This window comes from Myotis yumanensis, unplaced genomic scaffold (genome assembly GCF_028538775.1).
Source record: "Myotis yumanensis isolate MYYU_CA2020_CCGP unplaced genomic scaffold, mMyoYum1.0.hap1 SCAF_14, whole genome shotgun sequence".
In the NCBI taxonomy this organism is placed as follows: Eukaryota; Metazoa; Chordata; class Mammalia; order Chiroptera; family Vespertilionidae; genus Myotis; species Myotis yumanensis.
In genome coordinates this window covers 31,815,419-31,937,314 of record NW_027223765.1, presented here as the reverse complement: position 1 = coordinate 31,937,314, position 121,896 = coordinate 31,815,419, and the positions used below count along the sequence as shown (strand labels likewise).

At 43.9% G+C, this 121,896-nt stretch overlaps 1 protein-coding gene and 1 long non-coding RNA gene across 14 annotated transcripts; one reads left to right on the top strand and one right to left on the bottom strand.

The window, feature by feature from the left end:
- Window positions 1-1,000: 1,000 nt before the first annotated feature.
- On the bottom strand, window positions 1,001-116,944 carry ZBTB38 (zinc finger and BTB domain containing 38). 13 transcript variants are annotated; one of them, XM_070433516.1, is made up of 7 exons: window positions 116,735-116,944; window positions 76,192-76,357; window positions 75,529-75,691; window positions 74,131-74,206; window positions 57,188-57,253; window positions 41,888-41,992; window positions 1,001-7,769 (listed from the first exon to the last, which is right to left on the bottom strand). In XM_070433516.1, exon 7 carries the CDS (start codon window positions 7,767-7,769, stop codon window positions 4,173-4,175), a length of 3,597 nt encoding a protein of 1,198 aa, XP_070289617.1. In that variant the 5' UTR covers window positions 41,888-41,992; window positions 57,188-57,253; window positions 74,131-74,206; window positions 75,529-75,691; window positions 76,192-76,357; window positions 116,735-116,944; the 3' UTR covers window positions 1,001-4,172. The 13 variants fall into 13 exon arrangements, 11 of the variants coding, with proteins under 11 accessions (XP_070289617.1, XP_070289618.1, XP_070289616.1 ...); XM_070433517.1 differs by lacking the exons at window positions 76,192-76,357; window positions 116,735-116,944 and adding an exon at window positions 56,252-56,608 and having other exon boundaries at window positions 75,529-75,821; XM_070433515.1 differs by lacking the exons at window positions 76,192-76,357; window positions 116,735-116,944 and having other exon boundaries at window positions 75,529-75,821.
- LOC139022400 (uncharacterized) lies at window positions 57,135-81,015 on the top strand. The gene is made up of 5 exons (XR_011473697.1): window positions 57,135-57,503; window positions 66,651-67,283; window positions 76,576-76,737; window positions 77,862-78,031; window positions 80,484-81,015. It is a non-coding gene; the product is annotated as an uncharacterized lncRNA (long non-coding RNA).
- Window positions 116,945-121,896: the final 4,952 nt, after the last annotated feature.

The window sequence follows — 121,896 nt, the reverse complement described above, 5'->3', positions numbered from 1 at the left end:
CAAAAGATCCAAAATAAGAACTAAAAAATATGTACAGACAGGATTGATTCGTACGAGTCACTGTTATCCTTTTAATCCAGGTACCTACACAACTGTTACAAATTCTTTTAATATTAAACCTGTTTTGCTAGATAGTGAAGTTAGTTTTAGCAGACAGCAATTATGAAATTTTGGGGGAATTAGTTTAGAATTGCCCTTCAAATACAAAATTGACGCTACCAGCCCGGACTGGAAATTTGCGTTATTTCCCACAGCTCATTTGGTGATGAACTGTGATGCCCAAGCCACCGACACTCCCTTTCACAGTGCCCACTGTGACTAACGGCAAGCTTCTGAAGATCATTAGCTAAAGTTCAGAGTAGGGGATGTGATGATGGAACAGCTTTTAATGTGAAAAATGTTAGCGTATAATAGCATTAAACTATAATGTCGGTCCATATTCTTTAAAAACGTGTACAAACTCTCAAAAACTGAATTCATTGGGGCAACATCCCAGGATATTAAAAAAAGCCAAATGCCCACAGTAGTGAGGCCTCAGGAAGTTGATTAGTGATGAGTCTGGGGAAGCTGAGCCAATGGCCTCTTCAAAGCTGTCATTGTAACAGCTACCCTCCTGAGGCTGAGTTACTTTGTCAGGTCTTCTCTCTTCACTCTGTTCAGTTTACATTAAGCATTTCTCTCTAAGGTGTTGAGAAGGGACAACACATGGGCTGTGGTGTTGGGCAGCCTGGTCTGGGATCCGGCTTTTGCCTCGCTCTGGGGTCTTCTCAAAGTCACTATGAAATGTGAATAATGACATCTACTTCCCAGGGCTGTTGGGGAAGGACTGGATGAAACAGCCCATGAAAAGACCATTGTCAAGTGCCTGGTACTCCACAGGTGTAATCTGTTTCCCGTGGGCGAGTACAGCAGAATACTTCCAATACTCTGTGATTTATCATGACACCATCAGGCCTATCCAAAGCACCAAGTTACCGGAAGACTTCCACTTCTCTTATGCTGGCTTAAAAAAAAGATTTTTATTGATTTTAGAGAGGGAGGGAGACAGAAACATCGACGAGAGAGAATCACTGATTGGCTGCCTCCTGCATGCCCCCTACTGGGGATCGAGCCTGCAATCTGGGCCTGTGGCCTCAACCGGAATGGAACCCAGGACCCTTTAGTCGCAGTCTGATGAGCTATCCGCTGAGCCAAACCAACGAGGGCTGCTTTTTAAAAAAATGTCATATTGCATTTGAGTAGTAAGCATGTAAGTGGGTACCACGGAATGTAGACATGTGAGGAGATAGCAATGTATCGATGAATACTACACAACATGACGCTGTGACGCACACCGATGAAACAGCTGCTTGGCTGCATAAAAGAAGTAACATTAAAACATTAAAAAGAGACTTAACATAGGAACAAGCTATTTTAATCAAGCAAAAACAAATTTATATTCATTATTTCTAAAAATAAAATTAGACTTTTTCCAACCCTTAACATCTGCATTTAATAATATCTTCTAAACAAAATACAGATGCTAAAACAGCAAATTACAATATATCTTGTACAGCATACAGTATGTTCACTGTTTACACTCACTTGAATTCTAGTTGGTCGTTATGTACTCAATGCATACTTAAACATCACTCAAAATAATGTTTTCACAATTAACAAAAAATGTGACAAGGCTGTCTTAAAACGGCTCTGCTATAAATTGTGTAGAATATACAGAATTACAAAGTCAAGTATTTTTTATCAAAATATACACCCCTCCCTGAAACTAACACAAGCGGTCAACGTTTTAAACGAATAATACAATTATAGAAAATATTTGTAAAATTATTTTTTTTCATGTATAAATATTCTGCCATATTTACTTTGGTCTAGAATTATCAGCATACAAGTCCACTTAAAAAATATCCACATGTAAGGGCTGGGAGACATCACTACATGGAATAACTTCTTATTTGGAGTTACCTCAAATCAAAATGACTAAAATACACAATTATTTTTCTTGATTCATAATCCTAATTGATAAAACAAATCAGTAGATCACAGGATTGCTTATTCAATATTCTAATTATTAATTCTTCAGCCCTTTGTGACTATCTTTTTAACAAAACCCAAATGAATAGTGCAGGTATACATATATACAATGTGTAAAATAAAGTTGAATTTGCTAGCATTTTTTCCATTTTCCTCTATTATATAATACTGTATGTAACTGAATGTGTTTGAACAAAAGATAAATGCAGATACAATATTGGGGTTACTTAGAAGCAGAGTACTACGGTATTACAAGGTCAGCGTTGATCATGTCCTTTTCCGGGTGTTTAAATGCTCTCTTGCCCACCCAAATCCATATTCATTCTTCTTCATGAAGACATCCCCTTTGGAGAGAGAAACTGGAGTCCTTTGAGCTACTTCTTCGTAATGGTAACTCTGCAACCTTGGGTAGCCTTGGGTTTCCATCTATCAAAACCCATGAACATGAATGGCTGCAGGTCACCCTTGAGCCGATTTCCAGATTCTGCTCATACTGGTGATCAAAGGATAGGAATGCTTTCTCTCTGCCTCCTATGATGGCAGTTTAAAAAGTAAGACTCATGAGTTCCAGCTTCCTGGGACCTAGTCCAGATGATGGACCACTTGTGGGGCAATTAGACTTTGAGGGCAATGTTGATGATGTGGGTCAACATAAAAGAACATTAAAAAAAACGTAAGTGGGCTTTTTTAGCAAGGGGGCTAGAGGTCTGTAAACATGAAGACAAGGCATCTGACTTTGTGGATATATTTCTGAGTCACTTAAGTGATCGAATCTTACCACCCCATATTCTACCTCCCTCGCCACCCCCAAACAAAGCTACTGTTTGAGGCAAGGACGTCCGCCCTTCCTGTGGCCCACTCAAGTCTGTAACGGGTGGGGCGGAGTGTGTGTTTCTGTTGTCCGTTTGTTTTATACTAGTATCTGCTTGTGGGCTGCATACTCTCCAAGAAAACTATCATTGTAGGGATTAGGCTTTCTGTCCCTTTCCAGCGCTGGGCCCGCACCACTGCATGCATGCTTTGCGTTAAATGTCCTAGACACTCCTTCAGTGGAACGGGAGGTGTCAGGTTTTGCTTGATCCCTTGAGCCGGGGGAAGTCTGTCTGGAACAGACCTCCACATGTATGGCCTTGTGATGGATGGGTGACTGCAGGGAGTTTCAGAAGAATGTGGCCCTTCTTCATTGTCTGAGGTGAGGCCATTGGAAAGTAATACGCAGCACAGGCAACCACAGATAAATTCTGGGAAGGCTTTCCCCATAGATAAGACAGGACCTATGTTTTCTCTGACTTGAATAGGCCAGTTCTAATGACAGCTCAGCCATAACCTCGAGAGAACAGCATTCCATCTAAAAGCATAGACATGCTCTTTTAAGTCATATTCAAAATGCTTTCTACTGGTTTTTACACCAGTCCTCATTCTTTGCAGATCTATTGCTCATCGTTATAACTCTCTACAGGGGACATGGACAGTTAAAAGTTAGGGTGATTTATATATGTATTTTACAAGGTTTGTGTTGCAGAAAAGTAGTTCTAATATATGCATGTCCTACTTAGGTTACTCATTTCACACATAGTTTTTAGCTACATTAAGTATTTAATAGGTATCCATTGAATTTAAACAATTTCCAATAGTGCAGAAGCTGAATGGGAATGACTGTCAGAGCCCATTGACCTTGGAACTTGCTTATGCAGTTGACATTTTCATGATGTCTGACCCTTTTCTCCAGTGACTAAAGACAGTGTAGCAGCCAGTTCCTAATAGCACTAACCAGAAAGTTTTAAATTAGGCTAAAGTTAAACTCTTTTCCCCCCACTGGCAGAAATACCACAGCTAAGAACTTCATAAACTTTCACACGATACTCGGGGTATTGGCGGAGTCAGCTATTTCATTTTTGCGCACTTTGTAAGACGTTAACGCTAAAACCCAAAGTAGATACTGGGATCCTTTTTTTCTGAAATTTTCACAAATGAGATTTTCTTTTTTACAATTCACTCCTTCATGACTGTTAGGTGAACAAAACAAAACTAAACTTAAAACACACACACATATACACACACACAACAGCTAACTAAAAAAACAAACAAAAAACCCCCCACCAATTTATATTTTTGAAGACTTTTTTTTTCTGTGTCATCACTCAAAGGACATTTCCAACAATGGTTTGTAGATGATCCTTTTGGTCATTGTCTTCTGAATCCATGAAATGTGGATTCTCCAGCGGATTCGAGTTTTCGTGGTACATATCACCTTCTATTTTCTCCTGCTGACTCGGGCTTCTGAACAAGTGTTTCTTCTGGTGCATTCCAAGGGCAGCCGCTGTTTTGCAAATTTTGGGGCACTGGAAGCAGGCAAAGCCCTTCCCGTTGTGCTCCCGAATGTGCCTCTGCTCATGATTCCGTTTCGTGGAGAGGTACAAAAAACTCTGGAAGCAGAACTGACAGTGGTAGCGCTTCTCGCCGGTGTGGATTCTCTCGTGGATTTTGAGGGTCTCATTCAGCGTGAACGCCTTGTTGCAATACTGGCAGATGAACTCCTTGACGCCCAGGTGGATGCGTTCGTGTTTCTGTAAGTTTCCTTGCACCGAAAAGCACCGTCCACAGGTCTTGCACGGGTACGGCTTCTCTCCGGTGTGACACCTCATGTGCATCTTGAGCGTGGAAGGGTTCTGGAACTGCTTGGCGCAGAACTCGCAGGCATACGGCCTGGCGGTGAGATGCCGGTGGGGCCTTCCCTGGTTCCCAGCCCCCAAGGCCTTGTCTCCGTCGCAGAGCTCACACTGCAACTTGGGCATCTCTTTGTTTTCTTCTTCCTCGAAGGCCTTCTCCGGAGGAGCCTTGCCCACGGCGCAGTCCAGTTCTGCCGGGTACTTATACTTGGTGCCTGGGCTCCTACTCCCGTGCTCTTTCCTCCAGTGGGCTTTCCTCATTTTCCTCAACTGTCTTGATTTCTTTTTGGGTTTGTAGTTGTAGTAAGGGCGCCACGGCTTGTCCGTGGAGTCCTGGTCACTTGCGTCATCGAACATCTCACTCATTTCCATGCACTCGGACTGGCAGAGCTCGAGCGGGCTGTCGCCCTTGGGGTCCAGGTCACTCTCTTGCGGCAAAGCCTCCTCCTGCGCTTCGTACTTGGGTCTTCTCCCTCGTTTGTAGAACAGCTTGGACCCTAGGATATGCCTTTTCACAATGGCTTCATTCCCGATTTTGACTGTTATTTGGCAAAGGGGCGCGACGTTGCTGTTTGTGGAGGTGCCAGGGAGAGCAGGCTTCGCGATGTAGGTTTCGATTTTACTGGTCTCTTTACTGGCATTCGTGGTTTTGCTCAGCGACCCTCCAGGATCAGCAGCGTATCTTGATTCCTCTGGTACGTCTCCCCTGTCACAGGGGATGGTTTTCTTTTTCTCCTTCATGCCTCTGTGTCTGCTGACCACTCGCCCCACTTTGTCCGGCTGGGGTTTGCTGTCCTCTTTCACGGTCTGACCGACAGCGGGGCCGGGAGGGGCTCTGTGGTTGTTGCTGGACAGGGCAGCCACCGTGCCGCTGTGCACGATCACCGACGAAAACTGGCTGCTGTGCACAATGACGGAGGGCGCTGAGCCGCCGTAGCTGATCACAGACGCCGAGTTCTCACTGCCGTGACTCAAAGACAAAGCAGGCACCCCCCCGGCCGGGAGGTCGGAGCTGACAGCATTTCCAGAGAAGGAAAGGGACATCTCCTTTGAATAAAAGTTATTGTCAAGGTCAACTTTCAACGACTCCTCTCCCCATTTGGACCCCTCTGCGTTTGGAACGTTGGCAGAAGTGGGTCTGTTCTGACCTGTGGCCGCTTCCAGTGGGACAGCTGGACTGTGGGTCACGGTGTGCACGCTCTCGGGGAAATTCAGAGCCGGTAACTCAGAGCCGCGTGGATTCTGAACAACATAGGGACCAGCTGCAGGCTCGTTCACCTGCCTGTTCTCTCGAGCATTTTCATAGGAAGCACTTCGGTAGCTCTTATAAGGGGCCCTCTTGCATTTCATGGGCAGCAGCCTGTACAGTTTATATGGATAGACACTAGGTTTCAAGCCTCCGTTTGCCGTTTTTTTACTGATGGAAAGTCTGTGGTCAATGGCATGGAAAGACTTCTGGTGGTTTTTGAGTATATAGTAGGTCATGAACGTTTCCAGGCAGAAAATGCACTGATACCGCCTCTCCCCCGTGTGCCAGATTTCGTGTCTGGTCCTGTACTCAGCCAGTGCGAACACTTTGTTGCAGTAATGGCAAGGGTATGTTCTTCTCCAGGAGTGGACGTTTGCATGTCGGCGGAGGCTGGATAGAGTCACATAACTGCGCTTACATACGGTACAGCTGTAGAGCATCTGCCCATTAACCAATTTAACCAGGTGGTCCATCTCTGGCAAGGTACTTCCGGGACTGGAAAATTCACCAATCCTGTTTCCAGATAATAAAGACTCTGGGCCTGGGAAGGAACCTCTGTTTTGTCCAATGGTAGGATAGTTTTCTAAAAAGCACTGATTTCCTCCTGGAACGGGTATGTGGCTGGACCGCATGCAGATCTGCTCGTGCCGGTCCAGCCTGTTCGGGGTGCTGAACTCTTTGTTGCAGTACTTGCACACCAGGGGCTGCTGGGTGGGCTTGTGCAGCTGCATGTGGGCACCGAGCAAAGTGCTGCTTTCAAAGGACTTGGAGCAGGAGCTGCAATTGTAAACGAGAGGCGGGACCTCCGCTGCTGGCGGCCCGGGGACCTCAGAGGATACGTTTTCATCTTCCCTGGGGAGACGGACATCTCCTTCAGAGTTGGGAGATTTTGAGCCAGAAAGAACTGCGGCTGGCTGTGGGCTCCTTTCTTGATTAGCCTCCACGGTGGTTGCTGGAGGGGGTGGTGTCTTTTCAGTGGCTGGTTCGGAATCCTGGGGTACGGCGAGTGCCTTCGGCTTCCGGCCTGCGGTCGGCTTTTCGGCCACAGCTTCCCCGTTTTCTTCACCTGTCTTACCGGGCGGGCTGCTGGCAGGTTCGCCTGCGGGCGGGGGCTGACTCCGGTAGGCCTCAGCCACGGAGGAGACGGCGTAGGAGTGCTCGGCCAGGGTCCGCACGGGCTCCGCCTCATGACAGACATCAGTCCTCTCTAGGCAGAGGCTGGCGGTTCTCATGGAGTCGGAGACCTTTTTGAAACTCGCCCTCAAGTCCAGTGGAGAAAACATGTTATTGCTATTTTCCGTCTCGATGATGGAAAACGCATTTGTGATCCTTGGCCCGTTGGTGATGGCTGGTTCTTCATGCTGTCTCTTTTCATTTTTTTCTTCTTTAACCACTCCCTTTTCAGTAATGCAGTACACATAGGGCCCGGGGGGACTGGAGAAGTTTCGATTGGTCAGATCTTCCAAGAAGGATATTCCCAGCTTTTTCCCTGCAGCTGCGAGATCGGTGACCGTTTCCTGCCTCTTGACGACGACCGTGGAGCTGTAGATGTAATTAAGGATTTCTGTAAACACTTCAGCTTTGAGATCATCCAGCTCCAGGACGTGGCTGGAAATGCAGATGGTATGGCTCCAGAAGATATTTTTGAAATAAAGGCTTGAGGCAGCCAGGACATTGCTGTGGGCTTTAAATTTGGTGTCTTCCACAATGATAGTGACATCACACAAAATGCCCCGGATGCGCTGCTCGTTTAAAATGGAGAGCACTGTGTCACTGTGAAAGTCGTCCTTGAAGTCCCTGGAAAGGGACATGACTGTCATCTGAAACAAGAGGAGAGAAATGGTCAGAGAGCCTTCCACAAGGACCTTCTTTGTGTCTAGATTATTTTCAACCTCTTTGAAAAAAAATTTTTTTGCATGAAAAGACAGGTTTTTATGTCATTCTGTTGTTCCTTCCAAGACTTGGAGTCAATATGAGAAGCTAAATCTTTATCTCGCCCCAGCCTGTTTCTCAGACCATTGCTAAGAGTTGCATAGTTGGAAATCCTCTCGGAACTCTTTCTCTGAAGTTGCAGCTACATATACATGTCCAAAGTGGGGGGAGCAGGGTTCCCCCCCAAAATGTTAAGGGTCTCATCATCACTCCAGCCTGCTGCGTGGAACTCCCAGAGCTGGGCAATGCCATGGTCCTGCCACAAGCCTCCTATCATTTTCAAAGATGGCCTGATGATCTGATCCAAACAGAGTTCATGAAGCAGGACAATGATTTTTCTTTAAGTTTCCCCTAAGTAATCAGTGCCTGTATGTAAAGGTATCATTACCTGCTCAGAGAAGCAGCAAGATCTGGGTTTCTCAGTGGAAAGTGACAGCATGCATGACCACATCTGACCACCAGGGGCGCCGTGCCCCTCTGTGGGACCCACCCGGTTCCTTCTCTGATTTCCCTTTCATTATAGCCAAAGGAGAGTAGGGTTTTCAAATAGAACTCTGTGAGGTACTGAAGACAAACAAAAAATATGAAACCAGGAAAGTATGTTTCTGAGCCCACAATACTGAGTCTATTCACAGGCTCCTAAATTAGCACAATTTAAAGGCACAGTGGCTCTGGCCTGAGGATCCCAGCTCTGTTTTTCCCAGAGACGAGGTCTTGTTATTCTCCACACATGTTCTCTAATCAGCCTGGAATGGCCAGGGCCTGCCAACTAGTACCCTCGTGAGGGGCAGTCAAAAGCAATGGCGTTCGTACTGACCTACAATAACTACATGACACACCAGTGACCCAAGACACAAATGAAATTAAAACGTGACCCTTACTGTGTGTGACGCAGTCTGTTCTGTCTATTATCTTTAATTATAAAATGCCAACAGCAACTCACTAAACTAACTGCACTGTACAATAAGATATCATCCCTGCAGTTAAAAAAAACTCCACAAAACCCCCCTCTGGTCCACAGGATACACCAACCAGCCATTCATTCAGTCTCTCTATCCCTTGTCAAGCGACATCCAGAAAGCCACGGAGTTTGATGCTATTTCTTTATCTCCCAGAGGCAATGGAGTCTTACAGTTGGCTCACGGCGCTGATTCAGTTGGAAAGGCCAGATGGCCACATAAACAATCTCTTTTTACCCTTTTGTAGAGCTGATACAAGCTGTGCCCATTATGTTACTCAACATCCTTTATGTAAGGGTCCATTTGATAATTTTTTAACCATTTGTACGCCATAAATGTACATTTAAATTCAAAATATCGTGGCGGTTAACTGGTTAAATTTCATTCAGCCAGAAGAAAAAGTACACTTCTACTAACAACTTCTTCAATTCAGATAATGAGAACAGTATATTCCCCGTGTTTCTCTTAATTCTTGAGACAAGTTAGAATTAACCTTTATCATCAGTTGTGGTAGCCACTGTGAGCCTGGGTTCCTGGTGTGACAACTGTCTGTCTCACTGTCTTCATTTAATGTTGGTTCTACTCTTGTTTACCCTGCCTTTACTTTTCGTCTCCCATGAATCTTTTCTAGAACTCTGGGGGGAGGAGGGGTGTTAAATCTATAAATAAAAATGAAATGAAATCTTTATGGCTTCCTCTGTGCCCCCGAACAGATCACAGGATTGTGTCCTTCACATTTATTAGGTTGTAAACCAATGACACACTCTGTCGATGTTTCTCTTTTGCCTTCCTTGGGGTCTCTCTGTTCTGGGCCCTGTAGGGTCTACTTTCTCTCCTGACTCATATGTTCTTATGCAGTTTGGTTTCTGTAAGGCCCGTACATTATTTCAATTCTTTTTATTTTTTTTATTTTTCTTTCTTTTATTATTTCAATTCTTTATCCAGCCTGACTGGATAGTCTCAGATCTGGTGAAACACCTGCTATGTGATTAAAAAAGCTGCCTTCCATCTTGGCTTAGTTCTATGCTGTGTCATCTATTTTGTCCTTTCACCTCAAAATTACTGCTTGTTCCAAAACACCCCACTTCACAGCACTCTGAAGCTCCCACAAGGCTCTGCCTTCATCTGGGGAATACGGTATTTCACATCGAGCTGCAGGGTGTCAGATTATAAGCCCCACTGACTTCTGTGGGATTGTCTGATCCTTCTCTTAGACCAGGGGTGGGCAAACTTTTTGACTCGAGGGCCACGATGGGTTCTTAAACTGGACCGGAGGGCCGGAACAAAAGCATGGATGGAGTGTTTGTGTGAACTAATATAAATTCAAAGTAAACATCATTACATAAAAGGGTACGGTCTTTTTTTTTAGTTTTATTCATTTCAAACGGGCCGGATCCTGCCCGCGGGCTGTAGTTTGCCCACGGCTGTCTTAGACTATTCAGTTAGAATGGTTAGCAAAAGGCCAACTGTTAACATTGCATTAGATCTTAGTCTCACTTATAGGTAGAATAACATATATAACTAGAGGTCCGGTGCATGGATTCGTGCACTGGTGGGGTCCCTCATGCTGGCCTGCACCCTCTCACAATCCAGGACCCCTCAGGGGATGTTGGATAGCCAGTTTCGGCCTGATCCCCACAGGCCCGATCCAGACAGGAGGGAGCCCGATCCTGTGCATTGAGTGTCTGTCCCCTGGTGGTCAGTGAGTGTCATAGCAACCGGTCGACTGGTTGTTTAGGCTTTTATATATATAGATAGAAAGCATCATTATGTTTGTCATTGAAACATCCTCATAACTTTGGAAAATCCAAGTATGACATCTTTCATGGGACTATCTACCATTGTGTGGCAGAACCCTTTAAGAAACTAGCACTTATAGAGTTTTAGTGTGGTATCAAAGAATGTCCACAAGTAACTGAAAAGATTATTAAAAAAACTCCTCCTTGTCCAATTATCTATTCCTGTATGGCTGGATTTTCTTTACATACTTCAACTAAAATAATATATTGCAACTGAATCCAGAAGCAGATATGAAAATCCAGCTGCAAAAAATGTAAAACAATACCACTTTTCCCACTATAAGTTTTTTGCTTTAGAAAGTAGTTATTTTTTTAAATAAAATGTTATTTTGTCAGACACCTGGTTTTATCATAGTATTTTTTCAGAAGTTAATTTTTTAACTCTCATTTTAAATTTTGAATATGGTAAATACTGATAGCTGTAACTCAGCTAAACAAAAGCTCTTTGGACCTCATGATTTATGAGAGTATAAGGGAGTTCTGGGACCAAAAAAAATTAAGAACTGCTGCTGTAGTCTATGAGAAAATGGTCAGAATAACTTTAAAAGAAATTATTTGAGAAGTATTTTACTCAATAAAATAAATCATATATACTAGTAAGACCAAAAGAATTGAAGACAAAGCGAATGCAAGTGTGGTAAAAAACAAGGCAGAAATCCTCAGGAGACAGGAGAGACCAAGGACAGAGAAACACAGATGGATACACCCAGTCACATAGATACACACGCTAATGTTCCAGGTCTGAAGTATCACAGTAAAGTCCTCACTAACTCTCCAGAGCTCTCGCCAGCAAACACTGGAGGCCTTTTCAGAATAGGAGGGAATACTAGGACCTTCAACCAAACTTGAGCTCCTGCCCCTTCATGCTGCTCTCCTGACTGCCACCACCTCACTCCCCATGAAAGCCTAAGTCTGTCCCGACCACTAAGACCTTCCCACCTGCTATTTCTCTGCCTCCCTCACTGGCCTCCTTGCTGTTTCTTGAAGAAGCTGGGCATGCCCCACCTCAGGACCTTTGCAGGTGCTATTCCTTCTCCTTGAATGCATGTTCTTACTAGATACCCACAGGGCTCCCTCAGCTGCCCTGCATCATCAAGCATCACCTCCATGGTGAGGCCCACCGTGCCCACCTTATTTTAAATTGCTCAGTGGATAGAGTGTTGGCCTGTGGATTGAAGGGTCCTGGGTTCGATTGTGGACAAGGGCACGTACCTTGGTTGCAGGCTCCATCCCCCACCCCGGCTGGGCATGTGCAGGAGGCAACCAACTGATGTGTCCCTCTCACATCGATGTTTTTCTCTCTCCCTCCACCTCCCTTCTAATCTCTCTAAAAAAATAAATGGAAAAATGTCCTCGGTAAGGATTAACAACAAAAAAATAATAAATAATAAGATAATAAAATTGCAACTCCTCAGCCCAGCACTTAATGTCATCGATAGGTTCTTGAAAACTGCAATTTTAAACAAGATGACATATAAGGAAAACAATTTTACCCTAGGCTAACTGATATAAACAAGAGTTAAGTTCCTCCAGCTTATTTCTGGTCACAAAAACATCACCAAGCTTCTAAATAGAGACCCAAAACACTTCTAATATTAATCATTGAAGTAAATGTGAGCTATACATACATTTTAAAGAGATTTATAAAAAATAGTAAGATTATTCTTTTCCAACCCACTTGCTTCAGTCCAGGGTGTCGGGTGACCAAGGCCTCTCCCGGCAGCTTAGGGCACAAGGCGGGACCCACACTGGACAGGATGTCCTTCCACAGCAGGGCGCTCCCACACCCACCCACGTTCAGACGGGGACAATGTGGACACTTCACGTCACGTGCACATCTTCAGGATGTGGGAGGAAACCGGATCCCCGGAGAAAACCCACACAGACATGGGAGAATGTGCAAGCTCCACACAGACAGTGGCCCCAGCCAGGAATCGGATTTTTTCCCCGTCAATGTTATAATGGAACCTTATTCGAGGACTTGCTGCACTTGAACTTGAGCATGGCTGAAAAGCCAGGTGGACAGACAGTCCTTTCCACACCGCACGCGGGTGCAAACTGTTCCTTGATTTGCAGGGCCGCTGCCCATATTCTGTTTGCGCCATCTATCACGGCTTGCACCCTTGCCTCCATCTCCAAGATTAGCTTGATCACAGCATTGTTTGCCTAAATGATTCTTTTTTTAAAAAAATCTTTATTGTTGCAAGCATTACATAAGTCATCCTTTTCCCCACATCAATCTCCCCCAGCCCACTCCTGTCCCTCCCACCCCAGGCTGCACTCATCTATTAAGTCAGCCTCCTCCCCAGTATATCCTAGACCAGGGGTGGGCAAACTTTTTGACTCGAGGGCCACAATGGGTTCTTAAACTGGACCGGAGGGCCGGAACAAAAGCATGGATGGAGTGTTTGTGTGAACTAATATAAATTCAAAGTAAACATCATTACATAAAAGGGTACGGTCCTTTTTTTTTTTTTAGTTTTATTCATTTCAAACGGGCCAGATCTGGCCTGCGGGCCGTAGTTTGCCCACGGCTGTCTTAGATACTGCTTTTAGTATTCTGGGACTGAACTTGAAAACAAAAGAAACAAAGGTTGCGGGTTCAATTCCCAGCCAGGGCACATACCTAGGTTGCGGGTTCGATCCCTGGTTGGGGCGCACATAGGAGGCAACTGTTCAATGTTTCTCTCTCACATCGATGCTTCGTGCTCTCTCTCTCTCCCTTCCTCTCTCTCTAAAGTAAATTAAAAAAATATCCTTGAGTGAGAATTAAAACAAACAAATTTTTGGCAATGATCTGACCAACTAAAGTCCAGTATTTCCAGCTTAATTAAATCTTCCTTCCCCCAATTACTCAAGGCAACTTTATTAAATACGCAGATGTCAAAAACCTTAAAATGATAGTTTCTATATAAATTCTAATTCTCACCATGCAAAAAACACACACACACACAAAAACCAATCTTGAAAAACCTCTTTAAGTTGTTAACCAACATATCTACGATGTAGAACTTCATAGGGCTTGTTAATAAAATTTGGTGTACTTTCATTAGTACATTTTTTAAGACATGGCAGACAGAGAGTGAAGTAACCCTCTCCCGTACGCATTCTTAGTCAGAACCAGAAGTCACTCATTCGAGGCCACGCTCCTGGGCCAGACTGAACCCCATTTTTCTGAAGCTTCTGATCAGAGGGAAAGGCCGGGAGTTCCGCAGCACCCGGGCCGCTCAGTCCCTCGTGCACGTACGTACGTACGTGGTAACAAAACTGCACAGACAGAGCAACTTTCTCCTCTCTCTCTCCGGCGAGTCCTTTTCTATAAAAAGAAACTTAGAAATAAAACCCAACTAAAAAAAGAACACGCTGCATTAGGATACTGACCTGGAGTCCTGCAAAAGTCAAACCCACAGTCCATTTCGGGCCCGTGCGAGGCCCATGTCGCAATGGAATCTACCGCCTGGGTCTGCCGTCCCCTGTGGAAAGTTCCTGACAACGGACACTGAGTGCTTCAGTGGCCCGGCTCCGCCTTCCCACACATCCTTGCAGGACATTTTCTCATAGTCATGTCGGGTGCCTGCGTCAGACCGCCCCACGTGACGGGGTGTTAGAAACACACGCATCAGATCTCGCAAACAGATTACAAAACAGAAGCCCTTTATAGAATTCAGCTGTGTCTAGGAAAAGGCAAATCCTCTCGGTTGGCCCTCTCCCGGCAGCCCACAAGGGGCCGAGAAGAGCTGCATTTATCAGCCCTCGATGCACTTAAGCTATCAGATTCAAGAAGGCGTAGTATGACAAGGGAATTTTGTTTTTCAACTGAAACCCGGGCCCTTCAAAAGGCTAAAACCAGGAAGCTGCTGGAGTGCATTCAACAGAGAGGGAAGCTGGCTCGAACGGCCTTACCTGAATATATTATTTTGAAAAGGTAAACATTCGCTCTCTGGACTTGTAGTTGTGTGCATATGGATTGTGAGAACGAGTATTTCCAGATTCATGAACGATGCAATGCGTCCAGCTAAATATTCAGGCTGCTTGCTGGAAAGAGGAAAAGGGGAGGGACTAGTCCTTGGTTTCCTTTTTCTTTTGGAAAACACGGCAGTATTTCGGGGCGGCCCGTGTACCTTGGGTTCACCTCAGGATCCAGCTTGCCCGGACTCCGCTTGCTTAAGAAACCTGGCAAACAGGCTTCGAGCTTTTCTCCGAAGCCCTGGAGAGATGTAACCGTTTCTTGTCTCAACCAAATTCCACTGGCACTCCAAGTCCCTGACGAAGGCATTTTCACTCTGAATGCGGGAGGGATGGCGTTACCAAAATGGCCAGGACAGGATTCCTGACCCTTGGGACTTTTTGTTTTAGGGGTGAGCCCTAAACCATCAAGAATTGGTTTCAAGAGCCAAACACCACTTTCTTGTGAACCGAAAGAGGCCTGTTCCCCTCAGTTGCCCGCTACCTTGCAGGGAGGTGGAGGGAAGAACTGCTGTACGTTTTGGCTTCTGCACAGGAATGAACCTCCAGCTAGTGGCAAGGACAGGCTATCCTAAAATGGACCAAGCACCAACTGCTTCGTTTGTGTCGAACTATCTACATCCACCTCCCACTGCACCTTCCTTCCCCACCCACAACTCGCTCTGCACCCCGGCTTTCTGGGGACTCCTGCAAGGCAACGAATCCACTTTAGCTGGGCTCTTTGTGATGTACCAGAAACTGGGCAGAGAGGAGTGACCGGGATAAAGGTCACTACAAGCACAAAGCGCAGTGCTGGACACATAGTAAGGGTTCAGTGAATGTCGGCTGGAATCAACTTGAGAACTGACTGTCCGGCTCAGCGGGTGGCCCTGGAGAGAACCCTATGCAGGGTGCTTTTCTAAAAACACAAAGGAGGTCAAATTCCCCTGATGTTAGGATAAAACCCAAACCCTTCACTGTGGACGGCAAGGCTTGCACTGTCCACGTGTCCTGTCCACTCTCTGTGCTCGCCACATAGGCCTCCCTGCACTTGCTCCACTTGTTCTACTTGCCAAGGCTCCAGCGGCCCTGGTCCTTCAAACACTGGTCCCAGCACCGCCCGTGGCGGCCTCACTCTCCTGCTTCAGGCCCAGCTCAAACGTCACCTGAGGGACCACCCCAACTCTGTTTGCTCCGGCCTGGCCTCTACTTGCCCTCACACTGTCTGACTTATTTCCTCTGTACTACTTAACCTCAACCTGCAATTATCACGTGGGTTTGTCTGCATGCTCACTGTCTACTCTGCCCACCAGAAAGGAAACTCCAGGAGGAAAAGGACCTTAGCCGCCCAGTTTACCGCTGCACCACCAGGCCGCGGCATGGGGCAGGCACTCAGGAAATAGTTGTTGAATGAACACATGGGGTGGCTATGCACATAAAACACAAAAGCAGCCTGCTCCCACCTTGCACTCCTGATCCCCTGACCCTGCTCTGCTCTTGCCTCTCCCACAGCACTCACAACGTTCCAGTAGATTATTTATTGTCCAGCTGCCTGCCAGAATGAAGCCCTACAGGGCAGTAACGTATCTGCCCTGATGTATCGGCATGCTCTAGAACAGGCCTGACACATAGTAGGCCCCCAATACATGTTCATTTCCTAAATGAACAATCTGTACTGCAAGTAGAGACGGTTTTGTCAATGAGCATTCTACATGGATAGGCACCATAAATATTGCCATTGCCATTTTCCTCTGCCAGAATTTCTCCACTCCCCATATTACTTCATTGAATCCCCTTCACAATCCTGCAGGCATATAATATGGAGAAACGACTGCGTATTCACAGGGTTAAATGAATTACCAGAGTCCGAGCCCCACGCACGCAAGCACAGAAGCTGACCTTATCCCACCCCCAGGGAAGTGCCTGGCTGGCGGCAGAGCCGTGCCTTCTGACGGCAGCGCCCTGCTCTGGGCCCTGCTCATCCCCCACCTCACGTGCACCTGCACATGCAGCAGCAGTGAAGCCAGAGCAGCTGACCTGCTCCATCCGGCACACAACGGCCTTGCGCGGAGGCCAGCTGCAGGCTCCCTGGGCAGGGTCAGGACTGCGGAAGCCCGCAGCAGGAATAGACCCAGGCTGAGTGAGATTTCCGAGCTAGCACTGCCGGGGCAGCCAGCCTGGGTCACATGCCAGGAAGCCACTGAGAAATGCTGCCTGTTGTGAGCAGAATGTGCCAGAGAGGCCCCCAAGAAGGGCAGCTGAGGGTCAGAGTTAAGTAAGGCAAGCAGACCCCTGACCAGGGGCAGCGGGTACCAGGGCCACCTGAGCGCTGCTGGATGTCGAGCCTTGGGCCTGGGACCCTTTGCGGCTGGTCGGCACAACCAGCATTTTCGAGGTGCCACCTGAACGTGCCGTCAATCATAGCATCATCCACAGCACAGATTTTTCCCAATGCCAAGGCCCTTACACTATACCCATGTGTTGCCAACGTAAAATTTTTAGTGTTAAAAAAGTTGATATTTAACAGTTTGCTGCCAATTCAGTTCGAGAATTCAGGAGACAGAGGATTAGGATTTGCTAATCAGAAGTGAATTCATGTGCCTCCCCTCCTCACTATGAGTGTTGAACTTCTTCTCTCATGAGAAGCCTGGAGATGATGCAGCCCGGACCAGGGGCTCTGCTGGGGACCTGTCAGTCAGGGCACAGAATGAGGTCCGTGGGCATGAGCTTTGGGTGTGAGCCTTCTCCAGGACAGAGGGAGGGTCTCCTTGCCAACATGAAGCTGAGATACAGTCTACGAGGCTTGTTAAAACCCCAAATGCAAATTCCAGTACCTTTACCAAGGCTTGTAAGATCCTCTGACAAATGTGTGCTTTTATCACAGGAGTACAGACTCTGCGAGGACGGAGGCTGTTTACCGCAGCCTCCCTAGCTCCCAGCACCGCACGTGGCACATGCCAGGTGTTAGTTAACAAGCCTTTATTAGATAAATGCAAAAAATAAAAGGCAGCCAAACACTAAGCTTGACCCGCCATCCTTGACACTGTTACCGAGCTTTGTGGATCCAGTGTTAGGTCAATGCTATTTGTCAACTATGCTAAAAGGGAGGATATACTCGATGGACATAAAAAAAGTCAAGAAGGCTATTCTGACCTAGTAAAAGTAAACACACACACACACACACACACACACCCCAAATCAACACTGCCTAAAGCGGAGCTTGACAAAGACAAGCCAGGGCCGTCCACTGCCCAAAAAGTCATTTCTCTTCAAACAAGTTAAAACATTGAAACACCACTTAGAAACACAGAAAATGTCTTATTCTCACTGCTTTGGCTCAAAGGAAGGCAGAGAGCAATCCTTCAAGCTTTACTGATATGCTTTGTTCCGTTAAAGACAAGACAACAGGCCCAAAATGGAGTTGCTCAGCCTCCCTCAGGTCATCAAAACGAAACGTAACTTAGCTCTGGCTCTCCCAGAAATGGAGCCTTAGACAAGTCCGTCAGAAACGGACTGACCAGCGTTAGTGAGGCCACCTTCCTGCCACACCCCTGCTGTCGCCTATGTGGACGTATCCCTGCAATAACCAGCCTGCGTTTCGGCTCAGTGTAATTTCCTTGACTTGCTCCCTTCTGCCTGTAACGTCTCTTGCCTTGTATCTTAGGAGCGCCTTTCAATTAGATTGGATGCTGCCCGATCCATGAGTCACTGAATAAACCCAATGAGACCTTTACATTTTACTCTGTTGAATTTTGTTCTTTACTCTTTAAACTCCAAGGATTTGGCCTTCGTCTCCTGACTGCTTGGAATGAATTGGCAATGGACTTTTTAAAAATCAACTTTTTTTTTAATACTAAGAATTCAAAGTTGGGAACACGTGGGTGTGAGGCCTCGGTGTGGGGTGTTTGTGAGGAACTTTGTTTCCACACGATGTTTTCCCTTCCAGCACCCCAGGGGTCTCCCTCTCTGTACCCGCTTTTCAGGTCCTTCCTACGTCCCCCTCACTCAGCCTCCTCTCACAAGCAGCGGATTGGAAGAAGGTGCTGGGCTGAGCGAAGCACCCTGGGCCTGGGCCTGCTTCTGGGTCCCTGACCTTGGGTGCCCGTGCTTCCAAGTGCACTGATATGTGACCCGCTCAACCCCCCACCCCCCCCATCAGGCAACCAACGGTCTGATGAAAAAGGCATTATGACGGGTGCCCGTCATGGCAGTTCTCAGCAGAGCTGCGTGTCAGGCTCACCTGTGGAACCACAGAAGGAATAGGAACGAGGGGGCCCCCCAACACTGAGTCGGAGTTTTGAGAGGTAGGGTCTGGGCAGGGGTGCTTTCTGCTGAAAAGGACCGAGTCATGCCGTGCAGAAGAGCCGGCCCCTGGCTCCTAACTACACTAGGAAGAAACAGGCCGTTAGTCCCTCGCTTGTGACGGAGCCCCTCTCGGCAGCTTGCCTGAGGGCTGCTGGAGAGTGACACTGACATCCCACCACGCTTGCGTCAATGTCCCCAGCGTGACTTACTCAGCTGGCAGGCGGAAGGTCACCTGAATGTGCCAGCCACGCGCTGTGCCTGATACCTAGCAGGCGCGTGCACGTGCCCTGTGCCATGTACACACTCCAGCCCGTTTAAGCCTCACAGCCACCTACTTTGCCAACGAGGACGCCGAGACCCAGAGAGGTTGTGCCCCTTGACCAAGGTCATGTAGTGACTGTGCGGCAGAGCTGGGGTCCACACCTGACGCTGATTCAGAACCACACTCTCCGTTTCAGGTCAGGGGCGCCAGGAAATAAACTTGGCTTTTTCCCACCTTCTTACTATCGAAGCCTCATCAGCTCATGACCCGGGCCTACTCGCCAGAGCGTGCACGTTTAGTAAACTTGCAGCCTGGCCCTGAGCAGGGCTGCCATGCACTGGTGGGCAGGTTATGCCTGTGGTATGCTGTGGGGTGAGGGGAGCGTGGCCAGGAAAGTGCCCTGGGGAGGGCTGCATCCCCTGCCAGAAGGGGGCCACTCCTTTAAGATGGACCACCGGTGGCCCTGGGGTGAACATTTAACGGGAAATTGAGACTTTTCTGTAACATTCTACTCCTATTTTCTTAAAAAATATAAACTTGCCCTAACCGGTTTGGTCAATGGATAGAGCGTTGGCCTGCGGATTGAAAGGTCCCAGGTTCGATTCCGGTCAAGGCATGTACCTGGGTTGCGGGCACATCCCTTGTAGGAGATGTGCAGGAGGCAGCTGATCGATGTTTCTCTCTCATCGATGTTTCTAACTCTCTATCTCTCTCCCTTCCTCTCTGTAAAAAATCAATAAAATATATTAAAAATATATATATATAAACTTTAAAGTAATGTATAACATTCAAAAATATTATTTTGATTTTGATCCACTTCCATCTCAAAATCATATTTATTGAATGCCTTCCATCCACCAGTCACTGAGTATAACACAGGGGCCTCGACCGGACGGAGGTGTAGAAGAGGTGTAATGGGAATACTAAAGCTACTGAACGAGGAGAACTGAGACCCCCAAGGCACTGAATTAGTCCATTCATGAAATAGGGCTCTCCCTAAGGGTAATTTAGGGTCAGACGGACCATGTCCAGGCCTGCACAGTGGCGAAGAGCCTGAACTGCGTTGTCAGGTGGACCTGGCTCTGCTCTGTCACCTCTGGCTGTGACCTTGGATACGGTTCTTTCTTAAAAAATGTTTTTGTTTGTTTGTTTTTACTGATCTCAGGGGAAGGGAGGGAGAGAAAGAGAAAGAGAGAGAGAGAGGAACTTGGAGGTGAAAAAGAAACACGCCTGACTGGGGATCGAACCTGCAATCTGAGTATGTGCCCGGGCTGGGAATCGAGCCACCACCTTCTGGTGCACTGGAACCAACTGAGCCACAAAGCTCGGGCTGGACAAGTTTCTTCATCTGCAAAATGGGGCTAATGAAAGAATCTACCAGGGTTAACGTGACGATTAAATGGTCATACTTATAAAGTGTTTGGCGTAGTGTCGTGCACACAATCAAGCTTTAATACATATCAGCTATTATGGGTATTACTGTTACTAATTAATTCTTCTTAGTCGCCTTATCCCAGGCCCCAAATCTAGGGAAAGTGAAGCTCCTCGATGGCAGGGAAAATGCTTTACTTGTGTGGGCCCGGGGCTCCCACTGCCCCACAGTGCTTCACACCCCGGAGGGGCTCACTGCGCTACTCCCTGATGAAGAGGATGGTTACATCTGAGACTCAACAATTATCATCAAACTCTGGGAAACAGGGCAAAAGATGCTCCGACCAACTGAGCCACCCTGCCAGAGCTATTTAAATTCTTAATGCCCTTTTCTGCATGCACTGTTTGTTAACATTTCTTCTTTGCATGCAGAAGGTTGCAGGTTCAATTCCTGGTCAAGGCACATACCTAGTTTTCGAATTCAATCCCCAGTTTGGACTCATATAGGAGGCAACTGATCTAATTTTCTCTCTCCCATCAATGTTTCTCTCTCTCTCTCTCTCTTTCTCTCTCTCTCTCTCTATATATATCCTATATAATAAAAGGGTAATATGCAAATCAACTGAATGGCAGAACGACTGGTCGCTATGGCTCACACTGACCACCGGGGGGCAGATGCTCAATGCAGGAGCTGTCCCCTGATGGTCAGTGCGCTCCTGGCAGGAGCAGGCCTAAGCCGCAGCCAGACATCCCCCAAGGGCTCCTGGACTGTGAAAGGGTGCAGGTCAGGCTGAGGGCTGAGGTGTGTGTCATTTTTCCCCCTCCCCCCTCCTCCCAATACATGAATGCTGTGCACTGGGCCTCTAGTATATATATATATATATATATATATATATATATATATATATATATATATATATATTCTCCTAGGGCAGTGATGGCGAACCTTTTGAGCTCGGCGTGTCAGCATTTTGAAAAACCCTAACTTAACTCTGGTGCCGAGTCACATACAGAAATTTTTTGATATTTGCAACCGAAGTAAAACAAAGACTTATATTTTTGATATTTATTTTATATATTTAAATGCCATTTAACAAAGAAAAATCAACCAAAAAAATGAGTTCGCGTGTCACCTCTGACACGTGTGTCATAGGTTCGCCTTCACTGTCCTAGGGTGAGGATTAAAAAAAGAATTTAAATAAAAATCATTCAAATTGGTTACTTATTAGTCATTCTGGTAAGAAGCTTGACAGGAAGGAGACCAACGTAATTTGTTGAAGACAAATACTTAAATCACTGATAAAGTTCCATCATGTGTAGTTACTTGTCCCCCTGAGCCAGAAGACCATTCCAATTTGGCCAGTTAAAACAAGGCTAGGTTACTGTTTATTGGATCATGTGCCTGTTGTACATAGCGTCATCTCCACCTTCATAAAAAAAAGGCTCCTTGGGCCCTGCTTCATCCCCTCTCCCATCTGTTTGCAGGTTCCTGGCCGACCACTTGCTCCCCTCCCCTCACACTAAGGGGTTTTTGGAGGGCAAAGTCTTGGGACCTCTTCTTTCTGACTTTAAACCAGGGCCTAATAAGATGTCAGTTTGGGTATGATTTCTTTAGTGAATACTTTGTTGTTTTGGTTGTTTATTAAGTCTCAGTTTAATGGATTCAATAGATTGTTGTTTGTTCAGGAAAAAATATGAAAAAAAATTTTGGTTCAGTTTGGGGCTTAGCACATGTATGTGCTTATTTTGGGTTTTGGTTCAGGTTCCCACTGAAGCCCTGGATTAAAATGTTTGACAACTTGCAGAATTGGTCAATAGTTGCAAGCTTTCCTTCTCCTGTTCCACTCCTAGGTGGTTATCTCTGGCCTCAGAGGATAGAGCAGGGCCTCTGCTCACACACTCCTGGGTTCAAATTCCAGTTCTGCCACGTAGTAGCTAATTACCATCTCAAGACCCATTGTTTTTGGTTTTTTTCTAATCTATTAAATGGGAGAAAAGTGCAATTTAGTCCTTAATAGGATTAGGTAAGACAATACTGACACAATGTAGCATCTCATTCTATTGCTCTTTTTCACCCTGATGATTTTCTATGAAAATTCCAGAAAACAAAACAATAGCTACAACTCTTTCCTCTAGCCCATCTCATTATGATAATAGCAACCAATTTAATGCTTGTTGGTTGAAAGGGTGTTGGAAGCAGGGGTATTGTGTAAGCGGGGATTTCCCTGCAGCTGAAGTGGAGAATGAGTGGCTTGGAGAGTCTCAAGCTTTGAGGTCTTCAGTGAGCCGGGGTGGATTAGCTCTGCAGGCTGGACCGTCAGGAGCCACTGGGCTCAGGCCAGGCTGACCCCAAAAGGAAGTCAGCTAAAACATGCTGGAGGAAAGTAAGTGCAAAAGCAAATATTTAGGCCCAGCCGGGCATGGCTCAGTGGTTGAGCATCGACCTATGAACCAGGAGGTCACGGTTCGATTACTGGTCAGGGCACATGCCTGGGTTACAGGCTTGATCCCCAGTGTGGGGCGTGCAGGAGGCAGCTGAACAACGATTCTCTCTCACCATTGATGTTTCTCTCTCTCTCCCCTTTCTAACATGAATAAAAAATGTTTTAAAAAGTAAATATTTAGCGAAATAAAAGAGTGTGGGTTAATTATAGATATGATAATGTAATTGAAAGAACATTTACTTTTAAAGAATAGGTACATGCATCACGATAATAATATTATGATAAATAAAGCCAATAATTGTGCATTAACAGATACAAAATCAGTAACATATTGTTCCCGGGAATCCTGCATGCCCATTAAAGATATTGCCTCCCCCGTCTACCTCCCTGAAGCCCTGCTGGGAAGAGTAAGGAGAGAGTAAGAACTCTGAACATCCAGAGAGCTCCTGTCCTTTTGGTGGTTTCCCTAGGTGCTCCTTCCTGTCTGGGTAGAGGCACTGAGACAGCCCTCACACCATCAGCTTAGCCCCAGACTGCATTATTACTAAGTTTCTTCACACAGAGAAACAACACAAACGTAGAGTTAGGAGACAAAGCTAGGGAAGGCAAAGCATGTTACAACCCCAGTGTTCTGTTCCCATCACACCTCATTCTGTTCCATCCTCAGCTGGCTGGGAAGGGGGCCTCTAAGCACGTAATTCAAGTTATGCTCTGAGTGGCAATCTATGCCAGCAGGGAGGAAAGAGAGGAGGCAGGGCAGAGGGGTGTCCTGGACCAGAAGAGGTGGGGCTGGAGGCAGGATACAGGGTGAGGGAGGCCACGGAAGAAAGGGTTTGGGACTCCCTCCCTCTGTATTAACGCCCTCCCTAATAAACAGAAATCCAATGAACAGAACCCCAGGTGCACGCAGCTCGTGGGAAGGTCTGGCTTACTGTGTCACCGAGCCTGCCCACTCTGCTCTTCCAGGTGTCATGGGTTAGTCACAAAAGGAAATTCCACAGGCAGTTCCTAGCTCCGAGAGTGAGCAGCCCCTCTTAAAAACACGACCTCAGAGACAGCCTTTCCCTGGCGGAGGCTTTTTCAGGGCTGTGTTTTCTGGTTCCTTTATGTTGGATGGCCACAGCCCATGCCAGTCCCCAGTGCGGTGCCCACAAGATGGTGCTGAGCCCACACAAAGAAACGCTCTTGTGTTCCAGGGAGCCGGGAATCCAGCCCCCGAAATCATTCTCCACATGGGCAGATGAGTAAGCGTCACTTCCAAATAAACAGACACCGGCTGTTTTCGATAACAAAGAGCAAAGTGCGTGCTTGTTGGTGGAGCGTGCACTCTAACTCGTCTTGATTTGCCATAAATGGATTCTAGAGATTCTTCAGACCAGGGGTGGGGGCCACTCCACCCAGTGCGGGAATTTCCTCCTGAGAGGAGCAGTATTCACTGGGAACAATCAAGGCGCCCTGAACAGTCACCTCTGCCACACAACACCGCTTTGAACGTTTACTCTGTGTATCGTACCCTGGGCTGCGCACCACACATTCCTTCAACTAGTCCCCGGTAAAAAGAATGTTACTGACAAAAGGAACTTCACAGGATTTTTATTCCAATCCTTTCATTTCCGAGATGAGAACATCAAAGCACAGAGAAGTTAAATGACTTGCCTAAGATTCCATGTGTGACCAAAACATGTGTCTCGATTTCTGGTTCCACACGCCTTCCTAGACCCTCCTCCTCCAATGGCTGGCTAACCCCCTTGTTTTCTTTTTCCTCTTTCACTTCCAATCTTCCAAGGCTGACATTTTTAACCGAAACTCAAAAACTCCCTTCTTTATTCTGGTTAAATTTTATCCTGTTCATTTAGTCCGTTATCTCCAGTCTGATGGAAGGTTTACAATGTCAATTCTACCTTAAAATATATCTACTGATTCCTTCGACAGGTTATGCTCATTTCTGCTCTAGAAACTTCCAGGTAAGATTAGGATGGTGATGTCTGAGACAAAAAGGCATGACTGTTCTCTATGCTCACCTCCCACTCAGATCATTATTTCAAGATCAAGGACTGTTATACTAATGACAACTTGGAAAATATTTTTAAACCGATTAGAATAAAAAAAAATAAAGCCTTGGTTTCATCTTTAAAGAGGAAGGGGGTTGAATCCACATTAGCAGGAAGTGACCCTGTGAGGAGCAGCTGGGGCCATGTCAATACATTCATATGTTTGGAATTGAGATGCTGAGACCACAGGGTGAGTGAGCGCTCGCACTGAAACATAGGAAACGTTAAGAGCTGCTGAAAACAAAATGACTGGGAATAACCTCAGAGTAAAAGAACAAGATGTCAAGTTCCCGGGAGCTGACCTGTGGTCCTTGGGCTGGTCCTTGAGCTGATTTGTGGTCCTTGGGCTGGTCCTTGGTCACAGGTGACCGGATCTAACCCCTGACGAGTCACATTCTCTCTTATTATTGCTTCAGGAAGCACAGCAAGCCTCTAATTTTCTGACCACTCTTCTCCATCCCTGCATCCTCCCTAAATAGCTCATGCCGTTTGTTTTTCTGGGGCTCTTATCCCAGCATCCTCGTACCCTACCTCAGCAGGGAGTTCAGACAGTCTGCAGTGGCCCAGTGCCCACAACCATGTCCCCAGCAGAACATGACCTTCCCCAGGGCCAATTTCCTGGACCCAAGCACCAAACAAAGGCGAGAGTAGCTGTCCGTATTCCTGTTTAACCTTTGCCATTTACAAATCCCTTTGATGCTCACCATTGCTTTTCTACCTCACGAACACCTGTCCTTATTCCTGTTTAACCCTCTACCATTCACAAATCATTTGCATGCACACCATCTCACTTTCTCACGACACCCCTATGAACTGTGAAATATTTCCATTTCAAAGATGAAGACACTGAGGCTCAAAGAAATGAAGCCAAATCCCAAACACCACATAGCTTGTCATTGGCAGGGTTGGGTTTTCACCCCCCTGGTCTTGTGACTTTGGGTCACAAACTTTTCCCAGCACACTTAAAGGAGACCACGTTTATGTGATTTCACATGTTAGTAGACATAAGTCACCAATCTCATCTTTTGATATGTTTTATGGTTGTGCTTGTTTTATACCAAATTTCATGCCAATAAGTGTATTTGTATTTGCCATTCAAAAAAAAACAACACACCAAAAACACCTATATATCATTATATATATATATATATATATATTTTTTTTTTACCAATAAAGCCGGTTTTTCCTGATCAGTCTATTCATCATTAACACACTGCTGGCTAGGTGATCATCTGCACATTCCACTTTGTGAACTCTGCCGTCCTGAGTTACCTGACTGCACAGCATTGTGCTGAATTCACGTTGTAAAATGGGAATGACTCCTAAGATGATTACTGTCGTACTTAGATGAAGCAATGACTATCGAGACTTTAGTTATCAGATGTTTAATTAATATTACTCACATACATACATATGACCAGTATATACTACTACTACCTCTTCATTACATTCATTACAACCAAATACTTTTGTTTCCTTAACAAGTGTCTGATGAGGTATAAGGTAGCAAGGTCCAGTAACTCAGAAAAGCAGAAAAACTATTTCATCCCCTTGGCCTGTTTAATTCTTTAGTTCTTCCCACGTTCAGCAATCTCTGGAGTCCACAGTCCAGGGGAGAAAACAGACAAGCAGCCTTAACGGCCCCTCCCTAATGACTGAACCGCTCTAGCGAGAGTGCCCACTGCTCTGGAGAAGGCAGCTTAAACTGAGTTTGGGGAAAGGGTCAGAAAAAAAAGAGGTGGAACTGAGTCTTGAAAGATAGGGAGCCTAAGAGAAATAAGTCACACAGAGAAAGACAAATACCGTGATTTCACTTATATGTGGAATCTAAAAACAAAATAAACGAACAAAACAAAAACAGACGACTCATAGAGACAGAGAACAGACTGATGGCTGCCAGATGGGAGAGGGATTGGGGGGTTGGGTGAAAAAGGTGAAGGGATTAAGAAGCGCAAATCGGTAGTTACAAAACAGTCAGGGGGTGTAAAGTATAGCATAGAGAATATGGTCAATAATATTGTAATAACTTGTATGGTGCCAGGTGCGTACTTGAAATATTTGGGGGATTACTTTGTAAAGTATACGATTGTCTACCCACTATGCTGTACACCTGAAACTAATACAAAATAATATTGACTGTAAACTGTAATTGAGAAAAAAATTTAGTTTCGTGGTGCCACCCCAGACTGGCTGCATCGGAATAGCCAGGAGTATGGCCCCAGAAAGCCACGTTTAGCAAGTTCCCAGGCGCTTCTGAATCAAGGGTAGGTTTGGACACCGTCTCAGTTTCCTGCGGCTGCCGTAACACATTGCCATAGACTTGGTGACTCAAAACAACACAAAGTTATTCTCTCACAGTTCTGGAGGCCACAAGTCCAAAGTCAAGGTGCCTGCAGGGCCGTGCTCTGCTGGAAGGTCTGGGGACAATCCTTCCTTGCCTCTTCCAGCTCCTGATGGATCCAGGAGTTCCTTGGCTCAAGGCTGCACAACGCCAATCTCTGCCTCCATCTCCACATGGCCTTCTCCTCGTTATGCATCTTTCCTCTGTGTGTTTCTCACAGGGCCCGCCCCATAATCCAGAATGGACTCATCTCAAGATCCTTAACTAACTTACCTCTGCAAAAGGCTTTTTTTCCAAATAAGGTCCATTCATAGCTTTGGGACCTATCTTTTGGGATGGCCACCATTCAACCACTGCCTACCAGCCGTGGGCAAACTACGGCCCGCGGGCCAGATCCGGCCCGTTTGAAATGAATAAAACTAAAAAAAAAAAAAGACCGTACCCTTTTATGTAATGATGTTTACTTTGAATTTATATTAGTTCACACAAACACTCCATCCATGCTTTTGTTCTGGCCCTCCGGTCTAGTTTAAGAACCCATTGTGGCCCTCGAGTCAAAAAGTTTGCCCACCCCTGGCCTATACCATGGCAGCAGTTCATCTGGATGAGTGTGAGAGGGGATGAGGATGCAGAGGTCCCAGCTAAGCTCCCTGACAGTGGCAGGGAGAGAGGAAGAAAGGGGGAGAGAGCCATTCAGGACTACTCAGACCCACAGCTACATGTCCAAGTCTCAGGGCACATAGAATTACTATATGCGGGATGCAAAAAATCACCACAACCATAAATTAACAAAATGCTAGACTATGTTACCCTCAAAATATAGGGGAGAGCTTTTTCTTTTTTAAATCCTCACCGGAGGATATTTTTCCCATTGCTTTTCAGAGTAGAAGAGAGGGAGGGAGGGAAAGAGAGAGAAACAGAGACTAGTTGCCTCCTGCACATGCCCCTACTAGGGACAGGGAGTGAACCTGTAACTCATGTACGCCCTTTACCTGGAATCGAACCCTCAACCCTTTGGTGAGAGGGGTGATGCTTCAATCCAACCACTGAGCCCCACTGGCCAGGGCTAGGTGAGAGCTTTGAAGGGCTGAAAAGGCTTTTAATTATTTCACTTTCTAAACTAAATTAATTTTATATGAAGTTAGGATTTCATCCTTATGGTGAGGACACTTTCTCCTCACCACCCCAGCAGCTTCCAGTCCAGACAAGTCATTGTGGTAGCACGCGATGGGCTATTTCTGCCTTTCAAATCGTTTCCTTAGGAGCAGGCAATATTTTTGGTCACCAATGTTAAAGAAGGTCCCCTTACACCTCCCTTCTCACCACCCACTAAGGGCCCCAAATCTTCACTGAGAGTGGATCGCCCCTCATTTTTACACTGATTCATGTACTACCATTAAAGTCCTACAGTATAGTTATTTGTGTCAGTTCCCAGACTTGCAAAGGTCTTCTGTCCTCTCACAAAGGAATTGCCCTGCTTGGCAACAAGGTTTGCAGGCCAGAAGGCCAGTGGGTGGGAAGGAATCAGGTTCTATGTTGAAGTTAAAGTCACAGGCAGGGAACAACAGCTTTCAGAATCAGATTCCTAGTGATTTCATCATACGTCCCTACAGTATAATGTAAAGGACACAACCCTAACCTCTACCCCATAAGACTGTCCCAGAGCACCCCTTAGCTAGCAATCTGCAGGGACCAGTCTCTAGGCCAGTCTGTCCCTGGTTTGACCACAGCATCCACAGCAGAGCTCCCTGAATATTAACATGCATGAGTCAGCTGGGGATTATAAGTGCATTTTCTGACACAGTGGGTCAGGTATGTGTGGCCCATCTTCACTCATGTCAGGGGGCAGGAAACCAAGGTTCCTTACCTGCTGCTGAAATGATAGCTATAATGGTGATGATGATGCCAATGACAACAAATGCTAATATTTACTGAACACTTTCCACATGCCACACCCTGGGTTAAGTGCTTTACAGACATTACGACTCCCTATAACACCAAGAGAGCAGAGGAAAATGAGAGTGGTTAAAAGATGTTTAGTAGAAAAAAAAGGAAACATATTATAAATTCCAGGATGTGTAGGACGTCAATCAAGTGTCACCAGAGAGAGAGGACGATTCTCACATTGTCCCAGTCCAGGACTAGTTAGGAAGTTCTAAGTGCTTGATATTCCAGAAAGCATCCTTGGGCCAAACAGGTCAATACCACAGACCAAGTATATTAAGATACAAGAGGCCCGGTGCACGAATTTGTGCACCTGTGGGGTCCCTTTGCCTGGCCTGTGGGGATTGGACCGAAACTGGCTCTCTGACATCCCCCAAGGGGTCCCAGGTTGCGAGAGGGTGGTTCTCGGGTGACGCACCATGGAATCGGGCTCCCTCCTCTCTGGTTCTGGGTGTGTCACCCGAGAACCGCAGCTGCCAAGGCACCGCAGCTCCGTAGCTCCTGCATTGTCTGCCCCTTGGTGGTCAGTGTGTGTCATAGCTACTGGTTAGCTGGTCGCTTAGGCTTTTATATATATAGATGCCTGCTGTCTTTTGGTGCCATCCAGGTTAACCTCTGTGGGCTTGGCTCCATTCAGCTACCTTGGGAGTGACATGCCCACATAGGGAGGGCTTCCTTTGATGGGCTCCTCTGTTCCATACTGGGATGGGCACACTCAGCCCTGTGCAGCTTAATCAAGGCTATGTCTGATTCTCTCCAGGTGTCCCCCAGATGTCCTTGGACATACATGCGGTGTTCTGCTGCTGACTCGACTGACAAACCATTTTGCCTGGAGGAGATGGACATGGTTTATATCCAAAGTGGCTTCTTTATTTGCTATGACTATTCCTTGGGCAGGGTCTTGGAGATCGTCAGACCCAACCCTCTGCAGGAAAAGACTGGGCAGGCTGCCACTGAGGAAATCCAGACTGGTGGAGTGAGTCAGATGGTGTAACTCTGTAACTGTCAACTGCTGACCTGTTTCACTCAGCCCCACATTATTTTTCTAAAATTTCATGCCCTCCAGTTTGCCACAATCTAATCACTCTTCTTATACCCAGCCCACAGTGAACATTCATGTCCCCTTCCTGTCCCTGTATGGATCTGAATTTCAGACCCTAATCTATAATAAAATAAGAATAAATCATTTATAACTTTTGTTCTGCTTGTAACATTTCAATATCTATACTATGATTCATTGTTCCCCTAAAATGTAAATGATGAGGTATAAGTATTCAAGCTTTCAAAACAACCATATAACAGTTCTTCAGGACCCCACCAACTGTTCATTCCCATGTCAAACATTTCTTAATACATGAATCCTAGGAGGCAGAGGGGCAAATACCAAACTCTTCACTTTGCTTCAAAAGTCACTTTAAGGACAGGGCCAACTCAAGCTTTGAGAAGGACATGATACTCAACTCCTAATCAGCCTCATCCTCTCAGAGGCACCCAGCTCTCATTTTTAAAGGAGGATTCCATCTTCACTAGCAGGTGATGCAACGAGAAAAGCAGTAATTGCTGAGAATGCGCAGACCTTTCTCAGAAGCTGCTTGCTCGGTCAGAGCATTCCGAGTTGACATCACGCTCCATCATTGCGACACGCAACAACAATGCCAGAAACTAGATCACAGAATTGGAGCATGGACTACCTGGTAGTTGGGACTTCAAACAATGGGGTCAACACAATAAAATGCATCCACCCGGATCACCAATGTCCTCGGGGAATCTTCGAGAAGGGGACAATGGTGACCAACCCGAGGAAGTAAATTCTGCTCTAGAGAGTGGGGGGGGGGGGGGGGGGCGGGGTAAGAGGGCACACAGCTTGGTCTGGAGAGCAGCCTAACATCTCGCGCTGGTGGGGACCCCTTGGAGAAAGGCTGCCTGTTCTGCCTTGTCTCCTCCCCCACTGTCAGCAAACAGCCCCACATTTGCAGCAGCTTCCCACCTGGTTCCAGGTGCAAAATATAAGAGATCATTTCTGTGAGCCTGGGCTCTCCTATATTCACCTGAGCCCTAGTACATACTTCCCTTGTACATTTCCTTCTCCTCTGTTTTCCGCCATCCCTCCTCCGTGTTTTCTATCTCTTCTCTTCCACCTCCCATTTTTCCAGTTTGAAGCCACTGCTGGCAACACTGCAATCTCTGGAGGGAGGCCAGGCGTGCTTGCGGCTGAGGCAGCCCAGGAATGCGAGACAGCCACCCTGCCTAGGGGTCAGGAGATGCAGGTGACTGGCAGAGCTGTCAGCAGTCCAGGTAGGTCTGACCGACAATGAGAAGCGCAACAGCTTTCCTACCGTGGAAATGCTGCAAAAGCTCCCGCTGGCCACACAAATGGATGCACACCAGTGGTTCTCAACCTTCCTAATGCTTCGACCCTTTAATACAGTTCCTCATGTTGTGGTGACCCCAACCATAAAATTATTTTCGTTGCTACTTCATAACTGTAATTTTGCTACTGTTGTGAATCGTTATGTAAATATCTGATATGCAGGATGTATTTTCATTGTTCGCAACCCACAGATTGAGAACCACTGCTTTAGACAAATGAAATCGACTGGGATAAGTTGTTGGGCGGGGAGAGGGAAGAATATTAACGTTCCAGTTAGCTTTTAATAACTTTACCCCAAAACAAATGTAATTAAAATGAAATGACGGTTTCTGGCCCTAATCAGGTGTCCAAACAGTTACCCTGTTCACCTGTTTTAGAGTGAAATTATCTGGGGGCAGGAGGACCAGGGAGCAATGACATAATAAGTTGTTTAGATTTTAAAAAGTTAAAAATTCCCCAAACAAACCCAAAACCATTCAAATAAAAAACACACACAACAGGCTGTTTAGAAAAATTAGGCTTTAAATACACTGACCTGAAAACAATCTAAAGAGCAGGCTGTTCTGTAGAGCAGCTCGAGTTTCTGCTTGTGCTTTCATTTTAGAAAACAAACACTCAGCCGCCACAGTGGGAGGAGCTCCACATGGGGATTCAAACTCACAGAAAATGGCCCCCGGGTCGGATACTGAACACAACCAACAGGGCACTGGACGGACTCTCTGGGAATACAGGCCCCTTACCTTTCACAAGAGTCATTATCTAGGGACAGAGATAACTCCCTCCCCCCACCAGTAACATAAATCATGGTCTCCAAAGTGTTTGCTGGACGCCACAGGGACTAATCACCCCACTTTTGTCCTCCCTGTTCAGGGAACCTCCTGGGGGGCAAACAGGTCATTTTAAAAGCAAGATAGCTGCTGGGTTTGGAGGTAAGACTCCCATTCAAACTAATAAGAGAGAGAGAAAAAAAGACCTCAAAAAGTATTTCCTAAAGTACAGAGAAGTGCAAATCATCTTATCAGAAACTCATATCGTTAAATAGAGAAGAAAGTATTAAAATAGATCAGTCAGATGTGGCAAAAAGCTCTTGGTTATTTTTAAATGTCAAAATCAAAAACAAATATTAGGTGTATTAAATACACAACAAACAGACCCTGGCCAGGTGACTCAGTTGGTTGAAGCGTCATCCCGTACACCAAAAGGTTGCAGGTTCAATTCCTGGTCAGGGTGCGTACAGGAGGCAATTGATCGATCTCTCTCTCAAATCAATAAAAAACAAAACAAAAATAAAAACATATCCATGGATGAGGATTAAAAATATATACACATGCAACAAACAGGATGAGTGTAATAGTAATAATTTTCTAGTTTATAAGTTCGTAATTTTAGGGTGAATTTTTAGAGTGACATATTCAGGGTCAGACTGGACCATTTAGGTAGCTACCACCCTGTGTGTGTGTGATATAGATAAAACTTACCCCATATTCCTTCTGTACTCCATCCATAGGAATGACGCATGTTACTGATAACCAGCTTGTACTTTGATTAGCACTTGTGATGACGTTATGTTACTGACAGCCACTTGGACTGTCGTGGGCCAGAACAGACTTAAAAATGGGTCCCCGAATCAGACATCAATCAACGTCCCATATACTCTTACTCGGACAATGAGAAACTCACTTTGTAGTCTATATTCATTTAGGGGGGAAAAAACGTTCTCTCGGGAAATTTACGGTGCTTCTGTGCAAAAAGTCAACCTACAGCGTGTAAGTGGCTCAAGAAACTCCAGAATTGCTCGACCTTGACTGGAAAAAAATGTTTAACCCAATTTATTAGCATAGCGCTCGGGGTAGGCCAGTTCTCTAACGTGTGAGTAAAACCCCATCCGGGGCTTCATTTCACTGCCACGTCATCGCTTTTTCCGTCTATCCTAGTGCCTTCTGCTTCCGCAAGATGGTCCTCCCTTCCTCTCCCTTTAAGGCAAAGGTGGAACTCATATAAGTCCAAGCAAAGGGCAGAACACACCACAGGCACCCAGGCTGCAGGGGTGACTGTGGCCACTGTGACACTGCTTCCACCGATGAGCTTCAGAGACGGCAGTGAGCCCTCGAGAAACTGCTCTTTGAGTTCATGGCAGGGACTACAGGACCAGATAAACCGGTATGAAGCAGGGACAGACCAGAATGCTGAGTAAGTTTGTAAAAAGGAAATCTCACTTTGGTCTAGGAGCGAATCAGCGTTCTGTTAGAGCTAATCAGAAACCTCCAAGCTTAAAATGAAGATGCACGTAAGCTGGGGGCGCCCGAGATTCGAACGCGAGCCTCTCATGCCTGGTAAGGTAATACATTCAGCTCTGTGCTTACTGAATTGCTGGCCTTCTGATCTAACTGTAATCAACGCTACAAATAACCAGAAGTTGTTCTGACGCGGGAACAGGAAGAAGAACACAAACAAAACGGGGCCTAGAAACGCTAGTCAACACACAAAGCAGGAAGTAACAGCTCATCTCCACCTGGCTAGCACACAGCGTGCCTTCACCGCTGCTGAAATAGCCCCAGGATGCCCCTCCAGGAGGTAAACCGTCACTGGATTTCTCTCGAAAAACGCACCCCGGGCTGAACATGGCTCAAGGCAGTAGCCAGCAAACTGGGTTGTGCAGGCTGGGTCTTCTTCCTCACTCTCCCTGAGAATGTGTTTAATTCCTTCCACAATTAAATTAGTGTATGGCTTAGTAATTTTCATTTAAATGAAAGGAAAAATGCTTTAACAAAATAGGAAAGAGCCTTCTGCTGCTCCCAGTTTAAAAAGACATTTTCTTTACCACCTTAAATGGCAGCCATCCGAGCTTCGGCGGTTCAGCAGGATGGAAGTCTGCATCGTGGTGTCCACTGTGGCTGCGAGAAGCCCTCTCCAGCGGACAGGCAGCCCCTCCAAGCTCTGTTGGCAGACGGCCACCTCCTGCTCTCCGATAACCTGCGTTAGGACGGGACCTGCCTGTTTCTGCACAGCGTACGGGACTGGGTACAGGACACTGGGTTCTGCTCCCAGTTGCCCACTAACTGTGTGACCTTGGGCAAGTCCTCTGACTTCCCGGGAATCCTGTTTCCCAATCTGGACTGTGAGGAGGTTGGGCTAGTTTATGTCTCAGGTTCTTTGTAGCCATAAAATGTGAAAACCGTGATTCCCCACCTCCCATTTTGCTACCTTTTGATTGACTCCCAGCTAAGTCTGGCTAGTACTAGGGTACCCACGAGGACAGTCAGAGGAAATCTTGAAATGGGGACCACAGAAGGCCTCAGATGTGGATTTTATCTGCTTTTTCTGCTGGAGAGGAAAGAAAGTACTGCTGGAAGGAACCTTAGCCATCATTGAGCCAAACCTCTGGTGACAGGTGAGGAAACCACGCCAGCAAAATTCCTCGACTTTCTTTCCCAAGGTTGCAGATTGGGCAAGGGAGCAAGTCCAGGCCTCCCGGCTGCTCTCTCACACAGAGGTCTTTTCACCTCCCTCCGCAGGGCCTCAGAGGGTAATCGACAAACACTTACCCAACGGCTCTGGGCAATACCCCAAGGAACTCTTTTAAACTTTCAACTGGCCTGGCCACTCTGGGAACACTTAGACAGGCATAGGGACAGCAACAGCTCTAGTGAGACACAAACTGGCTGATTTTATCAGTGCAGAAATCCGTTAGCCTTCTGACTGAAAGAAAAGCTTGCAGCAGCACCTAGCTGGTAGATAAGGGCCTGTGAGGGAGATAGGAGGCCTCACGAGGGTGGGGTCCTGCTCTGGTACCTGGCACAGAGTGTTGATATTTACTGGACAGATTCGAGTCTGCATGATACCTCCGCTCCACTTGCTTCTTGTAAAAAAATCTGAGCTTAGAATAACACCGGAGACGAGGGTCTCTAAGCCTGTAACCCAGCGGTTCTCAACCTGGGGGTCGAATGACCCTTTCACAGGGGTCACCTAAGACCATCGGAAAACACATATATAATTACATATTGTTTTTGTGATTAATCACTATGCTTTAATTATGTTCAATTTGTAACAATGAAAATACATCCTGCATATCAGATATTTACATGACGATTCATAACAGTAGCAAAATTACAGTTATGAAGTAGCAACAAAAATAATTTTATGGTTGGGGGTCACCACAACATGAGGAACTGTATTAAAGGGTCGCAGCATTAGGAAGGTTGAGAACCACTGCTCTAACCTAAAAGCAGAAACAATGACCTACTGCATACTCTCAGTACGTGGCTGGGAAACCACCCGGGGTTGGAAAGAAGAGGCAGGACTTTGGAGTCAGATAAAACCCAGGATGTGAAAATCTCACATTGGCCGCATCACGGAGCCTCTCCGCCTAGAGTCCACCACACCCGGTTACCCCGAGTTGCTAATAAGATGGCCGGGATAACGCACACAAGGTGCAGAGCCGACTCCAGGAAAGTCAGTCTGCCTTCTCCTCTCGAGAGCTATGGGTATAAACCCTGTTTCTAGGCCAGGCAAAACTCCAGGCCACTGGCATCCTCTTCCAAGAGAAGCGACCATCGACGGATGCCACCAATGTTACAAAATGACTCAGTATCATTTTAATAAATATATTCCCATTAAGTCATCCGATTTTTCAAACACGTACAAGAAGCATAAAACACAATTCAATATATACAAGTAAACAGGTTTTACATCCTCCATACATAGCTTAGACACCAAACATATATGTATGTCTCAACCTTTTCTTGTGAGTAAGCAGAGAGCTAGGACTAGGAGGGAAAAAATTATTTTCTCATCTCACAAAATGAGGTTGGGATAGATGAACAACGTGAACTACTAGCCTCAAAATTACATGATCCCAAGATGCAGAGAATGAGGGAACTACGATATAATGACAGATGTTTATTGACCAGAAGACACAGACTCAGAGAGATAAATGCACTGAAATGTTTTAATGGCATGACTGTACAATGTTGCTGCCATTAAATATATTACTGGTAACAACAGTTATTGTTAAGGGCCACAGGCAAAAACACTGGGTTTAAATGTGTCGGCTGAAACTCAGAGCGCAGGCAGAGCCACGCCCTGGGGGCGGACCTAATCAAGAGATTGAGACGCCACTCAGTTTGACCTTCCCGCCCAGTGTTAAGGGGGTGGATCTCATGATGTCGCCAGGAACTCAAGGCCCACCCAGATGTGATATAGCTTCCTGTTATTCGAGTATAAATAAATCTGCTTGCGGTGCTGATGCTCTCTGCGTCTGTCCCTCCATCAGAGGGCAGACGCCACACCCAGGCCCAGCTTTCGCTCTATTTCTGTCTCAGTCTTGTGTTTTTTTTCATTTTTCCTTAAACCTCATCGTGTTCTAATCAAGATTCATCAACCCCCGTGTTCTCTCTCCCTGCGCTGGTCACGGAAAGAGAGAACCCCCCATTCATAGTTATAGCTACATTGGTTTTGCAAACTCTGAGCATAGGGAGAGGGTCTCACCACTCACTCCATAGGAAAGCAAGCTGATCTTCGGGCTGTGCGTTGCCCAGTACTGCTTGCTATAGGTACACTGCAGACAGTGAAGGTGGGTATGATAATGCCGCCATTCCTTAATTATCTGGGGTCCGATCGTTTTTATCTTATTACGAATATAATCCATAAACATTATGATACAAATACAGAACTTTTGAGCACAGAAGGTCTCTAATAGAAATTGGAGTTGAAATCAGCATATCAAGTCTCAAGTTTATCCTTTCCTAGCATGTGCATTTGTTAATCTTCATCACAACAGTGATCCTTTAAAATGAAAATTCCCATGGGCCCCACCCTAAATCGACTGAATCAGAGTCTCTGGGCCAGGGGTCTGGAAACCTACATTTTAGCAAGTTCCTCAGGTTGATTCTTATCCATATTAAACTGTAAGCCACCTGAACTATCAAGGATAGATGAGCGATGGTGAGAGGTACGCTCTTTCTATGATAAAACTAACACATTAAAATGAGTCATAAAGATAAGGCTTTGTGTATAGATGTACATTATGCAGAAATTTGCATACACACAGGAGGTTGTCAAGGGAAGGGAATCAACATTTACTAATTGCCTGCGATAGTATAGCTCTTGACCAAATTTTAGTATATGATTCAATCTTCAAAATAACCCTATTTGGATGAAAAAAGTTAAGGCTTAGGCAGAGTAACTTTTCTGAAGTCACAAGCCTGGGACAGGGCCCAGCACAGTTGTGAAACTAGATTTATCTGGCCCAGTCTTCTCATTCTATTGTATTAAGCTCATATGCCTAAGAAAGCACACACACACACTCATGTCATAAGATAGCCATATGGTAAAAAGGCATAGGAATTAAATTATTTTTAGAACTTTTTTGTATTTTGAAATGTAGTTTTAAAGGTCTTACAATATCAACGAATATTCTTTGGTCTATCTGCTGACAACAGAATAAAGGGTATGACTACTACCAAAACCACATTTAGCAGCCTGAATGTTAGTAACCAGAAGTGTGTTTTGAGGCTTGCTGGGGTCAAACTTAATGGCGATTCTTGATTTGCTCAAGCTACAAATTTTTGCAAATGAAACACCTTCATATTCATTCTGTAAGTCGTATTACCTTACAAAGGAAAATGCCAACGAACATGGTTTAGCACATGTCAATCCAATGACCATTCCGGGTCTCCCCACCCCCTCCAGCATCTGACATTCCAGGTCCCCTCCACTGGGAAACCCCCTTCTGCTGGCTCTGGAGTCATGTTCTCCCGTCGTTCTTCCTTGCTCTTTTGCCAAAATTCTCTCTAGATCCTGCCTAGGTCCTTCCTTCTTTTCTCATAAGGCTCCATCCTCAACTTCTGCCTCAATCCAGTCTTTCTGAAAACAATCTCTTCTCCCACCTCTTGACTTATTTGTATTGCAAGGACTCCCAACCCAGCCCCGGCCTTCCTCTGGAGCACAAAGCCCCCATCTGTCCGGGGGATGCCATATTCCCAACACTTCAAACTCAGCACCTCTAAAACACAGCCTCTCACCTCCCTCTAAGCTTCTTCCGCAGGTATCACTGCTCTGGAAATCTGTTGGCGTTAGCTGTTCCTTCTCCACTGAGAGTGCAGATTGTGTCAATCCTTCCTTTTGCATCAGTTCCTTTCCCATTTCACTGCCATCACCCATTTCAGGCCTCCCCCCATCCTTTCTAACTGGTCTTCCTGTCTCTAGTCTCTGCCCTGCCTTTCCTCCCCATGTCCCCACAGCTACCAAAAGGACATACTCCTCATGTGCAGCCATGATACTCCACTGTCCAAATATCTTCAATGTCTTCTACTGGTTAATCCACTCATACTTCCTACCTTGGCATTCAAGACCAGTATCATTTGGTACCAAATGTTCTCCAGTTGTATTTCCCACCAGATGTCTCTATAGACCAGTTCTAACTCAACTGGGCTCACTACCTTTCCCTGAATATGCTCTGTGCTTTCCTATTCTGCTACTTCTCCTGTCTCAAATGCCTCCTCCTCATCTCTTTGATGGAAACCACATTCTTCCAGGACTTGCTCAAATGTTGTTGTTTTTTTCCCTCAAAAAAGAGTCCCCTGACTCCCAGAGGACCTCTTCCTCTTCAAATCACCAATATATATATATGTATTTTTTGGCATTTACCACCCGTCATTTTTGTGTATTTTATTTCCTCGCCTACAAAACTGTCTGACAGGCCAGGCCCCTGTGGCTCAGTGGTTGAGCGCTGACCCATGAACTAGGAGGTCGAGGTTCAATTCCCAGTCAGGATACAAGCCCTGGTTTTGGGTTTGATCCCCAGTAGGGGGCGTGCAGGAGGCAGCCAATCAAAGATTCTCTCTCATCATTGATGTTTCTATCTCTCTCCCTCTCCCTTTCTCTCTCTGAAATCAATAAAAACATATCAAACACACACACAAAAGGTCTGAGAGGGAAGGAACCAGATCTCTTTGATGCTGAATCCTCCGTTCTCTCTAGCACAGTGCCACACTCATGGCAGTTACTCAAGGGGGATTTGCTGTATTACATTTATAGGACTCCTAAAAGTTTGCAAAGCACATTTACATTCAACATCTCATTTGTTCTTTTTGGAGCTTAAGTTTATTACAGGTAGCATTCAAGACTTACAATCTGATTTCTGGTGCTTAATGCAATTATCGGCACTATCTCTAACTTTGTAACTTCATTATTTTTGTTGTTGTTAATCCTCACCCGAGGATATTTTTCCATTGATTTTTAGGGAGAGTGGAAGAGAGAGGGAAAGACAAAGAGAAACATCAATGTGAGAGAAACATTGACTGGTTGTCTCCGCACGAGCCCTGACCAGGGCCTGGGACGGGGAGGAGCCTGCAACCAAGGTACAGGCTATGGACCAGAATCAAAGCCGGAATCCTTTGGTCCACGGGCTGACGCTCTATCCACTGAGGCAAACCGGCTAGGGCTATAACTTTGTACCTTTAAATGAAAGTATCTCTTACATTGCTTTACTTTGAACACTCATAGTGCCATGTGGCCTCTAAAGCTAAAAAACAGCATTTTGAGTCAAAGAAAGCTTACTTGCCAAACTGGTTTTTCTCTCTGCCTACAGGCTAAGTGCACAAAAGGCCTCTATAAGCAGATGAGAGTAATGGCAAAATCAAAATTTTAAAGAGAAGTAAGAAATTCCTTTCTGAAGATGTTAACACTACCGTGTCGGGTGAATTTCCCGCCAAAATATAAGAAGGCGCGGGCAATTATTTAGGTTTCCCGCGCAAAATCAGGGATTTTTATGATACCTATTACCCCAATGGGTATGAAACGGTTCGCATACGCAGGTAGGTATCTTTGTGAACGGCAAACAAACAAATATTTGGTAATACGCAGTTACAATCGGCCCGAGTTTACACGTTTCCCGCACTCCAAGTGTTAAGATTAAAAAAAAAAAGATTTTCCTATCTATCCAGTTGGAATCCTATTTATGGGTCAGTCTCCAACATTCTTGGAGGTGCTATTCTAGCATATTAACAATAAAAAACCTCTAACTGTTGAACGATGATTCCTTGCTAAGAGGCTGAATGTGGCTAATAACAATGATGGTCTTGAACACCCAAGTGCCTGGAGGAGCTTGATTAACATTTGTTGAATGAACAAGTAAATGCATGAATTCAGAGAAGGCCTTCCTATTTATTGTTTGTAAATTGAAAGTGTAAGTTTTCAGAGATGAATGGAAGGATATGTTAAATCTGAAAAAGAGGGGGAAAGTGCATTGAGGGGCAAGAACTGTGATATGTCAACTCTTCTTGTGATGGATCCTACTCTGGCTGCTGGAGAAGCAGGTGAAGGAGGGGTGAGTGTCAGGCACTGCCCGTCTGACTAGGTCTCTTAGGAGTTTAGGTTGCAAGTTCCTCCAGGGCAAGCACTCTGTGGCCCTAGCACTGTGCTTTGCATATAAAATGTGCACCATAAACGTAGTAGGAGATGCAAAGACCTTCATGAGCTGCTTGTGCATGTTGACATTTCAGTCCTTCACATCTATTCTTCCTTACCTCATAGGAATAGTTAAAAATACAACACTTAATCCCGTAACACACTGCCTTGTACGCACGCGCGCGCGCGCACACACGTACTTGACAAATGGTAGTTGTTATCATGATCATCTTTGAGGCTTTGTATATGCCTCAAAGGTAGTATTTACTAGACTGTGTTGTCAGTACTTGTCTGCACAGGTTGCAAGTGTCCTGGGGTAGGGTTTTCATCCTTTTACTAGTATGCTCAGTGCCTAGCATGGTGCTCACTCCACAGCAGGCTCTGAGGCTGGTTGCATGACTAAGCAATCGAGGTCTAGGTCCAAGGCCTGCCTCTATCCCAGCCCACTGGGTCACCTTGAAGAGTCACTTAAACTATCTGGGCCTCAGTGATGTCTGTCGGTCCTTCCAGCCTAGAGAAGCTAGCAATCTATAAGGAGACTTACAGAAGCTCCCATGACAGTCACTGGCAGAGCTGAGAGGAGAAACCAGTTCCTGGAGTCTCATTCACTTAGTTCACCCTTCGTCACAGAGGCCTCACACACGTCTCCTTAATCACAATTCGCTTAAATGTCATTGTCACTTTGTGTAATCCCCAACCCTGGTGGATCACTGGCACAAATCACATGCCCCTTGGGAGTCCTTCAGTCCCTTAGAAAAACCATTCCCTCTTTCATGTAGACTTCGGAGACACACAAATTTAGTTACCTCAGGTAGAACGGATCAGCCTCTACAAACTTAGTTTCTCGTGCTTTGGATGAAATCACTTGGAAATCCTTGGTTCCGAGTCCTCCATCTCTTCCACATCAAGATCTAAAAAAAGAAAAGAAAAGCGCAGTGTCTCAAGATTAGCTGCCAGGATTTGATGTGTTGGCAACAATAGTAATTACAATTAGCATTCGCATTAAACACCTACTATAAGTCAAGCACTGAGCAAAGTGATTGACATATGTGACCTCATATAGTCTTTACAATACCCCTGAAGATGCTAGGCATTCCCCTCTTTACAGCCATACTAAAAGAGACTCTGAAAGGTCACAGAATATGCTCAAGGTCACACAACTAGGTTCTATTGATCTGGGACGTAAACCCAGGTTCAACTGATTCCAAAGCCTGGGTTATTAACCTGTAAGTCGGGGTTTTAAAAATTTTTTTGACAGTGACCCACCGTTTTTAAAAATTATATAAACAAACTCCAAAATGTCAAACATCAAAACAGTGCTAACTCTTACTGTGTGCCATGCATTAAGACTCGATTCTTCTCTATATCTTTTCAAAAATTCCAAGAGTAACTCATTCAACTGATTTCACAATCTTCTAATGGGTCCCTACTCTTTGGAAAAACACCACGCTTAGATACAGCACCTCACTAGAAGTTTCTCTCAAAGCACGCACTAAATCTTCCTATGCTTTTCAACCTTGAGAACCTGACCGAGTAGTTGAGCTTTCTAATTAGGAGAAACGTCTTTAACCGTTAAAATAGGTATAAGGCACCATAACGCATATCATCTATAACGAATCCTTAAAAGCTATATTCAATTAGGGCCAAAGTCCAGAATGGTATTAATCACTTACCTATAGCAGAGCGGAAGTTATAAAGCGGAATCGCAGATGGACAAAAATCTAAGGTGATTAGTATACACTCTGCAAAAAAGTGGCTAACAGCGGGCGGCTGGGTTGGACCAACTGAGCAGACCTAACTCTACTGCAGAAGTAGGAGGCTGGGATTGCACCCCCCCCCCCGGGTGGGGGGGCAGGGCCCTGCCTTTGCATTATCCATTCAATTAAAGGGTTTTGGTGTTGAACCAGGGAAATCATCAAGTCTCCGCAGGGTCAGGTCCGGGGTCCGAGTCGCAGTCTGGGGGTGGGGAGGTGCGACTGTCAGCGCAGCGCCCGAGCCTGTTGGACCCGCGCCCAGAACGTCCCTTGGGTGCGCATTTCTCCCCGGCCCCCCGCCCCCCGGCACAGCTGCGCAGTTGGGCCGCTAGTTGCAGCGCAACCTGACCGACTCCGCAGCGGAGCCCCCTCCCCGGCGGCGCAGGCCCGGAGCCCGGGCACCTGCGGGCGCGCGGTCCCTGCAGCGGCTCAGCTCTCGGCGCCAGCGGAGCCCATAGCCCGCGCCAGGCTCCCCAGCCAGGTCTCGATCTCCCCACCGGGGACGGGAGGGGCAGGCCGGCCGCGCTCGGAGCCCAGCGCCCACCGGCCGCGCACGCAGACCCAGCGACTGGCACTTACGGGGTTGGACTCCGCCGCCGCGCGCGCGTTTCCCGGGGGGTCCATGGCGCTTCCGGACCCGCCAGGCCGCCGCGCCGCGCAGCACCGCCCAGAAAATGGACGCCGGCTGGGCTCTGCCAGCCCGGCCCGCCCCCGGCGCTGGGCACTGGCCGCGGCCCGTCCGGGAGGAGGTCGGCCCGACCCTCTGCACCGCGGGCTGGTGCTGCAGGGGGCTCGCCGCGCCCTGCCTGGGGCCCCGGGAGGGGAGCAGCGGAACCCGGGGGCACCCACGGAGGCCCCGCGAAGCCCCAGACCTACCCAGCGGACAGCGGCCTCCGCCTCCACCTTCTCCGGGGAAAACACAAGCCAGAACCCGCGGAAGGACAACCCGCTTAGGGGTCTGCCGCCAAGGAGCCCAGTCGCCATTAGAACAAGGCCTGGGCCCGCAGAAGGGTCCCGGGGTCCCTGATCCGGACCCCACACAGCAGCCAAATCCTGCGCATTGGAGAGAGGCAGGAATCGGAGAAAGTCAAGTGCAGTTGCAATTTAGTTAAATTCTCAGGACGAGGGGTGTCACCTGCGCTTTCCCATGGCTGTCAGGGCCTAGATTGATTTTCCGCACGTGGCATAAAAGTTATTTCACGCAAAAGACCCAGCTCTCTTCCTTATATAAAGGCTCCTGACTGCTAGGCTCTTCCTTCTGAGACCCAGGGACTGCTCACTGAGAAAATACGTATTTACTGAGGGAGGCCTGCCACAAACTCACGTAGCTAACAGTCTAGTGCACTAACGGAAGGTTTTGTTTGCTTGTTTTTAAAAACCCATTCGTGTGTCCTGTGTCTTGGTAGTATGAGTCTTATTTTAAATTTTTCTTTAGAAAAGATTCACTCCCAGATGACAATTTAGGGTGGAAAGGCTGTTCTTTGCTTCGCTTATGTCCTGTTTTTAGCTTGGAGTGCCGTGTTCGAAATTCTGCATCCCAGGTCCTGACCATGTTTCTTTCCAGTACGTGACCATTTTGATGAATAAAGTAGATTCCAACAGTAAATACAAAACCAATAAAACTTATTGATTTTAAATAATCAGGGAAAATATATTGCCTTAAAATCAAATTAAAGGGTCATGAAATTAAAAAAAAATAAAGGCAGGATTTGGTGCCACAAATAAATCTTATCACCAGACCTCATAACTAAATAAATAAGTAGGCAGGGTTTTGAAGACTGGCAGGTTGGACAACATGCATACACATGTACACGAGCAGCTCCCACCCCCCCTCAAAGCCAAGCACCCTTTATTCTCTCTCCCTAGGCCACATGTTTAGAAAGATCTATTCCACCAAATTGCATGTATTACCTAATGATTCATCTTCCCACTTAGAAAAATGATCCTGCAGTGTTTTTGTTAATGTAACTGCCAATCAGAGCTTCTACAAAACTTGAGCTAACCTGTTGTTAATTGTGGATTCCAACCTAATGAAACCTGTGGTTTGATTGCAAGTTTATGTGTTTTCATTGAGGTTTTTGGAAACGGAAAATCACATGGGCCTCCAACAAAATGGAGGCACCTGAATTAGGAGCCACAGGCATTGCTCTCTGGGCTTCTCTGAGACTGGAAGGTGGGAGGTGGTAGAGCAAAGTAATTTGGCCTTTGGATTCTGTCTGCCTGGATTTAAAGCCCAGCTTTGTCACTTACACGGTCACTCACGATATAACTTTAGGCAAATTACTCACTTTCCCTGAGCCTTGGCTTCCTCATCTGTAAAGAGAGGCTACTTTTAATACAACACTTACCTCATCGGGCTTTTTGATAATAAAATGGGATAGCACACAAGAAGCATCTACAGTAGTGCCTGGCACATAGTAAGTGCTCTGTAAGTGTAAACAGTTGTGGCTCTTAGTGCTGGAAGTATGCAGAGCTCTAAGTCCAAGAGGTCAGAACCATAGCTTCAGTGTGTAAAGCAACCTTTATACCCTAGAAATTTTCCATGGGTAAGCTGCCAGGGTCACATGGTGACTGACATAAAGGGATTTAAACACAGGTCTGACTCCACAGTCCACTTTCTGTGCTGCTAACATGTTCCAAGGTGGTACCTTGATCAGAAGCTGTCAACAGCTTGTTAAGGGTGAAATCGGCCCTGGCTTTCCTAAGAGGCTTAGCAAATGAATGACTCCTTACATCCACTTGGGAATTCACATACAGTGGCATTTCTTTCTCGTTAGAGCTAAATGTTTCTCCAGAAGCGAATAGATTTCCCCAAATTGTTATTAATAACTAAAATATCATGGCAACAGTTTTAAACACCACAATCTGAACCTTACATAATCAGCCTGTCCTTCGAAATTTTCCACCCTTCCTCATAACCAGTCGCAGATTCTCTCTCTTAATCATTCTTCTGACTATGGGGAACTATCTGGAAATTTCCCGGAACGTCCCAACTTGTCACCATTTTGTTCTTTTCTGGAAAGGTTTATGCTTTTCAAAACAACTCAATGTGATTTCTTTTTCTATAGCTTTAGAGTACTTTTCATTGTAATAGATTTGCCAATCACCAAAAAATACCTAAGACTTTAAGATTTTCTCCTCTCTCCTTAAATTTCTATCCATTCTTCAACATCTCAACAGCATGGCTCCTGATCCTTTTCCAGTGGCCTTTTTAGGCGTTCCTTGTTTTCTACCTCGTTTCTTTTAATTCCCACTATTTCCGTTATGTTACAACTGTCTGCTTGCACTTTTTGATTTAGCAGTATTGGCCAATTTAACATTTATGCCCCTCCCTTCTCTTTATTTTTTAAGGTTTCAATATTATCATAATATATAAATAGATGTAAGTGGTGTGTCTATTAAATCCACTTGCTTCCTTTGACTCATTCTGCCTCCCATATTTGCAGCACTCTGTGAACTCAATTTATTGTTTTACTTTTCCTCTCTTTCCCTCATCCTGGGCACAGATTCTATCGCTTGGCCTCCCTTGATGTGGCTGCTTATCTCTTTTCTTCAAGCATTTTAAGAAAGTGCCTGTCTGAACCATTTTCTCTAATCTCCACCACGTTCCTGAAAGGCCTCTTGTGATACTGTGTTGAGAAGTCTACCAAAGCCCAGGAAGAGACAGTGTTTAGAAAAGGGGTGTCAACTTCCAATGCCCACGGGAGCCAGCAGGAAGTAATGTGAACCGGGCCAACAGGATAACCGGTGTCCCACCTAAATGGGGAGTGCGGGTGGTCACCACCCAGCCCCAGGCAACTGTTGCCAGGTGGGAATCCCAGGCCTGCACAATTTTCCAATGAAGCCCAAACCAGGAATTTTATATAAAATATATGAAATGTCGATTACTTAAAAAAAAAAAAAAAGGAATCTGAATCTGATCAAGTCTCTACTTGTAACTAGCCGTTTACAAGAAATTTCTGAGACAGAGGAACATGTAAAACAGCACCAAGAAACACAATCATCAAATTTCAGATTGTGGGAAACTATGGGACAAACGTTTTTTTCAACCAATTTTTTATAGCAATAGCAAGAATGAAAGAAAGGGCCCTAGCTGGTTCGGCTCAGTGGATAGAGCTTCAGCCTGTGGACTGAAGGGTCCCAGGTTTGATTCCGGTCAAGGGCATGTACCTTAGTTGCAGGCACATCCCCAGTAGGGGGTGTGCAGGAGGCAGCTAATCAATGTTTCTAACTCTCTCTATCCCTCTCCCTTCCTCTCTGTAAAAAAATCAATAAAATATATTTTAAAAAGAAGAATGAGGCAGGAAAATCTATAGATTAAATGAAATTTGAGGAAATATTAATTGCACTGTATGAACCTTAGAAGAAATTGTGTGTTGTTGTTTTCTTAAAATGACCAAACTGGACAAATATGAATGCTGACTATGATATCTGATGTTATTAAAGAGTTATTGTTTTTTGCCGAAACCGGTTTGGCTCAGTGGATGGAGCGTCGGCCTGTGGACTGAAGGGTCCTGGGTTCGGTTCCGGTCAGGGGCATGTGCCTGGGTTGCGGGCACATCCCTAGTGGGAGATGTGCAGGAGGCAGCTGATTGATGTTTCTCTCTCATCGATGTTTCTGATTCTGTCTCTCTCCCTTCCTCTCTGTAAAAAATCAATAAAAATATATTTTAAAAAAAAAGAATTATTGTTTTTTGTTGGTGTGGTAATGACACTGTGGTTATTTTTGTTTCTTAGTAACCCACATTTTAAAATGTATTTTTTAGTAATCCACATTTTTAAAACTTTTTTAGAAATATTTGTTATAGAAAAGTTGCAAAAATAGTACCAAAAATACCTATATATACTCTACCCATATCTATTTATCTATTTTTTTTCCTGCCATTTGTAAATTGCAGACATCATTCTCTTTTATACCTAAATACATCAGCATTTATTTCCACCACCCCCCCCAAAAGGGGCTTTCTCTTAGTATCTTTATCTTTTAGAGAATGATACAAAAATATTTCAAGAAAAACTTATATGATCTGGGATTTGCTTTAAAATACTACAAGAGAGGATTTACATGAAACAAGATTGGCCAGCAGTTGAGAATTGTTGAAGCTGTGTGATGGCTACACAAGGGTTCATTTAACTGGTTTGTCCATCTGTTTATAATGTTCATAATAAAATTTTGAAAGATTATGTTAATGAAAGACTTTAAAATGACATAAAATGCTTATGATATAAATGAATAAAAATATACAAAATTGTCCACAAAATATTATCTCAACTATTAAAAATATCACAAGGCATAGATAAAAGACTGAAAGGATACACGCCAAAATGTTAACATTCCAAATTATTGCATAGTAGTCATATTTTACTTTTATAATTAGGAGGAAAAGGTTAATACAATTACAATATTAGAGCCCCTAGCCTGTTTGCTCAGTGGATAGAGCGGCAGCCTGGAGATTGAAGGGTCCTGGGTCCCATTCTGGTCAAGGGCACATACCTGGGTTGCAATCTCAATCCTTGGTGCCGCGTGTAGGAGGCAACCAATCCATGTGTGTCTCTCTCATTGAAGTCTCTCTCTCTTATCTCTCCCTCTTCTTTCCACTCTCTTTAAAAATCAGTGGAAAAATATTTTCTGTTGAGGATTAACAACAACAACAAAAAATTAGAAACAAAAACAATGGTAACTGATTCAATTAAAACTATTGTTAAAAGTCAAACAAAATACATATGTGGACTAGAATGGCCAATGAGCCACCAATTTACAGGTTTTGACTTAGAAAATAAGTACACAAACTGTGGTCTCTGGACCAAATTTGCCTGCCACCTGTTTTTGTATAACCTACAAGCTGAGGATGGTTCTTAACATTTTTAAATGCTTGGGGGGGGGGGGGGGGGGACCAAAAGGAGAATAATATTTCATGACATGAAAATTACATGAAACTCAAATTTCAGTGTACATAGGTAAAGTCTTATTGGGACCCAGCCACAGTCATTTCTGTATCTATGGCAGTGCATAGATTATTATTGTTATACTTAATATTATATATTATTATATTTTTAATTTCACCATTAAAAAGTTTTGGGAAATTTTTCTCTGTTGTCATATAAATACATACTATCTTCAATTTTGCCTTAATCCACAAAGCCTAAAATATTTACCCTTGCACAGCCGGCATGGCTCAATGGTTGAGCGTCGAACTATGAACCAGGAGGTCATGGTTCGAGTCCGGGTTAGGGCACATGCCTGGGTTTCGGGCTCCCTCTCCAGCATGGGACCTGCAGGAAGCAGCCAATTGATGATTCTCTCTCATCATTGATGTTTCTATCTCTCTCTTCCTCTCTCTTCCTCACTGAAATCAATAAAAATATTTTTAAAAATATTTACCCTTTATAGAAAAAGCGTTCAAACCCCTAGCTTAGAACTGGACTTCCTCTGTGATCTAAAGGCATTAGTGGAAAGAGCACTGGACTAAGAGTCAAGCATGGCTACCTAACTATCCAATGATAGAACAAGTGGGCCTGAGGTCCACACTGCAACTGGAGTCTGTGGTTCACATTCCTGCAAGAGCTAAGCAAGAAGTACAGGGATGATGACAACATTCAGTGCTAGTGTGTCAGCCAGGTATGGTCTCCGGGAGACCAAAAAAAGACATTCGAAATATCCCCTGCAGATGGCTTGCTAGGCACTCAGACCAGGGACTGGAAAAGGCTGATGAAGAGCAAGGAAGGACCGGCTTTGGGCGCTGCAAAAGCAGAGCAACATGCCTGCTGTGAGCAACATGACTTTGGGGAAAAGAGTTTCTAAACTCTGCACCTTAACTCTGCAGGTATTTTGGGTCTGTCTCCAGCCTGAGCTTCGTAGAAGACCAAAAGCACTAGGTCACAGCCCATGTGAAAACTCGGCTCATTTAATTTAAAGGTTAAACCAGATTTAGTCAAGCGATATGGGGTGCGGCTCTCTGGTATCCTTAGCATGTGGAATGGGGGCCTTGGGATGGAGACTTCATAAGACTCGGATACATCACCTCCAAGACTGCAGGATCTTCATAATAGCTCACGTGAGACAATTAAGCACCAAGGCCAACATTATGACCAAAGCCAGAGAGAACAACAGAACACCCAGTCCCTATGCAGCAGGCCGGCAGCCTGCCTTTCAGGGGCTCTCCCAAGCCTTCGTTTTCTAGTTGAAACTCCTCCCCATTCTTTCTCCCTGGGAGGGGGGGCACCCCCCAGCTTCTGGTGCAGCACAGCAGCATCTCCTTTTGTTCGCCCACTGCCTGCCTGCCTCCTGACCGCTCCCTTTGTTCCTTCTTTCTTAGTTGCTGCACCCCCTTGCTGTCCTCTCAGCCTGCGGTCATCTCCATCTCCCCACTTTGCCTCTCAGATGACCGCCCTGTTCTGTTCTACATTGTTTCCTGATATCCTGCAATTTCTAGAGAATCTTTCAATGGTGTGACCCTTTTCTTTCCCTACTAAAGGTTCCCCTCTTCTCTTCCACAGCTCAAGAAACATGAGGGGGGGGGGGGGGGGGGGGGAATTACAAGGGCACTGCCCTTCTGGGATTTAACCACATTCTCAGCTGGTGGCTTTTGTTTTCTCATCTCACTGGCTTGTAAGGCCCTCAGGGCAGGGACTCCATGTCGCGCTCAGCGCTGGGGAAGAGGGGCAGGACTGCGAGGCCTTAATTAGAGCAAGGCCTCAGCCAGGGTAGAAGAGCAGGCAAAAGGAAAATAAATTTCAAAATATCCATTTGGCAGCAATGACCACGGGGCAAGGAAGAGAGAGGTTTATTTTATTACGTAAAGAAAATCATGGAAGGTCTCACTCTTTTCATGAACACAGAAAGAATATTTACACTTTACATTTTTAAAACAAAACAGAGCCAGAAACAAACCCCCTCTGCAGGCCAGAGACAGTGAGGGTGGACGCAAGTGCTAGTCTTGAACCCTGAGCAGGAATAGCCGCAGAAGCAAGGAAGCCATTAAGGGAAAAGGTGTAGAATGAGTTACAAGATCAAAAGAGCAATTTTCTGGTCATTGAGACATTTAGGCCACGGAGAGCCATGCTGGGATCATCACCTCACAAAGACAAGTGCTTTGGTGACTGGTCTTTGATTTACCTGCTGCCCACAAAGCCTGCAGCAGAACAGTCAGCAGCGAGACCCCTCACTGTCAGCCAGGGAAGGTGAAAAAACAGAAGCATCTTGCCTGCATCACAAATTCAAATTTTTGCATTCAAGGGCTTCTCAACTTAACATCTGCTCATGAATGCGAAAGAGTGGCAGCCGTTATCCAGGTCACCTGGCAATGCAGGCAGGCCAGCCTGCAGCAGGGCAGCCAGGCATACGGTGGCTTATTAGGAGCCAAGACATCTTGGGGAGGTGATGAGGACGAGACACTGTGTCCCAGGGAAGAACCATCCTTGCTATTAGCTGAGATGCCCACACGGAAGGCTGGCTTTCAGGGAACAGTATAAAAGGCCACTAATAGAACAGCACACTATTCATTCTCTCTGGAACAGAGAGGACACACAATTGTGCCTGTCCGTACGATGTTCCGGCCTTGCATAGGAACCTAGACTAGAGTTCCATAGGGAGTTTCATGTCAGATACCACTCTGCCTGAGTCATAGCAGTGTCTGTCACACAGCAGAAGCTCAACAAATGCTTGAAGAAGGGAACTGAATTGTTGGAGCTCCTTCTCCCACTAATGGGTGATACTCTACCACGAAGGACTGACCAATCGTTTCGTGGCTAGTCAAAACCGAAGTATAAAGAGTCAGCTAGGCCTCCTCTCACGTGTGATTAGCAAAGTCCACTAAATTATGAATCCACTTTAGAAGACGCTTCTGAAACATATATATATAGCAAATCTATCCTTTTCTTCTTGGGCCTTCATCAGGCAATAGACCAGCCTTGGGCAAACTACGGCCCATTTGAAATGAATAAAACTAAAAAAAAAAAAAAAAAAAAAAAAAAGACCATACCCTTTTATGTAATGATGTTTACTTTGAATTTATATTAGTTCACACAAACAGTCCATCCATGCTTTTGTTCCGGCCCTCCGGTCCAGATTAAGAACCCATTGTGGCCCTCGAGTCAAAAAGTTTGCCCACCCCTGACATAGACTAACCTATAAGGCATGAAAGAGTTCTGGTTCTTAGGAAGAATTTTCTTAGTGTTATTTGCTGAAGTCGAGAAATATCACTCCAAGTAGTAAGGTCTTTAGAAAGCCACCAGCTGTCACAGAGGTCTGCAGAACTGAGGAGTTTTAGGCAACGGGAGACAAAGACGATTTTTTGGAAGATGGGATAGCCTTTCCACCTTTGAAAAAAATGAAAGGTAATGGCTAGCTCAATGTTTGGCCCTAAGTGTAAACTCTGAGATTCGTAGGAAAAATAAAACAAACGGCTTCCCAGAAAGTTATTTTGCTCTGAGAAGCCTTTCTTTGGTGGATTTCTTGAGTTAGCACTGAGCCTGCACCAAAATTTTATCGCCACCTGAGACTGCAATGCGCAGAATTTCACTGCACCTTCTTAGGCGTCTCCAGATGGGACTGGGGCACAGGCAATGACCCCCCAGGCACCATGTCCTGGGAATTTGACTAAAACCAGCCAGGAGGGCCTGACCCACCTTCTCACTGCAGGGGAAGCTTACCTGAATAAGGCTCAGTCCACAAAGTCGTCAAACCTGGCTCTGATTATCATGGTAGTTACACTAGGAAAGGAAAGTTTGCAGTTTGTGCATGAACACCCCTCTGGCTGGTAATGCTCTCTCCTGGCTGAGTCTATCCTACCATGTAGGTCTCCACTTAAATGCCATCTCTTTACGAAGGCTTTCCCTGGCTCACCATTCTAAAGTGTCTCTCTTCCTCCCAACATGTCATACTGCTTTTTATTTTTTAAATGTTTCTTATTTATTTTTTAAGAGAGCGGAAGGGAGAGGAATAGAGAGATCAAAACATTGATGAGAGAGAAACCTCAATCAGCTGCCTGGGGATTGAGCCCAAAACCCGGGCAAGTGCCCTGACTGGTAACCTAACCAGTGACATCTTGGTGCATGGGTTGACACTCAACCACTGAGTCATATCTGCTAGGGGTCACATTGCTTTTTTAAATTTTATTTTATTTTTTGTCTTTGCACTTGTCTTCTTTAATTAATTGTTTACATATTTATTTTCCTCTATCACACTACAGGCAGGTCATTGAGAAGCAGGCCCTGGTATCTCTTCTTCATTACTGTATTTCCAGCCTCTAAAATATGCCTGGCATATATAGCAGGTGCTCAATAAATGTGTCAACCAGGAACTCAAAGGCTTAGCATGATTTAGTACTAAAGAGAAAGGTGCTAGATCTTTGTCCAGATTCTTCTCCCTATATCAACCAGCTCTAAAACATGGCCTGGCTATGATCTGTCTATGAGGAAGCCATAGTAATGGTTGAGGTAGATCAACATCATTCTAGCAGGAAGAGATGAAATCTCTTTTTTTGAAAAATATATTTTTATTGATTTCAGAGAGGAAGGGAGAGGGAGAGAGAGAGAGAAGCATCAATGATGAGAGAATCATTGATTGGCTGCCTCCTGCATGCCCCACACTGGAGATTGAGTCCACAATCCGGGCATATGCCCTGACCAGGAATTGAATTGTGACCTCCTGGTTCATAGGATGACGCCAACCACTGAGCCATGCTGGCTAGGTGAGATGAAATCCCTTTTAATTAGAAGATATAACACAATAAATATCAACCTGGATGAATATATTTTGGATGACTAAATGTAATATTTCCCATTTACATGACTAAACAGATCATTACTAGAGACAGGTTAAAAAGGAAAAAAAGGCCCAAGTTAAGGTTTGGAAAAACATTTCCTATTTTCCAAGGAAAAAAAGGAGTTGAGAATTTTATATTATAAATCATTCAAGCAGAAAACCACAGGTTTTCCCATTTCATTTTGGTGAGAACAAAGCAGTTGTTTGCACACTCTTCATGTCGCACCTGCTCTGGCCTGCCCAGTATAAACACCTTAGCCAAAAATTGTAAATTAGTTAAGCATAACCTTCTGAACAATGAGAATGACTAAGTACCATCCTTAATAATTGTCAGGCAGTGTTTTTTTTATTAATCTAGCAAATTTAATAATAATTGTAAATGGGTAAGTTTAGAAAAGTATTGTGCCTTGAAAAGATTTCTGTGAAATATGGAGGCAAGACATTAAGGCGAAACACAACAATGTAATAAATAATAATTAGTCTTCCATTCACTACTCTATTTATTAGAATGACAACAGTACAATATACTTCAATCTCCTTGAATTGTGTTTAAAATTCTTCTAGGCAAGACCAAGAGCAACATAAATGAATAATGCCTCAAAAAAATTATTAGGGATGAAAGTCTCCAAGAAGATGCAATCATGCTGGAGTTAAAAAGAAAACGATTGACATTTGATAAGGAAGAAATACACTGTTGAATCTATCAGGCATTCGTTTTTATGGTAAAACAATTCCATTGCATCCATCTAATCTTGTGATTAAGACTGAAAATTATTAATCTGTACCAGCCTATCAAAACAGAAGGCATTGTAGTTGTATCTTTCTGAGTAGCAATAGTACATTAATTACAAATGCCTGGCTCATTATTTGCTCAAGAGCAAATGACAATTAGCTTGCTCCTATTGCAACTGTTAATGCTACTGATATTAAAATAAGTAGGAAATACTGAATCAGGTTTCTGACATTTCCCTTCAGTTTATGATCTTCTGATTGATGCTATATTAAAAATGTACTTAGTCATTTAAGTCACAGGCAAGAAGGAAAATGGCTCCCGAACAACCAAAAAAAATAAAAGGGGGAGGTGGGGGGGCGGTGTTGAGGTGTTGCAGGAAGGATATTTTCATGGCAGCCCAAAGAACGAAATCACTGGGAGATGAATCATGATCTCATATAACTGAGCCAGACAAAGACTCTAAGCAAAATATTTAAGTTGGCCTCTAAACAACACAACAACAGCAACAACAAACCTTTAGCCTGTAAGAGGTTAGATTTTACAGACAGTGCTTTTGAATATGACAAGCTGCTAGAATACAGCAACTATTTGCACAAATGGTTCTGAATCTCAAGGTTCTTCACATCGGAGCAAACCTCAGGGAGGTTTGGGGTTTACAGCATCTTTCCCCGAACACATCTACCAGGACGTTTCCACAAAGGCTCAATGTGCACTTATCATTGGGGTGGGCTTGGCTTTGGGTCTTTCTCTATCGAGAGCTCCGAGGTTACCAATGGAGGGATCAAGGAAAACAAGAGCCTAAGCATTTTCTGATTCTCAGAATTTCTGAGATGCCTTTTGTTTCGGTGGCGCTGGTGAACTCGTAATAATGAAACTACACCTTGGTACACAAACCTTGACCAGCATTCTAGAGCACATTTCAAAGGAAACCTTAATTTTGAAAGTACTGAGCACAAAGGAGGGAGGAAAAAAGCTCTCACTGTGCAAGCTTTCTCTATATGTGCAGAAACATGTCTTGTTTTTAAGGCTTGAAGACCGCATTTTAAAAATGTCTAAAACCAGTGCAGACTCTATATCAGAGGAAAAGGAACTATACATTTTTCATTAAACATTTGTTTCTTTTTTTAAGACAATCTTTTGCATATCTGTTATTGCATTTAAAAATAAGATTTGGTTACCAAGGAAACAGGTTCTGGCCCAGTGTTAATTTGAAAAACTAAAATGTATTTGAGAAGTTAACCTCAAAGGAAAGAGCCCATGAAATTATTTTGAATAGTGCCAGAATTTGGTACTTGCAGAACCACAGCTGTATGGTTTGCAATGAGCCATCCTAGACACTGTTTCATTCATGAAGCTCTTTTTCTTCTAACAGGACCATTTACATTTAATATTTCCCCCTTTAAAATTGTAACTCTTCCTCTCCCTAGTAATAGGTATATAAAAGTGTATTTATTCTTGCATATTATCTAAAATTAATTTTTAAGTATATGTTATTTTCATCTTTCATATAACACGTTTAAAGACCGCTTCTTAAAATTTAAATATTTTAAATGTTTCATATTAAGCTTGTTTGCGCTCTTTGAAATTATCTGCAGAAACCCATTTATTTTTAGTTTCAAGCTAAAATGGAGCTGAATCAACAGACTTTTCCAAAAAATTCTTTTGTTGTCTAACGGCGCCACACCTACTATACATATGTTTTTTAAAAAAGAAATCATCTTATTGCAGAATCATTTTATAAGTTTATAAAAGCTATATATTTCTATACTATCTGACTAGAAAAGGCTATCCGATTTAATACCCCCCCAAAAAAAATTACAACTGTCTTATTTAATTTTTGTTTTAAAAGTCATATTTTAATCCATAATATTCTTGCTGCATGGCTCAAATTCTATAAAACATGCAAATTTCAACCTACCTGTATGTATCACTTAGTGCAATGCTAGCATGACAAGACACTCAGCCATTTTTATGTGAAGCGATGGAGACCGATTTCTCCGTCTTCTTGCTCACAAGTTTTAGATGCAATTGTCACACACAAAAAAATCATACGCAGAACAGCTTGGATGCACTGTGATCACGAGAACTGAATTTATCAACAGGAAAACAGGATTGAAAAAAGGAAGGTTCTCATCCAAGGTTTCTCTGAGGCTGCAACCAAGGAGGTGGTGTGTTGAATGTTTTCCCCTTCCTCCTCTGAGAGTTCAAAGCCTGAAGCTGACCACTGCAAAGGCCACTGTCACATTTGCTGAAAATCAAACCACTGATACCAGCACTGAAAATACAAATTTGAGAACCAAGTTGTTTGCACACCATGGCGTGCATAAGAGTTAAAAATAGGTCCCACCTTACCTCCTACCTGCATAATAAACACGGAAGTTTCAAGTGTTTAATTTGATAGTCACATTAATTAACAATACAACATACATTATTTAAAAGACAGCAAATGCAAGAAGAAAGGGGAGACACCATCTGGTAGCAGAGTTTTGTTGTTGTTTTGTTTTTTAGGGCTTTTTTTTGGCTTTGTTTAAAAAAAAAAAAAGGTAAAATCCTATTTTGAATGTGATGAAAAGCAAACATCCAGAAGCAAATGAATCGGAACTGAAAGGTGATGTTGAAATATCTAAGGCTGAAATGAGGCAAAAACAAGTCTTCACTACCAGATGATATGGCATACAGAGCATTTACATACTCACATCTGAAATACTAGGCAACGTGTAATGAATTCTATACACAGCATGCACACAGCACCAGCACAGCTAATCCTGCCTGCCATCTTAGGCTCGCAGGAGCAAGATACGCAATGCATGCAGCACACGAGCACTGGGGAAGGAGGAGGCAAGGAACGGCTCACCTTAAATGCAGTATCTGATTAATGTTGGAAGTGACATTGCATATCAGCCTCAGAGTCCTGGTTCAACTGGGGAGGAGGGAACAAAGAAAAATGTCATCAACTGGTGATGCAAGATGAGCCCAATCACTAAACACTATTTAGCCAACTCCAAATTCTGCAACCAGACAGTAGAAGGCATTTCATACATTTAAGCAGAGCTGCTGCACAATGACTGTGTCCTTCTGCTTCTGAGAATCAAATAATCCTTTTGCTAAGGAAGAAAATCAGCTGGAACGGATACTGTCATGTCATCTTCTTGAAGAAAGCTTTCAATACAGTATGTATCTGGTTTGGGATGCATTTTATAGACTGTTAATTTCATAGAACTGCTAATAATAACAATAAGAAACCAAAACTGTTAAGCTATAGCAAAGTAAAAAATAATATTATAAAAGGTGTAGCATTTCTAGATTATTTTTAAAAATCCTAATTGGTGCCGGCAGGCTTGTAGAAGAATGCATGATCAGCTGTCTGTATCAATGCTATAACCTCTAACCACAAGCGTGTAAATGTATCCTGCTAAATGTATCTGCAGTACAGAACGGCAGATACCTCCTCAGCTGAAATGGTATTCTAATGTGAATAAATTTGCTTAAACTTAGAAGCAGAATACAATCAGGACAGAAAAACAAATTGATGCTGAGTTCGTTTGGATACATAGCTGACCAGCACGAACGATAAAAGCTAACCAGGATACTGACCTAAATAATGTTGACTTGCAGCAGCCTACTGTACTTGCTTAAAACATAGGATATGCAAAATTATATTTCTCCTCCCTCCCCCTGCAAAAGCTAAATTGTAAAGTAACAAGCCATTAACAGAAATCCAAAAGGCTATAGTTATAGAGAGGGAGAGTACATACTGTAAGAGAAGAAATGGTGTTGTGCTGAGATGCAACGTTTCTTTGTTTCACTTTGAGGCTTATCTTAGCTACGCTTGCACGACGACATTGACATCATGGAGGTCAGGGCTGACACTGGGGTGCTATCCGTTTTATGAGTGAAATGTTTTCTGAAAATTAAATCTCATCTACTCGAACACCAAATTTCATGTCTTCTTCAATACCACCTCTCTACCCTCGCTGCACAAGATTGATGGGATCTAGTTTGGCTGTATGTAATAAATTGGAATCGCCTTCTGTAGAGATTCCAACACATAATGTAGGAATTAATTTTTTAAAACAAAAACCTTTAAGAATTCTTATGCATCCCCTTTCAATCTTTTCTATCAACGCACACACTCACGCACGCGCACACAGACACACACACACACACACACAATTGAAGCTCAAATTGCAATGAAATGTTTAACATGTGGAACAAAAAAATGTGGAAAGAGCTGCTTATTCAGGATTTTGAAGTAACGCCTAATAAGCAAATACTGTTTTGCTACAGAACCAGTGTCACCATGTCCCCAAAGAGAGGAAAACAGCATAGCTTGCTAGAAAAATTTCCTCCATTTCCTGCCGGCAGGTAAAAAACAGAAAAGCATTTACCACGCTGTATAAAACAAGAAGTCTTTTATTTTTAAGGAAACAGAGCAGATTATTTTCCATTCCTTCTTCAGCTACAAAAAAAACCATACCCACCCCCACACCCTTAGATCGTGGACATAAGCCAACATTTTTATAAAATGCTATGAGACTGATTTTGAATACATAATATTTACTTTTCTTCTTCATATCTCTTCAAGGTCTTTCATTGCCTATTGCATCACTGAATATGCTAATGTTAGTTAATTTTAACTCGTGCAAAAAGAAATTAACATTTTCTGGAGTTGCTAGTTTTCCAGCGCCTCTATTTTCTATAAGGACTGGCTAAAAATAACTGGGTTAGCAAAACATTCAAACTCCCCAGAATTTTTTTTAAAGGAGAAAATGTATTCGAACATCTTACTTCGGTACTAGGTTTCACAACCGATCTTTTGTTTCTGGTTTTCATTCTATCTCCTCTCCCAGAATCCAAGTGATTTTTAGCTCAATGTGTGGAAAGTACCCCGCCCAGCTCTATCCCATACATTTTAAAGTATCCGAATGGGGTTGTCCAGATGGTCGATCATACCTGAACCACACTGAGTCCTCTTCTCTTTGGAGCACATCTCTCCCTCCCACAACTATTCCAGAAATAAACGTGGCTCTAACGGAAACACCAATGGTGGAACCATCTTCCCCACCCCCACCTCATTGCCCTATGAGCTCTGGTTAGCATTGACAGCGACAGAAAATTAGAATGGAGTGTCCTTAGGCTAATTCCTGCTGCACCACGGGGGTCGGGAATTAGAGACTATCACTCTGAGTTACAAGGTACCAGTTTAATAGAAGGTCATCTGTAAAGCAGAGTCCTGAGAGTGGGGGCGGAGGAGGCTGAAGCGAACACCTAGGCATTTGGTTCTGTTAGTGTCTGTTCAGATATTCCCCATGAATAACATCTGAAAGCTAAACATTCACATTAAAACACTCACACATTATTATCATGTAGACTAACTAGTCACGCTATAGAATCAACTCTAACCCCTTGTAACTCAGTCGATGCCGCCTCCTTCCTGGGAAAATAAATGACAGCGACAAGGACAGTAATCCATATCAGGCTCCCAGGAGATGAGTGAACAGTGTTATGTGCCTTTACAGGAGCAGGGTGGTGAATGTGGTCGGGTCCCCTACTGCTACTGGTAAGCCGATGCCTGGGCAAGTGGTCTCCAAACCTCCTTGTGGGGTTCTGTGTCCACGCTCTGCCAAAACGAGCCTAAAAGCTACGTGTTGGTTATTTTGTGATGTTCCAAAAACACTCCACGAGCTAACGTGGTCTGTTTACCAAACCTGATTGTGTTAAACGAATTTGAACTGTAGCTGAAAGCACTCAGATGGATGAGCTTGTTTAGGCAGACATTCTCTGACTAGTAAATCCTGTTTTGTACTTAAAAAAAATCATGCGCATGCCTGAATTACGCAAGCTTTGTCATGATTACAAGTGGCAAGGGTAAGCATTCACTTATGATTTTTGTCCTTCTTTTATTTATTAAATTGAGTGGGGTGACACTGGTCAACATGAACATATAGGTTTCAGGTGCGGGTTTCTATATTATAAGATCTGTATACTGTGTGCCCACCACCCAAAGTCAAATCTTCTCCTGTCACCTTATATGAGGACCCCACCCTCCCACCCCACCCCTTTCCCTCTGGCAACCATCACACTGCTGTTTGTGTTCATAAGTTTCAGTTTTATATCCCACATATAAAAGCTTTTTAGCTTTTTCTGACTGACTTATTTCACGTAGCATAATGATTTTTAAAAATTCATGCTCCTCACCAACATCCTCGGGGCTTACGCACAGACATTAACGTAAAAGACAAATCCCTTTCCCACGTTGTAAATGTTGACCTGTTTTTGCACCGGGAACCCCAAATAATCTGGCAGGAGCAGGCGGGAGAAGGCAGAGCAGCAGCGAGGAAGCGTCTTTCACTTAGATTAAGGCTCTCACTTGCTCCCAGTCTCATTGTTCTGCCGTCTGAGCTCATTTTATTTTCAGTCCTGTAGGTTAAAATTAAATTGCATGGCTTACGCAAAGAACATAATTCATGTACGAGCCAAGCTTGAGTCTCCATGTTTTAAAAAAATGTAGTCAGGGCACGGAGTCCCAGAGGAATCCTTAGTTGATAAACATTTGGATCAGTTTGCACATTTCTTTATTCCACTCACTGCATTAAAAATTACAGCTGGTTTCCGTTTTTACCTAATATAGATATTCAACATTTGTGGGTAAGTTTGTTATCGGGTTAGGCTGTTTTGAGCTAAATGTTTAAAAATAAAATATTTACCAAATATAACATTTTTGTTTAAATTCTTAGAATTTAAAAGTTTAAAAAATTTTTGATGAGCTTGGTTATTTTATCTATCTGTAGTGTATTTAGCCTTGGAAGCAACAAGGTTACAATCTCTCAATGGCTGAAAATGTGCTTTTGGATGATATTTTAGCCTAAACATTTTGGAAAGTCCAGTGCTACTTCGATCATGTACGTTTTGCCTAAAGATCTGGGCAGGAACTTCTATTTTCTACCTTGATCACAGCTGTTCTATTAGAACGACCATTTATTGAGAACCTACTATATTCTCAATATTTTAGCTCTATTATTTAATTCTAAACCAATAATCCTGCAAGGTGGAACTTAGTTATTAGTTATCATCAACTTTAGGTGAGGAACAAATTGAGATTGCTAGTCACACAGTAAATAGCACAGTGAAGGCTTAAACCCACGTCTGACTAATTCCAAAGTCACATGCTCATTTGTGGTCTTTCCACCAATTCTGACAGGATAAAACCTCCTTCTTCTACATTCTGCCCTGAAGTAGCATCTTTTTACTGTGTAGATGACTGGTCGAGGGGAACGCCTTCCCTGAAACCACAACCACCCAGGTTTATAAGAACCAGCCTCAACTCCCCAGTTCCTGAGAATTTGGGGTACCTGTTATACTGGACCAGGAGGTGGAGAAGACAGAATAAAAGAGGAGGAATGAACTAGACTGTGTTGGAAAGTTAAGATTAGAAAGCAGTAACAAATAAGCAGTAACAATTTTTTTTCAGAGGTTTGTTATAATTTGGAAATGTTTCATGAGGCAAAATAAGTGGAACAGCTTACATTTCCATCTGAGCAAACTACCTCCCCTGGTGAAGCCCAATCTTTTCATGTTACAGATGGGGAAACTGAGGCTGAGAGAGATCTGGTCATTTGCATAAGATCACACACATAATAAGTGAGTTGACCCATTTGCTGTATTAAAAAGCATATGATCAATTAAAGAAAAATCAGTGTAACAATCAGGACTGACCTGGTTTTCACACATAGTGCTTTGGGCCAGAACAGATAACCCAAGTTGGTATTATGAGTTCCTTCCCCAACATATTGTGAAAATGGGCTTTTAAAAAGCTTAAATTTTGAATAAGAGATTTTTCTCCATCACGGTCAGTGTCTCAACTGCATCATTTTAATGATCGACTCTCTGCTGATATCTGTACATTTTGCCCCTGTTTGTAAGATCCCTTCCACCTCTGAAAGTGTGTGATTCTAAAAATTCCAGCTCCACTTGCTTTCTGGGTCAGTTAGGCCAAGCACTGGACTCCAAGTCCCCTGCCGCCTGGTTATATGGCCAGCTGACTATCTCCCTCATTGGCAGTAATTTTATATGCCAACCAGATGGCTCTCAAAGGGGGCTTTCTAATCAACTCTATCAGCTCCACCCTGCCTGGGAATACGAGAGGAGGATTATCTTCTCTGCTCGCGAGGCAGAAGAAAGGGTTGGGTGAATAGGCATGCCTGACAAGTCTGAATTCCAGGAAGCCCCCTCCAGGTCTCAGACAGGAGCTTCCTCACTCCCATCCATGAGCATCCGTGTGTAAGACGTGGGAAGGGAGCACACATTTCATGGCAAGGATCTGGCAGCAGGCCTTGGGGACCAAACTAAAGTTACCCTCCAGGAAAGAACGGGAGGGAGAGGGGAATGTGGACCATGTGGTTTGCAACAGAGAAAAAGTGATACATGACTTAGGGCTGCAAGGGCGACTGTGGTGGATACCATCCCACCGCACCCTAAATTTAGCTCAGACTCTCCTGTGGGAATATTCTCAATGTCTCACCACCATTTTCAATATCACTACCTCAGCTTTAGCAACAGAATAGTTCCTGCTTTCATTTCTCAGTGCACTTGAAATGTGGCGCTAATAAAGGCCTTGCATGCTCGGAGACCCAGAGCTTTCCTGCATCCTTAACCACATGCTCATTTGCGGCCATGACCATTTGCCATTCCCCAAATGGAGAGCAAGTAGAACAACAAGGTCTTCTAGATCCTGAATTGGCAAAAATAAATAAATAAATAAATAAATAAATAAATAACATATTCAGCAAGAAGATTGAGTTTCTTCTTTCTAGAGCAGTGGTTCTCAACCTTCCTAATGCTGTGACCCTTTGATACAGTTCCTCATGTTGTGGTGACCCCCAACCATAAAATTATTTTCATTACTACTTCATAACTGTAATTTTGCTACTGTTATGAATCGTTATGTAAATATCTGATATGCAGGATGTATTTTCATTGTTAAAAATTGAACATAATTAAAGCATAGTGATTAATCACAAAAACAATATGTAATTATATAGCCCTAACCGGTTTGGCTCAATGGATAGAGTGTCGGCCTGCGGACTCAAGGGTCCCGGGTTCGATTCTGGTCAAGGGCATGTACCTTGGTTGCAGGCACATACCCAGCAGGGAATGTGCAGGAGGCAGCTGATCGATGTTTCTAACTCTCTATCCCTCTCCCTTCCTCTCTGTAAAAAATCAATAAAATATATATTTTTAAAAATGTAATTATATATGTGTTTTCCGATGGTCTTAGGCAACCCCTGTGAAAGGGTTGTTCGACCCCCAAAGGGGTCGCGACCCACAGGTTGAGAACCGCTGTTCTAGAGAGATTGGCTACTAAGTTGAAAAGGGAGGGTGGGCTGTAAATGAAGGTGGAGAAGGAAGAATTCTTACAGGTTAGTAAGATCCACTCCATGTGAGTGCATAATCCTCTCTTTGTATCTTTCTTCATCCTGGGCAACAAATATTCCAAGACTCCCCCTGGGAACAAACTCATTTGCTTTCTTTTTTCCCAGATAAATGACTTTGTAGTTCAGAAGGGCCACAACCATGCACCTCTTCTCCACAGAGCAGCTTAACAAGCTTCAGTGAATTTTCACTTCCTTTGGGCTGAAGATAAAAGCACACGAAGCTTATGTTGTATTGAATTATCTACCTTTACTCATATCTCAGGGTTGCCTCCGGCAAGATCTATGTATCTCCCACAGTACACAGAGCATTGACGGGTGCAACAAAGAGGCTCATGTGGGAGTGCTCTTCACCGACCAACACCAAACTTGGGGTCGGGGGGTTCCTCTGCTTCCACCGCTACCAGTGGAATCTTCAGCTCTATACCATGAAGCTACTTCCTAGAATTAGAGAACTCACTCCGTGAGTTCAGGCATAGACCTGGGGACTGACAGTAGTAATGGAAGTCTTTCAAACACTTAATCACTGTTCACTCAGGGGAGCCACAAGTTGTCTGGAAAGCTGACCACAGGCTTTGTTGAAATCTGTCCCCTCTAGAACAGGGAAAGGGAGACAGAAGTCAGAGTGACCCCACATAGACACCAGCAATACCACTGCCTTCACAAGATGCCTCGACCTTCCCTCAGGCCCCGGTGGCACAGCGTGTTTCACAGCATTTTATAGAGCATGTCATTGAAACTCTCTCTCTGAGGGAGGACAAAGTCGGGTTCAAAGAGCCTGTTGTTACAAAAGTTCTCAGCAAAAGCTGAGGATAAAAGCCATATTACTTAATTTCTGGCATTCTGCTCTTTGTAATTCAACATACTGGCTCAACTTTTAAAGATTTTTATTCCAAACTTTCACTCAAATAGGTACTTAATAAATGGCAATAGAATAAGTGAATTAATGAATAGATGCCAATATAGAGGGCTTATAACTTATTTCCCAATTCATCTCAGAAGAAAAATGTTATACTTGTTTAATTTTGTTTCATAAAAGAGCTCAACTAAATATAATTTTAAGCAAAATAGTAAATATTGGCCAAAGTATCACCTGGGACCAAGAGTCCCTTGAGAATATCAGAGACGTAGGCTTGATTGCTATATTAAGTCAATCAGATTAAGTTTAGCCAGCGGAAGTAGCCTTTATCCTATTTGGTTTGCAAAGAAAAATCTCATGAGTTATCATGAGCAGCTAAAAATAAGTTGCAGGTTTCATTTTCCGTCGTTCAGTATGGTTTTGAAACCAAAAGGTACATAACTAGGAGATGCACCAAGACCTACTGAAGTTCAACAATTCAAACTGTTACCTTTCTAGCACACCATCCTCATCTGCAACTCACAGCCAGCCCAAGAAATGTACACTACCGTCCATCTCAGCATGGTCTCTTGAGATGAGTCCCCCTAATAAATAAGGCATGGCAGGAAATTGGGAGCTGAGGCCAGTCTTGGGGGACAGTGGCTTGTGTGTGTCTTAATATCCGGACAGGATGCCACAGAGACATCAGCCCTATTTGCTCAGCCTCACTATTAGGTGACACTATGGACCCCTTTGCAGGGCCAGGGAGTTAATAAAGCCAGAATTTCATTAAGATGGGGCCCTAATGTCGTGAGGGCGGCAAGTACCCCTTGCCCTAAATGCCCACGGCCTTGTGCAATTCCATACTGCACACCCAGTCGGCTCACAATACGTTTAATTTCAAAACTCTCTTTCCAGGGCCAAGTCTGGCAAAAAGGTGTTTGACAGAGGCTGTGCTTCAAAGGGAAGGCAGCCGTCTCTCACTAGCATTCAGCTGGGCGCACGGCCCGGGGAGAGAGCCTTGCAGTTAACAGAAAGCCCTCTGCTGAATGAGATGGAGAGGGGGCAAAGAAGGGTTAATCTGCTTCCATTAGAGGAGGGGCCCTGTGATGAAGGTGAAGAGAATAATCTGTACGAAGAGCAGAGAAGACAAAGCGCCATTCCGGAAAAGACATGATTGTGCAGGGCGAGAAGGATGATTTGTCCTAGATTTTCACCGTGAGGCCATTTCTTAGATCTGAGTCTTTACCTCACTTTGAAGTTACAGTCTCAGGGAAGGGAAGGGGGCATAGTCACACTCAGGGCTGGAATACTTGAGCTTTGATTCTCACTGAGATGGGCGTCTCTGAGAAGCTGAGGGTGAAACCAAAGCCATCGGAGCGCTGCCATAGAAGCCTACCCATAAATCAGAAAGCGGCAAAATAAACAATAGGAGTTGCTTGTGAAAGAGAAACCAGTGGCCGATCCCTGTTTCCTGGGGCAGGGAACACCCTATTTTTTTTTTAACTTAAAAAAAAGCAGCTTTTTAAAAATTTGCTTTTAAAAACGTTTTTGGAAATACTTTAAGATTCACAAAAAGTTGCAAAAATAGTGTGGCGATCATAGGCAAATCCTCTGGTGTCCAAGGCTGTGGCACAATGGGTGCAGCAGTTACTCTGGAACAATGGGTGCAGCAGCTACCTTTGGGTTCTAGCTCCTGTGCTTCACTTGGTGCCGTCACAGGAGATGGATGTGGACTTGGGGATGGTGATTTAGAGAACCTGAACATAAATGGGACTGTCGGCAGCTCAACAGTCTGGAGGTTGAACTTGAAAGTCAAATGATATGATCATTTGGCCCCCAGAAGCTGAGGTAGTAGAGTAAGAAGAAGGGCAGCCAGATATTGTCAGGTGACCAGTGGGTATGCTCTGATGGGTTTGAGCAGAGTTATGCAGACAGGACAGACAGTCATACTTCCTTTTAGATGATGTTGAGAATTTTTCAGTTTGGTTGTTGTTTGTTTACCATGTTCTCTGCTGTAACAGAATGTTCCAAATTTTCATTTTCAGGTGCCTCTTCTCTGACCCATTGCCCCTCCTTCAGCCAGATGAACTGAAGGCAGCCTAGCGCACAGCACCTTTCAGATTTAAAGAGGCAGGCGCAACTTGGGGGCAGGTGCCTCTCCTGATCATGAAGTTATGTAACCGGGGCTCCCATTGGTGAGGCTGAATCCATGGCAGCTCCCGTCTAGCTCTAAATTTGTCTTCTTTTCAACTCATGCCTGCCTTGACCTAAAATTTGCCCACAATGTGGGTCTTGCCCTTGCCTTGTCCTTGCTCTCTTGGCTTCTGACTCTGGACCCCACCTCTTACTCTGCTCTCCTGGCATGGATGTGCATGACTGACTATGTCTTCCTCGATCTAACTTTAGTGTCACCACCTCTGGTTAGGGCACACTGTGGGCTGACCTCTTTAAGTGACTAGCGTGGATGACCCCAGAGGGCTGCCCACATATGTCCTGAGATATGGCCCATCGGAAGGCAGATGAGAAGTCCTCTAGTGAGGCAGGAGCTCACTTCAGGAGTTAGTCTTCTTGCCAGTGCCTTCTCTCTGCTCCTTTGAGGCTGGGTGGATCCGAGAACCTTCGTCTAATCAAGTTCCAGTTCTACCTCTCCCACTATATCTCTGGATATCCACAAGGAGGTAAGTGAACTATTCTGGGTCTCAGTTATCTCATATCCTATATAATAAAAGGCTAATATGCAAATTGTCCCTTTAAGAGTTCGACTGACCGGGAATTCAATCACTCGCTATGATGTGTGCTGTCCACTAGGAGGTGGCATGGAATGAAGGAAGGCCCTGGCCGGCCCTGATCACCAGCCAGGCCTAGGGACCCTACTCGTGCACGAATTTTGTGCACCGGGCCTCTAGTTTATAATAAGGTTTTCTGACTTCCTAGCTGAGACTCTTTTAACTATACTATACCATGAATAAGGGAAAATCTAAAATTCAGAAGCCAAAAAAGAATCTTAAAGTTAAATTCTGGTTTAGATATACTAGCTCAGGGTTCTCTAACTTTTTCTCTAATAAGTAATTGCTGAAATGAATGTTGACTTGCACACAACATATCAATAGTTCTCAAGCTCAAATGTGTATAAGGATTGGGAGGCTATATTAAAATGTGAGTTCCTAGGCCCTCTTCTCGGAGCGTCTGGGACCATTGGAGCCTAGGAGCATGCATTTTAACATGAGAAACTGAAGAGGATCTAGGATTTGAAATAGATACTGGTAACTTTTTAGAGGCTAATTTATCAGTATGTATTAGGAACCTTAAACATAGGTCATTTGACCTACTGATTCAATTCTAGGAAAATTCCCTAAGATGTCCAAAAAGATTGATCTTTAAGAATGTTTACAAAATACTAGAGGAATCCACAGGCAGCGAAATCGCAAACATATACCGAAGGAATTTCTTCTCTGATACTGCTCCTAGGGCATTGGAAACTAAAGAGAAAATAAACAAATGGGACTACATCAAAATAAAAAGCTTTTGCACAGCAAAGGAAACCATCAACAAAACAACAAGAAAGCCCACTGCATGGGAGAACATATTTGCCAATGATATCACCGATAAGGGTTTAATTTTCAACATTTACGGGGAACTCATACAACTTAACAAAAGAAAGATAAACAACCCAATAAAAAAAATAGGCAATGGACCTAAATAGACACTTTTCGAAAGAGACATACATAAGTCCAAAAGACACGAAAACATGCTCAAAGTCATTAATTATACGAGAGATGCAAATCAAAATGACAATGCGGTATCTTCTCACACCTGTCAGAATGGCTATCATCCACAAATCAACAAACAACAAGTGCTGGAGAGGATGTGGAGAAAAAGGAACCCTTCTGCACTGCTGGTGGGAATGCAGACTGGTGCAGCCACTGTGGAGAACAGATGGAGTTTCCTCAAAAAACTAAAAATGGAACTCCCATTTGACCCAGTGATCCCACTTCTAGGAATATATCCCAGAAGCCAGAAACGCCAATCAGAAAGGATATATGCACCCCTATGTTCATAGCAGCACAATTCACCATAGCTAAGATTTGGAAACAACCTAAGTGCCCATCAGCAGATAAGTGGATTAAAAAACTGTGGTACATCTACACAATGAAATACTATGCTGCGGTAAAAAAGAAGGAATTCTTGACATTTGCAACAGCATGAATGGAACTGGAGAGCATTATGCTAAGTGAAATAAGCCAGTCAGAGAAAGATAAATACCACATGATCTCACTAATTTGTGGAATATAGAGAACAATATAGACTGATGAACAGGGACAGATCCAGAAACAGAGAAACAGCGATCAGACTATCAATCCCCAGAGGGAAAGTAGGGGAGGGAGCGGGTAAGGGGGAGAGATCAACCAAAGGACTTGTATGCATGCATATAAGCATAACCAATGGACACAGACAACAGGGGGATGAGAGCATGAGTGGGGGCGGGGGGGCTAATTTAATGGGGGGATGGGGACACATTTGTAATACCTTAACCAATAAAGAAATTAAAGATAAAAAATAAATTAATTTAAAAAAAGAAATAAAGAATGTTTACATATTTGTAATAACAGAGCACTAGAGGCAATCAAAATGTCCATCAATAAAAAGAATGGATAAATTAAGACGTTTCAGTTCAATGAAAGCACAGTTGTTAAAAATCACATTTTCAAAGACCATTTCGTCACTTGGAAAATGTTTACGAATACCAGTCTAGTGGAGTGAGAAAAAGCATATAAAATATCATTTAATTAATTTTTAAAAGAAGAAAAAATAAATATACAAAAAATTGGAAAAAAATACATTGAAATGTCAATAATGATTTGTTTGTTGTTTAGTGTTTGTTGTTTTCTTCTCAATATCTTTCTGTATTTTCCAGCTTTTGTGTAGTGACTAGTTATGGCTCTTTCTATTTGAAACACAGTGATAAATTTTTTTAAAAGAAAAGACAAGGAATTTGTCTCATGTAGAATGAAAATAGAGGGAAGAGCAGTCTCTTAGGAGTCCAGGCCAGCAATGGTCTGGCTGCTGAGGAGGACTCACATGACGGATAGACTGAGTCCAGTGTCTGGAGTGAATTTTGAGCTACATTCTCTCTTGCAAAGTAGTTTGGGATAGTCAATGCCAAGGAATTTGGGTCAAGGAGAAAGTCATTTTCACTAGATACTACTTTCTGCTACATTCAAGGATAACAGATTATAGAATCTGAGACACAGTTGAAATGATGTCTTCACTGCTCTTGGGTTGAACTCATGCTTGCTGCCTCTGTGTATAATCCCCCCACCTTACACATACCCTTACCCATCACACCAAGCAGACAGACTGCAGTCATGACTACGGGCTTCGGACAGATGGTGGGCTCCTTTCTGGCATGAGAGACAACACCCAGGGTCAATGCTTCTATGGGGTGATTTCAAAGCCTTCTTTGGCCAATGCACTGGGAGCTCCAGAAAATGCCAGGAAACAAATGTTTTTGGCAGAGAGATGTCCTCCTCACAGATTTCAGTGAATCCTGGTCAGAACTCTCTCTGATAAGATTAGAAGACTTGCAGTTAGGCCTCTGGCCTAGAGTCAAACCTTTCCAAACGTCCTTGAAATTTTCACACCACATGCTTTGGTGAGTTAGGGAGTGGTGCCAAAGATCTCAGATGAAAGTCCATTTAGACAGACCAAAACAAAAAAATTAAAATAATGATACTTACAATACTAATAGCAATATCAAAAGCCAAAACACCAATGCTGACCATAATTATGGTAATTATTTTCATTAACACCTTGACTTGCCATGCATTTTTCTAAGTTGCCCACACCATTTCACATCTATTACCTTACTTACTCTGACAGAATCTCAGTTTTACATTTTTAAAAAATACCATTTCAGAGGCGGGAGGGAGCTTTAAAGTTCTCATGAAAATCAGACGCTTTTTGAGTTAAAAACAAAACCCTGAAGTCTTCATGTGGTGTTTTCCAACTGAGTTCTTGACAAGAAATCAGGGGATTTCAGCATGAGAAATTACGAAGCCCTATTACCATGAATTCTTAGCTTTGGGGACTATGATGTGGCCTTATTGCAAAATTCTCGAAAGGGAGCAATAGAAGATTTATAACGCTGACCCAGGGTAAGAAGGGGGCTTGTACTTTTGTGCTATAACAACTATAAAACCTCTGGGGGTAATAAAGAACTGACTGGTCTGTGGGCATGGCCTGTTAGCTGCCACGCTCAGTCCACATCTGCTCACCGTGAATCAGCGAGTGCAGGCTAAGCCCCTTGGATGATCAAGGTTCTGAAAAGACAAAATGGTGCCTCGAATTTGAACTCTACTCCTCATGTGGAATTAAAAGTTTAAAAATAATAAAATTTAAATTTAAAAAGCTCAAGAAAATCTAGCGTCTCCCATGGTATCTACTTTGACGCTTTTTTGAAAATGTGGGAGATCACATTGTTACAAATATTTACAACGTTGGTATTTGTTACCCCTGCCTTGCTGGTGTGTCTGTACCAACACTGCGGAGGGGTCATGGTGACAGTACTGGAAGTCTGATTTGGTGGTCGTATACCTCTCCCTGCCATGCTATTCAGCTAAACCAGTGGTTCTCAACCTTCCTAATGTCTCGACCCTTTAAAACAGTTCCTCATGTTGTGGTGACCCCCAACCATAAAATTATTTTCGTTGCTACCTCATAACTGTAATTTTGCTACTGTTATGAATCATAATGTAAATATCTGATATGCAGGATGTATTTTCATTGTTACAAATTGAACATAATTATAGCATAGTGATTAATCACAAAAACAATATGTAATTATATATGTGTTTTCCCATGGTCTTAGGCGACCCCTGTGAAAGGGTCGTTTGACCCCCAAAGGGGTTGCGACTCACAGGTTGAGAACCGCTGAGCTAAACATTATAAATCAGGAGGGTGACCTCACCCTGCCTCCACCAGACACACACTCCTAGGTCAATTCCTGCATATTAAGTACTTGGAGGAGGCAGCTGAAATGAACAAGCTGAATGGACCCTAGCGCTCTTCCTCCTTGACTGTGGCCTTTGCCCTGCCTTTCCTGGTAGACTCCGTTAAGTTGGGACTTTCAACAACAGATCATCCCCACTTGGCTCCAGCTTTTGAAACCTGGCACTTGTTCTCTACTTACTCCTTTGGCTGAACCCATCCAGCAGGCATTGCATTCCCCCATCAACCTGTTCTCATCTTTAGCTTACCCCACTAGCCCAGCCAGCTCTAGCTCAGTAGACACTTTCAGGACCCAGCAACCCAAGAAAATGGACTTTCAGAGGTTGTAGCACTTCTGTAACACTTCAACTTGTTATTCAGCCCACACCGGATGGAGGGTGGGGGGGCAGGGCGTGGGCCAAGGCCAGGCAGCAGTAATAGGAGATCAGACATCAGACTCCATGAGAGCCTGAGAGGCTGTGTCACATCAGCCAGTAGTTGGCCTTCCCGCATGTGGACAGTGTGTATTCTTCAGGGTGTGGGTGTGGGTGCGGGTGCCCAAGATGTCCAGTCCAGGGTGAAATTAAATCAGAAACCAGAGTGTCTAGCCAGATATTGACAACACAACTAGAGAACTAGGTACCAGACAGCTCAGGCAAAGCCTGTTGTCCACTTTTAGTACATGTGCTGCTGAAGCAAGCGTATATAGTCCATTTGTACTGCAGATCTTTATGATGCCTTAGGGGGCATCACAAGGCATCCTCCACATAGTATTTACCAGGGAGGGGAATACTGCACTAAGACCCACAATGGTGGAAAGGCTAAATAAAATATAAAATTAGTTCCAGGGTTCTCTAAACAGGGCTTATAACTTTATCATTCATTGTTTCAGTAAATATTTCAAACCTTGTCCTGAAAAGAAAAAAGCTAGAATTATATATCAAATCTTTAGGGTAGCAATAATCTCCCCAGCTTGAGTCTTTCTGGTCTACTTTTAAATTTCTCTCACAAGTTGGTTTGGAGATCCGATCTTAGTGAGGGATTCCCTCTCCTCCCTGTCTCCACACCCACCCTGCCCGCATGCCAACATTAAAGAGTGTGCCAAGATCTGGAGCAGATCAGTCAGGGTAGCTTCCCGAGCTCCTAGGGGCAGTCAGACCATAAGCTAAAGAAACCACGAGCTTTCCTATAGTCCACTGGGCTCCAAGTTGGGGGAACAGAATTCTGTTGGACAATTCCAACTAGCATGACTAGACCCAGGACCAGGGGACAAAGCCAGAATGACCTACCCCATGGGGACCCTGAACAGGAAACTAAGGGGAAGAACGTCCTTCCTGGCTCACTGGCCACTGGTGACATGGTGGCGCTCATGGAAAGACTCAGGGTCAGAATGGACAGAGGCATCTTGAAAAGTCTTACCCACTGCTCTTTGTCCACAGAGCCAGATGTTACCTACGAGTGTCAGTTAAAGAAATTCTAAATATCTGATAATTTTTTACTTCTCTCACTGCTTCATTCTGCTATCTTATCCTTGAGAATCTCTAAGTTCTGTATTATGCTGGGCCAAAGAGGACTACCTCCTCTCCAGATACTCTCCAGAGCATCTCTGGGAAGTGGCTCCCACCCCTACCCAGGGACTACATTTCTCGGACCCATTTGCAGCCAGATGTGGCCGTGTGATAGAGTTTTAATCAACCGAATGTGAGTAGAAGTGATGTGCATCACATCTAGGCATGGCCCATGAAAACCTCCCGTGTGCACTTTTTCATGCTTTTTTCCTCTTCTACTGAGAAATGGAAATAGTCCCACATGACCTTGAAAACCACATGCTGAAGAAGGTGGGGCCTCTCTCCATCTCTGTCTCTGAATGTATGAGAGAGAGATGCCCCACTAACTTGCAGTGTCACATGAACAAGAAATAAACTTCTCATATTAGCATAACCAATGGACATGGACACTGGGGCGGTGGGAGCTTGTTCTGGGGGGCGGGAGTGGCGGGGGAGGGTCAATCAGGGAAAAAGGAGACATATGTAATACTTTAAAAAAGAAAAGAAGAAAAAAAAGAGAAATAAACTTCTATTAGAGCCATTAAACATTTTTCGGTCTATTACAGAAATTAGCCTATTCTAATTATTACATATCCTTTTTATTTTCTTCTTCTTTTTTTCTTTTTGGTTAATCTTCACCAGAGGCTATTTGTTTCCCATTGATTTTTAGAGAGAGAAGAAGGGAGGGAGGGATGGGGAAAGAGAGAGACACATTGATTGGTTGCCCCCTGACTAGACTGGGGATGGAACCAGCCACCCAGGTACAGGCCCTTGATCAGGAATTGAACCTGTGACCCCTTTGGTGCCCGGACCAAAGATCTAACCATTGAGCACGCCAGCCATGGCTACATATCCTTTTTGATACTCAGCTGTTATCATTGTGTGCAGAAGTCCCCATGCCTTCTCCCTTTACCCTAAATTTCACTGCAAACCAAAAGAACCGAATTAGTAAACTTAATTTAAGTAGCCATTAGATATAAATGACACTCACCAAGTTGGTGGTCACAGTATTCAGATCTTGTAGCCAGATGAACAGTAGTTTAGCAAAGCCTCAACTTCAAGACAACCTGATATATTAAAATGAAACAAAAAGTAAAATGTAAGATCTACAGAACAGATATATTAGAGTGTAATGGTTAATTCCTAAAGGGAATTGCCAGTTTCCAAAGGAATTCACCACTGTTTTGCAGTAAAAGACAAGCTTCCCCATTGCTTTTAAAAGAAAATTCATTTTTAATATACCCTCCACACACCAATCATTATAAAACATAATTTATTTATTTATTTTTATTGATTTCAGAGAGGAAGGGAGAGATAGAAACATCAATGATGAGAGAATCATTGATCAGCTGCCTCCTGCACACCCCACACTGGGGATGGAGCCCACAACCCAGGCATGTGCCCTTGGCCGGAATCGAACCCGGGACCCTTCAATCCGCAGGCCGACGCTCTATCCACTGAGCCAAACTGGCTAGGGCTAAAACAGAATTTATAAAGAACAAGTCTACTAAGCCAAGTAAGCTATACAAAGAGTAGATGCTGACTGAGGGAATGATTTTGGAAGCTAGGAAAACTAGGTATGATTTCCATGCCTACGTGCTCTGCAGTTCTTTTATACACATTAAGACTTTCTCTCAGGAACTTACCTTTCCTGGGTAGGAGCTTTCAGAGCTTGTAAAATTATAGGCTATGCAAAGGCTTAAGATTTTTATAGGTGAAGTTAAAGCAGACTCTAGGGATACATTATAGTGTCTTTGTGTTTTATATCACCCTAGGTGGCACAAGAAAATAAGCTCTGTGTAAACAGGGCAATGTGACATGGAGGTGCCCGCACCAGGACAACCAGGGACAACCAGGGACAAACAGAGACATGCTCTGTAAAGGCGGCAGGTTGGGGATGTTTTTTATCAGAGCTGCCATCTTTTACCAGGTTAAGTGCGAAAATATCATTTGATGGCACAGGGCACATATTTGCCTAGAACAGGGTTTATTTTTGTATCCGATTACTCAGTATAAGCTCCAGGAAGCAAACAGTTCAGAACTCTGAACAAACACTCTGGCAGTCCAACACAGAGCGCCAGGGCGGGCGGGAGGAGGAAGAGGAGACAAAACAAGAGTGGTGACAGGGAAGGCTCAGCTTGGGCCATTTCCCCCAGGGTTTCAGTCTTAGTGCATAGAAATATTTTTGAGAGGAAATGTGTCCTTGTCTGGGCCTGTGGAGAAGAGAGAGATTAGATCGGTCCCTTCAGTGCTGTATTTGGAGGGTCCCCACTCACCCCTCTGGCCTGGGCCTGCTGAGCCTTAGGTGTCAGGGAACAAGATGGCACCCACGTGAAGGTGCCCACGTGAGGGGCGCGGAGTGAGGGGGCCCAGGCGGGCCTTCACTTACTCGGAGGTGCTGTCTCTTCTGAAACCCAGATGCTGCCAACTCCCTGGGCTCAGGAGTGAGAACCGCTTTCTTGCTCTGGGTTCTTCACTTCTCGTCGAAATCAGCTCCACATATTTTTCTCATGACGTCAACCATTCTGACTCCTTACGTTCTGAAAGTTGATCTACAAGTAAAACCTTCCATGAGGCTTTAAAAAATACATATAAAAAAGAAAAGAAAAGTGTGCTCTGGGGAGATGGCGAGGAGCAGAGAGGCAGTGCCTCCTGATTTTGAGGTTTGCTGCAGCTGCGAATGCCACTCCCCAGGCAGTTTCCTGGCTGCAGAGGGAGGCCAGTGGCCGGCGTGGGTGACGTCAGGGCCAGGCCTGAGTCATCACCAGAGGCCGGGCTGCCCTGCCACTCGGAAGGGGACAAAAGGAACCTTTGATGTCCAGGGCCCTCCTCTCGCTGTACTGAGCAGCAGGCTAGAACATTCCAGCCGCTTCCCCACCCCCGGCCACCCTTCCTCCTTCCGGAACAGTACCAGGCAACTCAGCAAGGCCTCCCCAAGGGATGTCTCCCTCCTGCGTGGCAGAGGCATGGCCGCTCTCTGTCAGAGAGAAGCAAGGGAGAGTGTTTCTCTGAGGATTCTCACCTCCCCCGCTTCCTGGTGGCGCTCACTCACCCAGGGAGTTGCCGGGGTATTAAAGGAGACGTGCCAATGTAGAGGACGGTCCTGTTGCTCTCCCTGGGCAGTGCCCAGGGGTCAGTGTCTATTCCTGTCTGCTTGTGTGCGATGGTCCTGGGCTTCCGTTCTCTGCTCTCTGGGTGCCGGTGTGAGCTGGCACTTCCTGGATTTAAGAGGGAACCGCTCTTTAGGAGGGGTATTTATATCCCAGGGCCCGGTGCGGGGCTCAGTAAGTACATGATGAGTGAATGAGCGATTATTTTAAAACGTACTAGTACAGAACATATATGGAATACTTACAGTGAATGTTTGAGCTTTTGTGCCAGGTACTTCATAAAGATTATTTCATTTATTACGCTGTTATCATTTCCCGTTCTCTAGCTGAGAAAGGGAATGCTCAGAGAGACGCAGACATGTCTCTGAAGCCTCACAGCTGGTGAGCGGCAGAGCCTGGATGGTCTGGTCCCAAATCCTGTGTTCTTAATCACTATGCTGAGTGGCTGGAGTAAGTGAATGAAGAATGACCAAGGGCAGCCTGTCCAGGTGAGGGGGTAGTAAAGGTAACGATGGGGCTTAAAACCAAATTCTTCAAAAACTAGTGGAGCAATTAGGGATGACCTCTCTGGGGTAGAAGGCGTCATGCCCTCTCCATAGGTCAACACCGGGTCTGAGGGTCGGTGGGATACCCACAGTGACAGGAGGGTCCAAGAGGGGGTGAGAAGCTAGCATGAGAACAGAAAGCCAGGCAGGTCTGGTGGTATGTGGTGGATGAGGAGTCACAGTGGACAGAGTCCCTCAGAGGTGTGGCTGGAGGGTCTGTGCAGCTAAAGGCACAAGTTTGGGGCAGGCCCAAAACTACACGATAGCTCTCTGAAAGCCTGAAAATGAGAGAGAGATGGAACAATGATGTGGCTTCAAAGTGTGAGGTGGGGCTGGAAGTGACAGGGAGCAAGACGGGACCTGACATAACAGCTATTGTCCTTAACACCGTCCTACCAGGACTCAGCTGCCTCTCTGGGACTGGGTGAGCGTGCTGTCAGTGGTGGTGCTCAAGTCCAGGCGAGGACGGGTGGCTTCGGTGGTACCTTCTCCCTCTGTGGTTTATGATTCTGTGGTCTGTACTTTTCCACAATTCTTCTAGGAAAAACCAGAAGTTCCAGCCCCTTACGGAAGGGGGTAGGGAATTGGTGGCCTCAGTAATGTCACGCCACAGCTTTCCTTCCCACAGGGGGGCCGATGGCTGGTCACAGGACCCCTCTCCTTGGCTCAGGAAATGGATGCAGTTACCTTGTTCTGGGAGCTCTGCTGGTTGCCACGCTGAGGAATTAAACTTGTGCTATGGGGCCAGACTCCCCAGCAGGTGGAATCAGCAGAGGTGAATTTCCGAAGGGAGAAATTCACCACCATTTAATCAAGAGAGTAGCAACAACTGACTAGGGTCACTGTCAACATGCACACAGAGCCTGACCTTGGGCTGAGCTGAGGAAAGCGCTTTAAGTTCCAGGCATTTTTGGCAGAAGGACTTGTTTATTCTTCTCTACTCTCTCTGCAGAAAATGCCTATGGGCACCTCCCCACTCTGTTTCCTCAAAGGCTCAGTGGCCTTGCTTGCTTCACATACACAGGTATTTATTCCTTTAAATGAACAGAGGCTTATTTTTTTTTTAGCCTCTCTTGTGGGACCAGGATAACATGAAGAGAAGAAGAAAGGAGAGAAGAAATGACGAGTGAAAGCATAAGTGAGACACAGATCCTCGCACTGCATGCTCTGGGGTTGGTTCGAACAGAGGATAAAAATCAAAGAACTGGACAAAACATCTCTTTGAGGACACAGAGGAGTAAGTGATGACACCCTTAACCTCTACTCCGTCTGGAGAACCCACCTCCTTGGTTATAAAAATGAAGTTCTACCGATAATTATAAAAATAAAATGTTTACAAGTTCAAGGAATTCCTTGGAAGACTTGTTTATACTTGCTGCCCCCAATTTCTCTCATTTCATTCACTTAAAAAACACATACAATTTGCTAAGATATCATTTACACACCATGAAATTAACCCATTTAAAATGTGTCATTTGCCGAAACCGGTTTGGCTCAGTGGATAGAGCGTCGGCCTGCGGACTGAAAGGTCCCAGGTTCGATTCCGGTCAAGGGCATGTACCTTGGTTGCGGGCACATCCCCAGTAGGGGGTGTGCAGGAGGCAGCTGGTCGATGTTTCTCTCTCATCGATGTTTCTAACTCTCTATCCCTCTCCCTTCCTCTCTGTAAAAAGTCAATAAAATATATTAAAAAAAATAATAATAAAAAAATAAAATGTGTCATTTAATGGATTTTAGTATACGTATTTACAGAATTGTGTGACCTGTAATCTAATTTTAGAACATTTTTATCACCCCAAAAAGAAACCTTGTACCCATTATCAGTCATGCCTCCTTTGCCTCCACCCCCAGCCTTAAGTAAACATTAATTTTCTTTCTGTCTCTATAGATTTGCCTCTTCTGGACATTTCATATAAATGGATTCATACAATATTGTCTTTTATGTCTGGCTACTTTCACTTAGCATAATGTTATCCAGGTTCATTCATGTAGATGATATCAGTATTTCATTCCTCTTTATGCCTGCATAATATTCCATTGTGTGGATATACCACATTTTGTTTATTCATACACTGATTGATAAACATTAAAGTTGTTTTCATTTTTGGCAGTTATGAATAATATTGCCACAAATGTTTGAGTACAAGTATTTATAAGGACATATGTGTTCATGTCTCTTGGGTAGATACCAACGAATAGAATTGCTGGGTTATAAGGTAACTAACTCTATGTTTAACATTTTGAGGAAATGACAAACTGTTTCCCTAAGTGCTGCATCATTTTATATTCCCATTAGTGATGTGTGAGAGTTCTGATTTCTCCACATCCTCACCAAAAATTATTTTTTTAAAGTATAGTTGACATACAATATTATATTAATTTCAGGTATACAACATAGTGATTTGACATTTATATACCTTATGACGTGATCACCACAATAAGTCTAATAACCATCTGTACGTTACAAAGTTATGATACCATGGCCTATTTTCCCTATGCTAAACATTACATTCACATGACTTATTTATAACTGGAATTTTGTACCTCTTATTCCTCTTTACATTTTTCACCTATCCCTCCATGCCCCTCCCCTCACCTATACTCTGATTGTCTATCGTTTCTATTCTAGCCATCCTAGTGGGTATGATGTGGTATCTCATTTTGACTTAGATTTGCATTTCCCTAAAGACTAATGATGCTGAGCTTCTTTTCATAAACTTATTGGCCATTTGTATATCTTCTTTGCTGAATTATCTACTCAAATCCTTTGTCTATTTTTAAATTGGATTATTTGTCTTCTTATTTTTTGACTTGTAGGGATTCTTCATATATTCCAGATATACGTACATATGCTTTGTAAATATTATCTCCCTGCCTGTGGGTTACCATTTCACTTTCTTTATGGTATTCTTTGAAGTAGAAAAGTTTTTCATTTTGACGAAGTCTAACTTATCAATCTTCTCTTTTACCACTTGTGCTTTTGGCGTCATATCTGAGAAACCATTGTCTAACCCAGGGGTGGGCAAACTTTTTGACTCGAGGGCCACGATGGGTTCTTAAACTGGACCGGAGGGCAAGAACAAAAGCATGGATGGAGTGTTTGTGTGAACTAATATAAATTCAAAGTAAACATCATTACATAAAAGGGTACGGTCTTTTTTTTTTTTTTTTTTAGTTTTATTCATTTCAAACGGGCCGGATCCGACCCGCGGGCTGTAGTTTGCCCACGGCTGGTCTAACCCAAGGTTGTAAAGAATTACACCTGAGTTTTCTTCTAAGAGTTTTACAGTTTTAGTTCTTACATTTAGGTGTGTGATCCACTTTAAGGTAATTTTTATGGTGTATGGTAGGAATTCAAATTATTCTTATCATGTGGATATCGAGTTGTCCCAAAAGCATTTGTTGAAAAAACTATTCTCACAACAATTCTGTACATCTAAAACTGTTCTAAAATTAAAAGTTTATTTAAAAAACAATACAGGGTGCTCCCATATATACACACTTTAATAGCTGATAACTCAGTTGATGTTTCTTTCTTTTCAGCTATACTAAGCTTTGAACAAAGGAAATTCATCCTAAAATGCTACTGGAAAATTGAAAACGCAGTTGAAGTCCCAACACTGCCTTTATAATTATTTTGAGACACCCTCTGTCAGCTGATAACTCACTTAATTTTCACTCCTTTTCAGGTTTAACTGACTTCAAATAATGGGTGAAGCCAGACTAAGCTTTGAACAAAGAAAATTTATCCACTAGACTTTTTTTATGGAGATACATAAAAGATAAAGTTTACAGTACAAAACCAGCAACAGTTGACAAATTGAGGGCGTGGAAATACCAAACGAAATGATTCTTGATGTTTTTCGATTCCATTGCTTCATGTTATTAGCAGTGCCTGGACCAGAAGGATCATCAGTTTGAAAACAGACATTGACCAAAATTTTTTTAAAATTTCTGTAGATTATTTTAGATTTTGAAAAGAAACTGTATGTTAATAAACACTGACTTTATAATCAAAGTGTGTATATATATTTCTTAGTACACGCTATGTATTCTTTTCCCCATTAAAGTGCATTGGCCCTTTGTCAAAAATCAACCAACCATGAATATTAAAGGTTATGTTTGGACTCTTAATTCTATTTCATTGATCTAGATATCTATTGTTATGCTAGTACCATGCTGTTTTGATTTCTGTAGCTTCTTATCCATCAACTTTGTTCTTTTTCAAGACGGTTTTGGCTATTCTGGATTCCTTGCATTTACATATAATTTTTAGTATTATCTTTTCAAGTTATGAAAAAAATCTAGCTGGGATTTTGATAGAGATTGTGTTCTATTTGTAGATAAATTTGGGAAGGATATCTGTCTTAACAATATTAAGTCCTCTGATCCATGAACCTGGGTAGCCTTTCCATTTATTTAGATCTTTAATTTCTTTCAGTGTTTGGTCATTTTCAGTGTACAAGTCTTACAGTCCTTTTGTTAAATCTCATCCTATGTATTTTATTTTTAATTGATAGTATAATCTTTGCTTATGATCTTGTTAAGAGCTTATAATTTGGAGATTGAAAGACCTAAATTTTAGTCCTGGCTCCACTATTTATGGAAGCTCTATGACCTTAAGACTATTTAGCCTATCAGCCTCCTTTCTTTAATCTGAGCTAAGGAAATAATATATCACCTCATGGTTTGTTATGCAGATAAAATAAGATAATGCTATGCTATCCTATTAAAACTATGAGCCAGTCTTAGAGTGGTGCTGCAATCTAAGAAACCCAGTCCAGTCACCAAGAAGTAATGTCAAATTAACTCATATTCAATACTTGCATTTCTCGAGCACCATATAGAGGCCCCTGAAATCCTTCCTAACGTGTTTTTCCCTTCTACCCAAGCCTCTTACATCCCACAGCTTCAGCCTCTCCTTTCTCCCAAGCTCCCTACAAAGTGTCTTCTCCAGCCCTAAACAATGTTTTTTGAGTCCTTCTCCTTCTGCCCAGTACTGATGGGGCAGGAGAAGAAATTGGATAAAGCCAGGACCCTTTTTAGTGCAGGAAAAAAGAAAAGTAGAAGCACTCAAACTTGATTTATGTCTCATCACTCATATAGAGTGTTTAGTGCAATGTCTGATATAACATAAGGACTCAATAAATGTTCGGGCTTTAATTTTGTTGTGGTGGTGATTGCATTATGTCAGTGATTTTCAACTGGTGTGATGCAAGAATTTTTTAAATGCAATACTTGACTATTTAGTCAGAAGCACTGACCTCTTTTCCCTTAGATTGTCAAATTAAAAAATGACAACAGCCAACACAACCTTAGCTGTCCAGTGTGATGAATCAAAATTATACCTATCTTTTTGTAATATTGGCAAAAAAATTTTTTTTGGTGTGCTGCAGAATTTTAGTAATTAGTTATGTGTCATGAGATAAAAAAGGTTGAAAATTGCTGCATTATGCCCATCTATACTTTGTTAATTGTGTGGGCTTTAGATCATGGCTTCTGAGAATCTAGCATAGAGGCTACTACCCAGGTGCCCATTCTCACTCATTCAGATGAATTTGGGGTTGTTGTTCATCTTTCCTCCTCTTACATCAAGCATGTCAAACTCGTGGCCCGCGGGCCACATGCCTCATTTATTTGGCCCGTGTTAGCCTTTGAGTTTGATATGCTTGTCTTACATCATTCCTCAGAGAATCACTCCCAGAAAATTGTTAAAAGTTTATCTTCACCCTAGCCAGTTTGACTCAGTGACTAGAGCGTCGGCCTGTGGACTGAAGAGTCCCAGGTTCGATTCCCGTCAAGGGCACATGCCGGGGTTACATGCTGGGTTCCCAGTAGAGGGAGTGCAGGAGGCAGCTGATCAATTATTCTCTCTCATCATTGATGTTTCTATCTCTCGCTCCCTCTCCCTTCCTCTCTGAAATCAATAAAAAATATATTTTTTAAAAAGTTTATCTTCAAGCTTTCTGAGTCATGTTTGGGGACCTATCTCCTATTTTTTTTCATCCACCCAGCACCAGAACCCTATGCTTCCTTCTCTCCTCTCACAAAACTTCCTAGTGTAGTGCTTCTAAAACTGCAGGTCAGGGGCTTCTGATCAAGATGGTGGCATAGGTAAATGCAGTACTTGAATCGTCCCACAATCACATCAAAGATACAACTAAACTTGAGAACAATCATCATTCAGAACTGCCTAAAATCTAGTTGAATGGAAGTCCTACAACTAGGGAATTAAGAGGAGACACATTGAGACTAGTAGGAGGGGTGGGGACATGGGATAGATTGGTCCCACACCCACATGTGGAAATTTATAATTGAGAGGGATATCTTGGCTGTGGAGGTCCCCATCCCCCTTGAGGAGCAAGGGGTCCCAGCCCCATACCAGACCCCCCAGCCCAGGGTTTCAGTGCCAGGAAGAGAAGTCCCCATAACTTTAGGCTATAAAAACTAGTGGGTTATTGTGGCTGAGTGACACAGAGGCTGCTGGAGTCCCAGGCAGTTCCTCTTAGAGGGCCTATGTGAGGACTTACTCAAATTCCAGTGTTGGGGCAGCAGCTTGAAAGGAACCAGGGACATAAAGGGAGGTACTCAATTGTTTAGTTATTGGAGTAAAGCTGAAAGAGGGCAGCTTTCTGCCAGACAAAAGTGCTGGCACATGCCACTGTTCCTTTGTTGACCCCTCTCCCCCAAAGAGCCGACAAGCAGGTGCCATATCTGAGTCATTACTAACCTGGCTCACACTGTTTGCCCCACCCTGGTGATTCCCTGAGACCCTGCCCCAAACTATTTTGTGCTCATCTAAGCTGTTCCCAGTGGCTTTTCCATACAACTGGCTGTCTTGGCTCATGCTTCAAATGTTCCTAAAATCTCTCAAACAAGCAGCATCTAGCCTCTGCATACCCTGTACCTCTTGCTAAGTGGCCCCAGGTCTGACGCTAGTGGCAGTCGGCCTTGGTTCACAGATTAGCCTCTTCTGGGCAACTTCAAGCCCAACACAATTAGCAGGCATCTGTAGATCACTCTATAGCTTGTGCCAAGTGGCCCCAGGCAGGGTGACTTTGCACCTTCCAGGATGCCCCAGAGCCAGGGCATCCAGTGGACAACTTTAGACCACACTGGATCACAACCCTACTGCCTCCATGAGCAACACATTCAAGGGGCAAACTCGGTGAGCACCAAAGCCCCGCTGAAGCAAGTCCTGCTCCATAGGGTCAACTCCTGCAGAGCAGCTCTTCCCTTATAGTCACATCTGGTCCTCACAGCTGACTGGCCTGAGGGTTAATTCTTCCCAGTGATGCCAACAGCAATCAAGGCTCAACTACAACAGGATAGTGCACACAGCCCACACAGGGGTGCACCTGGAGCTATCAGCTCAGTTGACGAGGGAGGCTGCATCACTGGGCCCTATAGGACACTTACTACACAAGACCACTCTACCAATCCCAGGAACGATCGCAGCTCTACTTAATACATAAAAACAAACACAGGGAAGCAGCCAAAATGCAGAGAAAAAGAAACATGTCCCAAACGAAAGAACAGAAGAAATATACAGAAAAAGAACTAAATTAAATGGAGGTAAGCAAACTACCAGATTCAAAGTTCAAAACAATGGTTTTAAGGATGCTCAAAGAACTTAGTGATAACTTCAAGGAACTCAGTGAGAACTTCAACAGCATGAAAAAGGACATAGGCACTATTGAAAAACCCAGTCAGAAATGAACACTAACTAACTGAAATAAAGAATGATTTACAGGGAATCAACAGTAGAGTACAGGATGCCAAGAATCTAATCAGTGATTTGGAATATGAAGAAGCAAAAAAATACCCAATCAGAACAGCAGCAAAGAAAAATAAAATTTAAATCCCAAAATATGAAGTTAATGTAAGGAGACTCTGGGACAACTTCAAGTATACCAACATTTGCATCATGGGGGTGCCGAAAGGAGAAGAGACAGAGCAAGGAAATGGACACCTAAGTGAAAAAATAATTATAGAAAACTTCCCTTACCTGGTGAAAGAAATAGACATATAAATCCAGGAACTACAGAGAGTCTCAAACAAGATGAACCCAAAGAGGTCCATACCAAGACACATCATAATTAAAATGCAAAAGTTTAAAGACAAAGAGAAAATCTTAAAAGCAGTTAGTTACCTACAAGGGAGCTCCCATAAGACTGTCAGCTGATTTCTCAAAAGAAACTTTGCACGCCAGAAGAGAATGGCAAGAAATATTCAAATTGATGAAATACAACCAAGATTACTCTACCCAGCAAAGCTGTCATATAAAATCAAAGGTCAGATAAAGAGTTTCCCAGAGAAGAAAAAGCTGAAGGTAGTTCATCACAACCAAACCAGTATTACATGAAATGTTAAAGGTCTTCTTTAAAAAAAAGGAAAAAGACAAAAAATATGAATAATAATATGGCAATAAATACATATCTATCAACAACTGAATCAAAAAATTAAAATAAGTGAATAAACAGAACAGAAACAGACTCATAGAAACAGAGAACATTTTGATGGTTGCCAGATGGGAGGGGAGTTGGGGGGGATGGGTGAAAAAGATGAAAGTATTTAGAAGTACAAATTAGTAGTTACAGAATAATCATGGGGTTGTAAAGTACAGCTTAGGTTATATAGTCAATAATCTATAATAATAAAAGGGTAATATGCTAATTAGACCAGAGGTCATTCCGGACATCATTCCAGGCATCCTTCTGGACAAAGCTGAGGCCGAAGTGAAGCCCGGGTCCTGGGTGCCTTGCGGTCGAAGGGAAGCCACCCAGGTCCTAGGTGCCAGATGCCAGAGGGAAGCCGGTGCCGGCAGCCAGGAGAAGGAGGGCCTACTCTTGCACAAATTTCATGTATCGGGCCTCTAGTATTCTAATAACTATGTATGGTCTCAGATAGCTGTGAGATTATTCAAGATGATCACTTAGTAAGTTTTATAATGTCTAATCACTGGAGTGTACACCTGACACTAATAGAGTATTGTATGTCAACTGTAATGAAAAAAAAAATTATTTAAATAAAACTACAGATTAGGACCCATTGCTTATTGAGTCAGAACAAGCATTTATTCAAGTGACAAAATAAAACAGATCATAAAGTGTCCAAGTGCATTCATTATAAGTAAGACTTCTGTTTCAGTTTTGTAATGTGTGCGTAAGCTGGGTCTCTCTATGAAACATTACTTACTGTGGTTCAGGGCTTTAAAACAAGTTTTAAAAACAGTGTTGGAGATCTTTCACTTTCATTACTTTCAGTATTACAATATTTAAACAACTCACAAGAGCATAAAATAACACTCCACCAAGTGGTCTGTCTGTTTTGAGGTGGATCAAACCCTTAAGTCCCAGGGATGCAGTTTCAGCAGCAGTGAAGGATTTGGGGGCATCGAAGACTTTTCCTGTATTTATAAGGCCTAACTTTTTAGAGCTATGACTCATCTGACTGCCTGATGAAGAGTGTTTAAAAAGCAAATAATATTTTGCTCCCTTTCACCAAATCTGAAAACGCAGATTTTTATGGCACAAAGCACAAAGACAGATAGCTCCTCATGCCTTGTGGTTAAAGGTTACCACTCTTCACATCAAAGGCTATTTATTAAAGGCCAGGCCACCGGAAACAGAGACAACCGAGTCTGAGAGGAGAGGAAAACAAAGTTCCCTGAGTGCTCTGCTCTGTCCTTTGTGTGGCAGTGTCCCCTCTAGTGGCTCTGGAGGAAAACAGCTTCTGGAAAACACATTTATAGAGTCAATGCTGATGCAATCAGAGGATGTTGGTGCTTCCAGGGAGCGCAAGAGCACTTGGTTGAAGGTCTCCTGTCATAGATGAGAACTTGAGGGTAGAGCAGTGGTTCCTAACCAGGGTTGATCCTGCTCCCAGGGAACATTTGACAACTTCTGCAGACATTTTTGGCTGTTATTTGGATAGGGGGTGGGGATACTGCGGTCATCAATAAGTAGAGGCCAGGCATGCTGCTAAACATCCTACAATACACAGGACAATACCCCATAACAAAGAATTATCTGGCCCAAAACGTCAACAGTTAGGTGGGTTAAAGAAATGGTGTGATCTAACCTAGGTCTTGCAGCTTTCCCCACCAGCTTTATGAAGATACTAGAGGCCCGATGCACGAAATTTGTGAAGGAATGCCTATCCCCTGGCTGCCGGCACTGGCTTCCCTCTGGCATCTGGGACCTGGGCTTCCCTCACAGCCCCGGCTTTGTCCGGAAAGTTGTCCAGTCTAATTAGCATATTGCGTTTTTATTATTATAGATAATTGACATATAACCAAAGACTTGCAGCTTATTCATAGCTTTTGGCAGCTCAGGCCAAGTGCTCTCTTTTTTAAAAAATTTCTTTTAAAATGTTGTTATTGGAATTGTGAAAAATTCAAAAGCAATACATGCTTATAACTTAAAGCAATATATTAAAAGACTTTCTATGCTTCCCATAATCAATGTTAACATCCTTGGTGATTATTAGGTGGGACTATATTGAAATCCCGACTTTAGATCATTTTTGACTTACAATAACGGCAATTTCCTCTGGTTATATTTAAGATGTTCATCCACTTCTCCATTGTACACCAAACAAAAGGATACTTTTGATTTTGCTTTTTATACAAGAGTTGGATTAAAAACACACATTACTTTACAACTTTTTCTATTTAATAAATTGTAAATACCTCTTCAGATAAAAAATAAAGATCTCCTCTATGTTTCCAGAAGTTTGGAATGCTCAGTAATATGGGTTCCAAGAAGCTAAGATGGTTTATGGAGGGGCATTCAAATGACACTGAGTCACCTGGTGTGTGTCTTTAATATTCATCTCTCCGACACTTGAGATTTCACACTTTTCTAGAGAGCTTGGCTCAGGATTAGAATCTTCTGTAGACCACGCTATCTAATTAGTAATGAGTAACATCCTTTCTTTTGCCTTTGTATTTATTATTACAGGAACTTTCTCGTTTGATCAAGATCAAGTAATGCTGGTTTTCTATTGCTTGTGGTATTATCAAACTTCATTTTATAACAAATTTACATGTACTGGTTAATGTTATGTGTCAATTTGAATGGATCACAGAGTGCCCAGATATTGGGCTAAATATTATTTCAGAGTGTGTCTGTGAGGGTGTTTCCGCATGAGATGAGCATTTGAATGGGTGGACTGAGTAAAAGCAGATGGCCCTCCCCAGTGTGGGTGGGCCTCTTACAATTCGTTGAGGGCCTGAATAGAACAAAAAGGCAGAGGCAGGGGGAATCTGGCCTCTCTCTGCCTGACTGCTTGAGCAAAGTCATCCTATTCTCGCACCCACAGGCTGAGATTTACACACTTACACCATGGTCTCGCCTGGTTCTCAGGACTACAATGGCTTTCCTGGGTCTATAGCTTGCCGATGGTGGAACATTGGACGTCTCAGCCTCCACAAAAGTGTGAGCCAATTCCTCATAATCAATTATCAATCCCCCTCTCTCCCTCCCTGCTTACATTTGTATATGTATCTATCAGTTCTGTTTCTCAGGAGAACCCTGGAGCCAATTCAAATAAAAATGTTTTAAGACTGATTTAAGTTTGGTTAAGATGGATATCAGTATTAACTGAACAAATAACACATTTTTTAAAGGGGCAAAGAATATGAACAACTAATTTGTGTAAAAAAAAATAGAAATGACAAAATATAATATAATAGGCCCTAACTGGTTTGACTCAGTGGATAGAGCATAGGCCTGGGGACCGAAGGGTCCCAGGTTCGATTCCGGTCAGGGGCATGTACCTTGGTTGCGGGCACATCCTCAGTGGGGAGTGTGCAGGAGGCAGCTGATCGACGTTTCTCTCTCATCGATGTTTCTAACTCTCTATTCCTCTCCCTTTCTCTCTGTAAAAAATCAATAAAATATATTTTAAAAAAATATCACATAACAGATATTCAACATCGGCAGTATCAGGGAAACAGAGAACAATACAATGAGGCCCATCTGCCTATCAGACAGGCAAACATGGAAAAGATTGAGACTATCCATAGGTGTCAAGTGTATGGGGAAAAGATCTCACATAAATAGTAGTGTTGCATATATATTATAACATATATAATTTTTTCAAGAGCAATTTGGTAGGATCTAATTATTTTCTACAATGAACAGTAGTACATTCATAATTCCCAAGTGAACTTTAAAAAAGCCACTCTTTATGATTAATGAAGAAAATCTCAAATCCTTTCTCAATTCCCTCATTCTAAGAGGTTTATATAGAACACACTTTTAGAGATAATTTTCAGGTTGCTCCTAATACTGAGTAAGGAAGCCTGGCAGTGATAATCATCTTTAAAAGCCCAACTCTAGCCCTAGCCAGTTTGGCTTAGTGGATGGAACACTGGCCTGCAGACTGAAGGATCCTGGGTTCAATTCTGGTCAAGGACACCTGCCTGGGTTGTAGTCTTGATCCCTAGTAGAGGGTGTGCAGGAGGCAGCCAATTAATGATTCTCTCTCATCATTGATGTTTCTATCTCTCTCCCATTCCCTTCCTCTGTGAAATCAATAAAAATATTAAAAGGAAAAAAAAAGCCCAACTCTATCTAAGTGAGAATTCCTTTTAAGCATTCTCCGTATTTGCCTGGAGCAATATTAGTCCTGTTACCTGGCTCTTAACAGGGTGTATCACCCACTGACTGGCTGTCCGGGAGAGGAGGATTGAGCGGGCAGGGGAAGGAGGGTGCAGGATGAGGGCTGGGGGAAGGGGAGGGGAGGATGGGAGGACCTATTGTGTCCGGGTTTCTCTCTCCCTGGCTTTTCTCTATCAACATTCAGTTGTATAAATGTTTTTTGTTTCCCTGCTGTTTGAGCTTTAATATAAGGCTGGGTCTTAGAACAGAGTTTTAACAATCTTTATAGTCAAACAAATACCCAGACTTTTCCTGAGCCTGGCACATTCCCTTAACCCACTATCCTTTCTAAACATGGTCTTACCAGCCTTATAACACCTTTCTTTAAATGAGCTAGAAAAGTGTCAGCCAGGCTGCAGGGCTCTGTGAGGGGAGGGAGTCCAGGCCCTCTTGTCCCTGGGCCTCTGTATTAGCAACCCTGTTCCTCACACCAGCCATAGTCCAACTGCTGCACAGGAAATCTTTGCAAATTGCCATTTCCTCATCTCAAATGGTCACAGGACACAGTGGCACCTGCTACAGTTAATGCTGCAGACACGTGGCTCAGGTTTCTTTCCATGGCTTCTCCTTCTAAGGGGCCCTCTGAGATTTCATCAGGGGTCCTCTGTTAATGCATTTAGTCCCCCTGCCTCCACCTCCATCACACACACACACACACACACACACACACACACGCACCCCTTACACTACAGGCTCAGTGTTCACCCATGAGACAGAATGTGATGGAGAAGTTAACTGGTATCTCATCCTTTTACTGCTGAGCTCTTATCAGCAAAGAGGAATGATAAGGTAATTTGCTTCTTGGCCTTGAGTTTTAAGTTCTAGGCTTCCCTTCCTCAGGGAAAAACAAATGGCCCTTTGTGCTTCAGAGTCTTAAACAGAGAAGTTTCTACGCCCCTCCATTCAGGACAAAGCCCCTCCACTCAGATCTTTGTTCGGAAACTATATTTATTACGAATTACTCAGGATGCGGAAGACAGTTGCTGCAATTAAAGAAGAGAAGTGTGACCCAGCCCTATGGTGCTACCCTGAGATGGAGAAATCCCTGTGTGTGTGTGTGTGTGTGTGTGTAGGGGTAGTGGGTGCAGGTTTCCAGGGTGGCAGGGGTCTGTGTACCCCCACCCCTGCAGGAACTCAGGTGGGAGACTGGACACTACACACTCCTGCTTGACAGCCTGGGTGAGGGTTTCCATGGATAACCTGTGGCCAGTGGAGAGAGGAGCACAGCACCAAAAAGCTTCTCCATCGTCCTCCCAGGGCCTTCCCTGACTAGCAGAAGAGGCTACCACATGGGTTAGAGGAAGAAGCAGTGGTAACAATGGCACCCACCATGGTACCCATCAGGATACCCCCACTTTCCTGGGCTCATGAAAGCCTGGGCTCATGAAATCTCAGAGGGCCCCTTAGAAGGAGAAGCCATGGAAAGAAACCTGAGCCACGTGTCTGCAGCATTAACTGTAGCAGGTGCCACTGTGTCCTGTGACCATTTGAGATGAGGAAATGGCAATTTGCAAAGATTTCCTGTGCAGCAGTTGGGGACAGGGACAGGGAGACCCTGTAATCCTGATATTAAGCTCTTCCCCAACCTTGGGGAATAGGAACTTGAAGCCAAGTTTAATTTGATTTTAGATACATATAGAATGTGGCATGCTTTGCACCTGGGTATTGTGTAGCAATTCTTATCTGTTACCCGCATTTCTCTCTATAATGTAATCTATGGAATGTCTCCTTGGAAAGAGAGGGGGTCCTGCATTTTGAGCAAAGCTTCCTCCACTCCTTCCTCTCATCATAATCTTTACTTCATAGAAATTCTCCCTTGTCTAAACAGATATAGTTATGCATATTATAATATGCATATATTAATTTATCAGAAATACGAGTTCTCAGGACCTTCCCAAGTGCTCTAATCCCCATTTAAAAATAGATAAAAACAGATCTTCAAGAAAAATCATGAAAATGCGGCCTGAAATTGGGGCCCGCCAATCTACACCTAGATCTTGATTATACTAGCAATTCTCCCAGTGCCCAGTAGGAACCAACTGGGGAACAACTAAGTGGACTGCAAGTCCCTAGGCAAATGGATTGAGTTCCTTTGACTCCGAGTTTTAAAGTAACAGCACTACACAAAAAGGCAAAGTGCTAGGCACTCTGGAGATACCGAGAAGAAAAAGACATGAGTCCTGCCAGGAGGGAGGCCCCGGCTCACTGGAGATATAAGACTGTGGACCATGAAGTCCTCAACGGGGCTGAGCTTGTAGGTAGGACATGGGAAACTTAGAGAGCCAAAAGGACTGGAGGAGTCAGGAATGTCTTCCTAGAGGAGGGGTACTGGGAAAAAACACTTGCCCATCCAATGTCCTAATTTCAGTTGGCTGGAAGAGAGAGTGGAAGGGAAAGAGGAGGACGTTTCAAGGACTTGAACAAAGTGACAGATGTGAGAAAGGTCATTGCTTGGTTATGAGGTAGACAGTGCATGTTGGGAGTAAAGGGGAATACATGGAGTTAGACCTGGAACGTGGGACCAGCTGTAGATGGCTTTCATCCCGGGGCAGAAAAGTTCAGACATAAGCAGTTGGGTTTACAGCATGGGAATTACATGATGAGCAGGATTTAAGGGTGATTAGCAGGCAGCTCCCATGGGAGATACCGAGTGTTAGCAGTTCTCTGGGTTTGTAATGATTTCTTTGTAATAATGCTTATGGTGTTTTTTAAAAGTTGACTTTGAGATGCAAACATTGTGTGTGTTTGTGCAGAGAACTTCTAAAGAAGTTTATACCATGATATGACTTAATCCACGCTATTGGTAAGAGAGAATGGAGGGATTATTGACTTATGAAATCAATAAGTGCAATCAGGCGGAGCTGGGTTGAAGAAATTTGGGAGCTAGCATAAGACCAGGTGTACAAGTATTGACTTCATTAGGAGGTTATGAAAAACTGCAGAAGTTGGCTGACACCATGTTGTTCTATAAGACTACACTTGCAGGAGGAACAACTGGAGTGTCCCTAGAGACAACTGCTGGAGTCCAGGATAGCTCCTGAGAAGCCGTCTATATATATATATATATATATATATATATATATATATATATATATATGGCTAATATGCTAAGTGTCTGTCTGACTGGTCACTATGATGCACACTGACCACCGGGGGCAGACGCTCAAAACAGGAGCTGCTGAGCTGCAGTGACTTGGCAGTGGCGGTTTCTCAAGTGACACACCCTGAAACCAGAGAGGAGTGAGCCCAATTCCTCACAGGGCCGTGCAAATCCATATTTGGCCATGGGTTATGTTGTTGCTGGGCACTGTCGGCCCCAAATCTGGTTTACTGCACACTTGCATTTATGTTCCACACCCTGTATGACAGCAACTTTGCAGAGTGCCCTCCCACACTCTGGGACCCCTCAGGGGATGTCAGAGAGCCAGTTTTGGCCCACTCCCTGCAGGACAGGTGGAGGGACCCACCTGCTGGAGGGACCCTGCTCACTCTGCAGAACCCCTTGGAGCCACAGCTGCACCCTGCTGGCCGGGGAGGGACCACGGGAGGTTGGCTCCAGGGCATGTCTGGCCCCATCTCGCCCAGTCCCAGCCCGCCAGCCACCTTCTAATTAATCTCCTTTCAATGTGCATGAATATGTGCACCGGGTCACTAGTCTAAGATAAAGGCAAGTAACGTAACACCTGGGAGCAGCCTCACTGCACTCAATGTCAGATTTGCCATGTTCAGTCATTCATTTGCTCATTCCCTCAAATTCATTCATTCATTCAAGTGTTTATATCTGCTGAGGCACTGTGAATGGTGCAGACTTCAACAATCAGTGGCAGAGACAGACATGCACATGAATAGTGGCAGTTCAGAGCCATTGTTCTCTCTTTCCTTCATCCCCCTCTGTCCCATCCCCATCTCCCCCATGCACTGGAAAAGTGAAATACTTGTTGTGTTGGTAGGTGACTGGTTCTCAGTTTTCCGCCATGAGTTCCAATGTCAACTTTTGCTTTTTGTTTAGTATCATGAGTGAGGACACTCAATGAGAAGTTTCCAGAATTCCTTACTTTTCCCTTCCTTCTAAGGGGTGTGGGTTGGAGGAAGTGTCTTGGTTTATCTGAGCTGAAGTAAGGGATGCAAAATGGAACAGGCTGGAGAAGGGGGATCACAAGATAAGATATATATTTTCAGTGATTACTAGCCATACAGCAAACACTATTTTCATTGCATCCTGTTCTCTCAGGATGCAGTATCTCCTCAGGTATCTCTGAGAATATTAATTGGAGGTTTCTTTCTTCTCTTCTGTTTCGTATCTTTACTCTTTCCTTTGGGTCACTCTTGTGTTGATTTTTACATATTTTTCCTGTTGTGGTCTTTCTTCAAATATTACTGGTCATCCTCAATTGCCTTTACTTCAAAATGAGGCTATAAGATGCCAATTGATGTTTTGTGCTTTTTGCACCTGGGTGGGGCTTGTTAGTTGGGCCTTTACTTGTGATGCTTTGGCTCTACCAGATCCTTGCTGTGTGGTGTTAGGCAAGTTATCACAACACTCTGTGCTTCGGTTTCTTCCTATAGTTGCTGTGAGCATCAAATGAATTAATATATATTTACTATAGTGCTATGTAACTATTTGCTGCTTCTATTAGTTTTACTATGATTATTTGGCAGACACCCTGCTGTTAACTAAGGAGCTCCTAAATGCCAGTATGTCAGGGGGTTTATCCTTGGGACCACGGCATTTTTTTAGAGAATAAGGCTGTTGTGTTTTATTGGGGGAGGGGGGAAGGTAGAGGGGAGAGCCCATCTGGCTGCCAAGTGGGCTGAGAAGCCCACTGCTCCTCTGTGCTATTTTGTCAATCACCATAACTTCAGCCCCATCACTCACTCAGTTGATGTTAATGAATTGCCTAGTGTCCCAAGTTCTGCTTTGCCAAAGATTTCCTTCTCATTTTTATCCTTCTCCAACCTCCCACTTACATAATATAAGTTTAGCTTCCTCTGTTCTCTTTCTTCTGTCACTGCTCCTCCATCCTCTGTTTACCCACCAGAAATTCTTTGAAATCTCTTATCTGCTGAGAGTTCCTCTGCCATAACTGGGTATGTATCACCTTTTAAATGCATTTATTATCTTTTAGGGGCATCTGGCATTGTGAATCAGATAGTCATATACTCTCTTGACAGACACAGGGCCAGGTCCCATGTTTGAAATCCTGACTCTTTTACCTGCTACACTTGTGAGATCCTTTAAGCTTGGGCAAGATGAGGAAGGGAGGAGAGAAAGGAAGTGGTAGCCAAAATGACTTGCTTTTGTTGAGGGCTCTTAGAAAACAGTCTACTAATGCATTCCCCTCCTGGAATGATACAGTCGATATGAATTTGCAGTTAGCAGGAGAGAGGGTTTTAGGCAAAGGTTCAAGAAAGATCTTGCAAGTAATGATCAAAATAAATCACGTAATGAGGGAGATATAAATTACTTCTGAGTTGCAAGTTATTATGAGCATTTTACTGTAACTACTACCCGGTCATTCCTCCAGGATGTTATTGCTGGAAGCCAATATGTATATCAACTCAAGAATGGATGTGGGCTATGTCTGCAAAATACAATAGTAGTTCTATTATGAATAACATAATAATGGCTTAGCACTCACTATTTCCATTACATTTGTCATATGAACATATTGAGTAAAATTAGGACACTGCTTTGAAGCTCTAGATAGTGGAATTTCACACACATTTATGAAATGTAAGTATTTTAAAATCTTACTGGCAAGTAATAATAACTTCAACCAATTACAAACTACCCTTCAAACAAACAATTACAGATAATAATAGATTGGTAACCACAACCCTAATTAAACAGTTTGCTAATAGCTAATCTATGTTAAAGGAAAAGGTGTTTTACTGGTAAGCCTGATACATGTTAGCAGTCAGGGTCTAACCAGAATAACAGAAACCACGAACATATTGATAAAAGAGGGAATCCAGTGCAGGGGATTGGTTACACCTTTGACGGTGACCTGCGGAGTTTAGTGACAGTGGGAAGTCACTCCCAACGGTGGGCAGAAGAGATGGTGTTACGGGAGCCCAGGGGTGGGCGTCACTGATGGCAGCTGGAGCCACAGAAGGCCTTTCTGGCTGGGGCTGGAGCCTTGCTACAGCTACTGTGAGAGGTGTCATCCAAGGGCAGGAAGCTTATTGAGAAACACCCTGGCCTTTCCCTTCCTCCACTGCTTCTCATCAGCTGCAGTGGTCAGCTCCCCTGAGACACAGAGCAGAGCAAGTGAAGGTGAGAAATGGATCTGAAAGCACATGGGCCCACCACCTGCACAGCATATATGTAGTATTCTACACAGTATGAATATTCTTTAAGATAGATGACAAGTGTCCATGTATAATATAAGTATATGTACATATACTTCTGCAGCTCTGTATGTATTCAGGTTAAATTGGAGCCATAGTCTTGGTCAGTTGAGGCAGGACTATCTTAATAGAATAAGATCTGGTTCAAATGAGCCATATGTTGGCAGCAAAACGAAAACAGCACTAGGTGTTATAAGAGAAAGTTTATTTAGAAAGTCAGAGAGGTAGAAGAGGTGAGCTGTAGAATAAATGGGCTCAGGAAACAAGTTACAGAGGCAAAAGAAGGGCCCTTGGAGCTTAGGAAAGAGAGAGGTGAAGAAAACATTCCTGGGGGAGGGAGCAAGGGTAGGGAAAGGCATGGGCATGCCCCCTGAAGGGAGAGCTGCACTGGGTCCTCCGGCTTATGGGTATTTATCTGGAGGTCTCAGGGGAGGATCCCAATCAGCTTTCCAGGTGTGACCTTTCAGGGTCCTGGTCTCCACTTGGTCAGCGCCAGGGCAAGGGGTCATTGTTAATGGAGCCGGTCCTGTTAGCCATGGCATCGCTTGCCTGGTTTTGCTGCTTTTCTGGGCCTAGAGCTGAAAGGCAACTAAGGCCTAGATGTATTTGATGAGGGTCAGAACCTCCTTGTCCTGGGGGTTTAATGCGTAATGGCTATTCTCCAGCCCTCTCATTTGTTCCCCTCTAAGGGGGTCTAACCCACATGACTAGCAACATGCCAGGGGAGGAAAGGTTAGGGGAGGGTCTGAACCGCATGACCAGAGATATGAAAGGTCAGGGAGTCTAAACCGAATGACCCAGTGATGTGCTGGGGGCGGGGGTGGGGAGGGGAGTAAACCTGGGGCGAGGGCCAGTTTTCCCAGTTTTGCCTGTTGCTAGGCACCTGGAGCTTTCTGTCCTGGTGACTTTCTGTACTGGCGCATCATACTAGCTCTGCTCATGTCTGTCTAACTGCCTACCCCACATAGACTATTGCTAATATATCTATCAATTAAATGACAATTTATTAACTCAGGAAACACATCAACCAGCCACCTTTGGACATGGCAACTTTTCCTTCTCTCATTTTATCTCTAATCCTACACCAGGGGCATATAGTCTAAGATGCAAAACTACAATTCCCATAAATGCTTACCCATATAGAACTCACAGACTATGGCTTTTTTAAAAAAAATGTTTGTTTTTTATTGATTTCAGAGAGGAAAGGAGAGGGAGAGAAAGATAAAATCATCAATGATGAGAGAGACTCATTGATCAGCTTCCTCCTGCACGCCCCCCACTGGGGGTTGAGCCCGCAACCTGAGCATGTGCCCTTGACTAGAATTGAACCCGGGACCCTTCAGTCCTCAGCCCAACGCTCTATCCACTGAGCCAAATCAGCAAGGACCTGTATGGCTTTTTAAACCAACATCACCTACATTTAAGATTCTTTGGTAAACTTCATGAGACTATAAAATAATGATACTCGGAAAACTTTTCACAAATAATAAGAAGAATCTTTGATTCCTCCTTTATAAATGCGAGTGGTGGAAGTGCTGAGCTGGCTGTTTTCCCACACTCGTTTCCTCCTGGCAGATGGCAGAATAAAACACTCACAGTAGACAGTGCCCTCTTTCAGAGACTTGGAAATATACGGGTACGTGGAGAAGGCTTGAGTCTTGGTCTCCTTCAGATTTGAGCATAAAGTCATAAAGGAAACCTGGAGAGTTTGAGAAATGCCTTCAACCTGTGCTTTTTAGAAAGTCGGCTGGCTGGCTACGTGGAGTGGCCCAGGCTGAGCCCAGCTGGACACTGACTCATTTCCTATTTACCCTGAGTCGAGCATCTCACCCCAACTTTCCCTCTGCTCCCTCGGCTAGACTTAAAGCCAAGAGGAAACAAAGACATTAAAGAAGCTGTAGATTGTGCGGCCTTTTCATTCACCTTTTGTTGCAATGAAATAATAGCTTGGATGAACAAAAGGGACCTGTACAATGAATTCTAAATAATTATAATAAAAATGGGTAGAAAGGAAGAAAGAAGAAAGAGTAGAATAAATTAAAGGAAGGAGCTAATGAAAAACTTGGCCAGTCAAAGGGAAGAGTTTATTTCAATGCCGCTACCCTCACCCTCACCCCAGCCTTAACACTATTCATAAAGGAAGTTTCCTGGTAACTGGTCACCAGGAACATGGAAACAGTTGCTCCAAGCAGTTCAATCAGATTCTCTAGGGTGAGGCCCAGGTGTCAGTATTTTTTAAGAGATCCTCTGAGGTGACCCCCACCTTGGGTATAGCGTGGCCAAACGTGAATTTTGGAGGTGGTTGTGTTAACTGGTGAGAGATCACAGTCACTATTTAGAGCAGGGGTCCTCAAACTACGGCCCGCGGGCCACATGCAAATACAAATATTGTATTTGTTCCCGTTTTGTTTTTTTACTTCAAAATAAGATATGTGCAGTGTGGCTCCCACTTGGGAGTTGTTCTAGGACATTTTTCCCCACACGGTGCCCTCAGTAAGCCAGAAAGTGCCACCCCCGGCCCTGCTGAGGACTGGCACCGCCTTCCACTCACGTGCTCTGAACAGAAGTGCTTAGTAGGAATGATCCTGTCCCCGGGAGGCCTTGGCAACTTCCCTTGGGGCTGTTTTTAGTTGCCAACATAATGAGTGGGCCAGGGATGGGGGAAAGCCAAGCTGTCAGAACGGGTGAGGGCAGGGCCTCAGAAGGAAACTAACATTGGAAACCTACTGTTTGTTAGGCACTATGGATGGGCCCTTGAGAGAGGTCCACCCTCCCACTCCTTCACCCCAATATGCACTCCCACACCTCACATTATGCAGCTCTTCTGAGTTCAGGGAAAAGTAATATGCCAGTGCAGGGAAGCTCAGAGATGGGATACAAGGAAGAGATGAGAGAACACTGTCCTTGCATAATAAGGCCAGGATAATTATGCACATGAAATAGGGTCAAAGTTGAATTAACAGACGCCCTGTGAATCTCAAATGCAGATGGAAGGGGTTGGGAAAAGAAAAATCTATCCTGCAGCATGAGGTCTGCTTCATTTTTAGATACACAGGACAGCATGAGCTGCAGCCCAAGCAGAACTCCATCATTCCTTAATGTTCACATCCCTGCATCCCCCTGCCCCAGAGTTCACCGTTTCCCACACATAGTCCAATACCAGCTGCCCAGGCCCATACATTCACCCACAGGCAGCCCTGTTATCACTGCGTACCTGTGTCCCCAGGACTGACCCTGATCATCCTCCCCAAAGCCTTTTTTTATGTTCTGCCATTCTAAGAACATTGCATCTTTCTTTCCCACGGAAACCACCAGAGTTTTTTTCAGGGCCAGACATCTATCCAGAGTTGAGCCTCATCTTTTCAACTCACCCAAACACAGTTTTATCTAGTTTCTTTCTTTTGCAAAAGCCCTCAGAAGCACATCGACAAGAGGTTGCTAACTCCTGACAATATACAGTAAATTCTAGATCCTTGATTACAAGAAGGGTCTAGAACAGGGGTCCTCAAACTATGGCCCGCGGGCCACATGCAAATACAAATATTGTATTTGTTCCCATTTTGTTTTTTTACTTCAAAATAAGATCTGTGCAGTGTGCATAGGAATTTGTTCATAGTTTTTTTTTTAAACTATAGTCCGGCCCTCCAACGGTCTGAGGGACAGTGAACTGGCCCCCTGTTTAAAAAGTTTGAGGACCCATGGTCTAGAAATACATCAGGTCTGCTTATCCTCTTGAGATGATGGGAAATTACCTTTATTTCTTCCCTAGGATTGGCAAAAGCAGCTGTGGTAGGTAGAATAATAGCTCCCTGGAGATGCCCACATCCTAATCTCAAGAACCTGTGAATATGTTACTATATCTGGAAAAGGGGGCTTTGCAGACATCATTAAGGTCATGAACCTTGAGATGGGGGATTATCCTAGGTCAGTGGTCGGCAAACTCATTAGTCAATAGAGCCAAATATCAACAGTACAACGATTGAAATTTCTTTTGAGAGCCAAATTTTTTAAACTTAAACTATATAGGTAGGTACATTTTTATTAACTTAATTAGGGTACTCCTAAGGCTTAGGAAGAGCCACACTCAAGGGGCCAAAGAGCCGCATGTGGCTCTCGAGCCGCAGTTTGCCGACCACGGTCCTAAGTGATCTGAGGGAGCCCAATGTAATCACGGGAGTCCTTAAAAACAGAGACCCTTTCCCAGCTGTGGTCAGTGAGAGGGAAATGTAACTATGGAAGAAGGGCCACAGGGACACAACATCGCTGGCTCTGAAGATGAAGGAAGAGAGCCATGAGCCAAGGAATGGGGACAACTTCTAAAATTTGGGTGGGGCAGGGAACTGGACTCTCCCCTAGAGCCTCCAGAAAGACACACACAGCTCTGCAGACTCCCCGACTTTAGCCCAGTGGGACCTACGTCAGACTTATGACCCACAGAACTGTAAGATAATAAATGTGTGTTTTAAGCCACCAAGTCCATGGTGATTTATTAAACCAGCAATGGAAAACTAATGCAGAGTTGATTAAAACATGGCTAAAGCTGACCACAGTTTGAGGTCTCCTCTACTGCTATTACTAGAATACAAGTACACTTGGGTCCTAAGGTAAATGAGACATGTAAATAGATTTTGTGCTTTGGACTTACTGTGAGAGCCATGTAAGCAGTTTTGAAATAGTAGATTTTAAGTAGACTTATTATTACTTAATAATAAATCACCTGACTTCTCCGGGCCCCAGTGTCCTCAGCTGTAAATTGAAGAGAGGTTTGGAGTTTCTACTTGATCATCTCTAAGCTTGTTTTTACTCTAACATTTAATAAGCTTAATAATAACAAAAGTAAAGACCACTTCTGGTGGCATGCTGGGCTAAGGGCAAGCCACTATGAGTAATCGGCATGTCTGTTTTTCTTGCTGCTATGTTCCCAGTACAAAACACTATGACCTACACACAGTAGGCAATAAACTAAATTAATAGTTCTATTCAGTCCCCAATAAACTCATTAAGTCCCATACCTGTAAATACGTTGATGACTCCTAACTTATCTCTCTAGCCTGGACTCTTTTCCCGATGGACTCACTGCCATCTTAGCACTTCCATCTCCAGGTCTAATCTTAACGTGTCAAAAATAGAACTCTTGCTTCTCCACCTCCCCAAATTTGCTCTCCTACTCCCCACCCCAGACCAGGCTTTCTAAGTTCAGTGGATGGTACCACCTCCAATGAGATGCTCAGGCAAAAACCTAGCAGTCATTCTTAACTGCTCTTCTTCCTCCTTAAAGGTTATAATTTATCAAAAAGCCTTACCAGTTCTACCTTCAAAACATCTCAAATCCAACCACATTTACAGTTGACCACAGTTGACCACTCTGGCCCATGACGCTATCTTCTCTTCTCTGGATTCTTACGGAGGCTTCCTAACCTATGTCCCCGAATCTAGTCTACTCCACCTACAATCTTTTCTTCACACAGGAGCCAGGATGATTCTCTAAAATCTGAAGCCAGATCATACCATTCCCCTGTTCAAAACTCTCCAGAGACTTCCCATCACAGTCAGAATCAATCCCAAGTCCTAACCGTGATCTAGAAAGCTCAAATGATCAGGGCCCAGTTTCCTCTCTGATTGCCCTCCACCTCTCTGCCTCGCCAACTCCAGTCTGGTCTTACCAGCTTCTTATGTTCCTTGAACATGTCCAGCAGGCCCTACCTCAAGGCCTTTGCACCTACTGCTCTCTGCCTGCAACATGGCTCACCTGAGACTGTAGCATGGCTGACTCTCTTGCTTTATTCAGGTCTCCTCTTCAGGGAGGCCTTATCAACACTCTTTCTAAAGAAGCCCCCTCTGCAGCTCACTATTTTCTTATTTTGCTTTATGTTCATTCATGGTACTTAACAGTCCCTAAATTACAGTATGTATTTGCTTACTTCTTAATTGTCTCCCTCACTAGGATGTAAGCTCTATGAGGACAGAGATCTCATGTTTCTTTATTACTTTGTTTACTGCTCTATTCCTAGTGCTGAGTACCATTTCCAGCACGTTATACAGACTCAATAGATACTGTTGAATAAGTAAATAAATTGATGGATCATTACTACTCATCTGAGATCAAGCCCAGGGTTGGTGCCCTGGCTCTCCACTTACTAACTAAACAGACTTAGATAAATCACCTAATCTCTCTCTGGCTCAGTTTTCTCATCTATAAAAATGAGCTAGTAATACCTACTGGGAAGGACTGCTGTGAGGCTTAGAGATGGGATGAAAGTGCCTGAGATTAGGCGCTCACTTCACAGACAAATAATTAACCATGAAAGCAAACATTCTTCTTTATGCATTCTTTGGTTAAGGGACCAAGATGATCATCAAACCTGCACTCTTAGAGCCAGAACTTATTGACAGAGAGGGGCACATGAAAGGCTCGGGCAGGAAATTAACCCATTTTGGTGCAGGAGACGCAGAGCTGGATGGATACAGCAGTTGGAGTAACCAAGCTTAGAGATGCTACTTCAGATTCAGGGCAAGGCACCGCTTTGTCCTGGGGACAGCAGCATGGTTAGAGGCAATGATTCAAAATGACCTCAGCTTTTGTCTAATCCGGTCCTGTGACTAGACCACAGGGGACACCTCATCCAGGGTAGCAATTTCCTTTGCAGCTCTCACCAGGAGACTCACCGACACGGTAAAATACGGTGCTGCTGCTACAAGGCTCAAGCTGAGATGAAACGCACAGTACACACACACACCAAGAACGCTCCACTATACTTGCTTGGCATACAGGTTTCTATATATGTATGTAAACATACAGAAAAAGGTCTGGAAGGATAGAAACTAACCAGTGACACTCATTTCCTCAGAAAAGTGAGGAGGTTATTAAAACTGGAAGCAGCTATCAAAGAAGGCTTCAGCTTTGTCTGAAATAGACTTTTTCAAAAAGAATGTATTTCTTCTGTAAGTAACCAATTTTTAAAACTGCTCAAACAAGATGATACCAAAACACCACTTTTAAAGTAAAGTGAAGCAATTTACTTTCCCCTCACTAGCAGTCCTCAGATGGGGCATCTCACCCCAGAGGGTGTATAGGAATGTTTGCTGGCACTATTTGACTGCCAGGCTGCTGGCATTTAGTTCCCCAGGGACGAGTGTGAGAGAAAGTCCCACTCCACAAGGTAGCATCCCAGGCACAGCAACAACAACTTGGCTTGGTTGTACTTATAAACTCATCTGTGACCCCTACTTATGAATTTCCTGTCTTTGATTTGAACTACTGAGATGCCAGCCCATGTTCCATCCGGACATATAAAATGTTAAGTTTTATAACAAATGGGCTAGAGAAGTGAGTTGAAAAGCATGGCAGGTGCTCTGGCCAGGAAGCCCAAGTGGCCTGGGTTTTATGCCTCCTTTCAGAAGTGTGCAAAAACTTTGGGAATAAGGGTTGTCCAGGCACCATCCTGCAACTTTGTACTTAGCTAGGACTTTAAGGCATATGTCCCAGTGAGCAGTAGTCAGGCAAAAGCTGGGAGCCTTCAAGAGAAAGTTGGAGGGCCCTTCCCCGATGGTTAGCTGTTTTCACACAGGACCGTCTGCCTTCAGACCCCCAGCCCTTGGGGAGCAGCTCTGAGCTCCCAGTAATGAGAGACAGAACGGTGATAACAGGCAAAACAGAAGAATGTGTTCTTTGCTCCCTTTCAATTCCATACTCTCTGACACTACTGTGGTATATGCATCCAACAACAAATATTTATGGAGCATCTGCCAAGTGCCTGGCACTGTGCCAGGTGCTGGGACACAGAGAACGGGACAGATACGCTTACATTCTATTGGCGAAGACATCATAAACAGATACATGTAATCAGATTATTTAAAATTTGTTGTTTTTGTTGTTAATCACTTGAGGATATTTTTTCCCATTGATTTTTTTAGAGAGTGTAAGGGAGGGGAAGAGACACAGAGAGAGAAACATCGAACGTACCCCAACCAGGACCAGGGATGGAGCCTGCAACTGAGGTATGTGCCTTTGACCGGAATCTAATCCAGGACCCTTCAGTCTGCAGGTTAACGCTCTATCTGTGAGCCAAACTGGCCAGGGCTCAGATGATGTTAAATAATGATAATTGTTATGATGAAACAACATGAGTAATGTGATTGACAAAGACTGGCGGGGAGAGCATATGATAGAATTCAGCAGAGACCTCTCTGGGAGGGGAGCTGAGGCCATGGCCTGGGTTCTGGGGAGAATGATAATTGTGCAGGGGGCCACTGTGGAAGGCTTATGCCTGTGGGGGCTGTTCCTGTCTCTTCCAGCCCAGCCAGGGCACCCAGCCATCTGGGACAGCAGATGTGGCTCACATCTTGTGGGTGGTCTGTGCTCCTGGGCAGTGCATTGTAAACTCATCACAGGAACATTCATGCTGCTTCTTATTTTATTTGCCAGCTGATTCCACCCACGATTTCACACACATTTGAGAAAGCTGATTTCATATGAATCAAAGGTGTAGGAATAGAGTGTACTGGCAGGTAACTGGCATGGGATTTCAAAAATTATTGTTACTTTATTAATTAACACTTGTTTGGCACTTATTTTGTATCAGGCACGCACTGCTCTTAACACGTTGCAAACGTTAAATCATTTTGTTGTCACAACAAACCTGAATGCCAGGCACTGAGGAGTATTATTATCCTCAGTTCTTGCATGAGAACATGGGACTGTTTCTCCAATCATGGTCCAGAGTCACTACCCTTTATGTAAAGATGCAACTTTGGCTGAGGCCTCATATTTTCTGACTTTTTCTGTTGCCAAAGCAGAGAAACTAGCCAGCAGGCCCCCTCCTATGCTGCAAAGTCCATACTGTGAGGAGGAGATGAAGTCTCGGAGGAAGAGCCTTACAATCATTGATGAAATCCGGCAGTGAAAATATCGGCTGCCACATCACTGTACTTGCCCAGTAGAGGTGCTCAAAACCCGAGCAAATTGCAGTACCAGTGTCTGTGTCCATGAAAATGCCAGTCAAGGGATCACTGCCACTCTAGGCACGGTTTCCCCACCACACTTCTCTTGTGCTGGACAACCAGGGCTCCCACCCTTCAACCTCCTGCTGCTGGCCTGCCCCATCTGCGCTTCTTGACCCTGTGCAACCCCTCCCTCTCCAATGATTGGGCAGGAAGTGAACCACTTAGCACGGACTGCACCTAGTCAACCCAGGATTGCCCTCGTTCAAATGAGATCTGAGAGGTGATCAGATGGCAGCAGGCTCTGCAGCCAGGAGGACCTGCAGTCTCTGGGCTGGTGGTCACCATAGCACACAGAGGTGGATGAATGACAAGCAGACAGGCAGAGAGAGGCAGGGATGCAGGGAGCAATCCACCTGCTGAGCCGCTTTCCCATCCAGTGTTCCATGCCTGGGTGCACCTCACTCACTGTCCTAGGTCTCCTTTACCTGTGTCCTTATACCACCTCCCCCTCTTGTTATGGAGCTGGTTGGCCTCGGATTCTGTCTCTTGCATGCAAACATGGTTTTACTGGAGCAAACGGTATGAGGCCTGGACAGTATGTGGCCTGGACCGTACACTGTTCCCTGTGTGCCTCACACAGTTCCCTGGGGACTCAAAGGCCTGTGAAGGCCTGTACTGAAGAGACAGGTCTTCTAACCACTTGGATGATTCACTGTGAAGCTTCAATCACTGGTCACCAAAAAAGAAAACTTCTAGAATTTAGATGGTCTTGGGCAAGTCCATTTGTCTAAGAAATCCCATTCTACAGGACAGATTTTTTTCTTGGCACTATTATAATGCCAACTCTTCGGGCAAAATATTTCCTTTGCTGATGGCTTTTCAGTGCTACCTGCACGCTCTTTAATGGCGAGCGTGAATTTCTCCTCCCCACATTAGGCATGGAAATAATAATAGTGAGTCCAATGGTTTTTGAATTTTCAGCACAGAATCTTTTTTTTTTTAAATGTTACTTGAAATCTCAGTACAGAGCAATATAAGACAAGCCACCTCTGGGTTTCTTCTCTCTGTACCCGTCCTCCCACTCTCAGCCAAAGGTTCTTCTAGAACCCAGGTGCTCTGGGAACAAACATTTGGTGCACTGCTCAGGGTGGGAGATCCTTTCATCCTATCTCACAAACACCCAGGGGCACCCATTACATGTTATAGACATACTATAGCCCATCCCAAGCTCTGGAAATGCTCTGGAAACAGTGAAATAAAAGACATGTCCCCAACACAAAGGAGAAGAGGGACAGATAAGATGCCAACAGCCCGAAAACAGAGCCTGTGCCCAGTTACAAGGCAGTCACAAGTACAGTTAGGCCTTCGGGCTCAGAAATGGGAGAAATGGCCAGAGCTAGAGCAGTTGGCAGCTCCACAGAGCTAGTGGTGCTTCAGTAGGATTTCAACAGATTTACATAAAAAGAGAAAGTAAACTGAGGGGTGGGGGTAATGGGTGCATCTAGACAGGAGAAGAAGCAACAATAAGGGTGAAAAGGGACCAATTAGCTTGTGAATTAGGTCAGATAAGAGGGCATTCCAACTGGGAAAATGAGAAGGGGCCATATTTTGAATGACAGGTTAGAAAAATTCAACTCATCTGGGAGACCAGCAAGAGCCCTGCATGATTTAACTTAGGAGGAAAAACACATTAGGAAAAAGAAAAACAAGATAAGACCAAAATTAGAAAAACCTATATAGAGAAACCAAGATGGCGGCATAGGTAAACACCGGAAATTGCTGCCTCCGACAACAACTTCAAAAATACAACTAAAAGACAGAACGGTCATCATCCAGAACCACAGGAAGACTGGCTGAGTGGAAATTCTACAACTAGAAGGAAAGAGAAGAGCACACAGACTCAGAGGAGCTACGAAGGTAAAGTGCAGAGGTACGGAGGCTCCGGCGCGCGGGGAAAGGGGCTGGCACCTGAGGACTCGGCTGTCTTTTTGAATCGGGAGGGAGTCACAAGCTCCCGACTGCTCTGAACTCTCGTTCCGGGAAATCTCTGGGGTCCCAGGGCTCATACGGGGAGAAATTGGACGGTCTGGCAGCAGGCAGAACTCGGAACTTGAGGACGGCTTTCCCTCAGAGGTGCTGGCAGCAATTACCGGGACACTGAGATGCGCGGCCCCTTAGGGCAGGGCTGAGAATCAGCCATAGCTGCTTACTCCGCCCTGTTGATTCCGAGACCCCGCCCCATCCAGGCTGCTACAAAGGCTTTTGCATATGAATGCCCGGGTCCTTTGCAACCTGAAAATTACCTAACAAATTGCAGCTGGGCCAGACAGACCCAGAACTTCCAAGAGAAGGCCTAAGGCTCCACAGCAGCTTGCATTGCTTCACAGCTGGGCCTCATCTGGGCACCCCCAAACCCCCCAAAAAGGAAGGGGAATCTGCATATCTCTTCGTAGCTCCTGCTGGGTAGCCTCAGGCAGAGGCTAAATTAGCACCTCCTTAGAGATCCAAGAGCCAGTGTACCCAGTGGTCAGAGTGGGACCATCCAGATTACAACTCCTCAGATTCATAAGGAACACACTCAGGGGGCAGACTCAGTGAGCACCAAAGCCCCACTGAAGCAAGTCTTGCCTCAGAAGGGTGTCTTCAGCACAGAAGTTCTCCCACTGCAGACACAGCTGATTCTCACTGCCAATTGGCCTGGAGGTCAATTCCTCCCAGTGACACCTAAAACAATCAGGGCATAACTACAACAAGACTGCACAAAGCTCACAAGGGGGTGCACCAAAAGCGTCCACCTCAGGTAACTGGGGAGGCTGAGCCACTGGGCCCTGTAGGACACCTAGCACACAAAACCACTCTACCAACACAGGGAAGCAGACAAAATGCGAAGACAAAGAAACAGGTCACAAATGACAGAAATGGAGGACAGCAAACGACTGGATATAGAGTTCAAAACCACGTTTCTAAGATTTTTCAAGAATTTTATGGAAACCGTCGATAAATGTAGTGAGATCCTCAAGAAATCTAGTGAGACCCTCGATGTTGTGATAAAGGACCAACTAGAAATTAAGCATACACTGACTGAAATAAAGAATATTATACAGACTCCCAACGGCAGACCAGAGGATCGCAAGAATCAACTCAAAGATTTGAAATACGAAGAAGCAAAAAACACCCAACCGGAAAAGCAAAATGAAAAAAGAATCCAAAAATACGAAGATAGTGTAAGGAGCCTCTGGGACAACTTCAAGCGTACCAACATCAGAATTATAGGGGTACCAGAAGAAGAGAGAGGGCAAGATATTGAAAACCTATTTGAAGAAATAATGACAGAAAACTTCCCCTACCTGGTGAAAGAAATAGACTTCCAAGTCCAGGAAGCGCAGAGAACCCCAAACAAAAGGAATCCAAAGAGGATCACACCAAGACACATCATAATTAAAATGCCAAGAGCAAAAGACAAAGAGAGAATCTTAAAAGCAGCAAGAGAAAAACAGTCAGTTACCTACAAGGGAGTACCCATACGACTGTCAGCTGATTTCTCAACAGAAACCATGCAGGCCAGAAGAGAGTGGCAAGAAATATTCAAAGTGATGAATAGCAAGAACCTACAACCAAGATTACTTTATCCAGCAAAGCTATCATTCAGAATTGAAGGTCAGATAAAGAGCTTCACAGATAAGAAAAAGCTAAAGGAGTTCATCACCACCAAACCAGCATTATATGAAATGCTGAAAGGTATTCTTTAAGGAGAGGAAGAAGAAAAAGAAACTCTTAACATTTGCCACAGCATGGATGGAACTATAGAGCATTATGCTAAGTGAAATAAGCCAGTCAGAGAAGGATAAATACCACATGATCTCACTCATTTGTGGAATATAATGAACAACATAAACTGATGAACAAGGACTGATCCAGAGACGGAGAGGCATTGATTGGACTGTCGGGCCTTGGAGGGAAGGTAGGGGAGGGTGAGGGTAAGGGGTAAAGATCAACCAAAGGACTTACATGCAAGCATATAGGTCTAACCAATGGACACGGACAACGGGGGGGGGCGGGGGTGAGGGCATGAGCGGGGGGGGGGGGTAGGGGGTAACGTGGGTATAAGGACACATACGTAATATCTTAATCAATAAAAAAATATATTAAAAACAAAACAAAACAAGATAAGACCAAAATTAGACATCAAGCTGCTCAGATGTGGTGTTTGAAAGACGAAGGGTCAACGGTGATGACACATTTCCCCATTGCTGACTCTCCCCCCAAAAGGGTAGCAAGCCTTCTGGACTGGCGAAGGCAAGCTGCGTCATCTTCCCCTTACTCATGGGCATCGCAGAGCGTGCTGACTCATTTAAGTCACCCATTTGAGGACTCTGGGGTCCTGACTCACAAGCCTTCCCAGAAGAATCCTCTCCAACAAGAACACCTGGTCACCAGCCACGTGTTCAGCAGCAGTGAGAACAGTCTGCGACCCATGCTTCTCAGATCTGTTTCCTTCTGTTCAAATCGGGGAAAGGGAAACGCCCAAACTCTCTCGCAGCCTCAGCCTGAGCCAACTACGACACACTTAGAGCCAAAGAATTCAAAGAAAAATGGCCCAAACTATCACAGTGGAGCTCACATGCAGGTGCACACAGTCATCCCTGAAGCAGGCATGAGCATCCTTGCTGAACTGGGAAAGGTGGGGGCTGCACTCTATCCGGCCTGCCCCGAAGGAAGGGCCAGATGCTGCAAACTTCCGTGGGAATACGGTATAAGATGTTTCCTCACCAGACACAATTTGATGGTGACACATTTGGGCTGGCCAGCTCTCTCTCTCTCTCTCTCTCTCTCTCTATTTCTCTCTATCTCTCTCTATTTCTCTCTATCTCTATCTCTATCTCTATCTCTATCTCTATCCCTATCTCTATCTCTATCTCTCCCTCCATAATCGAGAACCCAGAAACATGAAGAGGGCACATTTGGGAGTGGAGATAAGGCATCAAAAGTCTGAATGCCCTACAGAAGGCTCATGGACGAGGTGGTGCACAGACACCCTCTTGTCCTAGTCCTCCGGTTCCAGACACTGTGTTCTAAGAGCTCTGCAGGGCGGATGAGAATGACATCATCAGAAAAGGGGACAAAGCAGAAAGAAGAGAGCTGCCTGTACATCCTCTATCAGCAGAGGAAGGTTTTCCAGGAGGTCGCACTGGACTTCCCAGCACCTCCCTCTGAATTCACAGGAGCCTGTTCCTGAGGCTCTGGGGGCCCAGGGGAGGGAGCACCTGTGGTGACCTTACAGTCAGGAGAGCGTGTCAACCACAGTTCAGCCAGTGACTCAGCACTGTTGGGAAGTTGAGACCACTCTGATGTCACCAGCTGCTGTCAACACTGGACCCACCCGGCGCCGGTCCCACACGCAGGAGGAAACTGTTAAACCAACTTCCTGGTGACTGAGGCCCTCTTCCACAATGAACATGCCATCTCTCCTTCACTGGTTTTCTGTGCCAATTAGTTTTCCAAAATTTATTAATACAATAATGTATACCTGGTTTTTTAAAAAATTTCAAACAGTGCCAAAGGCAGTCCAATGGAAAGAAAAGCAAGAGTTTAAGTATAATTTTCTAGTTCTTGGTGCATCCATTTAAGGCAGCATCATGTGACTTCATTTTTGTAGATGAAGAAATTAACCTGCTTTGCACGTTCTTCCACTTCTGCTCTCCTCCATCCTGTCCTGCTCCTAACCGCTGGCCTCTTTACCATCACTGCTACATGGCACCAAGGTTTACAACTTCTATGTTCTGTTCTAGAAATATAGGTGTTCGTACTTCATCTAGAGCTTGATTTTTTTTTTTTAATCCTCACCCGAGGATATTTTTCCATTGATTTTTAGGGATAGTGGAAAAGAGAGGGAAAGACAGAGAGAAACACTGCTGTGAGAGAAATACATCAATTGGTTGCCTCCTGCATGAGCCCCAACCAGGGCCCAGGTGGGGCAGGAGCCTGCAACCGAGGTGCATGCCTTTGACTGGAATTGAACCCGGGACCCTTTGGTCCGCAGGCCGACACTCTATCCACTAAGCCAAACCGGCTAAGGCTAGATTCTTAAAATTAAAAAAAACAATCAGCACTTATAATATTTTGATTGTTCCAGTTGCTCCCTCCAGAGGCAAGTGGAGACCCTCAGAGGAAGACATGCAGACAAGTCACTGAAGTTGTGCTGCCCAAAAGGAAATACAACAAACTGAGTTGGGAGGAGGACTTGAGGAGGGGATGGAGAGTGTATGAAAGTTATTTTTCCTCAGAAGTTGAAAGCATTTCTCTAACTCTGATCATGAAGGATGGAAGGAACAAAACTAGGGGCCCTCATTTACAAATTCCTCTGTATTTTTCAAGCACCAACTAGGTGCAGGATATAATGAGAAGCACTTAATATGCATAGGAGAACATTTCTTGCCCACAAAGAGCTCCTAATGAAGAGAAAGGAAAATCAAAGAGTGTACAAAGAGTGAAAGTTCCTAGAAGGCAGGATTTTTTTTTCTATTTTGTTCATTGTTGCATTTTTTGTAGTTAGACTAGCCAAAGACTTAATGAATGAGTGAATGAATGAATGAATGAATGCCAGAGTTAATAGTGGAGGGAGGTTAGGGAAAGTGGGAGGGAGAATGAGGGAGGGGGATACCTATGACATCAGTAAGAGAAGGTCTGGAGGGCAGGTGATTCAGGCTTGAATGCTCAGAGACCGTTCCCAAAGAGAGTTTGGGTTGAATACTGAAGACCAAGTAGGAGGCAGAAATGGGAAAGCGAATTCCCAGTAGTGGGTTAGAAGCAGAAGGTGAGTATGGGAACATGGCAGGAAATGAGGGAGAATGACAAGAGAGAGCATTTCATGAAGGGACTTGTGTGCTGGGCTGACAAGACTGGCTTTACTCCAGGGGTGAGAGGGAGAATCTTGGAGGACTGTCAGCAGGGGAGCAGCATGGTCAGGTCTGTGTTTTAGAGACACCCCTGCTTGGGCAGGGTTGGGGTAGATGGGGCTGGAGGTGGTAGTCCAGCCAGGGGATGAAGCTGTCTCTGGAATGAGACAAGGTAAGAAGCTGAACTAAGGCCTGAGGTTGGAGAGAAGAGCTCAGCCCTGAAAAACATGTAGAAGGTAGAACCCGGACAGTTTGGTAGCTGAGGGGCTTTGTGGGTGAGCTCCTGATCTGATGGGGTGATGGCATCATTCATAAAGAGAGGGAATGAAAGAAGAGCAGTGGGCCCGACCGATGTGGCTCAGTGGTTGAGCGTCGACCTATGAGCCAGGAGGTCAAGGTTCGATTCCTGGTCAGGGCACATGTCTGGGCTGTGGGCTCAATCCCCAGAAGGGGGTGTACAGCAGATAGCCAATCAATGATTCTCTCTCATCATTGATGTTTCTATCTCTCTCCCCCTCTCCCTTCTTCTCTGAAATCAGTAAGTACCACTGTATGTTGTGTATATGGGATATCCAACTAGTAATGTCTCTATTATTTTTTATTTTTATCCTCAACTGAGGATATTTTTTCTATTGATTTTTAGAGAGAGTGGGAGGGAGGACAGGGAGAGAGAGAGAGAGAGAGAGAGCGAGAGAAATGCCGGGGATCGAACCTGTAACTGAGGTACGTGCATGCCCTTGACCAAGAATCAAACTCGAGACCGTTTGGTCTGAGGACCGAGGCTCTAATCACTGAGCAACCCGGCCAGGGCTGGGGATGTCTCTAGACAGGCGTATCTATTTACATATCAGAGAATTATTGGCAAGTAAGTGGTAGGTAAAGCCACAGGCAGAAAGCTGTAGGGTAGCATGAAAGTGAATGAGAAATACTACCTATCCTATAAGGATGGACAGACTCAGAGAAGTCCATGAAGTAGACTGGGATTGCTGAACTGGGGGAGGGTGTCACTGATTCAGTGCAGGGTGTATGAATGAATGAATGAGTACAGTGTGGGACAAGGGTAGGTTTATAGTTGTGACTACTCAGAATACAAAGTTTACTATTGTGTTATTATTTATTAACTACTGTATTATTTTCTATCTGAACAAATGTAAACCTACTTTTGTCCCACCCTGTATATCTCATCCCTGCCTCTCCTTCTGGGTTTCCCTCCCTGAAGTAGCTTCAAGCACTAGATTGTAAACTAGAATCTGTCCCCGTTAATCTTGGATTGACAGCCATGAGAGACACAACTTAGCTCTGGATGTGATTATAAAGTTTCTCTAGGATTTTCAGGAAATGCTGGAAGTCAAGCATGGGTTCTCCAACCATGGGTTTCTCTGGTACTTTGTTTTGGTTTTTTAAAAATGTCTTTTAATTTTAAAATAGTTTAGGTACAGAGAAAAGTAGGAAAGACAGTACAGAGAATTCCCATATATCCAACACCCAAGTTTCCCTATTCTTAACACCTTACCATGGTGTGCTACCTTCGTCATAACTAGCGCACTAATTCTGATGCATTATTAAATAATGTCCATACATTGTTCAAATTTCCTTAGTTTTTAAGCAATGTCCTTCCGTTGTTCTAGGAAAGCACCCAGGACACCACATTACATTTGGTTGTCATGTCTCCTTGGGCGCCTCTGGGCTGTGATAGTTTCTCACATTTTCTGTTTTTGATGATCTTTCCAGTTTTAAAGAGTACTGGTCACGTTTTATAGAATTTCATTCAGTTTAGATTTTTCTGATGTTTTTCTCATTATCAGACTGGGGTTATAGGTTGTCAAGAGGAAGCCAAAGAGGTCAGGTGCCATTTTCATCATATCATATCATATCATATCATATCATATCATGGTATATGAGTTATCACAGTTGATGTTGATGTTGGTCACCTGGCAGAGTCCTGTCTGTCAGGTCTCTCCACTGTACATTTACTCCCCCCCCTCCCCCCCCCCCCCCCGCCCCGCCACAACACACACTGTGCTCTTTGGAAGGTCACTATGTGCAGACCACACTTATGGAGTAAAGCGTTTCCTTTCCCCTTCTTGAGGGAGGAGGAAATTAGCTTTCTAAATCTCATCCTGCCTTGCCCTGGCCGTTGTGGTTCAGTTAGCTGGGTATCGTCCTGTGCACCAAAAAGTTGCCGGTTTGACTCCCAGTCAGGGCACATGATGGGATTACAGGCTGGATCCTTGGTTGGGGGCAAGCCTGGAAGGATGTCTTGTCCAGGGGCCCATCTGGCAAGCCCTCCAGAGTATATTTGTTGCTATTCTGGTTGTCTACTGAATTGTCATGCATGAGGCTGGCCTAACTTAAAAGTTAGGAATACGTTAAGAACCTCCAAAAGGGGAGGAATCAGAAAGAAGTACTTGAAAAAAATAATGATGTTTCATTGTGTTTTGCAGATAATGTCCTTCTTTGTTACATTAACAACACTCACTTCTATAAACCAAGAGCTTCAAAATAAAGGCACACAATGTGATCAGAGACTATATCACTACAAAAAGAGTAAGGTAAAGAATTTCACCCTGGCGGGATGGATCAGTTGGTTGGAGCCTCATCCCATACACCAAAGATTGCCAGTTTGATTACCAGTCAAGGCACATACACAGGTTGCAGGTTCGATCCCTGGTTGGGGCATATATGGGAGGCAACTGGTCAATGTTTCTCTCTCACATCAATGTTTCTGTCTCTCTCTCCTTCCCTTCCTTTCTAAAAATCAACAAACATATCCTTGGGTGAGGATTAAAAAAAAAATTTATACCAAGATTGTAGGAAAGAAGACTGTAATTTAAAAACACAATGACACTCCAACAAGAATACTTGCCATGTGAGTAAGGAAACTTAGCATAATAATTTTTTATAATTTAATAAAAAGATTATTGTATTCTGGTAAGATAAGACCCTATCACCCTACTTTGGTTTCCTCCAGAGTAAGGAAAAGCAAGGAGGTAACAAACATAAACTGTTTTTCTTTTTCATTCGTTTTCCTCCTTATTGCCTGGACTTTGAAGTTCAATGTCATGTAAACATTAACCAGCTTCTTAAATAAAACCACAAAGAGCAAACTGTGACCTGAGCATATGATTTATCTAAATACTTTCCCATGAGCTCTAAGGATTCTAATTTTCTCTCTGCCAGCCTGTCTCTATCGCATAGAATTAGCTTTAAAATAGTCTTGACTTATCATCATCATTATTATTGTAATTGAAGTGTTTTCCAAAGAATGTCTATCAGAGATGATTACAGATGGAAATATCTATTAAGTTGCTTTTTAAATATACTTAAGGTAAAAAGTAGTAGTTAGATTTTTTTTAAAAAAAAGCATGTTAAATAGCAGTACAAATGGGCAAAAGTGATCACACTGGCTGAAGTTTGGAACCCACTGAACTCTTGCATTAATCAGTTTCACAGGTCCAACTTACTGCACACAGAAAGCCTGAATCATCTTATTATAACTTTGGGAAGAACCCACAGCAGCTAAGAGGGTACTTTTATATGTTTTTGCTAGTCACCAGCCATCATCTAAACCAGTGGTTCTCAACCTGTGGGTCGAGACCCCTTTGGCGGTCAAACGACCCTTTCACAGGGGTCGCCTAAGACCATCGGAAAAAACATATATAATTACATATTGTTTTTGTGATTAATCACTATGCTTTAATTATGTTCAATTTGTAACAATGAAATTGGGGGTCACCACAACATAAGGAACTGTATTAAAGGGTCGAGGCATTAGGAAGGTTGAGACCCACTGATCAAAACACATTAGCAACAGTTTTCCTTTATAATACAATTGTCCTGATTACTGGAGTCTAAATCACTCAGGCAAATCCTTGAAAACAAATCACATGCCTCATGAACACAATCTTTGCAAGACTGGTATGAAAAAGGGAGGTTACTCTGCATTTGCTTTGGATATGTTTTTAGATTTCCTCCTAGGCTACATTTTATTTGCCACAAATTATAAAATAATATAAGATTATAGTGACATAGCCTAACATTAGTTATGTTGCTGAAAAATCTAACCCTTAGTTTTAAGATCTTGATTTTATAAAAATGATCTGTCTTACTTGTTCCTCTCTACCTCCACCATGGTGGTGTGTTTTTTTGTGATGTATGTGTCATTTAGAGTTGGCTTGCTCGACCTGAATTGTGTAGCCCATATGATATCAAATAACTGCAAGACTAATATTAAGAAGATGCTAATTTCCTTAATATTTTATCTGCACCAAGATGGTTTTCCTTAACACATAATTACATATGTTTGGACGTTTGGTGAATTACTATGTGGTTAATCCCTCTCAACTGCAGGAAGCCTAGATATTTGTAAATTTCCTCGGTGCACCATTTCTGATTAGTTGACCTTTTCTAAATACCAAACCGACCAGTTGCCATCAATTCTATCACCTTCCTGATCACCTTGCATTTATCCATAAATAAAGTTCTTGGTTGTTTTAATTTGCTTTTGAGAATTGGGCATAGACAGAACAAATGACTATCACATCACAGAGTTTTGAATTTATCCTAAAATGTAACCACTGTTATTTATCGTTATGCCTAAGTTCCAGAGTATATTTGTTGCTATTCTGGTTGTCTACTGTTCTTTTACCTGTATAAATACACTCTTCATTTTACAAAATGACTTAATTTGTTTTATTGATTCTAGGTGTCAGTGACAATGGACTTGATTAACTTTGAAAACGCAACTGTTACCGTCATATTATTTCTGAATAATACATTCACATCCTTTCCATTCATGCTAATTCTTTAAGTCTCTTCCTCTCTCTCTTTCCCTCCTACCTTGCTTTCCTTCCTTCATCAAACATTTATTGAGAATCTACATGTCAGGCACTATGCTAGATGTAGGGAATCGATGATGGATAAACTCTCCGTCCCCCATGAAGCTATTTATTGATTTAACACCCTTCTTTCCTGTTTATTCCAAAGGTCATGTGTAGAAAATACACTAATGAAATTCACGGGAAAGAAAGCAAACATGGGCAGCTTTCACTGAGTTGGAAAAAAAAATAATAAGTCACCAACCTTTAGCTGTTGAAGAGTAATCTTTCTTCTGTTGGGGCTCTGGCTATATCAACAATTCTTTTCTCCAAGAACTGGCCCTGGGGAGGGCATTCCTCCTCTTCTAGCGTAAATAACATTGGGTGGGAATACTTGGATGGACACCAGTTTGATGAAACCCAGAGCAGCAGGAGAGCCTTCCTAGAAAACGTAGGTGCCCACACTCGTTTGGTGTGGCTGCTTGAGGCCTCTGGTAGAGAGCTCCTGTGGAAAACCACAAATGCACAGGAAATTGGACAAAATCAGATAAAGGCAAACCATTAAATGACACACGTACAGAAAGGAAACAGTTAAGAATTAACCCAAATTCATTTAAGGCTATAAGAGCGAGTGGTGCAACGGTTTAGTTAATAAATAGCTAGTCTCCAAAGCTAGTGTATTTGAACCAAATGACTAAGGGCTTTCATAGCTAGGAGGGGGCAGGTGGATGGAGAAATGAAACCATCACGGAGAGAATCACAAATTGCTGTGAGAAGTAGGAGCAGGCACTGTAAACTAGACCATCATAGATCTGGACATCTATTGCTCTCTACATAGTCATGCATACATCTATTGATAATTTCATTAAATACTTGTTGAGATCCACTGTTTTTAGATTATGGTGTTGAGGATACAGCAGTGAGAATGCCCTCATGGACCTTAAAATTCAGCAATATGTGGAAGGCACACTGAATAATCAACTGGAATTTAGGTAGAGATTCTACAAGGAAAATGGCAATGTTCAAACTTGAGTCTGAGTTTGGCTAGTGTTTTGAATACCAGAGCTCCAAAAACCTTCCAGTGGAACAAGCTGTCTCTTACCCCCTCATCCTTTCCCTAGTCTGAGGTTGTCTCCCCCCCCCTTTTTTATTCTCTCAGCTTAGAAAGACCTGTCATGTCTGTAGGCTCTGGTCCATCTGTACTCAGGCCTCCAGTCCCTCCCTAATTTCTAATTTCTTCACTCTTTTTGACTTCTACAAATTGAGTTCAAGTTCCTGGACATCCAGATTCAATATTTGCCCAACATCCTCTATTTAACTGATCAATACACATGATCCCACTCAAAACACCCTATCCTAGCCCTGAAGAACTGGAGTGTGGAGTATGATAGCCTGGGCAGTGCCTAGGGAGTGTAGCCGGGGACAGAGGTGAGCAAACCCAAACGTAAGAATAGTTCAGAGGAATCTATTTGTAGGGACATGTTGCTTCTAGGAAGACATTCCCAGAAATACTTCATCCTATATTGTGGTTTGGAGATACGTTAGTGGTAAAAGTAAATAAAATTAGAAAAAAAGACCACTTGTAAATTCAAACAAATCAAAAAATATAGGATGGAAAACTACTTGTGGAAAGTGACCATCACTGAAGAGAACAGAGAAGGAGAAACTGAGGAGGAGGGTTTTATCATTGTGTCTCCAATACTATGCAAGTGGGGAGATGACTGGCCTTCTGGTCCATCTGGAAGGCATATCCCATACAGGAGACATGTAATATCATAATTTAATTCATTTATTCATTCCCCTAGTTTTCGTTTTGTTTTTTGAGCATATACTGTGTGGTCCAGATACCACTGAAGATAACTCAACAGACAAGATAATGTCTTCCCTCTTGGAGCTCACAGCCTAATGAGAAATGCAGGATTATAAACAACTAATTAAAATACTATAAATTAGGGTTTTTGATTCAAGGCTCCTTGGTACCTCAGAAGGTAGGCAGTCCCATACTTCGCAGAAAGATCAAAGAAAGCATTCCCAAAGAGGAGACCTTTCTGTAGACTTTCAAAGAACAGGGTTTTTCCATGGTGGAATTTGGTGTGTGTGTGTGTGTGTGTGTGTGTGTGTGTGTGTGTTTTGTCTCCCTTATCTCTTCCTAATGGGAAAAGATTGTTTAGAACTAGTCTACACAAATAGTACAGTTTTCTTGGCAAATATAGCTCTCATTGTTAAACTAAAATTCCAGTTCATTTTTAGAACCAGTATGGAAATCACTCACTTGGGCCAGAATTGAAAAAAAGTTTTTGAATCTCCAAAGTCAAGGGCTATATCTTTAAGCGGCATTAGAAGACATAGTAATTGAGAGACCTGGCCTGATTGGCCAGACATCCTTATTTCTCTTTCCCAATTTATGATTGGTAACTGGCTCAACCTGGGAGCTTTAGGGCCATGTAAGAGCAAGCTCCACATTTCCTGAACAAAAAGTAAAATGTGTATGGGTGTGCAGCAGGGGCTCTTCCACACTTAAAGGAAGCCCTTCCAAATAGTTCTCAATAATAGCGGGAGGACTTGAATTAATTTTTATTTTCCCTGGTGCCTAAGCCTTCATACCTGAAGGCCCTGTCTTAGTTTGCTCGGGCTGTAATAACAACATGCCACAGGTTTAAACAACAGAAATTAATTTTCTTATGTTCTGGAGGCTGGAGGTCCAAGATCAGGTGTCAGCAGGGTTGGTGTCCTCTGAGGTCTCTCTCCTTGGTTTGCAGATACTATGGTATTTGGTAGACATTGTTGAGTATCCTCACAACATGGATACCAGTTACTATGTCCTAACATGGCCTTTTCTCTGTGTGTACACATCCCTAGTGTATCTTTTTGTGCTCAAACTTACCCTTCTTATAAAGAGACGGGTAAGTTTGAATTGGGGCTCACTCTCATGGCCTCATTTTAATGGAATCATCTCTTTAAAGGCCTATCTCCAAATGCAGTCACATTCTAAAGTACGAGAGGCCCGATGCACGAAATTCATGCAAGAGTAGGCCTTCCTTTCCCTAGCTGCTGGCACTGGCTTCCCTGTGGCACCTGGGACCCGGGCTTCCCTCATAGCCCCAGCTTCCTCTGGAAGGTCATCCGGAAGGACGTCTGGTCTAATTAGCATATTATGCTTTTATTATTATAGATTAGGATTTCAACATGTAGATTTGGGGGGGACACAATTCAGTCCATAACAGCCCGCCTCTGCAGATTCTTGCTGTCTGATTGGCTTGTGATTCATTGTGTGGAAAGCAATATGAACCACAGAGAAAGCCAGTGACCACTGGGCCCTCTACTTATGAGAGAATGCCTACCTCAAACCAAGAGAGAAGTGGAAGTCTTGGGTTCTGCACCCCCTTATGCATACCTGCACTATATTGCAGAGAGAACCTCCTTTCATGGCCTTACAGGATTTGGGGCATCTCCCTGACAGTGTCTACTAGAGACAGCTCAAATGTCTCTGTATTTTACACCTTAGGATCACATGGGAAAGATACAAACAATGACCACCAGAGGCTTCAGACTAAGGAGTCTTCAAAGATCTCAGGTTGCTTTTATAAGCAAACTACAATGTGAAAACAGAGTCAAGAGGAGAGGAAGTAAAAGAACTCTGCAAGGCACAGTTAGCAGCACTATGAAAGTTACTGTTTCCTGTTTGCTAACAAACCTCATTCTTCCACAGGGGCCTTGCTCAGCATTAACAGGTCCTGTTTGCCAGTGGCTCTGGGTCAGTTTACTGAAAACCAGTTGTTTCTATTTCACCTATGTAGTCTGGGCCAATCCCACCCCTTCCCTTCTTGTCCTTCTCAGCAAGTTTCTTCATTGTTTCTAATCCTTCCATTGTCATTTGTTTTCACTTTCCCCAATCCTTTCAAGTACCTATTGGTTTCTCAGGCCTTTGTCACTTTCCCACTTTCTTTATCAATCCTGGTCCTAAATCACTCCCAGAACCACAGATCCCTCCCTTTACACCCCAGTCTTTAGCCCCTCGCATTAAACCCATTTCCTCTAGTCTAGACCCTCCCATTACATCAAGCATGTCAAACTCACAGCCCGCGGGCTGCATGCGGCCCATAACGAATATTTTTGTGGCCCAGCCAATATTATGGTATGTAAGAAATGTTTTAATAAAAATTTTGTTACTTAATTTTTACAATATCCTGTTATACATTATTAATAACGAACCACAACGTTCGCTAATGACTGATTACTATAATCGTGTTGCATTCATTTCCCTTACGTGCCTTAAAAGCGCAGGTGCACCATTTCTCTCCACTAATACTAGCAGTGAATATTTTAGCAGCCGATTGCCACGTCATTAGTCTTGTACTGACTTGTTTGGTGTGCGCAACAGGAAATACTTCGCTTTCGGAGTACAAGAAAAATAGGTTCATTTGCGTTACACTTATTAACCTGTGCAGTTATTCAGTGTCTGGTAAGGTAATGTTCAAGAAAAAATATTAATTTTTATTAAAATGTTCTATTATTTAATGTTAACGATTACTCATTTATTTCAGCTCTTTGTATTCAGCATGACTCTATTGAAATAAACCTACGTTTCTATAAAAAGTGAAGCTTTTGTTTTTTTGCGGCCCACATAAACTTAAACCTTGTTCATTTGGCCCGTGTTAGCCTTTGAGTTTGACATGCTTGCATTACATCCATTCCCCTAGCACCTCCCACTAGTCCTTGACTCTCCCACTACCTCAGAGGGAACACAGGAATTTTAATGGTGATAAATAAAGCCCAATTGCCTATCAAAAACACTGTTCCAATTTATGCTCACATCAACAGAGAATTATATGAAAGAGCTTGATCTCAGAAACCTCTTCACCAACACTATTACTCTTTTATAACTAGCTGATAATATTTTTGTGAAAATAAACATCTTACTGCTGTTTTATCTTGTAATTTTCTTACTACTAATGTTGAAAATCTTGTCATATGTGTTTTGGTTAACTGTATTTCTAATTCTGTGAATTGTCTGTTCGTATTTGTCCATTTTTCAATTGGGTTGCCTTCTTTTTTTATTTATATATTTGGATTATTAGACTCTTATCATTTATATATCTCATGAATATTTTCTCCTTGATGTCCCTTGTCTTCTAACTATCTGCGCTGACAGACTGAATATTCCTTAAAATGCTATTAAATGAGCCTGGCTGGCTTGGCTCAGTGGTTGAGTGTTGACCTCTGAACCAGGAAGTCACAATTCAATTCCCTGCCAGGGCACATGCTGCTTTGCAGGCTCAATCCTCAGTGTGGAGCATGCAGGAGGCAGCCGATCCATGATTCTCTCTCATCATTGATGTTTCTCTCTCTCTCTCTACCCTCCTCTTTGAAATCAATAAAAAATATATATTTTTAAAAAGGATTCCATCCAGTATGAATTCCTGTAAA

What these genes read in the sequence shown, in the direction of transcription:
- ZBTB38 (XM_070433516.1), bottom strand. Translation starts at nt 7,769, where the DNA reads ATGACAGTCATGTCCCTTTCCAGGGACTTCAAGGACGACTTTCACAGT.